General features: G+C 30.3%; 14 protein-coding genes, 1 long non-coding RNA gene and 1 pseudogene across 23 annotated transcripts; 6 read left to right on the top strand and 10 right to left on the bottom strand.

The window, feature by feature from the left end:
* The first annotated feature begins 18,679 nt into the window (after positions 1–18,679).
* Positions 18,680–24,957, top strand: LOC137837936 (phosphoethanolamine N-methyltransferase-like). Its single transcript, XM_068647118.1, has 12 exons — positions 18,680–18,804; positions 18,998–19,122; positions 21,475–21,612; positions 22,091–22,228; positions 22,569–22,712; positions 22,840–22,950; positions 23,023–23,164; positions 23,253–23,533; positions 23,652–23,813; positions 24,033–24,086; positions 24,189–24,263; positions 24,693–24,957. Exons 1-12 carry the CDS (start codon positions 18,780–18,782, stop codon positions 24,789–24,791), a joined length of 1,494 nt encoding a protein of 497 aa, XP_068503219.1. The 5' UTR covers positions 18,680–18,779; the 3' UTR covers positions 24,792–24,957.
* Positions 24,958–25,427: 470 nt separating this feature from the next.
* Positions 25,428–26,033, bottom strand: LOC137837941 (pentatricopeptide repeat-containing protein At1g63080, mitochondrial-like). The gene has a single exon (XM_068647124.1). The coding sequence runs from the start codon at positions 26,031–26,033 to the stop codon at positions 25,428–25,430; it is 606 nt and encodes a 201-aa protein (XP_068503225.1).
* A 1-nt stretch (position 26,034) lies between these two features.
* Positions 26,035–30,405, top strand: LOC137837939 (uncharacterized). The gene is made up of 11 exons (XM_068647123.1): positions 26,035–26,855; positions 26,934–27,026; positions 27,145–27,209; positions 27,705–27,759; positions 28,526–28,612; positions 28,900–28,984; positions 29,087–29,182; positions 29,368–29,552; positions 29,633–29,721; positions 29,984–30,083; positions 30,214–30,405. Exons 1-11 carry the CDS (start codon positions 26,805–26,807, stop codon positions 30,256–30,258), a joined length of 951 nt encoding a protein of 316 aa, XP_068503224.1. The 5' UTR covers positions 26,035–26,804; the 3' UTR covers positions 30,259–30,405.
* Positions 30,406–32,436: 2,031 nt separating this feature from the next.
* Positions 32,437–35,229, bottom strand: LOC137837938 (uncharacterized). The gene is made up of 5 exons (XM_068647122.1): positions 34,827–35,229; positions 34,682–34,731; positions 33,819–33,945; positions 33,257–33,361; positions 32,437–33,166 (listed from the first exon to the last, which is right to left on the bottom strand). The coding sequence occupies exons 1-5, from the start codon at positions 34,939–34,941 to the stop codon at positions 32,544–32,546; spliced, it is 1,020 nt and encodes a 339-aa protein (XP_068503223.1). The 5' UTR covers positions 34,942–35,229; the 3' UTR covers positions 32,437–32,543.
* A 2,488-nt stretch (positions 35,230–37,717) lies between these two features.
* LOC137837934 (uncharacterized) lies at positions 37,718–63,633 on the bottom strand. The gene is made up of 43 exons (XM_068647116.1): positions 63,497–63,633; positions 63,232–63,364; positions 61,643–61,718; positions 59,869–59,949; positions 59,702–59,782; positions 59,354–59,430; positions 59,175–59,229; positions 59,025–59,073; positions 58,584–58,721; positions 58,438–58,516; positions 57,730–57,808; positions 57,597–57,643; positions 57,248–57,442; positions 56,276–56,351; positions 55,364–55,444; positions 55,208–55,288; positions 50,808–50,878; positions 50,670–50,724; positions 50,514–50,562; positions 50,188–50,325; positions 49,463–49,544; positions 49,282–49,360; positions 48,167–48,213; positions 46,722–46,933; positions 46,387–46,474; positions 45,320–45,439; positions 45,107–45,225; positions 44,947–45,019; positions 44,729–44,848; positions 44,506–44,574; positions 44,241–44,411; positions 44,107–44,154; positions 43,792–43,933; positions 43,488–43,585; positions 42,402–42,546; positions 42,171–42,259; positions 41,984–42,094; positions 41,262–41,336; positions 40,928–40,993; positions 40,603–40,791; positions 40,405–40,515; positions 38,641–38,721; positions 37,718–38,043 (listed from the first exon to the last, which is right to left on the bottom strand). Exons 2-43 carry the CDS (start codon positions 63,331–63,333, stop codon positions 37,864–37,866), a joined length of 4,125 nt encoding a protein of 1,374 aa, XP_068503217.1. The 5' UTR covers positions 63,334–63,364; positions 63,497–63,633; the 3' UTR covers positions 37,718–37,863.
* A 4,764-nt stretch (positions 63,634–68,397) lies between these two features.
* Positions 68,398–73,225, top strand: LOC137837937 (uncharacterized). 3 transcript variants are annotated; one of them, XM_068647120.1, is made up of 5 exons: positions 68,398–68,431; positions 68,511–68,654; positions 70,197–70,660; positions 70,738–70,963; positions 72,528–73,225. In XM_068647120.1, the coding sequence occupies exons 3-5, from the start codon at positions 70,223–70,225 to the stop codon at positions 73,037–73,039; spliced, it is 1,176 nt and encodes a 391-aa protein (XP_068503221.1). In that variant the 5' UTR covers positions 68,398–68,431; positions 68,511–68,654; positions 70,197–70,222; the 3' UTR covers positions 73,040–73,225. The 3 variants fall into 3 exon arrangements, with proteins under 3 accessions (XP_068503221.1, XP_068503220.1, XP_068503222.1); XM_068647119.1 differs by lacking the exon at positions 68,398–68,431 and having other exon boundaries at positions 68,432–68,654; XM_068647121.1 differs by lacking the exons at positions 68,398–68,431; positions 68,511–68,654 and adding an exon at positions 68,737–68,754.
* Positions 73,226–77,470: 4,245 nt separating this feature from the next.
* Positions 77,471–78,774, top strand: LOC137837942 (uncharacterized protein At3g17950-like). Its single transcript, XM_068647125.1, has 2 exons — positions 77,471–77,819; positions 77,980–78,774. The coding sequence occupies exons 1-2, from the start codon at positions 77,736–77,738 to the stop codon at positions 78,475–78,477; spliced, it is 582 nt and encodes a 193-aa protein (XP_068503226.1). The 5' UTR covers positions 77,471–77,735; the 3' UTR covers positions 78,478–78,774.
* Positions 78,775–81,594: 2,820 nt separating this feature from the next.
* Positions 81,595–84,716, bottom strand: LOC137837935 (putative pentatricopeptide repeat-containing protein At1g12700, mitochondrial). Its single transcript, XM_068647117.1, has 2 exons — positions 84,498–84,716; positions 81,595–84,278 (listed from the first exon to the last, which is right to left on the bottom strand). The coding sequence occupies exon 2, from the start codon at positions 84,212–84,214 to the stop codon at positions 82,580–82,582; it is 1,635 nt and encodes a 544-aa protein (XP_068503218.1). The 5' UTR covers positions 84,215–84,278; positions 84,498–84,716; the 3' UTR covers positions 81,595–82,579.
* A 1,542-nt stretch (positions 84,717–86,258) lies between these two features.
* On the bottom strand, positions 86,259–90,793 carry LOC137837923 (peptide deformylase 1B, chloroplastic). 4 transcript variants are annotated; one of them, XM_068647106.1, is made up of 8 exons: positions 90,559–90,793; positions 90,345–90,483; positions 89,466–89,658; positions 88,250–88,360; positions 87,211–87,273; positions 86,774–86,890; positions 86,617–86,697; positions 86,259–86,521 (listed from the first exon to the last, which is right to left on the bottom strand). In XM_068647106.1, exons 1-6 carry the CDS (start codon positions 90,734–90,736, stop codon positions 86,792–86,794), a joined length of 783 nt encoding a protein of 260 aa, XP_068503207.1. In that variant the 5' UTR covers positions 90,737–90,793; the 3' UTR covers positions 86,259–86,521; positions 86,617–86,697; positions 86,774–86,791. The 4 variants fall into 4 exon arrangements, with proteins under 4 accessions (XP_068503207.1, XP_068503205.1, XP_068503206.1 ...); XM_068647104.1 differs by having other exon boundaries at positions 86,259–86,512; XM_068647105.1 differs by having other exon boundaries at positions 86,781–86,890.
* Positions 90,794–92,395: 1,602 nt separating this feature from the next.
* LOC137837922 (surfeit locus protein 1) lies at positions 92,396–96,380 on the bottom strand. The gene is made up of 6 exons (XM_068647102.1): positions 96,067–96,380; positions 95,837–95,922; positions 95,026–95,264; positions 93,837–94,011; positions 93,473–93,756; positions 92,396–92,971 (listed from the first exon to the last, which is right to left on the bottom strand). The coding sequence occupies exons 1-6, from the start codon at positions 96,212–96,214 to the stop codon at positions 92,902–92,904; spliced, it is 1,002 nt and encodes a 333-aa protein (XP_068503203.1). The 5' UTR covers positions 96,215–96,380; the 3' UTR covers positions 92,396–92,901.
* Positions 96,381–97,240: 860 nt separating this feature from the next.
* Positions 97,241–99,436, bottom strand: LOC137836533 (non-specific lipid transfer protein GPI-anchored 8-like). Its single transcript, XM_068645203.1, has 3 exons — positions 98,957–99,436; positions 97,933–97,962; positions 97,241–97,680 (listed from the first exon to the last, which is right to left on the bottom strand). The coding sequence occupies exons 1-3, from the start codon at positions 99,348–99,350 to the stop codon at positions 97,544–97,546; spliced, it is 561 nt and encodes a 186-aa protein (XP_068501304.1). The 5' UTR covers positions 99,351–99,436; the 3' UTR covers positions 97,241–97,543.
* Positions 99,437–102,002: 2,566 nt separating this feature from the next.
* Positions 102,003–107,743, bottom strand: LOC137837921 (protein TIFY 6B-like). Of its 3 annotated transcripts, none has more exons than XM_068647099.1 (6): positions 107,468–107,743; positions 104,627–104,820; positions 103,949–104,235; positions 103,727–103,817; positions 102,962–103,374; positions 102,003–102,474 (listed from the first exon to the last, which is right to left on the bottom strand). In XM_068647099.1, the coding sequence occupies exons 1-6, from the start codon at positions 107,553–107,555 to the stop codon at positions 102,348–102,350; spliced, it is 1,200 nt and encodes a 399-aa protein (XP_068503200.1). In that variant the 5' UTR covers positions 107,556–107,743; the 3' UTR covers positions 102,003–102,347. The 3 variants fall into 3 exon arrangements, with proteins under 3 accessions (XP_068503200.1, XP_068503201.1, XP_068503202.1); XM_068647100.1 differs by lacking the exon at positions 107,468–107,743 and adding an exon at positions 104,952–105,618; XM_068647101.1 differs by lacking the exon at positions 107,468–107,743 and adding an exon at positions 105,117–105,305.
* A 7,744-nt stretch (positions 107,744–115,487) lies between these two features.
* LOC137837930 (uncharacterized) lies at positions 115,488–119,237 on the bottom strand. 2 transcript variants are annotated; one of them, XM_068647112.1, is made up of 11 exons: positions 119,105–119,237; positions 118,920–119,012; positions 118,737–118,801; positions 118,186–118,240; positions 117,280–117,366; positions 116,903–116,987; positions 116,706–116,801; positions 116,332–116,520; positions 116,167–116,251; positions 115,805–115,904; positions 115,488–115,678 (listed from the first exon to the last, which is right to left on the bottom strand). In XM_068647112.1, exons 1-11 carry the CDS (start codon positions 119,153–119,155, stop codon positions 115,634–115,636), a joined length of 951 nt encoding a protein of 316 aa, XP_068503213.1. In that variant the 5' UTR covers positions 119,156–119,237; the 3' UTR covers positions 115,488–115,633. The 2 variants fall into 2 exon arrangements, with proteins under 2 accessions (XP_068503213.1, XP_068503214.1); XM_068647113.1 differs by having other exon boundaries at positions 116,167–116,255; positions 116,336–116,520.
* A 205-nt stretch (positions 119,238–119,442) lies between these two features.
* Positions 119,443–121,482, top strand: LOC137837928 (pentatricopeptide repeat-containing protein At1g12620-like; annotated as a pseudogene).
* A 258-nt stretch (positions 121,483–121,740) lies between these two features.
* On the bottom strand, positions 121,741–122,557 carry LOC137837933 (uncharacterized). Its single transcript, XR_011085534.1, has 2 exons — positions 122,437–122,557; positions 121,741–122,010 (listed from the first exon to the last, which is right to left on the bottom strand). It is a non-coding gene; the product is annotated as an uncharacterized lncRNA (long non-coding RNA).
* A 5,242-nt stretch (positions 122,558–127,799) lies between these two features.
* Positions 127,800–141,780, top strand: LOC137837925 (probable serine/threonine protein kinase IREH1). The gene is made up of 18 exons (XM_068647108.1): positions 127,800–128,692; positions 130,946–131,010; positions 131,150–131,332; positions 131,426–132,799; positions 135,846–136,018; positions 137,459–137,699; positions 138,517–138,609; positions 138,692–138,832; positions 138,935–139,027; positions 139,431–139,635; positions 139,961–140,046; positions 140,166–140,254; positions 140,384–140,435; positions 140,531–140,587; positions 140,681–140,854; positions 140,945–141,022; positions 141,306–141,490; positions 141,576–141,780. The coding sequence occupies exons 1-17, from the start codon at positions 127,996–127,998 to the stop codon at positions 141,384–141,386; spliced, it is 3,882 nt and encodes a 1,293-aa protein (XP_068503209.1). The 5' UTR covers positions 127,800–127,995; the 3' UTR covers positions 141,387–141,490; positions 141,576–141,780.
* Positions 141,781–143,150: the final 1,370 nt, after the last annotated feature.

Genomic DNA, 143,150 nt, shown 5'->3' with positions numbered 1-143,150 from the left:
AAATTTGTAAATATGGCTTCTAGAAATTAACTACTCACACACACTCTTCATCTACTATCATCAAAATGTCACATCTTTCTTAAATGTAACCCATGCCTCATAATTTTCAACTTGGGGCTTCTAAATTCACAAAAATGTTAGTGTAATGTGGCTTCTTAAACTTAAATAGCTTGTACATTTTTTTTTCTTTTCTTTTTATAAATGTCTTTCAAATTTTTTTTAAAGAAATCACTTATAATTTTTTTGCTCTTTTCAGCTAGGGTTGAAGGTAAATTTTTTTTCTACTTTAATGGATTGGGGTGGGGTGGAAAGGCAAATAAATAGCAAAATAATTAATTTTTTTATTTTTATGTGGTGACCCTTAAATATGAAACACTTATAAGGTTTGATTTGTTTTTAAACCAACCTAATTGTATAGAGTTTTCTCAATATTTTCATGTTTTACTAATTTTTTTTATCAATAATAAAAAAAATTAAAAAAAAAATATTTTAGGAGTGATTCAACTCTTATACAAGATTACACAATAACCATCTTATAACCAGAATCGTAGAATCGTATATGATACTAACAAAAACACTAACTATACTAAAGAAAACCTAAAATACATCAAGATTTGCATGCCTTACTAGTATTCTAGAACCTTAAATATATATGTAATGAAGAGAAATGAATATTTATTTTTTATAATGTATCTTTGAACTATTTTACAATGTGTTAATACGGGTCAACTTAAAATAATTTAAAATAGTATAAATTAATTTTATAACCTGAAATGGACTAAAAAGACTATATGATAACTTAATTTTGTATGACTATTGAAGAGAATATAATATAAAGATATTCATATACACTAGGTTGTAGAGAATGTGTGTGCATCATACCATGTTCAAATAAATTATGAGCAAGTTCATGATGTTTGGCTTTACACAATATGCGTGGAAACATTATTCAAAGTGACTTTTGGCACATGAAAAGAGCAATATTATTTCAACTTTCTTATGAGAATTCTCCAAAAAGCTTCTGGTTCTCTAGTTACTAGTCAGAACTAAAAAAAAGTATATTTAGAATTCGCCTTAAGATGGATTAGTAAACTTAAATGTAGATGGATGTTGTTTAAGAAATTTCAAGATATGTGGATTTGGTGGACTTCTATATATTACTCATTTCACAACAAGAAAATGAGTTTATGTTAAAAACTAATTCTAACAAGTAAAAATTTATACTACTTAATTAATAATGTCGGATTTTTATTGTATATGTAATGAAATCTAAAATCATGCATGTTAATTCATTATAGTTGACTCTTAAAATATCGGTTCAAAGTAGTATCACCTAAATTGACATTAATTTATTATTATTTTTTAAAATAAAATTTTAATTAAAGCAATTTAGTGTCAAGGTTTTTATTTTAAAACTTATTTAGTGGACGTTAATGAAATCTAATTTTAATATTAATTTAATTTGTATCAATGTTGCTAATGAAAAAATTGTATTGGGTAAAAGATAGGAGTATGGATGAAATATGGGCGTGAATGTGAAGAAATTATATAGAAAAGTGAGAGAAAAATCGTGGGTGGAGATATTTGTTATCTTCAAATCTAAATTTTTGGATTAAAAATAATTTACTGTTTCTAATCATTGTCATGAAGGCAAACATATTCATATGATATTTGTAGTTTAGGATATAAAGTAGTTAGTAGTTAAAACTTTGGTAGTTAATGTTGTATATCAATTTAGAAATTATTTTATAAATTTTATTAATAATAGCTTTAGATACCAATAATAGTTTAGTATATAAAATAGTATATAACTTAGGCACTATAGTGAATAATTATTTTTGTGTCTTTAAAATTAGTTGCTATTAAATGATTTTCTGATAATATACTTTTATAAATAAAATTTAATGACAAAAAAATAGTTTTAAAATAATTCAAAATATTGGTTATAATCCATATATATTAAAAACTACTACATTTTTAATCTGTTTGTTTTCATACAAATGTGTTTTTAGAAAAAAAAATAAACAAAAAAACATCATTTTTAACAAATATAAAAACTAAAAATGTACTGGTCGAACGACCTACAACACCCAGTATCAAAGACTGTGACCGACTAAAGATAAAAACCTTAAAGTAAAAAAGAATATACAACAAATCAGTTATTTCTATTTTTATGATTATACATATTCAATACAATCATCGATAGTATAAATAAACACATTAGAGAAAACAAAGGTACCCAATTATTGTAACAGTTATTACACATCAAATATCGAACACTTACTTAAGCATTGAATTACCTTTCATAAGTACACTCCCAACCAAGAGTCGAAATTTGAAACTTAGAAACGAAAGAATGAAAAAATGAAAGTCAATCAAAGAAGAGAAATTAATTATTCAACCGATTACCTTTACTATCTCAACCCTGTATACAAAAACAAAAAAAAATGTTAAATTAATATTTTAAAATAGTTTTCCCATCAAACCTACATATTTTAAATTTAAACCCACATTTAATATAAATCTAGTTTTGGTGTTTCCCCAACTGGATTGATGTGAGGGCATGGTGTCACGCAAGCACAAGGCACCCATATCTACGTGATAATTAGGGTTCCAAAACATGCACCAACGACAAGAACCCTAATACAAGATCTTACTATAATTAGGGCACATTCTTGGATTCTGGCCATTGGAATTTTGAAAGAGCTAAAAGGAAAAATTGATGAGTCTTTGAAAGGTTCACCCAATACCACACTCTTTATCTCCTTGGAAACTTCATCATTCACCAAACATTCTAGCAAGTGTCTAATCCATGAGGGAGACAACTAATCAACTTGTTCACCCAAACCAACCACTTCCACACACCAAATAATCACCATTATGACCAACTTAGTAACATTATTATTTCTAAGTTCAATCATAACCAAATTAAAGACACTATTATGGACAAACCATGCTCAAACTTTCTCTCATCTTTTCTTTCTCTAACCCTATCATAATAACAAAGCATGCACAAGAAGGTGAAGATGAAAGGAATGGTGACAAGTTCATGGGAAACCACATGGCCACCACAAATCTTAATTACCACACTGTTCAACACCTCGCATGCTTTGGAACATTTGTTTTGGGATAATCTAACTAACCTTAGTCATTGAATTCCACCACTTTTCTTTCTTTCTCTCTTTCCCTTGTCCTTTTTATTTGTCTTTTTCAACTCTTCAAACCCAATAATTATACTATAAATATCCATCATTGATGTATACACCAACAAAACAATTTTATATACTTACACAAAGAAAACTGTTAGTGTTGTTAAGTTTTATTGTCACTGCCTTGTGTAATCTTTGTCTACCATAAATTAAATTTATATAATAATCATAATACAGATATTTTCAGTCTACACCAACAATATATCAATAACATGGTATATACAAATTTATGAATACCAACAAATTTATCTTCTCATGTACATTAATTTCATATTCACTAAAAAAAACATTAAATAAATATTAATTTAAGAGACAAAAAAATATTTATCATATTAACTAAATTAGATATTATTTAAAAAATTAAAAAAATTATTAGTATATAAAATAATTTTTATTATTAATATATAATTTATAAATAATTGGTATATAATTAGCTACTACAATTTTAATTATCAACTTTAAAATCGAATTAGATATAATTTAAAAATTATTTATTAATAATAAAAAATATTTTATATACTAATAATTTTCTTAATCTCTAAAATACTATATAATTTAGTTAATATAGTGACTAATTATTTTTTATCTTTAAAATTATTATTTTTGTGATTGTTAATATATGTATCTATATTAATAATTTATTTTTAAATAAATAATATTTAAAGATAATCTTAATAACTATTTTTATTATTTTATGATATTTTCATACCATAAGTAGGCATTCTTTTTTTAAAAACAGAAAAAAAAAATTGTGTGATAACCTAAAAGAGTACAATGAACCCTTACAAAAGTAGCATTTTATATATCTTATTAATATTTGGTTACTTATTTAACATTTTTAAATGTTTTTCTTTTGTTCTTATGAAACATCATAGATTTTACATTATAGGTTTGTGTACAAAATATTTTTGTTTTTGTTGGGGAATCCATTATAAGAGTATTTTGAGCAGAAAAATGGAATCTTATTCCAGTTCAATAATACTCATATTGAATCCTATGACCATTACTCAGTGGAAATATTCAAAACCTAACATAATGTCTAAATCAGTTTGATTCATGATTCAATCACCTTTTTCTTTTCCTTTTTTTTCTAATTTAAAAATTGACACTTAACTAAAACATTCTCACTTTTAAAAAAAATAAAAATATTATTTGGAAATTAAAAGTTATACATAAGAAAAGGAACATGTAAAAGGAATATAAAGTGATTTCATTCTTTCTATTTAAACCATTTTTTTTAAAAGAGCATCCACCACTAATATATTTTCCCACTTTAAATTAGCTTCTATATTATAAATCTTGAATTCATTCTTCACAGAATATTTTTAAAAAAAAATTTGAAATTTTTTTTTTATAAGTGCTTATTTAAATAATAATAATAATAAATAATACTTTTAACGGGTTTTAGATTTCATAATTGGAAGTTGTAACTTTGAATCAGAAAAAATAAATATTTTGAAGAAATGGCTAATATGTTGAAACATCTTAATCCTAAACAGTTGTATTTTGTTTTCAATTATATTTTTTAATTTGATTTTAAACTAATAAATAAACTAAAAAGAAAATTCTTCCTATGATTTTAAATTATTTCCTTTATTCTTTATCCTCAAACTTGATTTTCTTTCTTGTTTTTCATTCTTTTATCTTTGTATTTAAATTGAATTTCAATAACATTACAAATTTTCAATAATTAAGAAAATATATCATAATAAAAATTATTTATTAAGTCTGTAATCTGTATATATTCTAAAATATTTATTTTATTGTGATTATAATAAATATTTATTCATTATATTTTTACTTATATAAAATGCACAAGTTAAATTACAAATATAACTTTCTCAATTAAACGTCAATATTTTTCACTTCTTAGTAATGTTGATCTTTTATTATTCTCGACAATTCTAAACCAATTTTTAGGAATTAAGAACAACTCTTTCTACAATTTTAAGAAATATTTTTTAATATTTAAATTTGACTATTAAGCTAGTACAAACTATTTGTTTTTTTATCTAGACAATAATAAATATAATTTAACTAGGGATTATCTGATTCTATCTTGGAATATACTGTTTTTTTTTTTGGTTTTTTGAAATTATGCAGAATCATAACTTGCATAGATTATAATAGAATTGAAGTATCCCAAAAATTTTCATATTTTTTATTTATTTTTTTATTGTTGATAAAAAATATTCTTCTTACAACACTAATAATATTTTATTTTTAGTTTCAATTTAAAAAATTGCATACTTTTAATTATAATAAAATATATTTATTATTTATTTTTAAAATGTGTATTATCTCTTTAACTAATTTTATGTGCATTTTTTCACTTAAATTTAAAAAAATATTTGTATAATATAAGAAAAACTTCGAAAAGCTTGTTAGAAATAATTTAATATGAAAAATTGTATGATAGGATCATCTTATGACCAATTGAAGTGATGAAAATTGACAGAATACCAAACGATAAAAAAGAACTATAACTTTTAAGATTATTGAATTATAATCGCTTTTAAAATCAACATGTGTAGGGACACAATCTTCTTTTTTATTAGTTTATATGCTTTTAAGCACTTTTTTTTTCATTTCTAAATTACGAAAGCTCTTTAAACAAAAAGGAAAACTGTGTGAATTTTAAATAATATTAATTGAAATTCGATCACATATTCTGTATTATAAATTATACTATGCAACTGGTGAGTATTTTTTTTCATTTTATCTTTTAAATATGTATTTCACACATTATCTTTACAAACTAAAATTAAAATTTTATCCTATTTAATATGAAAACTAAAATGCTATTTGATTTCTTATTATTGGAAACTATTTTACGTTTTTAAGAACAATAATTAAGAAAAAAGTACTTTTTGAAAAAAAAGTAATATCTCTTTTTCAATTTCTAAAATTAAAAAAAAAAATCAAAGTATTTTTAGTGTGGGTGTCAAGTTAGGTCACATAGTTCCATATATATGAAATAGAGTTACGTACAATTTCTAATTTAATTAAAAAAAAACAACACATATATAAAAGGTGTTTTGTCGTATCTTTTTTTCCTAATTATTTTAATGCATTACAAAAATATGATATTTTCATTACAGAATAAATTTTTAAAATGACAACATCTAAAATTTCTCTTACGTGGTTATTTTTGAATGTATAACATAATAAACATTATGAAAGTATGATATTTTGATTATGAAATAAATGTTTTACAAAAATAACATTTATCTATGAAATACTTTTATGATAATGCAGTGTTTGTTTTATACCGTAAGTGTCATCATAGTATAAACGTGGTTGAAATATAATAGTTTAATTAAAAAATAAATCTTTCCGAAGAAAAAACAGTTATCTATAAAAGTGACCTAAAATAATTTTTCTTCAAAATTTATTTAGAATTTAAAAACTAGTAAATGAAAAATGTTGCCAAATATAAAAAGAGTAAATGTCTTTTTATTTTTATTTTTTATGTGATGTTAGATAATTATTGTTATTTTATATATGAGCGTATGTTACTATACTTAACATAAAAAATTTATATAAAAAAATAATAAATGTTTAATTGTTCCATAAAATAGGGTGTGCTAAGTAATAGATTTATTTGGGCCCAGGCCCAAAGTGAAATGCACTGAAAGACCCAAACTGGTTGACCTAATACAAAATATAAAACGGCTCAATGCGCAACATGAGAAGGTGAAATGATGAATCTTTTTAAAAAATAAATACATTTTAAATTTTAAATTCTACATTTCGATAATATATTTTTAGAATGTATATTTTATAATTTATTTTCAAAATTTAGAAATTTAATTTGAAATGTATTAATATATTTTGGAATGTATTTTTAATCCAAAAATGTATATTTTAGAAAAACATTTTAAAAATGTACAATCTGTAATATTTTCAAATGTATTTTTGGATAAAAAAAATACATTCTCAAATATTAATTCTATAATATATTAATAGACTATAAATTTGAATTCTGGAATATATCGATCAAACATAGGGTATATCGATTGGCTTGTTTATTTTTTCTTATTTTTTTAAGATCTTGATATAGGTATATTAAAAAACATAATTAATTATATAAATATTTTTAAAGTTTTTAATTGACTAAATAATTTTTATAATTAAATAAATTAAAATAATTGTTATAATTATATGTTGAATTATTTCATTATAAATAATAAATAAAATTTAATTTGTAAGTATTAATAATTTAAGTTATAATATTAATATATATTTGTATAATTTGTAAGTCTTATTTTTGTACAATGATAGCAATAGCAATAAGGTTTAAAGTGAAAAATTTAATAAATAAAGTTTTTTTTTTAATATAAACCCTAAACAAACATGCCAAAATGTATAAAGAAAGACAGTATAATACATTAATAATGAGAATATCTTAGAATAACCTAAGATTCATAGAGTATAGATTCATGTAATTAACTTTAGGTGATTTTTCTTAGATTTTTTTAATTACAAAACAGAAAAAAAAAACTTTTTATGTTTTCACTATTTTCTGTATAAAAACATTGGAAAGTATTTAATGCATTTTGAAATTTTTTTTGAAGAAGTTTAAACTAAACACTTTTTTTTATAGGATTGAATGACTCTTTATTTCTTAATTTTTAAATTTATTTTCTATTCTGAATATTAAAATAAAAAAGTTGTATAAGGACTACTAAAATACTCTTCCAACATTTTAGTGAAAAACTAGTTTATTAACTCAGTGGCACAATGTAATTTAATCACAAATCATTATAAATGAGTAATTTATTAACTTTTTCTAACAATAATTTTTATCAGTTGATAGTGTATTTTTTTTTATAATTGAGCTTTAAAATTACAACTTTTCTTGAACAAATTTTTAAAACTAAATTTTAAGAATTAGATTTTGAAAAAAAATAAAAACAATCTCAAAATTAGGATCCATTCACTTTTTTTTTCAAATTTTCGTGTGTTTACATACATTGTGAAAAAAGAGAATAAAAAAATTATTTTCAGTATTTTTCATAGAGAATAGAAATAAAATTTCAGAAATTTATTTATAACCTTCCTCGAATTAGATAAAAAAAATTCGAAATAAAAATATATTATCAAAAGTATTTTTCAAAGGTTATGGACCAATAAGGTAGAGAAAGTTGTACCAATACTTTAACACCCATTTTCTTCACGGGCTTGGGAAGCTAATGGTGTCAGCCCATGTGTTTTTGGCCCAATCTATTTCTCTTTTCTTCTTGTGAATGAAAAGTGACTGTTTCTTCCTGCACCTCCATATATTCTTCTACCACCTCCATAAATTTTCGTATTTTCAAAAATATCTCTCTGTAATATTTTGGATTACATAATCCAAAAGTCTTTTTAAAATTTTTTAATTAGTTTCTGGATTACATAATTCAGAAGTTTTTTTTACATGTATGGTTAATTTTCAGATTATGTAATCCCGAAGTCTTTTTTAACTTCTAGATTATGTAATCCGAAAGTCTTTTTCCAAATGCGTGTTCGGATTACATAATCCAGAAACTACACTATAGGGGTGACACAAGAAGGATTAAAAGATATTTTCACGTGGAGTGAAACAGAAGAACCTATGGAGATGCAGAAAGAAACAACCATGAAAAGTAAATAGAAAATAAAGTTGTTTAGATTGACTTTGACTCACTAAAAAGTTGAGAAGAAAATTTGTAAGAAATTTAAATAATATAATAAAATAATATTTATAAAATAATTTAACATAAAAACAATTTTTTAAAAATGTAAATTAAAACTAAAATACAAAATTATTATAAAGTTTTAATAAATAAAAACTATATTATTATCTGTATCGCATAGTAGACATAGGTTTATATGCAAGGTTAAAAGAAAATTATACTCATTTGTTGTATTTTTCCATTTTAATTTTCACGCTTTTTTGTAAATTCACACTTTCCATATTTTTGTCATTTGAAACAAAGAGGGATTAAGTTCATTCTTTCATAGCTTCACTTTATAAACTATTTATAGTTTAATAAATATAAATAATATATTATTAAAAACTATCATTAATATATAATTTTAGAATATAAATATTATAAAAGAGGTTATATATATATTGGTCCACCTATTATGTAGTGAAATAAGGCATTGAAAAATAATTGTTTGATGGTGGAATGTGAATGAGAATGTCACTTTCATATCTCCCAAAAGATAAATGATAACCATTAATGCTGAACAAAGATAACCTTTCATTCATTCCAAAAGCTAATTTTGTGCATTCTTTTTTCAACACCAAGGGACACAATTAATAAACTTTACTTAATCATTTTTTTAAGATATTTAATATAAAATGTTATACTATTCCTTTCTCATACATAATGTTATGTTTATTTTGAAAATTAAAAAAAAATAAAAAATAAAAAATAAAAAAATAAAAAAAAATATATATATATATATAACTAAAAATATTCATAATTTCTCCACTGTCACTGCTGCTAATTAGTGTTGTTGTTTTTATCTAAATTAAATTCATTGTTCATGGTTCAGTTGAAATTGTTTTGTTTGCTTTAATTAGTGTGTGCTGATTTTTCATATAAATAAACTAAAAATTATCGTTTCAAATAAACTACTTTTATTACAATATATTTGTATTGGGAGAGATATAAAAAAAAACATGAAATAAACGTGTGTGAATGAACGAGGAAACAATTCAAAATTTCATATAAACCATATTGTTATGTAATAGTGAAATTACTTAATAAGATAAACTTCATATCGTAGACAATTTTTATGGGACGTAGGTCTTTCCAAATATATCGGAGGCGTACAATTGTTTCTTTGAATTAGATGGAGATTGGTTCTCGAGTGCAAAGGTAAAAGGGAGCTTGACTGCGAGACCCACTTGTCGAGCAATGACGAAAGTCAGTCTTAGTGATCCGACAGTGTTGAGTGGAAGGATCGTCGTTCAACAGATAAAAATTACTCTAGGGATAACAGACTGATTTTCCTAAGACCTTACATTGACAGGAAGGTTTAACACCTTGATGGAAATGGAAAGAAACCATGTAGAATTTAAAATTTTATGTGTATTAATAAATTAGATACTGAAGTTAAATTGATTTAGACTTATTGAACCGAAAGATGAAATTGAATATATAATGTAAGAGTGTTGCTTTAATAAATAAAACTATACTTTTTTTTTCAAAGTCAAAGATTTCACATTTCTCTTTCCATTATTTTTTTTTCACTTATATTTTCTTTAGGTTAGATAGTAAATTTTAAATAATTTAAAAGAAAAGTGTGAAGTTAGGTTGTTTAGATTAAAGTAAATAAATATTTATATTATATTTTTCATTGTACTTTTCCATTTTCATTACTCATCTTTTCAAAATTAAAATATTAAACTCATTGATTATCACAAACAAAATCATAATATCAATTTTGAATAATTATAGTTTGGATTTTTTTTCCTTCTTGAAAGTCATTTGGGATTTTTTCGTGTGTATGTTTATCTTAATCAAAGAATAAATTTTGTAGAGCACAAGAAAGATTGAGATAAAGAAGTTAATATTGTTCACTTTTACATTTTTTTATGTTAATTAAGTGTGATTTTTGTATCTAATTAAAAAAATTGGTCAATATAAAAGTTATACATAATTTATATTAGTTTTAGCTTTCAATCAAGATAAACACTAACTTGAAAGGATTAAATAATTCCAGATATTGTATTTAGACACTGCAATCCCTGCAAATTGCATGAGTATAAAGAGTGTGTGGACAAAAAGTTAACAAATTGCATTTAGTTTTAATGTGTGGAAATTATATGGGATTAAATAATATGATTTAATAAGGTTGAGAAGTTTATGAAAGTAGTTTCACAATTATTTAATATAATATAATTCAAGAAGAGCTAATATGTATAAATATGTGTATGTCTTAAGCACAAAGAAATTTTAACAATTTTTTTTTAAAGACTTTTATTAAGTTTTAGTTTGTAAACTCATTTATTATTATATATATTATTTAAATATTTATGTGTGTTATTTTTTGCGTTAAAAACTTAGAGTTGTTTGTATTTGTATCTGGCTTGATTAAATTTAAGTTTCTTACAAATTTAAATATTTTCAGTTGAGTTTTAACTAAAAAAGATTATTTTATTAAGTACACAAAGAAAATAAAAAATATTTAATTATGTTTTAAGTGTATTATAAATTTCAGTAATTTTAATTGAATTCCCGATAAAAGAATTTGTTTTATTGAAAGTCCAAAATTTTTATATTTTTTAATTAAGTAGGATAATATGACAATTTGATTTTGCAATCTTAAACAAAATACCATAAACTTGAATAAAATAAGAAAAATGAAGTTTTCAAATCTTAATTATCTTTAATAAAGAAATTAAAACAAAAATCACATTAACCATGTAAAAACATGAAACAATGATCTTTAGTAAAGATAAATATAATTAGTTATCAAAACTTCATTTTCTTATTATCTAAATTTATGGTTTTCTGCTTGAGACTATAAAATCAAACGATCAAAAACACTCTTAATGGATGGTAAGGACTTAATTGTAAAATATAAAAAAATTGGATTTTGAATAAAATATTTTTTTAATAGAGATTCAATTAAAAATACTCAAATTCATTAAAGACTGAAAACTTAATTATTTTTTTTATTTTTCATGTAAAAACACATAAGCAATCACTACACAAAATCAATTAAAAAAATATCAAAATTTTAATACTTAATATAAAAAATAATTAAAAATATATATATTATTTTTTAGATTTAAAATTTAGTTAAGTGTTTATGTCTTATGAGATGCTAAATTTTATATAAAAAAAATAAAGAATAAAAATATTATCAAAATTTAATTAAATGAAAAGAAAATATAAACATTGTTACTCTTCTTCTAGTTTATGTCTAATTTTTTTTAATATTTTTTTATTTTCCACTTGATTTAAAAAAAATATATTCTTTTTCTATCATTCACTCAATTTCTTTCTTCTTTAACCAACCTTAAGTTGAAATAATTTATCTTTGATTGAAAGAAAACAACCCTGCAATTATGTATCCCAAAAGTGGTAATGGTCCACAAGGTTTTATTTTTTTTATTTTAATTTGAAGAAATGTATATTTGATAAAGTTAAAATTATTGGAGATAAAGTCATAACATACTCATCCAATTTCCAAAAGTGGGGCACCTTTAACGGACTAACGGTGAAACTCCATGACAGTTATTTTAATATTAAAATTAGAAAAACAGTTTTAGTAAATAAAATAATATCAAATAAACCCTAATATGTCAAATAAGTTTTTAATTTTAGACTGATATATCATATAATTTTAGATATGCATTTTTAGAAACCTCCTTAACTTTTTTTTTAGTTTTGAAAACAAACAAGATAACATTTTCCAAAGAACTAAAATCCTCTTTCACTCAATTATTTTCACTCTATTATTTATTAGTAAGTCACATTTTCTTATATCTAACTTTAAACTTAACTTGTTTCGACTTCAAGTCCGAAAGATAGCATCGGATCGTTAGGGTCAATCATTGTATTTGAAGTATTGTTCGTCGAGAAATAACATTGGATTATTAGGGTTAATTACTGTATTCGAAGTATTGTCTGTTTTGGAGGTCAGTGTTTTGTCACGGTTTAGTGTTTTGGTGAGTTGGAGAAAAAAGAGTATATAAACTACCATTAACTTTGATTCTTAAGCGATGTAAGACTATATTGACTTACCGTAACATAACTTAGTCTTATAAAATTAGAATGAGATATTCAATAATTTATGCAACAATAAATAAATGATTTGAGAGAAAAAAAACAGAAAAGAAAATGAAATAAAGGAGAAGGTGAATCATTGTGAATGGTAGAGGCCAAGGAAGCATTGTACCCCACAAATAGGGTCCTTGCAGTGTCTTGTTTTTGGTTTATTCTTCCATCAACAGAAAACAACAGAACCTGCAAATAACATAAATCAAAAAGTTATCTTAGTGAACATGTATGATATTCTGTTTACATACATTTCACAAAGTTTAGTATTATTCATAAATATTCATCTTAAATGAAGCTTATTCACATGCTTTGTGTCTTCCTTCTAGGGCAGAATCTTTGTAGAGTTAAAGGAGAGTGCAATATTATGCTACCTTAGAACCATCACTAGAAGGTGCTAGGTCAAGACAATTTGGGATATAAAATGTGAGGTTTTTCTAATGGTGTAATTTTTTTTTATATTTAATTGTATATTTACCACTCTATTAGTATTATTTTAAGAATTTTATTACCTTTTTCTTTACATGTTTTTCAATTTTCCTACATTTTATTAATAAATTAAATTTGTAATATTTTTTAAAAGGACATCTTTTCAGTACCACCATGATAGTAAAAAGTGTAAAATTTGAACATGATTGTCAAATATAAAAAAAACAACATTTAAAATGATAAAATGTATGAAAATTGAAAAACTTTATGATAAAATAACAAAATAAGTTGAATGGTAAAATTCTCAATATAATGATGGTAAGTAATCATTTCATAAGGAATTTTAAATTGAATAGAAAATACATATTTTATTATTTAAACAAATTATAATACATATTTTATTATTTAAAAAAATGATAATACATATTTTATTATTTAAAAAATTATAATAAGGTTATAATAATATAAAATAATTTATTTTTTATTTGTTTAAAAAACTTTATCTTTCTAAAATATAATTATTTTATTATCAGATTTTGAATTTTGGGTAAGATTGTAAGTTAGGATTTTCCTACTTTTCCTTTGTCTTTGAGTTGTTAGAGTTGAATTTATGGAATGTGTTTGATAAGTTTTCTTTATCAAATGATTTGAATTGTTGTTGAATTTTCAAAATAATGTTATTAGTACAAAAAAACATGTTTGAAAAAAGAAGAAGTTACTCCACTAATTAGCTCAATTAGTTGAATGTAACAAAGACCATGACAACATTACCAAATCATGTTGCAAGTTTCACATGCAAGAGAAGAGAAGATTAACACATTACTTATAACAATCATATTGAATATGTCTATAAATAAAAACTTGTTATACAAAACAAACTAACAATTCTACACAAAATATTAATCCATTGTCAAATATATTTAAGTGCTAGATAATTAAAATGTCACTAGATGATATAGATAATGTTATTTTTTTTATAAAAACTTTCACTTTGTGAAGTATTCTCTCACAAGAAAAGCTTACACTAAAAGAAAATCATGAAGTAGAAACCAATTTTTAGAGACCATTTTAAAAACTAAAAAAAATTAGTTTCTATTATTGTTAAATAGTTTCTAAATTGGTATCTAATTAGCCACCAAGGTTTTAGAAACCAAATTTAGAAACTAAATAATTGGTAGTTAAAACCTTGGTTGCAAATTAGATATCAATTTAAAAACTATTTAACAATAATAGAAACTAATTTAGAAACTAATTTTTTATTTAGTTTCTAAAATGGTCTCTAACTTAGTTACTATTGCAACTAATTATTTTGGTATCTAAAAATTGGTTTCTATTTCATGATTTTCTTGTAGTATTATATGCATATTCTCTCATCAAAGAGTCATCATTATAATCTTACAAATAATTTCTTTTGTTGTATCGAAAAGGGACAATATCAAAATAGTCAAGAAAATCATAAATAACTTAGTAAAAAATAATACACGTGTTCTTTATTTCAGAGAAAAATAAAAGGATAGTTAGAGTAACTTTGTACTCATTATTAAGTGATAGTGAAAATAATAATTATTTATTAATTAGTGAAATTCTTTACAATTTGTAATAGAAAATTGAACGTAGCCCACTATCAAAATTAAGGAGTTTTAGTGTCTTATTTATTACACTTACACTAGTTTTTTTATTATCTTTGAGAAGTTATTTGAAAGAAAAAAATTCTAAAACCCTTGTTATTAATTTTCATTTACGTTTTTAATTATTTTGAAACATTTTCTTATATATAACATATATTTGAAAAAAATATGTAAATATTATGTACAACAATTTTATGTTTGTATGTTTTTGTATTTTAATTTCGGATACATTAAATGATAGTCTTATTTTTTTTATAAATTAATTATTAAAGTAAGTTACATAGCTAAACCATATTTAAAGGTATTTAAGATTTATTGTGAACAAAATGAAATTTAGTGTTATGAATGGATTAACCTTATATGACTAGGGAGTAAAATGATTTAGGGTTTAGAATGTACTTGAAAAACAACAAATGATACAATGAGCCAAAAGACAATGACTTTTTACACTTGGTTTGTTCTTTCTTGCATGATGTCCATTTCTTTTTTCCAAGCATGCATTCATTATTTAGTGCTTCCTCTCAATTATTTGTACCCTACATTCCATTATTGTTGGTCCTATATGACCTTCATTTTCTCTTTCCCCTCTCAAAACTCTTGATATTATAATAACCTTATATTAGATATTTTTTTTTAAATAAATTTTTTTATGTTAGACATCACTCTGTAGCTTGAGATCTCAGCTATACTGATACCTCATTACAAGAAAATCATGAAATAAAAACCAATTTTTAGAGACCAAAATAATTAGTTGCAATAGTAACTAAAATAGAAACAATTTTAGAAACTAAAAACAATTTTTGGTTTATAAATTAATTTCTATTATTGTTAAATAGTTTCTAATTTGGTATCTAATTAGCAACCAAGGTTTTAGAAACCAAATTTAGAAACTAAATAATTGGTAGTTAAAACCTTGGTTGCTAATTGGATACCAATTTAGAAATTATTAAACTAATTTAGAAACCAATTTTTTATTTAGTTTCTAAAATGGTCTCTAATTTAGTTACTATTGCAACTAATTATTTTGGTTTCTAAAAATTGGTTTCTATTTCATGATTTTCTTGTAGTGCCTCAAGTAACAACAATCATTTACCATCACATGAAAAAAATATTATTAAAAAAATACAAAAATACGAGAGAACTAGACCAAAACTCATATATTAACAAAAATGATACATAATTAATAAACTATACCTATACATAAAGAATTCTAATAACAGATTATTATATGAAATCTTATATTAAATACTTACTTGATTGACATTATTTAAATAAATTAAGTTGACCCATTTAAAGGAACAAATCACCACTTCTTTTTCATTCACTTGGAAGAGTCAAAAACATATATAGTGCTTTCAATTATTTATTATCTTTCTTAAATCACAACCACAATCTTGAGATACCAATTTGGATTCTCATATAATTCATTTTCTTGTCTTTGTTGTAGGTTGTTGTAGGGAATCTTTTATAATATAAATAAAGATAAGTATATATATCACTTTCTTTCTTCTTAATATAGTTTAAATAATATTATCTCACTATCTATTCATCAAAAACAAATATCAAAACTACTATAATTATGAATATTTTTTCAAAAAACTTTTATTTTCGTCAAATTCCATTTTATACTTTTCAATTATTTAATTATTTTTTTAAATGGTCAATGTTCCACGTTAGTTTTTGTGTCTTTCGTGGGCATCCCTTTCTCACGCCACAAATATTAGTGATCACAAGTTATCTTTGGCAATTATTTTTGAATGTATAATATATTGCATCTTAAAGTGTGATGTTGAAATATTTATTTTAATTATTCATTTTCACAAAAAATAGTTAGAAGTCTTGATACCAAATGTTCAATTTGTAATGGATTTTTTTTTTAATTTTACTTGTATTCAATGATGTTTTGTTTTACATTGAATAAACTTCTCATTTAGTTATTAATACAATTGTATTATGAGATAAAATTTAGGTTAAATATATTTTATATCCTTGTACTTCTATACGAAATTGATAAAATTTAAATTCCGTGTGTACTTGTAGTAAAAAATTATTGAAATTACTCATTGTCAATTTTTTCTACACGGCAAATAGATCTTTAATGTGGATTAGTTGCTAACGTGAATGTTATAATATTATAACACAGTCTACTAGAAATTCATTTGTTACTTAAAAAAAACACACGAGTGATTACTCACTCCAATAATTTTTTTACTACTAGAAAGTTTAAAGTTTGAATCGGGACAAAAAATTAATATTAGAATACGTTATAGTAAATATTTAACCGCACAATATTAGAGCATTATGTAGTTTTTAAATTAAGACGTAACTTTTGGGTTGTAATTAATTTAAAATGAGATAAATGAAATTATTTAAAAATATAAAAATCGTGAAAACTCCGACAAAACAATTAAATATTTATACTCTTATGTATAAGATATAAAGAAGGAGTCTTATTCAAAAGATTCAAAAATCTTAAACAGTTACTTGAATCAATTGACGTTAATATATAAAAGTTAGATTCTTAAATTTTCAACGAACAAAATTAATTAAGAACGAAAAGTCTCTATATGAATCATCAATGACTATTATAATCTAAAAAGTTTTTCAACTTCAAGTGGAGCACTTCCAATGGCATTGCTGCATTTGATTAATTGATTCAACATATCAAATCTTTGAGTATAACTTAATGTCATTTTCACATTATTTAAAATAACATGTTTGTAACATTTCAAGTACACAACTTTGTAAAAATGAAATTGAAAACCACAAATTAATTAATATTACATAGCATACCATAAGATTTGAGATTAATTTTGTATTTATTTTTTTATAAAAAAATTTATGTTAGACATCACTATAAAATTTGAGATCGGAACTTTAAGTAAGAATCACAATTTGTCACTACATAAAAAAAATATTATTAAAAAAAAATACAAAAAATTATGAGAAATTAGACCAAAACTCATATATTAACAAAAATATTATATAGATAATTTATATCTATTAATAAAGAATTCTAAAAAACTAGATAAAAGTATATTATAACAATGAAAATACTCTCTATAAACATAAAATAAAATCGTATATAATATTTATTTTTATAATTCTTAATATTAAAAATTCCATTGTAAAGATATGAAAAAATTATAATATATTAATAAATACAAATTTTACCTTATTGAATCTATTTTATGAAATTGAGGTTGCACTAAATTTTGCTCTCATAATATTTAATATTAAATAAATTAGTTACATTGTTGTCTTAGACACACTCTTAAAAAGTTTATTAATTTATAGTGGGACTGTTAGTAGAAAATTGATAGAAAATGTGATTGATGTAAGAATAATTTTTTATTTATTTTAAAATAGTTTTTAAATTAAAGTTAAAATAAAAAATGATTATGAAATTTCAATAAACGAAAACTTATTTAAAAAAAAATAATATATTAAAGTAAAATATTAATTTGATATTAATTTATTTCACTTATGATATAATGTATAGGGTGAAATGAAAGTAATGGAGTGATCGAGTGAAGAGTGTTGAGAGAAGAGAAATAGCAACACGTGAAGGTCGTTTAGCAAAAAGTGGGACCCACATTAATTCCGTTAATAATTAAAAATTAAAAATTAGAAAATAAAAAAGTAAAAAGAAAAACAGAAACGTTTGTTGGTGATGAAGGATTGGTGTGTATAAATAAGGAGGAAGTTGGAAGGGCAAGAAGAGAAGTGATAGCAGAGAGTTTTTGTTGATGGCTTCGTTGGCGATGGTGCAAGGTGATCAACATCGATTCTTCTTCTTCTTTCTTCTTCTTCATTTTCTTCTTCTTCTTCTTTTTCTTCATCTTCATTCTTCATTCTTCATCTTCTTCTTCTTCTTCTTCATCTTCTTTTTCTTCTTCATCTTCTTCATCTTCTTCTTCATCTTCTTCATCTTGTTCTTGTTCTTAATTATAAGGAAAATGTGCAGGTGGAGGTGTGGATGAACGGTGCGTGCAGAAAAGCTATTGGATAGAACACACGACGGAGCTATCGGTTGAGTCAATGATGCTGGATTCAAACGCTTCTCATCTCGACAAGGAAGAGAGACCAGAAGTGCGTCTCGATTCCATTTTCTCCACCATTAACCTTCTTCTTCATCTTCTTCTTCTTCATCTTATGCGTTAAACATGTTTATGTGTCTCTGAATTGCTAACAAATTCATTTACTACTAATTATTCTTTAAATATACTAATTTAAAGTTAATTTATGCTTTAATTATTATTATTAAGAGTGTGAAAGTGAGGTAACTAACTCTTCTCACATGAGTTGATTTACTATGAATTGAGCTAAAATTAAATTAAATTAAGTCATTTTTAATAATTTTTTTTAATGAAACTCGACTTATTACATGTTGTTTGATAAAATGCGTTAATTTATTTAGATATATTTTATTTTCTCTTTTATGTGTGTATAGTAGTACGATTCATGTAACACTGATTAAAACTATAAAAATAGTAACTAAAATGAAAGTGTTAACTTATATTAGTAGACAGATAAATAAATTAAACATTCAAACTATTTAAATACTATTAAATAACATTTTAATCTTAAAAAAAATTGAAATGTCAATTTATATAATTAAAAATAATGAAAAATAATATGAAAAAAATTATTATTGATGAGTTCTTTGTGAATCTATTTCAAACCTAACTTAAACTATTTAACTCGGGAATTAAGTGAGTAAAATTTATTACTTCATATAATTTTTTTTTTATAAAATTCACTTTTACACCCCTAATTATTCTATAAGCATTCCATTTATACTATAAGCTTTAACACTTTTACTGAGACAAATTTATCCTTTAACTACTGCGTTACAAAAATCACCGATTTTTCTAATACAAAACATGTTTTTTTCTCTTATATCTTATGTTCTCAAATTAAAATTTAGTAAACTACAAATTAAATATTAAAGTAAAATTATATTTTTTAACTTTCCTTTTACTTTTCTAAGATTAAAATTTTTACTTTCACTTTGTAATTGGTTTACGTTAGATTTTGAATATTTTTTTTGCAAGTACTTATTATAAGTGTGATAAAAAAATAAAAAAATTTGAGTTTTATAAGATAAAATTAGTTTTTACACAATTTAAATAAAAAAATTAGATAAATTATTCAAAAAAAACTTTTATAATTTAATTTTAACTTACGAGGAAATTTCTCATCGAAATATTTATGAAAAAATTAGCTAAAAGTGTACTAATAAGTCATTACATCAATTTACCACACTGTTATAAAGTGTGTGAGAGCTACATCAATTTAATAAAACAAATATTGTTTTTGGTTTCTTTCCATTAAAAAACATAGATATTAGTACAAAGATAAGATAAGATAAAAAAAAATCTTTTGTTCTTTATCTAATAATTAGAGATAATGGTTGAAATATGGAATATCTAGTTAAAACGTAAAGTTTCATAAGTTGAGATTTTAAGTTTCATAAACTAAGATTTCAGGTTTAATAGTTGATACACATATTGATATGATTTTTTATAAAAGTTATAATTTTTTTTTTCTTTTTATTACTCTTTATCATGGAATCAAATTTACATAAATTTTGATTAACATCCAAATAAAATTTATTTATTAATAAAAAATATACCATTTCTCTAATTTTTTTCACCACTATTTCTTTATAGAGAAGTTGGATTCTTTCTCATTACTATATATGTATACCATTGTTTTTCTATTTGTTTATTAAACATTATCCATTTTAAATATTTTCTTGACAGTTTTTTATTTTTTGTATCAGCAAATATTTTTATGAGAGTAACTCCAATGTAATTGTTGACTTTGGTTCTTAAAATTTAAAAATTACAAAATATCATTAGAGTAAATGAGTTTTTATAAAATTTCTTTATATAAACAGCTACATTATTAGTTTTTAATATTTATATTTTAGAGGTTATTTATTGTGTGACATGATGTAAAATATTAAAAAATTAATTAGTTCATAAAAAAAAATTAATTACAATGTATTCACAGTGCAAGGTTTTTCTTTACTAAGTTAACTAAATATGAGCTGTTAATTTTTGTAAAAATTATTCTAAAATTCATATTTGGAATAACTTTTAATTACTTGATAAATAAATATTTAATTAAGTTGGCAGTATATAAAATTTAAACTCAAAATTAAATGTTTGAAGTGATTTAAACAATAAATATTAAATTAGTTTATATTTTAATGTACTATTTTTTCTTAAGGATTTTGCAGGATTTAATTAACTTTCTCTTATGGTTCTTAGTCTGAAGTACTAAATTATAGGACCACTTTCCCTTTTTTTTATGTGAGTAGCAATGAGAGGCTAGAAAATTTCTTCTTGTACCTTTTATCAGTACCCTTTTGTTTTGTTTTTTTCTTTTCAGAGTGAATGGTTTTGTGACTCATCATCTATTTTTGTCACATAGGTTTTGTCCTTACTACCAGCATATGAAGGAAAATCAGTTCTAGAACTTGGAGCAGGTATTGGAAGATTCACAGGTGAATTGGCCAAGAAAGCTGGCCAGTTACTTGCTGTGGACTTCATTGAGAGTGCTATAAAGAAGGTAATTTCAAATCAAACTTTGAACACTAATTAATAATTATGTTTGTCAACATGAAAAAAATTTGGTCCTAGACATGTTATGATTTCCTTATTATTAAAAACAAAAGAGATAAAAAAAGAAAAAGAAAGATAAAGGATATGAGAAGAAATATTTCTTGTATTTGTTTTTATCTAAGTTTTCTTATATAATATGGTATCAGAGTCATTTCGAGTCTATTTAGGCTTATCAAGTTACTTGCTATCGGGTCGCTGTGAGACCACTTATAGATATATAGTCCACTTATAGATATATAGTCCCGTTGACAGTTTCAATGTGAGGAAGGTGTGTTGGAGATCCAACATTAACTAGAGATTAAAAAATTTCATACTATATAAGTGTATTATAAGTTAATTTTCCAAGGTTGAATTAGGTTTAAAGTATTTTTAATATATTAACTAATGATGATCCTAATTTTTCATTTCACATCATTTTTCTGCAGAATGAAAACATTAATGGGCACCACAAGAATGTCAAGTTCATGTGTGCTGATGTTACATCTCCAAACTTGCAGATTTCTGAAGGATCTGTTGATCTGATTTTCTCAAATTGGTTACTCATGTATCTTTCCGACAAAGAGGTGAGTTTTTGTGTGGAAAATATTAAAGTATAGAAATTTCAATGGCTTTGTGTTCAGGTTAGATATGTTGAAGATAGCATGATGTATGACATAATCGGTTCTGGTTCCAAGTGAAAATGACCATGATAAACCTTCTGTTTTGTTATTAACATGCCACCAAACCCATTCTTCCAAGATGCAGTTGCATAATTTCATGACTGTGAGAAACAGACAAATAGTTTTATTTTTTTTATTTTTTATCGGCAATAAGAAAACAGACAAATAGTGACATGGCTTCCTTGTCACTGCCTCTTTTTGCCCTCTATGGTAAGGCTTTTATCTTTCCCTTTATTCATTTCAGGTTGAGAATTTAGCTGGAAAGATGATGAAATGGTTAAAAGTAGGTGGATATGTATTCTTCAGAGAATCATGTTTCCACCAATCTGGAGATTCCAAGAGAAAATACAACCCAACTCACTACAGGGAACCAAGATTTTACACTAAGGTTTCTTCTTACTCTAATTACTATGCAATCATTATATTTTTATTAACACTAATGCATTGCATCACTACAAATAATTTTTTTTAAGTAAACTAGGTAAAATATCCTAACATTTATTATTTTCATGTAGGTGTTTAAAGAGTGTCATAAGAGTGATGACAGAGGGAATTCCTTTGAACTTTCGCTTATTGGATGTAAATGCATTGGAGCTTATGTACGAAACAAGAAGAATCAAAACCAGGTAACAATATCTTATTTTAGTTTATTCAACTGGTTGAAAATATCTGATTAAAATAGTAAACATGTCATGCAGATTTGCTGGATATGGCAAAAAGTGAGATCAGAAGATGATAGGGGGTTCCAGCGGTTCTTAGATAGTGTTGAGTATAATCACAAGGATATTTTACTCTATGAGACTGTTTTTGGCCAAGGCTTTGTGAGCACAGGAGGACTTGGTATGCTTTGTCACTTTCATATATTTTCTTATGCAATACATTATTGGTATGTTTCTGAATTGAAAGTGCTTATTATTGGTCTTTGCAGAAACAACAAAGGAATTTGTGGCAAAGTTGGGACTAAAAGCAGGCCAAAAAGTTTTGGATGTTGGTTGTGGAACTGGGGGAGGTGACATTTACATGGCTGAAAATTTTGATGTTGAGGTAGTTGGCATTGACCTCTCCATAAACATGATTTCTCTTGCCATTGAACGTGTAATTGGACTCAAATGCTCAGTAGAATTTGAATGTGCCGATTGTACTAAAAAATCATACCCTGAGAACACATTTGATGTAATCTATTCCCGTGACACATTGCTACACATCAAAGTAAGGAACCATCTCTGCCTTTTTAATTTTTCTTTGGTAAAGGCCACACCCTCTTGTGTCTTCAGTTCATTTCATATTTCTAACTTTATTTTCTGCAAATTTTTGTTGATTTGTACAGGATAAACCATCACTGTTTAGATCATTTTACAAATGGTTGAAGCCTGGAGGTACTCTTCTAATAACTGATTACTGCAAAAGTGTGGGAAGTCTATCAGTAGGATATGCTAACTACATACAAAAGGGAGGATACTATATCCATGAGATGAAAACATATTCTCAGGTATGATCACAACATCATTTGGCTTCTTTATCCCAACTGAAATTATGGACAAAATTTCTTTCTGTTTTCTTAGAGAATCTACATTAACCTTGAATATAAACTTTTATTATACAAATTATCAAGATAAAACTCATATTCTGGTGAAATTGCATATAATTTATTATTCATGTTGATATTTCTTGTACATGACATGCTTCTTCTATTCTAAATCATGCACAGATGCTCGAATTTGCTGGATTTAATGATGTCATTGCCATGGATCAATCTAATTTGGTATGTCAGAACCAATGATAATGATTTGCTTCATTGACAACTAGTATATTTTACCTATGATAATACTAGAATTTGTTTAACTTGAATACTTGTGTGTTTCAGTTCATGAAAACACTACAACAGGAGTTAAATGACCTTGAGAGCAAGAAGGATGATTTCATTGATTATTTCTCCAAGGTGTTTTTTTTTTCATGTTTTAAACATTTTATATGTTATTTATGACCCATTCCTATGTGCAAAACTCTTTTAACTAATTCATTCATTAAGCAAAATTGACTGATTTAGGAAATAGCATTTATTTTTTACTGACTAGAAGGTTGTAAAACAATCAAAGATATTTAAGTAAAAAAAAAACTAATGCAAGAAAATATCTTAAAAGAACACATTTCTAATAAGAATCTTACATACAACACAGATTTCTAAATGTACAACATGTTGCTCCCACTAAATGTGAGTCCAATTCCATGAGTTTCACATAAACTTCAATCCACAGAAGAGATGTTAATGAAAAGAGAATGTCAACATTGGTGACATTTCTTTTATTGTAATTGTAAGTTTTATTTTGAGAGCATTCATTGATTGATTGGTGGAAATACTTGGTTTCAGGAAGACTACAATAAAATTAGTGAAAGATGGAAGGCCAAGCAGATGAGGGGTGCAGATGGTGAACAAATATGGGGCTTGTTCATTGCCAAGAAAAAATGATGCTTCATTCTCATCATATCTCTTATTATGCCTATATATTCTGTTGTTATTTATATGTTTTGAGAAAAGAACGTTTGTGCACTCTAGCACAACATAAACCATAAAATGTTCTTGACTGATTATGGTTTCCATGCTGCAAATATATTTCAATACCTGCTTCTAGTAACTATCTTTCTACTTTGGAAATTGTGGATTGAAAAGTTGAAACTAGATTAGAAAAATAAACCAGTTTGGTTAGCTTCTGAAGCACTTGAAGCAACAGGTGAATTTCACTGTCTTACTGAAAAATCTAATCAACAACATGATAGTCCATCTTTTAGGGAAAAGTTTTACTGTCTATATGTTTCTAATAAGCTCTAACAAAACTTTTTCCAATAAAAAATAAATGTGATCCATGAAAACACACACTAAATAATAGCATCCATTTAAAACTCATGCAGTAAAATAAACATCTATATTAATAATTACGAAAAATATTTTCTTTTAATTAGGATCCTGTGTGGCATCCGACACATGCTCAAAAACATCATTGATTTTCTTAATTGAAACCTTCTCCCAATATGAGTATGAGTGTCAACAGCAGAACAACCAACAAAGTAACTCCTTTTTCCAATCACTTCTACCACACCTACTGGTCTATCCATACTCAGTAAAAGACTCTATCTCTACTTGTGATTTCAACAAGCCTCTAGTGCCCATTTCCCGAAGAAATTTCTCTGCCTTATCAGTCTCATCCCTTTCAAGGAGTGCACAAATCATTATTTCAAAAGTTATAGCATCGGGCATGCAACCATTGTCTTTCATCATGCACCACAAGGTCAATGCCTCATCAAGTAAACCCTTTTTACATAAACCATTGATCATAGCACTATATGCGAGTACATCGACACAGTAGCCTTTAATCAACACATTTTGAAAAATCTGTCGGGCATTCTCAATTCTATCCACTTTACACATTCCATCAATAAGTATTGTAAAAGTGTATATGTTCGGCCGAATTCCCTTCTCTGTCATTTTACTGACTAATTCAATTGCCTTGTCTACATGATGGTTTTTGCATAAAGTGTCCAATAAGGTATTGTAAGTGAATAGATCTGGTTGTTGATTTCTATCATGCATGTCCTCAATCAGATCCCAAACATCAGAGATTCTCCCAGATTTGCATAAACCATCAATAAGAGAATTGCAAGTCACTGTATTTGGAACTATATTCCTCCTATGCATTTCCTGAAAGAGATTCATGGCCTCGTCCACCCTTCTACTTTTACATAATCCATTAATCATAATATTGTAACTGTAAATACCAGGGGTTACTCCCATTTGGATCATAGAATTGAATAAATATTTTGCATTTTCTACTTCATTAAGTCACCGTGAATTCCCTTGAGCTCCATTTGCTTAAAAAGCGAAATAGCAGTGGAGTAGTTTTTCATTTTCACAAGGGATCCCAAAATCTTTCCAAATTCGAAGATGGGAGGAATAGGGTGCATACGAAGGAAGCGATTGAATTGGGAAACAGAGTCATCTTCAAGTGATGGGGTCTGAGAGTGAGAATGAGAGTGAAAGAGGGAATTAGAGTTTGGAAGAGAAAGAGGAAAATGGGGGACAGAAGAAGAAAGAGAAAACCTTAACATTCTTCTTGTAACATTATTGAAGAACAGTGTCATCTTCAAAAATGGGGTCTGAGAGTGAGAATGAGAGTGAAAGAGAAGAAGGAAAATTGGGCATTGGAAGATGTACTGTAAAAAACTTAGGTAGAGTTTTTAACTTCACACAATTGTTTTTTTTAATTTAAATGCATATATTAATAAGGTTGACTCTTTTTAGTGAATTGTAGAGTTAAACCTTAATCTCATGCCATAATGAATAATTTCATTATTTACTTCACTATAATACAACTTGAATGGTGAATTGAACATTTATATTAAAAACTTACAATAGATATATACAACAACATTACTTCAAAAGCAAAAAAGTGTTAAAGGCAGTGAGTGAGAAGGGGAGTTGGCAGCCATGTCCGTGGAACTCAAGCTCTCTCGTTCCAATCGTATCTATCGACCTTCGGTAAAACCTTAATCTCTCTTTTGTCTCTCTCTATAAACATATAAACATATAAACATGGTTCATCATTTCATTTTCCAGGAAGCTCTCGAAGGCAAAATCATTGTCAAAACTCAGTCTTCAATTTCCCACTATGGAATTCGCCTCACTCTCAAAGGATCCGTCGTATTGCAGGTACCCTCTTGTTTAATCCTTCACAAAATGGCCAAAATATGTCAACTTTATGCTCAAAATCACTCCTTTCTCATTGGGTACCTTTGATTTTGAAACATGTTTTGATGCCATGTTGAAGGTTCGTGGAGGATCAGCTGGGGTTGTTGAATCCTTCTATGGCGTTATTAAGCCTATCCCAATTGTGTAAGTTTTCAAAAATAATTGGTGTGCATTCACAGGGAAATTAATAATTATGATTTTTGTTCCATTTTTAAAGAATTTTGGCCTTTATATATATATAATTTGGATAAGTAAACCATGATAGTTATCCTTATATTATAACTACATGTTCTATGGATAACTCAAGCATTTTTGTAAGATCAATCTCAGTTTTTAATGGGATTTAATCTATTCTCCTTACCCTAGCTATAATTCACCTATAGTAGATGTCAATCTATCTGCACTGGGTAAAACCTTCATGAATGTATGCTGGATCATTTGATTTTGTTTTCATGGTAAAAGTGTAATTGTACCTTTGACCCATCACTTTCATTTAGGATGCTCTATAGCTAAATTGAGCTAATAAGGCCATTATTGGTGTTTGAGAAAAAAATCTGAAATAATTCCTTCACATGTTTCCAAATTCTTTTGCTCACATTAGTACAACTGTGCTTGATTCTTGTGATTGGCTTCTAACAGGAACAGGACCATTGAGGTTAAATCTTCTGGAAAGATTGGTTTGGGTACATCAGAGGTAGTGTATCCATAGCAAATGAATGGAAGTTCCTATTCAAAGCACTTTTATTTTGTTTAGTTACTTACTTGGCTACAATTTATTTCTTGCATTTATCATCTGTGGTCTACTGGAAACAAGATTGAGCTACTCAAATTGGATTTTTTTCATGTTTTGTTCTTGTTTGTTTTGTAGTTATATCATTAAAGCTTCTAAATAAGAAAATAATCTGAAAAACAAATATTACTGGCTTGTGATTCTCATAGAGGATTATGCTTATTTATGGTGAATTTCCCTTCAAATCATTATCTGAGTCATCTGCTTTAAAATTTGTTTCATACATTATATTTGGTAGATCAAATGTGTCTTTTCTCATCAAAATTCATCTTGGTTAAAGCAATGGAATTTAAATTTGAAGGAGAGGAGCACTAAAGTGTTATTAGTATGTGATATAGCATGTAAAATGTGATTCAGTTTTAATAATTTTGTAAACATTTCATTTTTAGAATCTGCAACAGTTCTTTCTTCGTATTTTCTCCCTGATCTCATTTATGTGTTTATATGCTATTAAGTGGTCTGGAATACTCTGGATATGATTTCATAGCTTTGCTAAGAGTATGATACTTGGCCACTTAACTAATTTGAATTTCTGAAATATTTGAATACTGTACTCTGCATGTGTGCAAAGCTTAGATACTTATTGATGAAGTTCTCAATTTAATACTTGGTTTTGTGACCTATTTTCTCATGTTAATACTCATTGTAAGTTTTGCAATCTTTATGGCAGATACCATTTTCACTGAATCTGCGACAGCAGGACAAAAATTTAGAAAGATTTTATGAGACGTTCCATGGTGCAAATATAAGCATCCAGGTAAAATTTTCTAGGAAGTGCTTTGTTTATATATTTTTTCATTTCTTGACATCTACTGAAGAGTCTAAAACTAATCTGCTGCCAGTGTAAATTCTTTTCATTATACACTTGTCACTGAACATGAAAGAGCCACATAAGGTAACAAGATTTGGTGAGACCTTATAGTTCACTGGTGGTATAAAGTTTTGCATTGTCAAAGGATCGCAATAACATCATTTTTCATTCCTATTCCTTTTTATTTTTTATTTTACATAATTTATTAGGTTGGTGATTGATAGCCTCTATAGTATTTGGTGACTGTAGATATACCTCGTGGATACTTGCATAAATCATTATCAGCAACAATGGAGTTCATTGTTGAAAGTGATAAAGGTAAGATTCTGTTTGGCCCAAATCTATATTCTTTATTTTTTATATGTGAATGAGTAGAAGTACTAAACTACCAGTCTCTTTTTTTGTGGAAAAAAACTTCAGCTGATCTTCTACAAAGACCACTTTCTCCAGAGATGGTAATCTTTTACATCACTCAAGACACTCAAAGGCATCCTCTACTTCCTGAAATAAAATCTGGTATGTCCATTTACCTTCAATTCCGGTCTCATGAAAAGACAGACAGAAATAAAACAAAAATCGCACAATTGTTATGCCTTAATATCTCACATCACAAGTTGTAACTCACTATAGAGGACTTGAATAGGTTATAAAGATCAATGAGAGTGTGGCTCATGCAATGCAACAATGATATGTTTGAATAGGTGGATTTCGGGTGACAGGAAAAATCTCAACTCAGTGTTCTTTGTCTGGTCCTATCAGTGGTGAGTTAACAGTAGAAGCTTCTGCAGTTCCAATTCAGTCAATTGACATTCAGTTGTTTCGAGTCGAATCAATTCTTCTTGGGGAGAAAATTGTGACTGAAACCTCTCTGATTCAAACAACACAGGCAAGTGATGTTGGATTTGTATCGTATTAGAGCATGTCATTTCAAAATAAGCTGTCAATTGTATTTTTATTTATTAGCAGATAGCAGATGGAGATGTATGCCGACATTTGAGTCTGCCTATTTATGTAATACTACCACGTCTTGTGACCTGTCCAACAATCTTAGCTGGGTATGTGCTTTTCATCATGATTCTCCTCCAATTTATTTCACAAGAGTTATGTCACATTACACCCAAAACTGAACACATTCACACATGCATACATAGACATCAACATGATTATTCTTCTCCAATGTGCTTCTAACTTTTTCTTGTTGAGCACTTTTCACTTCATAAATATCTTCTCATGAATTACTTTGTGCTTGTAAAAACTCATTTTTATGGCAATACTGAATCAATTGAACTTGATGTTTATGCTATCACTTTGGTGCAGTCCCTTCTCAATTGAGTTCAAAGTTGCAATTGTTATAAGCTTTCAGTCAGAGCTGAGTAAATTGCATAAGAAATCTGACCCCAAAACTCCAAGACTCTGGGTAGGTGCACAGGTCCCTCCCTTGTTAGATTTGTGATCATTTTATGAATCTTCACTTTGAAGTATCATTTTTATTTTATGCTACCAAACACATGTTTCTGACTAACAATTTCCTTTTTGTGAACTTTCAGCTGGCAATGGAAACATTACCACTTGAGTTGGTTAGGGCAAAGTAAGAAGATTTTTTTTGTATAGTTTCTGAAAATATGACTTGATTTCATTTTGTGAATAGATATGTAACATTGCTTTACTCAAGTAAACATTTTAGATATTTGGTTATTTCAAGTTTGATGTAATGTAATTCAAAATTTACGTTTCCAACATTTCAATGTGTTTTACAGAAGTATTGCATTGAAATAAATCTTCATCTCTCATATAGAAACTAAACTATTCATTTTGATAAAAAATTCCAGTAATTTTAAAAATCACAGGTGAATCTAGAAAACTAGTGAGGGAGGGACAAAGTTTTTTTATTACTAAATTTTTAAAATTTAAAAGTGAATATTTTATATTAAATTAAAGATATCTGTTTTTTATTTATTTATAAACTAAATGTTATTCTTGTTATCTTCATCAACTCTACTTTAAATTTTGATGTACTATATTAATAAAAGATAATTTTTTATTTTGATGCTTTATTTATGTAATTTTCTCCTGATTTTTAAATCACTTGTCTTTATTTTTTATTTAATATAATAGAAAATTATTATTAAAAATGAACATATTTTAATTACATTATTTAAATTGAATAACATTTATGCCGTGCATGGAAAACTGGTAGATTAATATGGTATATCAAAATTTGAATTTATATATTAAAAGTTTTGATATCAGTAACTGTACACATGAAAATTAGCTAGATTTAAAAAGGGTAGAAAGTAGATTGTTGAAAAGGAGAACATTGTTGGGAGAAACCGTACTCTCAACAGAAATGAACACTATAAATTTATTATACCATGTAATTGAATGTTTGAGTTTAATAATATTTTTTTATAATTTTTATTAGTTTTTGTGCTAAGAGGGTCTGTACAACCAACATCATGTGCGAAACTCGATAGGCTTAAACAGAATTAGCAAGGATAATAAAAAATAAGAGTTAGGTAATCCACTTCTAAAGATGACCTAACCAAGTTCTCTAATATGACCTAATGAGAAAGGTGCACTACAATAATATAAATAATATCGATTCCAAGAATCAAGTACGTCATTATACAGTACTTAGAATACCAGTGTCGAATATTAAATTTGACTTGAGTGTCGGAGTGTCTTCTGTCGATATCATCCAAGTCTGGACTATGTGAGTGGAATGAGGAGAGGAAGGAGCTTGTAAGGAAAGGAACTGAAGTCCAATCCAACCAACCAAAGAAGAAGAAGAATAGTTTCAATCGTTTTCTAGGTTCCAACTTCGTTCGAAAACCGTTTTTATATTAAAAACTAATTCAAATTTACTTACATGTATATTAGTGATTTTCATTTGTAAGAATAACTCTTTTATAATTCCAAGATAATCATTTTTCTTATATAAAATCGAGAGTTTAATATTATATACGAGGTTACTTATTATTTATAATGAATTTTTTAATAACAAATTTAACAAATCTTATAGGTTAAAAAAATTCCATTTTGGACAATCAACCTCGGCTAATTTTGATTATGCTGAATAATTCAAAATTGATTATATTTAACTTTAAAACTGTCTGGTTTTATTGATGGGATCTGCTTAACTTTGTTTGGATTAGTTTGGCATTGTGGTCACAATTGAACATACTGAAGACACATAAAACAGATCCGCCCCAAAGACTCTTTAACTGAAGAAATTGTTGGGTGTTTTACTCAACATTGCTATGTAAATCATGTACCATTTTAATAATGAATTATGATCATGATTTACTAATAATTATTATCGTTTAGCAATTAAATTGAAAAGATAGATAATTTATCACAAAAGAAATGATAGTATAGACAATGTGTTAGGATAGGTCCAATAGGATACACGTTGAGTCTAGGTTAACCTAAATCTCACATATATATATAAGTGAGATATATAAGTCAGATATTCTGAAAAACTCTAGTTTAGTAATCTTAGTATTCTGAAGGCTTAACCATAGTTAAGCATAGAATATGTAGCTGTTGTTCATACTGTTATATCACAATGTCAAATAATCTCAAATCGTTTATCAATTAATCAAAAACTAAATTCAGTTATTCAATGTTAAAAACTCGTCTTTATTAAAAGTTCAACATACACAAAATTTTCAACTTCCAATTACAAACATTTTGCTACACAATGCTACATTTAGGAGCGCAAAACAGCACAGCTTATAATGGAGAATTCAAACTTGGGACAGTGATAATTATTTGAAGCAAAAAGTGATAATTTTAGAAGGCAAAGTTCAGGTTGTAAATCATAATATGCAATACAAGATGTCTTCTACCTCACTGCTAAGCCACTCCAACAACATCACTCAAGTGAAAACTCAAACAACATGGTGTGTTCATACTTCTCACCTGGACGAACCACAACAGATGGAAAATTTGGCTGGTTTATGGCATTAGGGAATCCTTGTGTCTCCAGACATAACCCTGCATGCTTTCCATATATGGCCCCTCCTTTTCCTTGAACACCATTAACATAGTTTGCAGTGTAAAATTGCACACCAGGGGCATTTGTCCATAAGTTAAGTACTCTTGAACTTGATGGATCCCTCACTTTTGCAGCATGCCTCAAACCATCTTTCTCTTCTCCACAATCAAGCACATAATTGTGGTCATATCCCAATCCAACCTCACTAATGTTGTTGCCTATTCTATTCTCAGATGTAAAATCAAAAGGGGTATCCTTCACTGACATTATTTCACCAGTTGGCACAGTATTCTGGTCCACAGGAATGACATGATTAGCCCATATCTGAATTGAATGGTCAAGAATGTTCCCTGAGTTGTGACCAGCTAAGTTCCAGTAGGTATGCTGAGCCAAATTAACTATGGTGGGTTTGTCCTTTGGCACTCCTTCCATGTCAAGCCTCAGAGTTGTGCTTGAGGTGAGTGTGTAAGTGGCTGTAATGGTGATATCCCCAGGATAACCTTGTATTACAGAAAACAAAAGCTGAATAAAGACAAAGGAAGAGCATAATGATGCTTAAGAGTGAGGAAGAAAGAGAGAATAGACACTACCTTCCTCTCCATCGTGACTGTGATACTTGAAAGTAATTGAGGGGGTTTCGCCCTTTTTATGTTCAACTACCTCCCATACCTTCTTATCAAACCCAACATTTCCACCTGAAATTTGGACAGGAGATAAGGGATCACGAAAACAACAAACAAAAATAATAGATCATTGTAAAGTTTCTTTGTTTAGATCATTGTGCTATTTTAAATAAAAGTGCACACAATAACATCTATCCATCATCATTTGATGTCCATCATTCTTGAAAATAATGATGTTTTGCTTGACAGATCCATACATGTTTCGTCTTTATTTTCAAAGCCAGATTTCAATGGAATGGAGGAAATAAATAATTGTTAATATTTTCATAATCATTACAATAAGATCCTAATCAAATGCATATATTTCAACACAGACATTGCATGATCCACTACTTCAGATGGCCAAAAACTTTATTCTTTAACTTGAATCACAATAGATGGACAGAAAAATCTGAAAGGATTAGTTTAACTACACAATGCACAATTAACAATTTTACAAATGAAGACTATGAAAACACAGAATTGATACCATGGAGACTGTTTGGGGGTTTGTTCAGAGGCAAAGAGTACTGAACTCCATCAAGTGTAAATTTGCCATCCTTGATTCGGTTGGCAACCCGACCCACAATGCAGCCAAAATAAGGAGCAAGACCTTTCTGCTTCAAACCAACATAATTCAGTAAATCGTCAGAAAGAAACTGAATATTATACATATAATCCTTCAAAAGTCGCATTCATCAGAGGTGTCTTAAAATTTGAATTTGAGTTCAGCCATAAATCAACTCCAAAATTTAATCAATGAGAAATCTCTAACCTATAACACTGATACGGTCACGTACATATGTATAATTTCTAAAAAATATAGGATAGGGAGAAACAACTATATATTATATAATTATGAATTATATAAATTAATAATAAAAATTTATGTGTAAAAATATATTTTTCATGACAAGTGGAGGATTGGTTCCTTATTTAAGTATCATACTCAAAATTCATACAATAATTTTGAATATTTAGAAAATACATGTGCTTCTTCTTTTCAAAAATTAGTAAGAATAGTGTTAGATTGTCAGAAATATAACAAATATTTTTTGAATAAGACACTTCACCCTTCCTAGAGTCCTTTTAAGAGGAGTGTCCGAGCCTTATAGTCTCCGATACTCCCTCATGTCAAGACGAAACATTTCAATCATGAATTTCACAAAAAGATCACTTCCATGGATTCTCACAGGGCACCCACCATTGTATTGTTTAAACCAGAAAGGTAGAATTTTGAAAAGGGAGAGAAGATACCCATCAACCAAACAAGCCTCTCTAAGCTAAAACAAAACTACCCATTACGATTGACGCCAGAAATCCAATAAAAGAAATCGCAAAATCAAAAGGGACCTGATAGGATTCAACAGAATCGAGGCCAAGAACGACGTCGGATAACACCCCTTCAAAACAGAGAGCACGTCACGAATCAGTAAAACGCAAACACGATTGAAGGTAAGGAAAAGCTTCAAATGAGGAATTTGAAACGGATCATAACCATCTTTTCCGGGAACAGATAAGGAGATGATGGTGCATCCGAGATTGGTGAGAAGAACCTTCATGCTGCCATTGCTGAGCTCAAAGGTCTCTGGTTTGGGGCTCTGATCCGCCATTGGAATTGAACAGAGAAGAGAGAGAGTGAGAGAGAGAGTATGAAAGTGAGTGAAGTGATGAGATTGAAGAACATATAAAAAGAACTGATCCAAGTGAACATTAACTGCTACGATACGAGGTTATTGTAACAAACAATGTTTCAAAATTCTACTGTTATCTTTTTCTTTTCTCTATCTTTTATCATATCTAAATCAATCTTTTCAAAAGAGTAAAAATTCTGTTGGGTTATTTTTTTTTATGCAAAAAAGATTTTGTCATCATCACACAGTAGTAGCATGATATGTAACAAGATTATCATAAAAATATTCATGATATATAACTGTTAATTGTTAATAACTGATACTTAATATTTGCTTTAAAAATGGTTTTGATTTTGACTCTATATTAGTAAAATATATAATTAATTTTTTAATATTTAAATTACCATCAATTTTATTTCTTTGTCAACTGCTACAAACCACTACGTTATCAGAGAATTTCAGAAAAGAAATCAAATTAATTTTGATTTAAAAATTAAGAGACTCAATTAAAAAATTTAATACTGTATAGCCATCTTCCGAAAATTAGAAGATATGGAAAATAAAAGAAAGTTATACACCTGCACTTTTTTTTTGTTAAGTTTGGTTTTGCATTTTTTTTTTAACGTAGATTTGTATCATATTCATAGATGATAGATGCTTTTTAAATGTGTTATGTAAATCAATCATCTATAGTTAATACAATTGAATTTGAATACTTATACTTATAGAGTACAAACGCTAGTTTTTTACACGTGTCACAACCACGTTTTTTTGAAAATAGATAAAAAAATATACTAAAAAAGATGTTGTTCTCGATTTTTTTTTCACGCATTTCGTATATAGATGAAGAATGCATTTGTTTGAATTGATTTAAAACTAATATCACTTTATTATTATTATTATTATTTTTTGTCAAAACACTCTACATATTTAAGACTTCTACTAGAACCTATTATTCAAGCTTTTTTTACCATTATTGACTGAATTCTGACATAATTGATGCTATTTGTAACCTTATTGTTAAAGAAAATCAAAGAATACGTTACAGATGTTTCAGATTATCAAATTTTGTAACTTGCTTTTGGCACATTATTCTAATTTTCTTTAAAATTATTGTAAACTTAATTTCAAAACTATGATTACAAAAATATCCTAAGATTCGGTTGGGCAATTTCTTCAGTATCATATCAATTTCAACACTATCATATCAATTTTAATCTGCAATCTATCATTTTTTCAAATTTTCAAAATTACTCTTATTCCAAATTTGAAAATAAGATAGTAAATATAATTCAAAAATATAAAAAAAATCCAAAACACAATTAAAAATAAATTCCGAATAAAAATTTTCAAAATTCAAAAGTGTGTTTCTACCGAAAATTGAAATCCAGAATATTTTTGGATAAAAGATTTCGAAATTAATTTTTATTTGCAGCTCCTTTTATGTAAGGTTTGACACTTTTGTCATTTTCAATTTACATCTTAGAATTATATGGTGTAGGGAGAAATTGCCTTCGGTATGCACTTTAATGAGTGTTGGTGATTAGTATAAACATAAGCAGTGAAGGAGAAGTTAATAAGAAAATTAGAAAGCATCTATTGAACCGAAGGAAACAATATAACGAATTCATGAGGAGGTGATATTCCAGTTAGATAAACTACTCTTCTTTTTGCACTCTTCTGATCCATTAAAGATTCATATATTTCAATCCAGTTTTTATTTGATCTGGATTTTACAATTTTTTTCTGATCAGATTTCCGTTTTAGTTTTACAGATTTTAGAAATTAGAAAATCTGAATTTCTAAATTGTAAACTTCTAAACTCTCTCTCCACTATCTCTGAGCGTTATGCACTGAAACGACACGAAATGTCAATTTGAGGACATTCATTTGAGATGCCACTTGAAAAGAGAAAAATAAACTTTTGGATTTAGCTATATATTTTTTTTGGATTTCAGAATTTGAAATGGAAATTTACTTTGGGAACATATTTCAAAAGAAAAAGATTAATTTTTATTTAATTAAAAATAGAAAAATTAATTTCAAATTGTGAAACTTAATTGCACTGAAACTCGAAAAATTAATTTTGAGTTCAAAATATATTTTCATAAGATTAATTACAAATTAATTACACTACTATAAAATTACAATTGTATAATTTAAAATATAAATTACAAATATTAATTACAGATTATATAATTTAAAGTATAATTTTAGATTATACAATAATTGAATGATTGAAAATATATTTAGAGTTAATAATTAATTTTCACAGTTTGACACTGCGAGAATTATACTGTATAATTTAATTTTTTAACTTTTATACTGTATAATTTGTAATTTTTTTAATCATTTAATCCAGAATATATTTTCATGACATGAAAGGATAATTTTTATATTTCTGAGAGTGCATGGAGGTGTATGAAAAAAATTGATGTTATAATATTATTGTGAAAAAAAGTGATACTAACTTAAATTAAGAAAAACTGTTTTTTTATCATTAATTTAATTGGTTTGGATTGAAAGTAACTTAGAAATCAACCCCTACTTTTATATTTTATACACTAGATTTGTTTATATAACTAAGCAAAAAGACACATTAATGCTACCTCATTTATATCATTCCAATTCAATCAATTTAATCTTCTTTTATAAAATTATGGATATGGATTTAAATCCAATCCAAATATTTGGATTTGAATTTATAAAAATCTAAATTGTTTTTATAAAAGAATATAAATCTGGATTTAAAATCTGATCCAAAGATTTGAATCTGAATTGGATTTATTTGGATTGGATTTTTCCATGTCCACCCTTATTCCTTACTACAACACAAAACATGATAACAAAATAATATGAAGTTGAAAGTTTCCATAGTCCTAGCCAGTAAATTTGTAGAAATTATGCCTTTCCTGCTGAACCAAAGAGATGCATCTTTTCTGCAACCACAGCCTTCATGGCTTCCTTTGCAGAAGCCATGACATGAACTAGATCGTTCTTGGGGGTAATCAGAGAGTCCATGTATGCTTTCCTTACTTCAGTGTTCACATTGAACTTTCTAACACCAAGATTTATGCACTCCTGTCAAAAACAAGAACCTCTTATAACGTTTGCAATATAGAGTGCTAAAACTACTAGACTTCAATGGAGGGACCAGAAATTGGATACATAAAGGATAACTTAGAAAATCTGAGACGCATCACTACAAGAAAATCATGAAATAGAAACCAATTTTTAGAAACCAAAATAATTAGTTGCAATAGTAACTAAATTAGAGACCATTTTATAAACTTAAAAAAAAAATTGGTTTCTAAATTAGTTTCTATTATTGTTAAATAGTTTCTAAATTGGTATTTAATTAGCAACCAAGGTTTAGAGACCAAATTTAGAAACTAAATAATTGGTATTGTTAATTAGATACCAATTTAGAAACTATTTAACAATAATATAAATTAATTTACAAACCAATTTTTTTTTTTAATTTCTAAAATAGTCTCTAATTTAGTTACTATTGCAACTAATTATTTTGGTCTCTAAAAATTGGTTTTTATTTCATGATTTTCTTGTAGTGCATGTTACAATTGTACCGTGAGCTCAAAGCTAATAAAACGTAAGTGTTACTTTGACGGACCAAAACTCAAAGCCAACTTCCAAAATATGTTGTTTATGTAACTGTACCTTAACAAGTTCTTCGCTCAAACCAGAAGCACCATGAAGCACCAGATGAACTCCTTTCTCCAGGCTCAAAGCATGCAGCTCCTAAAAATGGTACAATGTCAAAATTACACAATTGAAAAGAAAACCTCAAGTGTGGCTTAAATTAAATTATTATCCATTGGGAACATGGGCAACTCCCACCCCAAAATATCCAATTCAGAGGTGGAAGCACACAAGGTTGTCCTCAAATATCTGTAAATTTTATCTTAACTGCGGAAACTACAGCTGAAGAATACTGAAAAGACCATGAAAAAGAAGTATTCTCAAAATAGTATAGGTCACCCAGTCTAGATCATAGAAGTATCAGCCTAGAAGTCTGGTTTTTGCAATTTTACTAAAATTCATCACATGGGAGATCAGCAATGGTCTGGATTTTTGATAAATCTCAAAAAAACACATTTCAATACTTGTTTTAGATACTTAATTCGTGAGAAGTTGGATATCTTTTTGTAAAAAGAACCCCAATCTTTGTTGAACTATGGAAATATTTAAACGAAGAGAAGTTATAGAAAAATGTGATAAATGTTATCGATATGAACAAGGAGCTAAGACAGGATCCGCTGAGCAGAATTTGGCCAGTGCAAGGAAGCTTCTGTTGAGCACAGACAGTTGGGAGATAACAGGTGCTGAGCGGATGTATTCCAAAGAAGAGGTGAATTTTGAAACCAGATTTGGCTAAGCGAACTATGAAACCACTCAGCAGTTTGCAGTGCTTATAGCATTTCAATACGAGCACGGTGCTAGCTGGAATAGGATGTCTAGCTTATGCAGCAAACATTATCTATCTATTGCTTTTGGGGTGTCTGTTCATCTCTTTATTCTTGGTGATTCTTAATGTGATTTGGTTTATGTAAAAGGGTTGGGATACCCCTTTTGTATCCCTCTTAATTTAATTTCATTATTTACTGATAAAAAAAAATAAAAAATGAAACCACTCAGCACACAAGAAGCCTTCAGTTTGAAGAAAAGTGATCCGCTGAGAAGATCATCCAAGCACCGAGTATAAGCCATCAGCTGAAGGCAACTTGTTTGGAGTATAAATAGAAGAGAAGAAAAATGAGGAGGGGGCTGACACATTAGAATTGAAGACACTTTAGAGTTGTGCTATTCCCTTTTCATTTCTTTATCTCACTATAGTCATTGAATCATCCTAATCACCATGAGTGGCTAAACTTCATTGTTGTTGGTATTGAATGAATTTGTAACTTATCTGTACCTATTGACTCATATATATAAGTATATTTAGCTTTCAATTCTAGGTTAAGCTTCATGCTTAATGCTTGAGCGTAGAGGAATCTATATTCTTGCTTTTAGAATTGGAATGCCTTTGGGAAATGTATCTCCTTTTCTGAACTAAACTAAATCAAATAAAAGCTACAATTGCTGGGAACAAAGTTGATGCTTTTGGTTTTAACTATTCTATTCTTAATGCAGGGATCAATTGAAGTTAATCAATGAATTGATTAATTTTTGTTAGATTCCTAGTAACTAAGTGTAAGGAATTATCTTGTTTTAACTGTGATGAACATGGAAGGTTGAATGTATGATCAAGAAGTGCAGATTAGTGTTCAAGTCCATTTCAATCCCAATTCTTAATCATATATGAAACCTCCAACCATTTTATCTTGTGTTCAATCAACTTAGCTTTTTGAAAATTGCGTTTTGATTTGTGCACAATTAGGTAGAGTGCATTTCTATGCAAGTTTCAGCTAAGGAATTAATCACCTTAAGCAGGTCAACTCTGAGATTTGGACCACTTGCTGGGTACTTTCCATGCACATTACCAATACACACTGCCAAAGCATCTATTCCAGTCTCATCTATGAATTTTGATGCCTGAAATTAATGCAACAAGCACAAAGGAATTAAGCAAAGCTCATGAGAACATTTTGAGTAAACGTAGAGGAGAGGTAGCATAGCAACCATATTCACATCTGTTAGTCTGGCTTCAAACTCTTCTACAGTTAAATCATCTTCTGTCCCTGACAATCTTCCTAGCTCAGCTTCAACCAGCATATTTTTTGAGTGCGCCAGTAATGTTATAAATTGTGTGTATGCAACATTTTCATTGAAAGAAAGATGTGAACCATCAACCATTATGGAACTGAATCCCTGGAATCATTACATTCACATTGCAGTTGAGATAACAGAAAAATAACTAACCACAACACAAATGGATACTGGATCATCTTTGAGAATGAAATCGTTCTGTAGGTATGATTGTCATGCAAGCAAAAATTGAAATTACCAGGTCAAGAGCTTCCACAAGATCCTGCTTTAAAGTTCCATGATCAAAGTGAACAGTAATGGGAACCTGTCATATATGAACATGAATAAGCAGTGACATTTAAAGACACTCAAACTAATGGTTAGTTAGTTACTAAACCTAAATAGCTACGGTTTGCTCCAAAACAACACCCTCGCATTCAATTTTTAAAGTTTTCAACATTAAAATTCGTCATTTCATTTCCGAGCTCAACTTTCTTGTCAAAATCTTGTTCCAAGCTACCACAAGACAGATATCTTTGCTTTTTTGTTTTCTGTAAATCTCCATTAAATTCAAATAATATTATGCCACTTACACTGGCTTGCTTTGCAGCAGAAATGCAACAAGCAACCAAGGGAATTCCTCCTTGCTTCAAGGCCCCTGGATGGATCTGAAAATTTTAAAGATAGTTCAGAAAAATTTTAGAGGAAGCAAAGTTTTTATACCAAATAATAGAATTGTGGGTTATTCAAAAGGTCATTTAATATGATGATGCACATATACAGGGAATTAATATGAAACAATTAATCAAGTATGAAGCATAGTTGCTCCACAAACAAAGCAAAGCTCATCATGAAATAAGAAAACATGAATAAAGGAATTTTGTTTAGGTTTCCACTATTTTCTCAAACTGGTGGGATCATGGAGATTGGAGGTGTTATACAATGAAAGGCTGACAAAATGATTTTCATAAGGATCAACATAGAAGTCCTCCAATGTTTTCAAATGAAGGGTGTGGATAAAGATTATGTCTTTTAAAGGTAATCTTAGAATAACTTGATCCCTCATTATAAAATACTAAAAATTTCCTTTTACTTGAGAGCGTTTGATACCCTAGTTAGAGGAGTATTCTAGGATTATTATTTTACACCAATCTCATCAACAGGCTTAGAAGTTGGAACCCTTGATATTTAGCTTTTCTATTCCAGTACCACTTTTTCCCCCTCGTTTGTGTGCTATCACATTATTTATGTTCGCAATAAAAAAAAGGGATTCACACAAATCAATATGTTGAATTTTGAACTAACTATTCCAGACCTGTAATATAGCAGGACTTTGTTCTTCCTCAGCAGCAGAAACAACAGCCTCAGCTCCTTCCAAATTGTAGACATTAAATGCTCCAACAGCATAACCACCCTTTTCTGCATTCTTTGTGCCAAAAAATAAACAATATTAGAAGAAAATCAGTTCCAATTTGCATAGCCATGAACCAAAGTATCCTTACATTAAGAATTTCTTTCGTTGATGTAAATCTGATTGAGTAAGTCCAGGACTTGACAACTTCTGCCAATGCTGTGCTGTTACCAACATTACCTACCAGAAGCAAATTATCTTTGATAAGATGAAATATACTAAAGAATAGAGGAAAATATGTATTTTACTGCACCAGATACCAAGATTTGGTCGTAAACTGTAATTAAGAAGAGAAAAAAAAAAAAAAATTAAAAAACATTACCAGGGAAGACAATGTAAGGAATTCCAGGATGTCTACTTTCAGGGCCTAATTGCCACAGGGGAACACCAGCAAGTGCTTGCCCAACTATCTTCGCACATCTTGCACCAAGGGCTTTTGTAGCGAGGTCTGAAGACGTAATACCACCCTAAAGCCCCGAATTTGATATCATGATTAAATACCAAAAGTTCACGAAATTGTTTTATTTAACTTGCAAAATAGTAAAGATAAATGCAATGAAGTTTTTTTAAAACGTTACTTCAAAATCTGTTACAGTAAATTAAACAGCAAAAATGTTTTTGAACATATTTCTTGCTTTCCTGAGCATGAAACCTAAGTGTCCACTTGTACTTCTGTGTTTCTAAAAGGTTTTAATGAACTATACATTTCTCGTGTCAATTAACTTCGTGATAAAGCATAGTGATCATGATACAAGAATGCCTGGATGATCAGCCCAAAAAGGTCCGATCAGCTATGTAGCACAGACACTGACACAGACACTGATACGACACGGACATAGACACAGAGATACGTATAATCTCTAAAATGTAGGACATGGGGACACGGATCTATATATTATATAATTATGAATTATATAAATTGACAATAAAGATTTATGTGCACAAGTATGTTTAAGATTATTTTTTGGAGCAGAAAGATGTTTTTCATGACTGGTTCAAAATGATTTGTTTCTTATTTTTATAATTATAATAAAAATTTATACAATAAATTTGAGTTTTTAGAAAGTTAATGTATTTTTCCTTTTTAAGATTGTGTTAGAACTGTACTAGAATTATCAGAAATCCAACAAATACTTTTTGAATTTGACACTTCACGGATACGTGTCCTACAAGTGTCATACGAGTGTCGGTGTCCGATACAAATATCCGACACCGACACACTATTTAAGAGAAGTGTCTGAACTTCATAGCTTATCAGTGTGACTATGCTAGCCATATATGCAATATTGATCGCATATAAAGTCGTGATTATTTTTCAAAAAAAAATGTAAGGACAGTAGAACAAAAGGAAATATCATATTTTCCATATCAAAATGAACGTTCACTGGGTCCTTTATATATGAAGTACCTTTGCAATAATATAGCGAGGTTTTGTAGTTACTCTTTTCACTATTTCCACCAAAGCGGAACTCACTTTAAAGTTAATGTCCAAACTCTCAGCTGCAGCTGCACATTTGAAAAAGAGATTAGATTGAGGGGAATAACTTATATTTCTCCCACTTAATGCACTACACTTTGCTTTGAATGGTAGATAAAAAGAGAACAGAAGTAAGCTATCTCTGTGTTGGATCTTATAGGTGAACAGATCCCATATTACAACACTAACCAAGAGATGGGAAGAAGAGAAAACAAGCAAAAGAAGAAAGACAAACTTCTTCCAGTTATGAGATTTCGGCTGGTCATTATTAAAGTGTCTTTATGAACTTTAAGATATAAGTCTGCTAATTCAGCTGTTCTACTGATTTCTTCCTCCCTCTCTTCCATAGGGCTCATTGCAAGTTTTTCAACTGATACCTAGTACAAAGAAACCCTTGTCATTAGACTGGCAAATGAAATTTCAAAACAGAAATTGCGTTATGCATAAAAATGAAATGCCTTTGCTAAGCAAACTTTCATCATCATTGTCTCCATGAGAGAATTAACAATTAAGAATGAAAAATGAGGTATAGACTTGGAATGTTAGTCACCTCAATGCTTTTTAAGAACTGACCACACTGTAGTTTGAGTTCTTCAACCTGTGGAATACAACTTGCAAGCATAAGCATAAATGAGAAATTGGGTATGCTTGAGATTAGATTTGGAACTTAAATTCATTTATCACCTGCTTTGTTGTTTTTGGAACATAGGATCCCACAACTATCAGACCACCATTCTTTTCTCTAGCTATTCCTAGATCACTTGGCAATATTGGTGGCTTAGAGATGATTCCCATAAGTGCAGAGACAAAACTAGCAGCAGTGCGACACAAGAAACGTTTTCCTGTCAATTCTGCCTGTTAATAAGAAAAGTCAGTCCAAGAATATTTGCATCAGTAACAAAACACACAAAAATGAGACAGAAAGGCATGGAAGAGAAGGAAGGTTTGCCTTGATCATTCCAAGAGCAAAAACAGTCATGTCTCGTTCACTAGCTGCATTAACTACGCATATTGTCCCCTGCTTAATACAATAGACATTCATAGTAAGTGGTTTGAATATACCTTCTTATTTGTAATTTCTTACCCAGACAAAGTAAGCCACAAGTTCTCTTCTTAGAACCTTAAAAATGTACAAACTACTATGCATTAACTATCTCCCTTATTTTGCATACCTTCTGCAAACTGCATAGATGCTTAGCAACTGCATTTGGACCTCCTTTCCTCAAAAGTTGGATAGAAACAGATGCAACACTACTTGCAAGTATTCGGCCATTTGTCTTCTCCTCTACCCACTACAATTGGATAAAAGGCATCTCAAAATTTAGAATTTATCCAAATCATGAAAATATAAATTGCATTGACCAAGCCAATAAAGGGTTTGAAGCTTTACATGACGCAGGTTTGAAGATTTGTAGCCAAAGGAAGCATCTTTAGCAAACTCTGTGTCCCCTGCAGGAACAAGCCTGCAGTGAAAAAAGTTAAATACACAGGACTCTAATTTGGATCCATTCATAATTCCTTATAGCTAGATCATGAATGAAAAGACATACGTATCAGAATCATCAACATAGTGTGTGTCTGCAATAGTGTAACGACCCCCTTGAAGGAAAAAGGGACAAATTATCCATGCATCCATTTCACCCAATACTGAAACAACCGCATCTGCTTCCTGTACACAACAACCTAGTGTCGTTTAGAAAACTGAAGAGTATCGATATTATTTATTGAAATATACTTATTGAGCTAAAATACATTATCCTTGCCTCTGGAAAATGACCTCGTAAAGTTGAATCTCCCCTCAAAACTACGGAATAGTCAATGCTGTCAATTGATTTTGCAGCAATGTCCAGATTTCTGCAAATCTCTTTTATCAGTGCACTGGCCTGCCACAGATCAAGCGCAAACTTATAAACTTGATATAGATTTTTTTTATCAGCAAAGAATGAAATTAAATTAAGAAGGATACAAAAGGGGTATCCCAACCCTTTTACATAAACCAAATCACATTAAGAATCTCCAAGAATAAAGAGATGAACAAACACCCCAGACGCAATAGATATATAATGTTTGCTGCATAAGCTAGACATCCTATTCTAGCTAGCACCGTGCTCGTATTGGATAAGCACTGCAAACTGCAGCTACAAAACCATCAAATACACCCTGCCTCTATTGGTCTGTTATAAGACACATCAAAACAGAATCCTCCATCATATCCTTAACATTCCTTTTGACTCCCTTGCACACAAGCACATATGTCCTTTCCATCTTGCACCAGCTGCGGGCCGTGACAAACCCACCAACACCTCCAACCAACTATAAATCCAGTATAGGCCGTAGTCTTAAAACTCTGGTTGGGACACAAGGCCCATGCTTCAGATTATTTTAATTAATGGTATGGCGCTTAAAATTAAAGTGTTGCATGTATTTCAGTTCAAAACTTTATTAAGCTCAAATATTGCATCTCAGTAATGACACTTTTTCTTCATACTTCAATAACAAGTTTTTCCATTTGTGGGTCAGCAATAGGACAAATGGAGCTTGTTGATTTAGTTGTGGTGGCCAAATACAAATAGTATCACTAAAGCAATTTAAATACAAATTGTTCTGGTGGCCAAACACAGAATATCCTTAAATAATCAATTTAAATTTTTTAAGTTTCCTTTATTATACATAAAATAAAGAAAATTTGACCGCCCCTCACCCCTTATTTATCTCTCATGCACTTGTAGCCTATTTACCTTTGAATAGAGTTCTTCAAAATTTCACCCATGGTTATTAGTAGAATTCTTACAGAAGAGAGATAATAAATAGAAGTAATTTTCATGTTTACCTTGTCAGAACTCAGTGACCTGGAGTTTGTCAAAATGAAAAAGCATTTTGGACTTTTTCTAAACTGCTCCACCAGTGACTCAATGGTCCTGCAGTGAAACATGGCCAATTGAGTAATAACTTGGGATTTATTCAGGAAGATCTTGCTTTCAATTCCAATCTCATGATGACAAATTATTATTGATTATAGAAATTATTAAAAATAGCACAAATAGCACAATATGAAAGAAAAATCAGTGCTTTGGTAGTTTGGTTTGAGGTAGCACCGTATGAGATATCTTTCGCATTCATTCTTCCAAGAAAATGGAAATAAGAAAGAAAATGAAATACACTTACCATTCTGTTAATACCTCAATATCATGAACAGTTTGTGTTCCTGTCGGATCATCATCTAATACAACTAAAATCTTTGAATTGCTTTCTTTTAGTGTTTGTATATCAAGAACATGATCTTCGGGCCACTCTGGTGGAAGAGAATGTAACATGGCATCTTTCCTTTGAGCTTGGATTTTTCCTTCAACTCTTACACCAGTTAGCATCTCGTAAACCTGTGCAAAATTTGGTACAGCCTCCCAAGTTATTCCAGCCATTGTGTTTATCATATATTAAACAAATGTAGATTTTATGTAGACAGGAATTCCAGTCTTTTTAAGATTAGAGGGAGAAGAAGAGTTTATTCTAATGTTTTTATTTTCTTGACAAAATCATCTTGAAAAATTTAATGTTTGGAGCGGGAGCACAAAATTATAACTGATGACAGGGGGTTAAAAAAGCAAAGGAGGGGGAAAAGGTGCCAACAAATTCACAAACTACAATAGTACCATGATATCTGTCTACCAGCAAGCAACTTAAACCTGGTACAGTTTAATGTTTGGTGATAACTATAGTTTCCTATTCCTAAAGATAGGCTGCTACATGGAAAATAGAGAATTTGGTAAGAAATAAAGAATTCAAGGAAAATATGGTCAAAACACTCCTAATAAGAAATAAGACTTGGGTAGCATCATCCCTTAAGGTAAATTTTGGGGTTGTTGGGCTTAATTTACTCCTAATCTATGAAGCTCGGACACTTCTCTTAAATGGGCGTATCCGTGTCGGACACACGTATCGGTGTCAACATTCATACGACACTAGTGTTCAATTCAAAAAATATTTGTTGAATTTTTGAAAATTCTAACACGGTTCTAACACAATTTTAAAAGGTATAAATACAATAATTTTCTAAAAACTCAAATTTATTGCATAAATTTTTATTATGATTATAAAAATAAGGAACAAATTCTTTTGAACCAGTCATGAAAAATATCTTCCTGCTCCCAAAAGAATCTAAAACATACTTTTACACATAAATATTTATTTTCAATTTATATAATTTAAAATGATATAATATATAGATTCGTGTTCCTACATTTTAGAGATTATACGTATCTCCGTATCCGTATCCGTGTCGTGTCAGTGTCCCTATCCATATCCGTATCTGTGCTACATAGCTCCTAACATGGTACATCAGAGCGTAAATGACAAAGTAGTCTAGGGTTCATCCTTGCCATACCAATTTTTCTAATAACTAGTTAAATTTCAACCCCAAATAGGTGGACTGGTGAATTATCCATGTGTCAAGCCCGAAGGTCTCTCGCATTACTTTCAAAAGGGTTTAAGATGGAAGACCCTAAATTGCTATTTTATCAAGCTAATTGCATTCTAAATGGATTTTGTGATATCAGAAAAAACTAAAATATGAAATTCTAGAGGTTCTACGAACTGAAATTAGTTATTCATACCTTGACAACACCAGCATCATCAATCCGCCCCCAGCCAGCAGCAGAACCTGTAAAGTAATATTATAAATTTGAGCAAGCAATTCTCCAACAGTTTCCTGAAAGCCCTTTTTTGTATTTTTATTATGTATCATTCTGTGAAAAATATATACACATAATTGAAATTTTAAGACAAACTACAATATCTATTTTTTAAATATTAAAAGGGAAAGTACATCGGAAATTTAAGTAAACGTGGGGGATATTGAACTAGTGGAATAGTTGAGAGAGAAGAAAAAATAACTTTATGCAATAAAAGAAGAGTTCTTGAAAAGAAATGAAAACTAAGAAAAAAAAAAGACAAGATAAGTTTTTTAGATGACTTCATAAAGTAAGTTTTTGCATGATTGAACACTCGAGATTGATAGTTAAACATTCTCAAATGAAAAAAAATAAATAACAAATAAAAATACTAAAAATGATCATAAATTATAAAATGTGTTCTTTAAAAACAATTTAATTCAATAAAATTAAAGTTTATATTTACTAAAATGCAGTACAGTACTTTGGGGATCTGTGGTTGATATCAAATGAGTGAAAGAATTAAGATAATGAAAAATTGTGTAGTAAAGGAATGGTTGTTCAAATGAAAAAAAAAATCAAACATAATAATAAAAAAAGTTATAGGTTAACTAATAAATTAAAAGTGTTTTATTAATTTATAATGACAAAAAGGTGTGTATATATATATCAATTCTCGTCCACATACCCGATTTAAAATTGGGTATACCCAATACCCCTTATCTAATCAATGTGGGAATTCCTCATCAAAATCAGGTTAAGTTCAAATAATACTCGTGCAATGGGATGTTCAATCATTTGTGATCCCTAAACCCTAAACTCTAAATCTTATGTTCAATTATTTGTGATACCATGATCTCAATTTAAGTAATGAGATGTTCATTTAAAAATAAGATAGAAGATCCTACAAGCACCATCCTCTATCCATTAAATGGTCAACCTCAAGTATCTTTTTCTTACTTTTGTCTATTAAAATCAGAAATAGTAATGGCCAAGTTGAATTGAAGAGAAACATTAGACTGTATACATCATTAAGATTCAAAAGTATTATACAGCACCTGCCAGATATAGTTGGTGAGCAATAGTTGATAGCTGAAGTGGAACTTTCCATGCAGATGATTCACGAGTAACAATTCCCTGTACATGAGTAGCAATAGTAGATTTTACTAAAATAACATCATGATGTTATTTAAATAAAGTGTCCCTGCTGAATAGCAGGAGGAATATACTATTTCTTACCATGTCCTTCACAAAGATATCAAGTGCTGAACATGGCGTGTAATCATTGTCTATCATGTGTTGCCCACGATTCTCAAACATCCTGAAACAACAGACATATCTTAAGGTTAGCAGTTAAATTTTCTATTAAAATCTATGAATGTGTTTTATTTAGAAAAGAATAATGTAATAGAAGAAGGAAAGAAGTGAAAAATAGGACTAGAAGAGGATAAAAAAACCTCAAGAATTAGAGACAAAATTACACATAAACTCTTTCGAAATAGCCATAAACACGTCACCATATAAGACATGAATACAACCATAATATTAAGAAGTGGACTTTAAACTTAACTCAACCCCATAAAACCGCTCATGAGGTTGAGGTTTGCATCCACTCGTACGTGAGGCTATATATTATGAGTGGTCCGATAGACCAATAGAGGCAGGGTGATGGTTTTGTAGCTAGAATAGGATGTCTAACTTAGACGTTAGGATAGGCTTGAAATGACTCTGATATCATATTAAGAAGTGGATTTTAAGCCTAACTCAACCACATAAAATCGGCTAATGAGGTTAAGGTTTGCACCCACTTATATACAATGAAAAGCTCTAATCTCTAGTTGATGTGGGATCTTCAACACATAATAACAAAAAAAATGGATTACGAATGTCACAAATTGATCAAAAAGTTAGTGACTTCAAAATTATTGAGAGGACAACGTGATTGTTTCGTAGAAGAGACATACCAGGAAGTTCCTCCACTAATTGCAATAAAATCGAACAACAGTCTTGTATTCAAACCCAACCGAGCTGCAAATGCTATTGCCTCAGCAGCTGAGGCAATGTGAACTCCAGCAAGCAATTGGTTAATCATCTTTATACCACTACAGAACAATTTTAACAGATGTTATTGTACAATTTTTTGAATTCAGGATAGTACATTATGTGGATTTCAGTGTCTCTTTCAATAAGAATTAACATCACATTACCTGTTTCATGCGAAAAAGAAACAAGTATCAGTATTAGTCAAAGCAAAACAGTGAATTAACAATATTGGAAAATTAATAAATACCTTCCAGAACCACAACCACCTTTGATAATATAAAGCTTCTCACTCAAGGCTGATTTCAAAGAATTAAAATAAATTAACCAGAAAATTATTTCTGAAATAACTGTAAGTCCAGAATTAGAACTAACATTTTTCACTTTTATGATCAGTTAGTTTTACCTGCTAAGACCTGACCAGCACTCTTAAGGGCATCATCAGTTCCTGACGCCATTATCTGAGAATTATTCATTACATCAGTGTCTTGGTCCACAAAATCTAAAACGAAGTTTCGATAAAAGACAAAGATGTATTTCACACCGTAAGAGTTCCCAATGAGGCCCTCGTAACACCACCAGAAACCGGGGCATCCACCAACTTCAAATACTTATCTGCATTATTATCATGAATGGTTACTAATAGAGTAATTGAATAAAACCTCTGTTTTTGTAAAACTGAATAACATTCGCCACATTAGAAAAGTGGTTGTTTCTGTTACATAATGTTGAGTTTAGTCCCACATCAGTACATGGCTATTTCTGTTGAGTTTCGTCCGACTTCGAGAAATTATATAATCAATATTTTTCAGATGAAGATCTCACATCGACTAGAGATTAGGATATTTTATTCTTTATAAGTGAATGCAAACCTTTTCTTATAAACTGATTTTATGAGGTTGAGTTAGACTTAAAAGCACCTTCTTAACATGGTATCAGAGCTATTTAAAGCCTACTGTCATCTGCTATCAGGTTGTTATTGGACCATCCATAACATATATAGCTTTTTAAATTAGTTCATGGCTTTCAATCCAACACGGTTTTCTTTTTCGACCTCTGTTTCAGTGAGGTTTCCGTCACCATATCCGGTGTTTTCTTCCGCATTTTCAATCATAGAGAAGCTTAACGATGAAAATTATCTTCTTTGGCTTCTACATATCAAACATGTTTTGCATGCTCATGGGCTTCATCGATATTGTGCTACGCCTCGGATTCCCACTCGGCAACTTTGGGAGAAGATTAGTTGAAAGAAAAAGAATGAATGTATTTTCGAATGTATTTACAAATGTGATTACAATCTAAATTTATACACTCTATACAACCTAGTTAAGAAAGAAATAATAGATTATTAAAGTTACACAAATCAAATCACCAAAAGATAATAAATATGTCCTAATAGATCGAAATCGAAAATGAAATCTGCACTATTTATTGAATAATTATCTCCTAATTAAGCAACACTCCCCGGTGAATATATATCCATCATTCTCAGCTTGCAAGTAAGATGTTTGAACTGTTTTGTGTGAATGTGTATGCCAAATGGAGTCTTGAAGAGATGTACTCGATGGTTGCAAGACCATTATCCAACTTCTCCTTGATGAAAGGTCAGTTTATCTCTACGTGTTTGTTTGGTCATGTTGAACTGGATAGTGTGCAATATTGATGACGGACTTATTATCACACCCTAGTCCCATAGGAGCTTTATATTATACTTTGAGGTCATCAAGTATGATCTTCATCCATAATAGTTCACAAACCCCTTGAGCCATGACTCTATATTCTGCCTCTGCACTTGATCTTGCGACTACATTTTTTTTTTGCTCCTTCATGTTACCATATTTCCACCCAAGAACATGCAATAACCTATGGTGGATCTCCTATCAACAATTCATCTGCATAGTCAGCATTATTATATACTTTCATGTATAAGTTTTCCCCTTTTTTGAATAGCAATCATTTACCATATAGGCTTTTAAGTAATAAATAATTCTATTTATTGCCTGCAAGTATCGTGCACAAATTGGCTAACTACACTAACTGCATAGGTTATATCTGCCATATTGTGTCATAGATAGATAGATAGATAAGTTTTCCCACAATTCTTTGATATTGTGTGTTCTCCATCTTTAGGCTTTCCTCACATTCCCAATCCTATTATTTTTCTCTATTGGCACTCCACTGGTCCTACATCCCAACTCAGCTTCTTGAATACTATCCCTTTAAGTTGAGAACCAGGAATGAAGGACTTCATTTCATGAAAGGTAACATCCTTGGTTTACGACTTTTCCAATGATGACATTTGTACCCCTTTTTGTTGGAGGCATAATTGATGAAGACACATTTGATGGCCCGAGGATCTAGCTTACCCCAATAAGGACTATGAACATGGACAAAGACAGGACAACCAAAGACAAGACAACCAACCAAAGACACAACTTTGAAGACTAGTCATAATGGGAATAGAATGATAGAATCTGGTCATAAGATGAATGGACTAACTCCCTCTAGAACTCGAGAGGGTAATCTATTGATCAAATAAGTGGCAGTCTTCCCCAATAAGATCTAGGAACATACATTTGGAAGAATAAAGTTCTAGTAACCTCAAGGAGATGACAATTTTTCCTTTATGCAACCCCATTTTGTTCAGGAGTGTTCACACATGTTAATTCACGAACAACCTCATTTTCCTTAAGGAACTTGGAAAAGTTTTGGTTCACATATTCTCCACCATTATCAGAACTCAATATCTTAATTGGGCTTCCAAATTGTGTTTGAACCATTCGATAAAAATTGACAAACAAGTGAAAAACTTCAAACTTATCTATCATAAGGAATATTTAGATAACCCGAGTACAATCATCAATAAATGAAACAAACCATTTTGCACTTGAGATATTAGGAATAGGTGAAGGTCCTCATACATTTGAATGAATAAGATCAAAATGTTTAGGACTTCTATTATTCTTGGAAAAAAAGGTTGTCTGGTTGTGTTTAGCAAACTGACAAACATCACAATGAAAAGACTCAACAGAACAAACACTTTTGAATATAAAACAGGAAATAAACACTTTAGGGTACTAAATGGAGGATGACCAAGACATTTGTGTTGAAACCATATCTGAGAGGATGATTCAACTGAAGATTAGAAGTGAGTGCCTGCAGTCTAGCACACTCTTTATTTTCTTCGTGATGTAAGTAGTATAACCTGCCTTACTCTTCAGCAATTCCAATCATCTTTCCCGTGACAAGATCGTGGAACCATTAGCAACCGTAATATGTTGTTTACCAGATAAAGCAATGTAGGATAAAAAAAGAAGAGGAATGAGGTGTAATATGGTCACTACCACCAGAGTCTATAATCCATATATTCTCAGTACTAGAAGTATTAAAGGATAAGAAACTAGAATTCTTAGCCCTAATGGTTAAGGAACAAGAGCTAAATGTCTTACTAAGGGAGTCCATGAGAGTTCAAAACCAATTGAGCTTTGAAGATCGGCGAAATCTGGTTCTAATGGTAGTGGTTTTGTTCACAAAACTTGTCGGAAAAAAAATTTCCAACCGTGGTCAACGACGGTAGTTAGCAATCAACGATGCAAGGTGGTGGTCAACATAAAAAAAGTACAACAATCAAGACTACCAGAAAAAATGGTTGCAGCAATGAAGACTGCCCGAAAAAAATACAGAAACAGAGTCTCCCAGGGATCGGGAGCTATGATACCAATTTGAAAGAGGATTGATAGTATTTCTGAATGTATTTACAAAATGTGATTACATCCTAAATTTATAGACTCTTTACAATTTAATTAAGGAAAAAAAAATAATTAAAACTATACAAATCAAATCTTCAGAAGATATCAAATTTGTCCTAATAAATAGAAAACGGAATCTACACTAATTATGGAATAATTATCTCTTAATTATGCAACAAAATTCAACATCATTTTCATTCGAAACTTGGGTGCAAGCTCGTTTTCTTCGATCTGAACACAGGAACACAAAGTAAGGTGATCGCTCCATTTCGTAACTTCTTAATGGAATCAAATATATCTCGGACTCTCTCATCTCTATTGGCGAAACTATTTACTTGATTCGTTGGCTCCTGATTATGAATCACTGATTTTGATGATATTGAATCTCTGTTATTAGCAAAAGAAACTATTGATATTGTTTCTACCTTGAATCTAACTCATGCTAAATCTGTTATTAATACTGAGACTCAAACTCCTCAAGCAAACTATGTTAATTCAAGTTCTCAACCATCAGCTGAAAACATTGAGACTAAATACAGATTAGATAACCATATCACTGTGTTTTTTATGTGGTGTTTTGGTTGTTGTGGAAATCCCTAAGTGTGTTTTCTGATCAATTAGTGGTCTCACATGTGGATGGTTGCAGTAGAGGTTGTGGTGATTCAGACATGTTGGGGGATGTAAGTCGAAGGTGTAAACTCCAACCATTCTAAGTGCGAGATGGACCCTGGCAAGTAGGAAGTTGGTTTCTGTTAAAAGTGAGCTTATAAGGAGCAAACAGGGGGAAGCCAAAGTCCAAAAAGGAGCGAATGGAAGATGTTGCATTGAAGTGATTAATTCTGTGACAAGTGCTACAATCGTGCCATTGCAAGCTGGGTAGAAGGAATGTCAATGAAGTGGTGGAGATAACCAATATTTTGGTGTTTTTTGATGGTTTTGTAGCTGCAATTTGCAGTGCTTATAGCATTCCAATACGAGCACGGTGCTAGCTGGAATGGGATGTCTAACTTATGCAACAAACATTATCTATCTATTGCTTTTAGGGTATTTGTTCATCTCTTTATTCTTGGAGATTCTTAATGTGGTTTGATTTATGTAAAAGGGTTGGGATACCCCTTTTGTATCCCTCTTAATTTAATTTCATTCTTTGCTGATAAAAAAAAAAGATAACCATATCACTGGAGGAGTAACATACCATGCAATCTATGCTCCAGCTGACTCACGTATGCAGGGGAAACCGTGGAAGAGAGAATGATAGATGCTCCAGCTGGAAGAGCTACATATTGCAGAAAATATATCAGTATATAGTTAAATAGACATCTTAATATGGGTAGTAAGATATTATATGCACCTGAAACTGCACCATTTTCTCCATATAAAACATTTTCTGCTTGTGATTCATTCGTGACCATAATTATGAGAACATCAACATCTGTGACCAATAATAAGTGAGTGATTTCCTGATCTAGCAAGTTATCATATATAACAAAAACATAGCACGTAAAGAGAAAATAAATAAATGGGTTGAATATATCCTTCTGCTTATATGTAGAACTCATTACACCAGAAAGGATCATTCAGTGTTGTAAGAGCTGACATCAATGCTTAGTTCTAGTATCTAAACTGCTGAAGCTTTATTTATCATACCCCCAATCGGTTTCTCCATTATGTGTTATGAAGGCAGCTTGTATCCATTGTATTGTAGAAATTAAGGGAATTGTGAACTATACGAGTACATCTAAATCATGTACAGCATTTAATACAATAGGAATCTGATGCCTATGTATAATCATGAATATTTAGATTATATATGTATTGTTGGGAATGTTTTTATTTAATCTCTTATCATATCGTCATATAACGTGACTTTTTTTTGAAGTTGTTAATTTGTCTTTTGATGAATTTAAACTAAAGTGTCATTTTCAATGATGATGATCAAGAAAAAGATGAAATACCTCAAATAAATTCTATTCTCTTTTCACTTTTTGGATTTTAAATAGATGAATTAAATTTATTTTTGTTATATTTGACTAACCTTGTTTACATAAATCTTGATTGTTAATTTATATAATTCATAATGATATAATCCAAATTCTAAGGCCAAACAATTCCCAGTTCCATAATCAATATCTCAAGCTTTTTCATTTTTAGAACAGGGAATACAAAGGCAATATTTTATTCATTTTATTATTCACTACATTACCAATGTTTCAGGATTTTATGTATCATTTTATTTATGGGTACGTAGTATATATCAATTTACCTTTGCTCACTTCAGCTGGAGAATTTCCAATCAGGCCACCAGCATTTGTAAATCGTCTTTGAGTTGGTTCATACACCTAGAAACAAAAAATTGAAACGATGCTTATAGTGATCATATAACTTTCTTCCATGACATTAAGTAAAAGTTTCATCTTTGCATGAAGGCAAATTCTTCCTACGCCCAATCTTTTTGAACCTGCACCCAATACAGTTTTAAATTTCCAAAAATTCCCTTCATTTCAGAAATAAAAATCCAAATCCAATAAGAAAATCCACAATACAAAAAACTCATTTTGTAAAAAAAATCTGGAAACATATACCAGAAAAAGGACATTTTATATGTACTCATTTTGTCTTTTTCATACTGAAACTGGATGGCACTGATATGGTGAAGGAAGTAATTGCCTTGCATGAATATACAAACACCCACATTTTAGACCATAAACAGATATATATGAAGTGGACTTTAAGCCTAACTAGGGTTGCACCAGATATATGTTATGGGTGGTGGCCTGATAAACCTAACAAACACTCGCTAGGATAGGCTCGAAATGGCTCTCTGATACCATGTTACAAAGTGGACTTTAAGCCTAACTCAACCCCATAAAACCAGCTCATAGGGTTGAGGTTTGCACCCACTTATATACAATGAAAGGCTCTAATCTCTAGTCGATGCGAGATCTCAAACAGTACTTGTCATTTTCCCTTAAATACCTAACACAATTTATACAAATAAATTCAACTTCAAACATTCAAAAAAAGCTTTGAAGTCCTTTTAGAGTATTATAGTTGGACCTGGCTCTTGATTTTGATACAGCACAATAATCTACTAGCAGGCACCAATGCTATTGATAATGCAAACCAACATTTTCATTATCTGTGGTCAACCAACTCACTATTAAGATACTAATATCAGATCTCCTTGTTACTAGTTAAATGCAATATAGCTTAAGATTTAAGAGTGAGAAATTACATCATAACCAACAACGCAAAATTCTGAACTCAGTAAGTGAGTTGCCATGCCAAATCCCATAGCTCCAAGGCCAATAAAACCAACCCTTCTCACACTCTTAGAATCAGTAGTAAATTCAGATGCCAGTTGCTCTGGGTTATACGTATCAGCCTTTTCAGCATCTGAAATGTTAACCCCGTAAACCTTTTCCCAAACCTGTTATTAAGATGAAGAAAGAATATTTAACATTAGAAATACTCATATAACCATATCAGATACATAATCATAGATGTTAAGAGAACACTACAGCTTCTAAAACAAAAAACAACTTCTGATTGAAACTGCTAAAACAGATGTTTCATCAATTAACCTTGATCGGTGCTGCAACATCATCTCCACTATCAACAAGCGAAACCCCTGAAAAAATGATTTTCCAAACTATGTAAGCTGGAAATGATAGTTTTTTATTTTTATAAGGGATGTATAGTTTACCGATTTTGTACCGTGAATAAGTTGTAGATGAGTAGCAGCCAAAATTGGAAGTGGAAAAGTAAGTGACTTGGACATATTCAAAATGATTTCCTAGAAAATTAAACAATTTTTTTTATCATTGTAGTGTTTGCAAAAGAATAACTAATGAAAACAAAGTTGCTATAAGGCAAGAAAAATGACAATTTTTGAAAACAAGTCATATAATATAAAGTGACTCTTTTCCAACAACAAAAAAAAGTGACTTCATTCATGGAAATGAAATAGAAATTCAAGGCATCATGTTCATTTCAAAAAGTCAAATAAACTTCGTAGTAACTCCTAAAAAAACAAGGGCTAAGGCTATTAAGTGGGTACATAGAATCATTTATATCTCTTGGACATCCTTTCATACAAGAGCTTGTTTGTGTTGGAGGACATAACAATGACAAAACCTTGAGCTGAAACTAAAACTTAATTATAGGTACTTAAAATTAAACTCCTTACAATTTGGTTCTTTAGGCTCTAATACTATGTCAACCGATCACTTCGCATAAGAAGGTGGAGGTTCAAGAATGGTTTGTCTCTGACATCAATTAAACCTTAAACCCTGAACCTTAAACCCTAAAAGTATTATTAATCAAACATTGGTAGACTACATTTGATTTTGATGTAATCGTATAATCATAAAATATAACAAAAACACTGAAATATATAATTGTTCAGATATCCATTGATCTTACCAACTCCTTAACAAAAGTGTTCAGAATTTGATGATTAACCTCTCCCTTTAACAAAAGGGGTAAATAATTCTTGAACGCCCTACAAAATGGATGAAATTATTTCCACCTTCCAATAGAGCTAGGAGAGGCTTCAGTTAAACACATACCATGAATTTCCTGCAGCATTGGAAATTATATCATAGATTATCCAAGGATGAATTCCAATTTTGGCACCAAGAGAGAGAGCCTCCACTGCATTAATGAAATGAATGCCTTCGAGCATTACATTAACCATTTTAACCTTGCTGCAAAGGAAAAGGGTGAAAATTTTGATAAAACTAATATATCCAACAGAACACAGCAACCTATAATAGTAACTTTTGGTTGGGATGGACAATGTTACGAAGTGGACTTTAAGCCTAACTCAACCCCATAAAACCGGCTCATGAGATTGAGGTTTGCATCCACTTATATACAACAACCTAAGTTAATTATCTGCACTTCTTAGGAGAGGGAGAAAAACAAGGAATGGCAAGATGAACTGGTGCAGTTAAAGAATTTTGCATAATGGAAAGATTAGGTTTTAAAAGAGCAAGAACGAAGTAAACCTGCCACCACCAATTTCACCCTCAAAAGTGAAGAGCTTTTCACACATTGCTGTCAACAAAAGGCAACAATAAATTAACCTTCAGATACAAATGAAACAAATTGCCCTTTTCTTAATGCATATCAAGTTCAAAAACTGTTTTAAATTTTACCAGAGAGAACAGGCTGTGCTCGTGCAATGGCATCTAGACTTCCAGATGATGCTATCTAAATATTCAAGAAAAAATAGTCAAGATATACATGCTGGGTATGTAATTAGAGAAGGAAATTAGTTTTTATTCTACAACCAAGCAATAAATTATAAATACAAGATAATGAGACAATAACTTACTATGACTTTTTCATTCAAATCATCAGATCTCCCATAAGAGACATAAGCATCAACAACATAAGCAATCTCATGAATTTCTACACGATATACAAAAATGGTTAATTTTGGGCTGCAACACCCTATCACTAAATTTGCCCAAAGTGGGAGAATGGGAATAACTAGTTTGGAACTCCTTTAACAAAGAATCAACAATTATAAAGCAAAAAATATTGTTATAAAGTGGACTTTAAGCCTAACTCAACCCCATAAAACCGGCTCATGAGGTTGAGGTTTGCACCCACTTATATACAATTAAAGGCTCTAATATCTAGTCGATGTGTGATCTCCAACAAATATCACATGTATTACCTGCTAGATCCCTCTCCAGTTTATGGAGAAGTGATGGTAATATGGTCGAACGCAGAATAAGAACAGTATCTGGTTTTAGACCTGCATAACCCAAAATGAATGCCATTTACATGAAACAAAATCCTAGGACGTAAAACTTGTTTAATGCCAAAAAGCTGCATAGAGACCTCTCAAAGCACCCTCATCTCCGAAAATGAGGTCATTAGTTTGATCTATGTGAGATATTAGGATAACTAGAGCTGTTACATCTGCAAGTGAGACAGAAATACATGTATTAGGGAGACCATGAAACAGTGTAATTTACATAAACTGTACAATCAGTGTATTAGATAACACCAACGGGACAGTTATTCCACTGATCATACTTTGAGAGAAAATCATGACAATAGCAATTAACATTAATAATAATTAATAAAGAATCATCCTTCTTTACTGAAAAGTCATGTAAAATTAATAAATGTTGAACTCGAAGTAACATGAAATATGGCAAAGCAGATTTTGTTTCTAATACAATAATGTGATACATGTAGTATCTAAGAAAAAGTTACAAAACAGGAAAACCGAATTCCCTGTCCAAACTCTCTCCTCTAACTAATTGATTCCCCCCACTAACACCAATTACTGAGTAGTCATATTTTCCCTCTTGGGCCTAAGAACATTAACTTTAAGAGGTTTCTTCCCTATGTAGCACACAGACACTGATACGACACGGAGACGGATACGGAGATACGTAAAATCTCTAAAATATAGGACACGGGGACACACGAATCTATATATTATATAATTATGAATTATATAAATTGACAATAAAGATTTATGTGCACAAGTATGTTTTAGATTATCTTTTGGAGCAGAAAGATGTTTTTCATGACTGGTTCCCAAGAATTTGTTTCTTATTTTTATAATCATAATAACAATTTATATAATAAAGTTTGAATTTTGAGAAAATTAATGTATTTTTCCTTTTTAAAATTGTGTTAGAACCGTACTAGAATTGTCAGAAATCTAACAAATACTTTTTGAATTGGACACTTTACGGATACGTGTCCTACAGGTGTCATACGAGTGTCGCTATCCAATACTCGTATCGGACACCGACTAACCATTTAAGAGGAGTGTCCGAGTTTGGGCTCGTTCCCAATATCACCCTCTCTAAAATTTGCTGTTTCCTCAAGGAAGAAAAAGGAGAATCTGATCTTAATGTAAGCTGCTGATTCCCAACTTTCTCCTCATGTGGTTGGGCTTTCCACAAAATAAAACATTCGATAAATGGGGCTCCATTGCGTCAATTTTTTCAAGGTTTGAGAGAATGGCCTTTGGGGTGCAGGGTCAGAATCACCCACCTCCATTCCTAAGGGTAAGGCAGTAACTGCAACATCACACTTCAAGGAAAGTTTGAGTTGAGACACGTTGAAAAAAGGATGAATACGAGCAGAATCAAATGACATGAGCTTGTATCTGTATTCGTATCGTGTCAGTATCCGTATTCGTATTTGTGCTACATAGACCAATTTACGACCTCGGTTAGTACATCACTATGGGGGTAAAAGATGTGTTCATGCATAGCTTGGTTTCTTGAAGACGGAAAAGTTCACTCCAGAACTTGCTAAGGAACATAGAGTCGCGATCACTCATGATGGATTTGAGGAATCTACAATAGTATGTTTAAATTTTAGAGAATATAACTGAGCAAGTGCTGCTAAACATAGGGCGGAAAAGTTTAGCTTGCGATTGATAACAGGTGCTGTCACCCAAATTATATATATTTATGAGTTACAACTTTACAACTAATCTGTTTGATTTTTTTTAGATTTCTGAAGTACATTATTATGAAATTAGAATGATATTGCATATTATATAACTATTTTATGAAGTTAGTGTAACAAACTTGAGCAAAGAAATATAATATATGAAATAGTGAACCATATGGCTGAAATTTACCTCTCCCAGCTTCCGAAGGGCTTGAACATCTAACTCCTCCAAGCTTCACGATGTCTTCAATGACGGGACTATTTATCTACGGAACAATTTATTCCAACCGTACAAATTAAATGTAACCTTACTTAGTGGTAGTATTTAACAAACTAAAAGCAAACAATAGTTGCAGTAAAATCCTAATAGAAAATGCAGTAACAAGTGAGAGGAAATAATAATAATAATAATAAAGAATGTCTGATATTTCAAATAACGATTTGATATTTATTAATAATAAAAAAATTATATAAGTTAAAAAAAAAATATTTCAAATTGTTTTTTAAGAAAAAAAGATAAACTTTTAATTTAACAATGTTATTTTGTTAAAACTAATTTTTAGCAATTTGACTGGCATTTTTTGTACTGATCTTGTATCATACCGAATCAGACTGGTCACCGGTTCCTAGTCCGATAAGGAATACGTTTCCGGCAAATTCTTACTAATTGTTAATTGCACCTGATTTAAAATTTTTAAAATTACTCTTTATTTTAAATTTGTAAATTTAAAATTTAAGCTAACTTGAGGAGAATATTTAATTATTAATTTATTTTATTAAAAAATTATAAATATTAAAGTAGCTTATTTTACGAGCTAACTTAGTTATAAACAAATTCAACTAATTTCTAACTGGTAACTTGTTTATTATTATTTATTATTATTATTATTTATTGCATTTTAGTGCATTATTTAATTATTCGTATTTTTCCGTATTATTACCTATTTCAATTCTTTACAAACAATCACACTATTTTTAGTACTTGTACGTTATTTTTTAATTTTTACTTACTTCAAATTAAAAAAATCACGTTGAAGTAATAAATTTGTTATTACATTATGAGAAACAATTAATATAATAAATTTAATGTAATAATAATATAAATTAAAAAAATTAATACTCGTTATATCAACTCATTTAAATCAAATAACTTTTCCAAATTAAAAAAAAAACATATACAACTTTTAAAAGATAAATAAAAATTTAATTATTTTAAAAAATTTAAAATTATAACTCATAATATATTTTCTTCTTAGAAACACAGATATCATTTACATAATTATATCATTTTATGTTATTTTTCAATTATCAACTTGTTTATCAATCAGTATAAATTAAAAATGCAGTTAGTTTATCAACTATTAACTCATCTAACTTTATTAAAAAACCCGATTATTGATATAACATTTTAATTAATAAAATATTTGAAATCATAATATATTTATTCCTTTCATCTATTTTTATAATCAGACCAACTTTATATCTGGATTTGTAAATATTAGATATAATTTTAAAATATTAAATAAAAGGAAAATATTTGAAATCATAATTCATTTTTTCACGCATTCTTCCGTTAAATGAAAATGACTGCCTACATTTTACTTCTAACCACGCAACTAAAAGTGAACCGTTGATTTTCGTTCGACGGTTCCAATGCTGAGTCACTGCACGACATTGCACGAAAACCGAAATGTAGGAGCACACATAATCAGATTCCTAATGACAGATCCTATATTCTTATGTCTGCAGATATGATGAGACTGTTCAAAGAAAACGAACCTGAAAAGCTTGCACATCGTATCCATGGCGAATCGCGGAAAACGCCATCTCCAAGCTGAACTCGTCAACGCCAACAAAACCGATCGCCTTCCGAGACGCCATTGTGAATAACCTTCCGATTGATTTCAGCACACTGCACAGGAGAAAGAGATGCAAATAAAATCAATAAATAGATAGATGAAGTAAGGATCGAAGTTAATGGAAACAGAAACGATGAAATTGGGAAATTGCACAAGTTGAGAGAATGAAAGAGTAAGGAAATTACGTCTGTTTCCGCAAAAAACCAGAGACTCGTGGAGGATGCGGAAGCAAGGACTATATAAAGAATACCTTTCACATGGAAACAATGATTCAAAAACCACTCCACTAGTCTATGAATTTTTTAATATGTTATATTTTTTTTTTTATAAATCATCCAAAATACACTCCACTAGTCTATGAAGGAGCATTGAATAATAAACTAATATATTAAATTTCTTAAAAATATATAACATGTTTAATTATTATTATGAAAAACTTGGAAAGCAATAAAAATATTTTAAGAAATTTAAAATTATTTCTTAGTAGAGAAAAAAGTAATATTATTTGGTCAACTAAAAATAAATTATTATTTGACGTGAGTTGTAATTCCACCATTATTTATATATTTTAATATTTAAACTTCTGATTTCTTATATCTTTTTCATTTTATCATTTTGAAAGATTTAAAATACTCACAATATAAGAAAATGATAAAAACATAAGAATAAGAGAGGTTTACTATTCTCATATGTGTATGTTACATCATTTTATAAGAATTTGCGAGTGTAAGATACTAATAATAATGAGATTTTATCATTATTAAATTAATTACATATAATTGGGTACAATATCGTACAAAATATCGTACATTACATATAATAATTACATATAATTTAATAATTATTATTTTCTTAATACAAAATAATCTTATTCATTCAAATTATATAAATTATATTTTCAACTCAAATATTAAAAAAACATATTCAACAACACAAATCTTACATAAAACTCAAATATCAAAATATCGACATTCATATTCAATTATTTATTCTAAAATTTTATTACATAAATAACACTTTTTACATGTAATTTCTTATTTTAAAAAATATTTTAACTAAGATAAATAAGTAGTCAAAATATAGAGATTTGGAACCTAATATTAAAATATAATTAAATTTAAGTAAGGATTTAACTAATTTGAGAAAATAATTTTTTTAACTAATTTCACTAAAATTAATAACAAAATAAAAAAAATGAAAAATATTTAAAACAAACCTAAACTTATATTGAAATCTGATTAGGTAAAAATATCTCTAACTTTTTTGAGTTAATACTAAGATTTTGGAAAAAAATAAATTTGGAGGATTAAAATGAAAAAGAAAGTAGAGATAGAGAAAGAAAAGTTTGAAATTAAAGAAAAACATATAAATAATAATAAATTATTCAATGAATATAAAGACTCATTAAAAACCTTACAAATTTGCAGTACCAGGTGTCTTTTTCAGTGACTCATTTCCTAGTCATTCATAATTCCAATCGAAATATATAAATGCCCATAATATTTCGAAGTTATCACGTGCACCATTAGTATTGGTGTTTACCAATTTTATAATTTTGGATTAAAAATAATTTTAAAATATATATATAATGTAAATAATTCAATAATAAATTAAAACAGTTTACCAGATATATTATTATAATTTTCTCAACTCATTTATAATTATTAGTATTTGCGAGTGTAGCATAATATTTTCCTACTCCTGTTTTATTAATAAACGAGGAAAAAAATTATGTTTACTTTATTTATATGTGTACATTAACTCAACCATCATTACTAATAATATTTATTAATTATTATCAATTAAAATAAAAGCACTTAATAGTATTAATAACAGTATATTTTATCAAATATTAATACACAACTCAAAAATATTAAATATAATTACTTTGACTAAAATGAAAGGAACCATTTTAAACCATAAAGGGATAACATATTGGAGGAATCAGAGACGTGCACGAGTTATAGCTTTAGAATTTATAATATTAGATGTTTTATGAGAATAGTTGAGTATTTTGGATTGGTTTCATACAAATCAATATTTTACAATTTTTTTAAAAAATTATTTTAAAAATAATATATTAATAGTAAATCTTATTTTAATAACTATGTTTATGCGACAATATATTGTATTTTATATTAGTATTATCTTTTTTAAAATACTTCATTATCACTTAAAATAATATATAATATTTAAAGTTTAAAATTTAAGATTTAATGTTACAAAATTACGATAACATCTTTAAGTGATATTCTCTAGTATAAAAGAGTTTGTAATTATAGTTATAAGTCTTTTACACTTCTGTTAAATGACGTGTTTGTATCGGTTACACGTATCGAACACCGACAATCGTAGGACATGTATCGGTAAATTGTTAAATTCAAAAAATATTTGTTAGATTTCTGACAGTTCTAGTATTATTATAACACAATTTTAAAATTAAAAAATACATTAGTTTTCTAAAAACTAAAATTTATTTATAAATTTTTAATATGATTATAAAAATAAATAACAAATCATTTTGAACCAGTTATGAACTTCTTTCTGCTAACAAAAATTAAAACATATTTATGCACATAAATCTTTATTGTCAATTTATATAATTCATAATTATATAATATGTAAATTTGTGTCTCCATGTTTTACATTTTAGAGATTATACATATTTTCGTGTTCGTGTTCGTATTCGTATCGTATCAATATCTGTATCAATGATAGTCTCGTTGATCAAACAAGAAACAACTTGAACACATACTTTTTATTTAAGTAATATTTAATTATTTAAATAAAGGGTTATAGAGTTTAGAGTTTGTTTTGTGTTTAAGAGTAGAGAATAAGAGTGTGTAAGGAGGAGGAAGGAGGTTATGCATGCAAATGAGAGGAGTATTTCTTTAATTCTCTATTTGTGCTTCATAGTCTTCTAAGTTCACTCTCACTCTATATGTTTTTTTATATATAAAATCATCTCTAAATTTAGACATTTAAATTAAAAATAATATATATTTCTTATCATAAAGTTAACTTTATAGCATATAAATTAGTAGTAATTAAGTTGATATTAACTTAAATAAATATAAATACTAAAAATAAATAAAATTAATGTCAATATAAATACTAAAAATTATTAAAATTAATGTCAATTAAATTAATATTAATTTTATTTACTTTTAATATTTCTTTTATTACGCATGAGCTTAGTTGATGTTAGTTTGATAAGGAAACAAATAACTTTGCTTATTAAAAAAAGTTAAAAATATTTTCAACATTAAGTGAGCTTTAACTAACACTACACTAATTCCATCCTAACATAAATATCTATTTGTTAAAAATATTTTTTCATTTTTATTTTTTTAAATAAATAACATTTTTGTTTCATATTAGAATCGTCTTAATCTATTTTATTAATATCTACATTAAGTGAACTATTACGTTATATTACGTTAGATAAATGAATGTTAATTGGATATTAACATAATTATCTATTCAATAAAAAAATCTTATTTTTTATAATTTTTATATTTTTTAAATTTAATCTTTTACCTTTGACTTTAACAATATCGCAAGTTTGATCCACACTAATTCTTACAAGTTAATTTGATGTTTTATTATAATTATATTTTTTTTATCATGACACACAAAGGTGTTAATTGATAAATTATAATTTTTTCAAAATTTATATAAAGTTCAAAATTTGCATATATTTACGAAAAAAAAATATTAAGCATTAAATTAAAACATTAAATAAAATTAAGGTTTTGATATTAAAACAGTATTCCTTTCTATACTCACACAATAAATACTCTAATTACTTTGACACATTCAAAATAGTTTTCTTAATGAAGTGCAAATATACTAATTTTTTAATTTAGTTTTATAAATTATTGATAACATAATCACTGTCTAAATAAAACTACTTAACATATTTCTATTAATAACCTTTTAAAATGAAACCAATTATAATGATTTGGTTAGGTTCCAAGGGTGTGTTTATATATAAGGAGTTTTTTTTTTATTTGTTCATCATTTATTTTAATATTCTTATTTTATCTAGTGTTTACAAATGTTGATAATGTTTACTACGTATTTTTTTTTATTATATTTTAGGCAAAGCATTAATGATATATATAAAGTGACGGTCATAGGAAAAAAATATTTTAAACTAATAAATAATAAGTTACTTAAAATAAGAAATATTCTTATTTATGTAAATATGTTTTTGTTGTATATTTTCACCTGAAATTAGTTTTGCCCAAGTTTTAGATCTTTTGTTACTTATAGTATAAAAACTAAATATTTATTAATTATTTTATTACATGACAAACAATGGACGTTAATTATAATACTGCCAATATTGCAAATCCATTTCTAATAATTTACTTGTTATAAACAGACATAAGATTTAAAGTTTGGACTACCAATTTCTTATATTTAACCTTTAGTTGTAACTAAGCATTAAAACTCAAAATTTTATGATTTTTGTTCTAATTGTAAAATAATTAGTTTGATTTTTCTTCTTCTAAATTTAACTAGAACTTTAATAATTATTAATTAAACTTTTTTAGGTAACAATTAAAAAATGTTTTTTTTTTGCAAAAAAACACACTATGTCAAAAAAAATTAGGTACGAGTAATCAACAAAATACTTATCTTAATTATTATGAAAAAATCAAGTTTAAGGTTATTCATATTTTTTGTCAAAGAAATGTATGTAGTGATAAGTTGACTAATTTAAAATTTATTAATAGAGAACCATTTTATTGTACTCTGGTCTTAGAATTTTTTATGGATATATATAGTTTATCTATGTATTGTTTTTGGACAAATGTTTCCTACACCCAATCATTTTTAACCTGCACCCAACATATTATTTTAATTTCTAAAAATGCCCTTAATTTTAGAAATTAAGGACAGTTTCATCTTTTTGTTAACATATAGGTTTTGCTAGTCATTCCATATTTTTATATATTTTTTTATTTAATAATTTTTTTCATAATAACTAACATGTAAATTTTTATAAAAAAAATAGGAATAAAATAACATATTTTTCAATTTTATCTATAAAATAATGATAACGTGCAATTCTATTACTGTGTCAGGTACCGTACCAGTCCAACTGTGAAGTAATTTTTCTCTCTCTTTTCTGTTTGGCTGTTGAGAAATTTTTTCAATTATTTTCCCTTTCGATTTTCTGTCTCTTAGATTGTGAAAAGCGTTACGATTGCGAATTACTTTCACTGCAACAAAATCACTTCTGGCGGCCGCATTTGGAATCGCGGTTTCACTGTTTCTGTGCTGACAAACTGGGAGTGAGCGAGTTCAATCTCCGTCACACATTTATCTAAGGTGCGAATTCGCGGTAATTGTTTGCAGCAAGAGCATGTGAATGTTCCTCTCTTTGCATTTTGTTGCTGCATTGCATGAACCTGTTGTGTCTGCAGAAGAGGTTTTTTAAATTGCTGCGCGTTTTTTTTTTTTATATTGTGCCAAATAACAGATAAATGGACCATAGTTGCGGTCGCGTTGACGTTGCAGCCGCAATCGCGATCGCGAACAGTTTTTCAAAGCCTCGTGTGAGGTTGAGGATGGTCTTGTTTCTAATGTGTGTACATTGATGGTGTTTACTTAGGTATTGTGTGTGGTTGTGTAAAAGTGAACAATCCTTTTTGTGCATTCTTGAATTTTTAGTTTGATTATTGCTAGTAACTTATTCTTTGCTGTTGTTTGTTGAAGTTTATTGTAGATTATATATTCACGAGGGAGATTAAATGAATATGAAGTTAGACGCAAAAAATTTGTTGTTCCTAATAAGCTTAAGTCAATACCTGAGGTATTTAAAAAGTTGTTGTGAGCATTTCACTTTTCAGTTTTGATTGTGGGAGTGATTAATTACAGGCATTTCTGCCCAGCATGAAACGAAGAATGAGAGAAGAAAAGGGCCATCAAATGGAGCATTTAAAGTAGTAGCTGTGTCGTTTCTTAGTTGTGTCAGACAAGTATCCATGTTAAGAATCCATAGCACTTTGACTGCTTTCACCTGTATTTAATTTTCCTTTTTAAACTTTACACTAATACGGATAGAATTATCACAATTCTTAGATAAAGTATAAAATTTTATTATATTTACAAGGAATTTGTTCTCTCTTCTGATTTAAGATCTGTGTTTTATGTTAATTTTTATATTAGTTATATGCATTGTCTTATAATTGTGTTATGTTTATGATTTTTAAAATTTGTCTGCTCTGTCGTATCATATCCATGTTGCACGCCATATCCCTGCTTCCTAACTATTGTCTAGGTACTTGATGTTGCATTTACATATTAATTTTTTACATAAACGCTCTCCTCTACTAGGTAGGACCGTTGCTGACTATTTTAAATTGTCAAAGGAATTTTTTTGAAGAACTGCATAAACTTCATATTTTCATTTTCTGGCTTTAAATGCAATACGGACTTGATGCAAATGCAAAAACATGGTGTATGAGGGAAGTTGAGTAGATGGTTATCATTCCGTGTGCTTTCCATGCTTGGTGCTTAGTCTTTTCTCTGCAATTTATGACTGTGTATTTGTTGCCTGCTTTAGTTTTTATTTTTTGATAAATGAAGCTTATATTGAGATCTGCCGGGAGTGGTGGGGTGGCATTGTAGGTTTTGTCTAGAGTGTATATTACGTTGAAGAATACAAAATTGGAACTAAGTTCTGTTTGTAACTATGCCTTAATGGCATAATTTGAGAAAACTTACTTGTCTGGCTTTTAGTCTCACATGCGAAAGAGATAGGGAGGAAGAGTTTGAAAATGTATGAATGACTGGCCATTGATTAACATTCTGATTGTACGACAAATTTCATTTTCATATTTCTATCTACTGACGTATAACATCTATCAGAACTCAGAAGCAGTCATAACTCCTTAATGGAGAGTTCTGAAGAGGAAAATGATGGAGTCTCCAGAAATCATGTTCCGAAGGAACTGATCCGTTTAGCATCTAATGGTGCTAAATTTGTTGATGAAGTACTCAATGGTCAAAATGAATGTTGTCTGGAGAGTTTTCGCATGGATAAGCCTGTATTTTATAAGTTATGTAATATCCTGCGAGCCAAGGGTTTATTGCACCACACAAATCGAATCAAAATTGAGGAGCAACTGGCCATATTTGTGTTCATTATTGGTCATAATCTACGGACAAGGGCAGTTCAAGAGTTATTTCGTTATTCTGGAGAAACTATTAGTCGTCACTTTAACCATGTTTTGAATGCTATAATGTCAATTTCACTGGATCTATTTCAGCCTCCCGGATCTGGTGTTCCTTCAGAAATCCTTGAAGATCCTAGATTTTATCCATATTTTAAAGTAAGATTTCAGAAATGAGTTTAATCAGTATCTTGTATGGGTTTATTTTATCTTACTTTTTATAAACTCCTTAATAGGATTGTGTGGGAGTAATTGATGGTATGCATGTACCAGTGACGGTAGGTGTAGATGAGCAAGGACCTTTCCGCAATAAGAATGGTTTGCTTTCACAGAATATTCTGGCAGCTTGCTCATTTGACCTCAAGTTCCATTATGTTTTGGCTGGATGGGAAGGATCTGCTACAGACTTGCAAGTTTTTAATTCAGCAATCACAAGACGAAACAAATTGCAGGTCCCTGAAGGTAAATATTCTGTTATCTCGGTAAATTTATGTAAAATGCAGTTATGATTTAGGTAGTAATACTGTTTGAACTCTGTCTCTTGAATGAAACCAAGTTTTAACACTAGGAAGTTAAAGTCATTTTATTTCAGTACTATGATATATGAATTGATTAGGAAGAACAGAACTCCTTGGCCTTTTAAATTCACATTATTTTCATTATTGTACGAAAAGTTTTATGCTTCAATTATGTCCTAAATAAATGAGAGTTACTAGATGTAATGTTCTTATAACCAACCCTTTCAACTAGCTACCCATTTCATTTTTGTATAAAAAACAGTTAACTAAAATTCGTTGCGCATTGTCTATGTAGCAACCTTCGAATTTAAGTGTTGTTATGGAAAAAAAAATCACTTCCAACTCAACAAGTGTTTTTGGTTCATTGTTATGAAATTATGCTTGTTATGATTCATCCTTCTTCATACTAAATAAAAAAAAAACTTCATGTTGCTCTCTATTTGGCTTCTCTAACTTCGTGTATTGTTTGAACTTGTTTCTACTTCTCCCCAAAAAAGTCGAGATGCAAGTTCCGCACGGTGGAAATACTAGGCATCAATCCTGTTAACTCACCCATTACCATATGAATATTTTTCCTTGAAGTTTCTTCGGTCCATTTCTCACACACAAAAACCATACGTCTCATTTTCTTCCTTCCATTTCTCACACCTTCATTGAATCCTGTTGACTCATTGTCCGTCCCTATATTTGTTCTACTCAAAGCTCAAAGAGATGATATTGGGGTTGAGCGGCCTAGTCGATGAAATTCACCATGGCTCATTTTTTGGATTTGAGGATTTTATGTTCTCTCCCCATATGCCCATTAATTTGGTTTGAAAAAAAAAAGTATGGTGTATTTGATTGGAGGGAAATAAAGGGAGAGGAAGTTTTTTTTTTTTAATTTGATCTCTTTTGGTTCAAAAAGTTGGTTGGGTGGAGAGGAAATGACTGGCCGCCAAAATCCCCCTTCCATCTATTTTTCTCTCCTCTGATATTGAGTGAATTTGTTGGAGAGGGAAAGTAATTTATAACCTTTGGACTATACTAACTAAATTGCTTCCTCATCCCCTTTAATATTAGTAATGATGTTACTGTATGTGATTCATGTTTTCCCTGCCCTTTTCTTGAATCAAACGCAAAAATGAGACTCTTCCTTTCCCTTTTATCATTTGAACCAAACGCATTGGAATTTTTTCCTATCGATCCTTTAGCTGCATCAAGTTGAAGTTGATCAAGATAGTACATCTTTCATTATTTAGCTGATTTCAACTTTTATTTGGTTGTAGTTGTGAAAGATTGATGATTAGGAGATGACAATGCCAAATGCCACCTTAGGTGATTGGTGATGTATTCCTATTTTCACAAAGCAACTAAGGGAAAACATTTCCAACTTCGTTTTATATTTAAGACTTAATCGAAACATATGATGAAGCCAATACAACAAAAATGAAACATGATGCAAACTTAAGGGTCAAATCAAATGATTAATTATTTCCTATGACTTCCATACACTTTGTCTTATGATACAGGTAAATACTACATCGTAGATGGTAGGTATCCAAATGTGCCAGGTTTCGTTGCTCCGTATCCCATTGCTCCCTACTACAAGGAATTTCCCAGCGATTTCCACCCACAAGATGCTAGAGAGCTATTCAATCAACGGCACTCCTTATTACGAAATGTCATAGATCGAACTTTCGGGGCTTTAAAGGCACGGTTTCCTATATTGATGTCTGCTCCTTCTTACCCATTACAAACACAAGTGAAGTTGGTGGTGGCTGCATGTGCATTACACAATTTCATTCGCAAGGAGAAGTCAGATGATTGGCTTTTCAAGATGTATGAGCAGGGTTCATTTCCAATGGAAGAATCACAACCCCCATTAGAGATGACAGTGCCACCAAAGATGAATATTGAGAGCCAGACTCAGCCATCAGATCATACTTTTGATTCTGAAGAAATTGTACTTGCTTCACAGTTAAGGGACTCTATTGCTGCTGAAATGTGGAATGATTTTATCCACGATTTCCCCCCCATGTAAATTTCTTTAATCAAGCTTATATGATCAGATTAGGTTTGCATTTTTCTCATGATCTACACTATGAGACTATGTTGCCATAGTTTACTTTAGCATTTTGTTCATAAAACAGAAGTATTCCTTTCCTGTACATCACATCTCATCTCATAAGCTTTTGCTTTTAATTATAAGCTTCAATTTTGGGGCCAATGATCTTCCAATCCCTGCTGACAGATGAACACAGTAAAAGGTCGATTTAGAAAAAAAAAAATCATTCAGATTTTCTACCATAGAGTTTTCTCCAAAAAAATAGTTTCTGTGCCAATTTTTATTATCCAAATTTCCTGCAGTTGTTTTAGGTGTTTTTTTTGCTCTCTGTACCTCTCATCTTGTTGCCAAGTGAAGTCATGTGAGTGACCTTCACATTCAATATTCATAGTCTGTTCAAGCCAAAAAGATATAGTTACATTTAGTGTACAGTATACTCAAATGTTCATGGGACCATAAGAAGTATACTGACATGGAATTAGGAATGAAGGTACATAGACAGAGAAATGACTTAGCTTGAAAGACTAATATATTGTTGTCATGTTATGGAATTTCAGCACTTGATTCAGTATTCCGTAAGATATTATGATACTCCTAACATTCTTCTGTGTTGATAGTTTTATGCCTTGCAATGAACTTCAAAATATCTCTTGTAATGTCATTATTTTTTTTACACTAGATAATAGCTCCACGTTAACCTTTTACTTTAATAGCTCCACAAAATTTCTCAATATATTCGCTACTACACACATGTATGCTATTCATCCTTTTCAAGTAAATATATTTCTATAATAATTTTATTTTAGAAATGATTAATAGTAGTGGAATAGATACTACTTCAAGTTAACATATTCCTTGATTTTTTTCAAGATGGCATTGAAAAAGGAAAAGAGTGGAAAATATTTGTTATATTTATTGTTTCATACACGATTTTTTAAAGTGAGAAACATGGTAAAATAAGTTCGTATTTTAAAATTTATCCGTATAAACAAATAATAGAAAATATGCTCTCAAATTTAAAAAGGCAAAAACCTTTGTAGAATGAATGAGCCATGTTTGTGCTTGAAACTTTTTCCATGAATCTCCAACCCCCCTATTGAACTGTAAAGTTAAAGAAAACTGAAATTCCATGTGAATTTAGTCTGAATTAGAAATGACTATATGAGTTTGATGTGCTGAACCTCGTGCGCCAAGTATGATGGCATAGCCCTTTTCCACTTTATGCAATTCCCTTCTGATCATATCATATCATATGACTCATGCACTATGCTGCCCATTCCACAATTTAAAATGAGTTATAACAACTCACAAGGTTGTATGAACACCTAAAGAAATCTTAAACTATCAAAAACACCTTGGTAACAAAGTTTTAACTTATTAATAGATTATCATAGATAATGTCATGTATACTAAGTATGAGTATTCTCATTAGAAACTTTTGAAAAACTTTTGAAAAGTAAATTTTAAACCTAACTCAACTTTATAAAATAAATGTGTAAAAAGTAAAATTTACATTTATTTATATATTATAAATTAGTTTTATCTTAAGTTAACGTAAGATCTTCAACACAAATTATACGAGTTTACTCCTAAATTTAAATTTATAGATGTAAAAGTAAAATAAAAGTAATATAAATAAATGACAATGCTAAGACATATAATTTATGTATCTATTAGTTTATTTCTCTTTGTTGAAGATAAAGTTTCTTGCAAATATATCTCTCCTCAATTCAAACAATTTTATTACATCATCCTATCTATATATATTACTCATCAATTCAAACAATTTGAAAGAGACTATTGTTAAATCGATAAAAAAAACCACAACAATAAAAAAGAACACAACATATTCAGAAAAGATTATTAAAAGGGTTGCAAAAACATACACTCACGAGTGAAATTTTTGTCTATTATAGTTCAATCTCAATGGTGTCTTGGAGCTGGAATGATGATAAGAGAAGCCAAGAACATTAACCTTTAATTCACCTTTTAGTTGGGGATATGGACAGAAATATACCACCACACTTGGCCATTACATCATGTGATAGTCCCTTTCAAGCTAGCTTTGGCTTAAATTGAAGTTTTGAAGCACCATTTTCTTGTAATTTACTTACACTTTATGTTAGATTCCATGCCAAATAGATGGTTAACAATTCTCTATTGAAAAACGAATCCAAATTTTCTCATCACCCTCTACATTTTTTTAGCTCCTCTTACAAATGAAAATTAATTACTAGGTATTTTGATTTTACTTTATTTTGAATTTTATAGACAAATTTTTTCTATATTAACTAAATTAGATATTATTTTAAAGATTAAAAAAATTATTGGTTTCTAAATTAGTTTTTATTATTGATAATAAATTGGTATCTAATTAACTAACCTAAGTTTTACCTACCAATTATTTAAATTCTGGTATCTAAAAATCTTAGTATTTAATTAGATACCAATTTAGAAATAATTTATTAATAATAGAAATTAAATTAGATACCAATAATTTTTTTTAGTCTTTAAAGTCCTATTTATTTTGTCAATATAACAATTAATTATTTTTATCTTTAATATTGATTTTTATTTAATAATTTTTTTAGTGAAATATTAAATACCAACATGTTTTTCAACAAAGATTCAAACCATTATATATTCTAATTTTGCTGTTCGGTTATAATTTATATTTCTGCCTATTATAATTTATATTTTCTCTCTTAATGCTACCTGATCAGTCTTAACATATTTTATTATATCAGTGTTTTTTTTGACTTATGATGTTTCAGTACTTAATATTTAATTGATCTCCTTACCTTTTCCTAAAGCATGTTATAATGGTTCATATTATAATTCATCTTTTACCACTCAGAATCATCATTAGGTTATCTCTCTGCACTCATTCAAAACTATGCTTCATGTTACAATAGATGTTAATAATTCAATTATTGTTTCTGTCCAATTTCCAAACTTTAATTAAACCAACATTTTTGAATGGACAGAAGCTATAACTAATGTTCCAGAGGACCATATTAAATTAATCTCATTACCCATTTTTTTAGACCATATTATAATTTATTAATGGTTCATAGTTTTGATTTTGCAATTTAAATGAAGTTATTGTACTGTTTCAACTGAACAATAGTGCCTTTTGCATCTGAAGTACCTCTTGTTGTTGAAAGCCTAAAATGTTTTCCTCTATGTATTATATCTCACCTAGGATTATATATTAAATTATTTAAAAGAGAAAGTTGCTTTTATATGGATTCACATAAAAAAATATTAGTTTCTCCTTGATTGCCACAAAGGTAGTATTCTACTTAAATCTCGCATCTTTAGCTAAAAAAATTACTTTGAGAACAGTACAATGTACAATGAAAAATACCAATTTATAATTCTATCCGGACGATTGATACGCGACCGATCAACTCATGGCAACAAGTTTATTAAAGTAATATAAATAACACAAACTCCAAGAACCAGGTATCATTATCTATCATACTCTGACACTCGAGTGTCGACACCCTGATTGACTAGAGCTTTTGAGTGTCTTCTGCAGGTACCATCCCTATGTAAGACCAGACAACCAAGAGGAGGAAGGAGAAACAGGAAGCTTGAAGTGATAGCAACCGATCGAAGAGAGTAGAAGAGTGATCGTTCTCTAAGTCTCAACACACGTGTTCGAGAACAATAATCTTTAAAAAAAAAAATTATATCTTATATTGTCCATATTTAAGTAAAATATTATTTTTGCTTCTATTTTTAGAAGTGGTAATATAAGATAATTCAACTGATGGATTATCAACAAATCCAATCTCTTAAAAAATATTTGAAGTATCTATCTGGGAACTCATTCCTTTCAAAAACAAGAGTCATATAAAAGAAATCAGACCTATGATAAACATTTCCTCAGACAGCTATCAAATACTAAATTAAGCTATTCTGTACAAAAGTAAGGAGTAAAGAAAATTTTGTTCTGAGCACAGAAAAGAGGAAAACTTAAAAAAGGTAAAAACAATAATGGAGGCATTCTTACCAATACATTTTGACTTATCCCTCCACCTTTTCTCAAATGTAACCTATAAGAATATAGAGACTAGAGATGAAGGAAATTAAGGTAAGAATCAGAAACCAAATACTAATAGGTGTTAGCTTTGGCCATTATGAGTCAGAAAACTGTGACCTCTTATTGCATTATTCTTTCCACAGACTCAAAAACAGAAGCAAATATGACAGCATATGGCATTGCTTACCTTACACATTATGGTTAACATTTGACTAAAGTTAACTATCCAAATATAATTAAGTTCATTAAATTAACTGCTTTATCAATGTTCACAAAAGTTTCAAAGAAAAGAAAACCTGCATTAAGAATGCAATTTCCAAGTTTAAATTCTATTACCTAACTCTCCTTTATTTTGGTTTCAAAGAAAATGGCCAAATTAAAATTAAACTGGATTTGAAGTTTCCACCACCACTGATGCTGATAAATTGATAATCACCCAAAGCAACAATCATTTCAAAAGCATCCTATTCCTTTGATCCCAACATGCTTTTTCATCAATTCTTTATACTGCATATAAACCAACAAATCTCAACCTCAACATATTCATAGTTCACACAAAACCTTCACAACACCTCTGAGATTTTCTCTGATCCTTCACTCACCACAACTCACAACACAGCAATGCTAGATCCTGCCACTGAATTGGTGCCACCACCATCTTCACCCACAATCTCTTCCATTTCTTCATCTGATCTTGACACTGAGGTACCATCAAGTTCACTTTCACTGATTCACCTTACCTCTTTCAGAGTTCTAAAAAATCTCCAATTTTTTCATACCCCAGAAGTTTTTTTCATCTAATTTTGTCCTTTTTCATGTCAAAGTAATCAAAAGCTTGTTTTTTTTTTTGGTTTTTGAATGATAGTCCACCGGATCATTCTTCCATGACAGAAGCACCACATTGGGGACTCTGATGGGAGTGAACTTCCCAACCATTACATTCAGAGTCCCATCACAGCACCGGAATCCAAATTCCGCCGCCGAGGTCACCGGCGGTGCAAGGAGGACCGCCTCCGCAGTCAAAAAGAAGAAAAGGGCTACCGTCGTGTCGACATCGACTGCAGCGGAGAGGCGGCGGAAGTGGTGGCAGCTTTGCCGCGACGGTGACACCAGATCGGCGTCGCTCGGCGAGTTTCTAGAGGTGGAGAGGCGGTTCGGAGACGGCGAGTTCTACGGCACGGCGGCGGAGCTCGAGGGGATGGTCGCCGGCCACCAGCAGAGAAACGGTGGCAGAGTGCTGTTTGTCGACGGGAGGGTTCTTCCGCCCACCGCTGACGTCGACGACGGAGCACGGGCGGCAGAGAGCCTTTGCAATCGGTTTCCGGTCTCGCTCGCCGGAATTTGCAGCGGCGGAGCGGCTTAAGTTGTTACAAAAGCGTTTTTTCAATTTTTATTTTTAGTATTTTATAAAAAGAAAGTAATTTTTTGTTGGTTTATTTTAATTTTTAAAAACTTTTTTTTGGGTTGTTTGATTTTTACCAAATTGGAAGATTAGGATTCTTTTTGTCCGTGGTTTATGTGCAAAACGCAAGCTTTGCCTTTTGCCTTTTGGGCTTTTTACTTTTTCTCCTTTTTGTTCTTTTTTTTTTTCTAATTGTGGTCCACCACCTTATAAATTATATATTATTAATACACAGACATTATGGGTGATTGGTCCTAATCATATGCTCCATTTTGGCAAAAAATTGAAGAAAAAAAATGATTAGTAATATGTGGATTACAGAAAGACTTTGGTTCTTGGTACAATGATTAACCAAAATCAATGTTCAAGTAAATTTACAAGCTTTCTACCTCGAGATTAACTAGTTTATCATTCCATATGGAAAAGTTAACTGTAAAGTGAAAGAAAATTTAGGCTCCACTGAGTCATACAAATGTTATTTACATTCTTTTAATATAAAAATGTCTTTCTTTTGATCCAACATTGATATTATTAGCAACCATTGTCCCTATGAAGTGCTTTAACATCACATTTATACTTGTTCTCCTAAAGTTGACTTGTTATTGTAAAATAGGTTAAGACATTATACTAATGGTTGATCAATTGTTTTTTTTTTTAATTTCTTTTGTTTTTTTTTCGTCACTCTTCTGTTCTTGATCGAGAGTATTTTCAAAGAGTTCTTTAATGATAAAATAAGTGTTGTATGCATTAAATACGATAATAATAAATGTACATTTATCTTGATTGTAGTGTTTATTTATAATATCTGGGATCATTCAACAATTAAACCTTGATTAAGACATGCGTCATCATTAACACTCACATGATCTAATTTTCGGACGATTTAATTACTGTTAATACATATTTTAATAAATACGCCTAAACTTGTATCATTCGGCTGATACGGATTGTTTGATCTTACTGAACAATGAAATCAGCACATCTAGCAGTAGTAGACAAAAAAAAGTAAATTCAATACAGAAAATTGTGTCTAAAATTTCAACCCTCAATTGAATCTCAATTTCTTTCTTTCTGTTTTAAAAAATATAACCAGAATATGCAATTGTTAAAGCAGTACAATTGGCACCAGCACAGGATTAGAAAAATAACATTGATGGAGAACAAATTTTGGGGTTCAGGTCCTTCCACACCAACTGTTTATGCTCATGAACTGCTCCTTTCTTTCTTTGGCAACTGCATTTTCCAATTCCCTTACCTGATCCTGGTAGTTCAGCATATTCAGAGATAGTATGGCAGAAAGATTGAAGAATCTTAATGATTTCATTAAGAATAAACTGATAATTAAACATCTTCAATGACAAACCAGACATCCATTGAAAATGGAACTGCAAAACAATATGCTGATATTTGATACATTTAATACATAGTTACATACCAATCCAAATTGTTCCTCCAGCAACTAGTAGAGTTCATTAACTAATTTAAATTAGTAGATGTAAAAAAGATTAAAATACATTGTGTATTTTACTGAATTATATATAAAAGTGTGTTTTACTGAATTATTCAAAGTGTGTTTCTATCTTTCAACAATGAAAGTGTGCTAAACATCAGCTAAGAAAAACCAAGTTTTCCTGTGTCTAGACACCTGGACTTGAAAAGTTTCAAACATTTGATTAGAAAATAATGAGTAATTGATCCACCAAAACAGAACACACACAAAAATGCTAAAAAATACTACAGAACCTAAAAATGTATGATGCATATCTCATGCAGTAAAAGAGTTGGGCAAATTTAACTTTTCTAAACATGTGATATCTCAAATCGATTAGAGATTAAAGTATTTTTATAGTTTATAAGTGAGTGTAAACCTCATCTTATAAATCAATTTTATGAAGTTGAGTTAAATTTAAAATTCTGAGTTTGATTTAAAGTTCACTTCTTAATAATATTTATACTTTCTTTTCAACTAAATTGTCAAAGGTAGCTAGCTTGACTAAAGATCGAGGTTTGAATGTCATAATCTCAATATTGTTTATAGATAAATGTCACCAAAAATTTCTCATACTAAAGTCGACCGTGTTTATTTTTTGACCAACATCAACAACATTACTTTATTGCTAAAGAAGTCATAGTTATTTCTTTAGTTATTTCATAACCAACGTTTGTAAGAATTTTCTTGGTCAACATTAACAATGTTATTGAATTGATGTCAAATACATTTTTTTTTTTCAATTAATGTCTATTGAGATTATTTCTAGTTGATGGTAGTGGTTGTTTTTAACCAATATCAATTAGAGTTATTTTACTGACAATTATTTTTTATCAGTGTTAATTAGGATTTTCCTTGTCAATGTTAGTTAGAAATTTTCCAAAGTTGGGAGGACTACTTTTTGATTAATGTCGACTAGGAAGTTTTTAGTGATAAAATAAAAAATTATTTTTTATTTAAATGATTAGAATTATTTTGTTCTCATTAGACATAAGTTAGAGTTTTCTTGATCAATGTCGAAGAGACTATTTTTCTTACAAATATGAACAACATTTCTTCTATTAACATTTATTGTGGTTATTGTTTTGTTGATTAGTACAATGATTTTTTTTATTAACGACACAATGTTAATCTTGTCAATCAAGAAAAAAACTTGGTTAAAGTGAGTTGAAAAATCCTGGTGAGCTTTGACAAAAAATAACATCAAACAAGATCAACTAAAAACATTATCAATGTTAACATTTTTTAATTATTAAAATTGTTTAATATTTAAATAATTTTTCTTAGTATTTGATGGTAACTAGAATACTTTATTCAAACAAAAACAAATTAAAGTTCAATAACTTTTAATTGCCTTTTTCAAATAAAACATTTGAAGAATGAAATAATTTGAAATGAGATCGACCCTTTCAAATTGAATGTGTTAGAAATTGTGAAATTCTCTATTCAAACACAAGGTACATAAAAAATGACACAAACACCACCTATGCTACTTCATAAAAAGTAGTTAAACCCTATCCTAAATTGCTTCTCTTGTGCAAGCAAGTATGTACATACAACTATTATTCATTCAAGAAATAGAAAATTCATTCCAAGAATAAATATAAATTGCCTGAAATATTCTTACAAAACATCAATTACCTCAAGAGAGTGCCACCTTTCATGAACTATTGGAGATGACCATGCAAGACTATATGCAACAATGTATTTTCCATGGAGTTCAATCAACCTACATCAAAGCTACAACACTGCATTTGCTAAGCATCTATCCAAACCTATCTTTAGAAGTATAGTTTTCAGTGTGAATTAGCTACTGTATCCAGGGTTATCAAACTCGAACTGAGTTCCCTCGTAAACCCGTTCGAGTTTAAGAGTCCGGTGGTGACTCACGTAGACTCTCGAGTCTGATAACCTCTCGAGTCTGATAACCTTGACTGTATCTCACCAGGTTTTATCATTTGTTCAGATCTCCAGCAAACATCTCTTGAAGTAGCCCCTGTGCTTTATCATTCTCATTTTTATGCACATAAAAAATCCCACTACTTGATGGAACAAACCTTCTCAGCAGAGTCCATTGATAATGGAGTTATATGTGAGAACATTCACACCAGCAAGTTCAGCCAAAATGCTGAAAAATCTCTAGTGCAATGTTAAGTCTTTGATCTCTGTAAAACCTATCAATTCGGCAATGGGCACCTATCAAAGAATTATTTTTCGACACCACTGAAAAAATTAGTCACCTTTTCAGGATGCTGGTTTTGCAGAAAAGCATCAAACAAGATATTGTAACTTGTAAGTGATAGATGGCCATGCATTATCATGTATATATCATCTATGAGTTCCCATGCAGATGATATTCTCGTAGATTCCTGAGCCATTAATAGAAGAGATATGAGTTTGTAGTATCAAAAACCAAACTGTGGCAAGGCATATCTCTGAAGCGATTCATAGCTTCTTCCATCCTTTTAACCCTTGCAATATTCATCAATCAAGATGCAATGACTAACACCATAAGAACTCAATCCCCTTTCAAACATTAGGTTCAATAATCGATTTCCTTGAAAACATGGTGTATTAGGAAAAGGCATCTAACAAGATATTATAACTGATAACATTAACTGGCATACCACCATCATGCATCGCATAGAAAAGCTCCCATGCATGAGAGACTCTCCCAGATTTACACAGGCCATCAATGAGAGAATTATAAGTTACAGAATCAGGAACCAAATTTCTGTGACGCATTTCTTTGAAAAGGTTCATGGCTTCATCAATCCTCTTACTCTTGCAATACCCATTAATCAAGATGTTATAACTCAAGACATTTGGAGTCAATCCCCTTTCAAACATTAGGTTAAATAATTTAATTGCATTGTCAATATGTTGGATTTTGCAAAGAGCATCTAACATGATATTGTAAGTGATAACATTAGGGGAGGGACCATCATCATGAATTGCACTAAAAAGTTGCCATGCATAAGAGATTCTCCCAGATTTGCACAAACCATCAATAACAGAACTGTAAGTTACAATATTAGGAACCAAATTCGTGTAATGCATTTTATTGAAAAGGATCAAAGCTTCATCAATCCTTTTACTCTTGCAATACCCAATAATCAAGATGTTATAACTCCAAACATCAGGCACAATTTCCCACTCAACAAATCTATCAAATAACTTTCTTGCCTCATCCACATCATTGTATAAGCAATATCCACTCATCAAAGTGTTGAAAGTAACTACATCTGGTTGCTGACCTCTTTCAATCATCAAATTACACATATCATGAGCTTTTCTGAGCATTCTGTTTTTACATAATGCATCAATTAGTATATTATAGGTATAAACATTTGGGTTGACCTTTTCATCAACCATATCACACAACAACTGGGTAACTTCTCGCCACTGCCCCAAACTACAAAAACCATGAATTAGACAAGTGTAAGTAAAAATATCAGGACTTATTCCCCGGCCAACAATCTCCGAATATAAACCACACGCCTCAGTCACAAATCCATCTTTGCACAAACCATCAATCATCATATTGTAGATTACTACATTAGGCCTAACCATCTGCTCTTCCATTTTTTGCATGAACACAAAGGCATCTCTTATCTGTCCTATTTTACACAGCCCATTGATCAAGGTCCCATAACTAACTTCATCCAACAGAAACCCTTGAGCCACCACATTATCATGAAAGTCCACTGCTTTCCTAACCTCACCTTTGACACAAAGCCCTCTCATGAGTGTAGTCAAGGTTACCGTATTGGGCTGGTAACCCCTCTTGAGAACCATGCTCAACACTGAAAAGGCAAAACCCAAGTGACCCAAGTGACAGTAACAGTTGATCAAGATGCTCAATGACACTATAGAAGGGGTGATTCCTCTCAACCCCATTTGTTTAAACAATGATATAGCAGTAGGGTAATGCTTCATCTTCACTATTGACCCTAAAATCATGTTAAATTCTACAACAGATGGAAGAGGGTGCATAGTGATTAAGCGACTGAATAAGGCCACAGCATCATCAATTGCATCAAACCCATAATTGCTTTTGGCGTTTTTGTTTTGGGAATAAGAAAAGAACCTCAGGAAGACACTAAATTTGGGAATGGCATACCTTAAGTTTGTTGTCTTAGCAGTGAAAGACATGACAATCTTCCTTCCAAGTATGACCAAGATTGGATTTTTTATCCAAGCTTCCATTCAACAGCTCTTTCCAAACTTTGAACGAAGAATAAGTTGGATTGAACTTCACAAAATTCATCTCCTGCGAAGATGCATCCAATAAATAAAACCCATTGAGAATTGAGAAGAACAAAACAGAGATGAGAGAAGCACCTCATTCACTATTTTAGTTGAGTCTAGGTATTTTGAACCACTAACCCACACAACCTTTTTACAAACAGGTACGTGGCAAATTTACTAACATTTTATTCTTGCATATGCATCTCAAATTCTTAATGAAAAAAATTTGAAGGCAACATACCTTGTTCTCTAAGGGCACACCTTCTTCTTCAAACGCCCAAACACACAAGTGGGACATGCCAGCAGCATCACCTCCCCTGTGAGCACACACGCCAATTTACATTAGGCTATATTTTTGTTCCAAATTTGTGTCTTTTTTGTTTGTGCTTTCTGCATTTTTTTCTTTGTTTGTGAGTTCTCTGATTAATTTTTCCTTCTTTCTCATGCAGGTGAAATGTTTGCTTTTAGCACAAAACCAACATAGTTGTGCAAACAAAAATTTACTTTGTTTCTGTAATTGATGATCTTAAACCTAAATATCTTGTTTACACTTCATATTGTCTCAGATAAATAAATAAACAAATAAATTCCAAATTTTTCATCATGAAATTTTTTTTCCTTTCTGGGATATTAACTGTGACTTGGCTAGGTTAAGACTTTCACTCCTTAAGTAGATGAATATATGTGATTTAAATTTTGTAGCATAAAAAATAATGGAGAAAGTAAAATTACAAAAAACACCAAAAATGAAAAATTGTTTTGAGAAGTTTTACTATGTTCTTGTAACATTTATGAACACAACTAAGATTGTTCCAGCTTACATAAATTTAAATGTCAATATAGATATTAAAAAACTAGAACATTTAGATCTCGAGTTGATATTCAAATGTACTATTCAACTATTTGTGATCATTTTGGTTTATTTTGATTTTTAATAATCTTTGAATTTTTAATGGTTATTTTGGATTGTTCATATTCTTCGGTTGTTTTTTCATTTTTTTTTTATAAATTCGATTTCCGTTTTCCATACATTTAATTGGATCTAGAATTTGAACCATATTTTAAATCCAGTTCTAAATTTAGACATTGATTTATATCTTTTTCATTTAAATTAATCCTTTTCAATTTTATATGCTCTTGTAAAATCCAAAAGTCTAAATTTATATTCACAATTATTGGTATATTATTATATTGTTAAAATAGTGCGAACATATTTACACTAATGTACCGCAAGTTAAGCACAAATTATTATAGCGTCAAAGTATTAGTAATTATGAACTATATATAGTAAGGTGTTTTTTTATTATAAAATAATAACAAAGTATTCAAATCGTTGGATTGAGAATGACAATTATATGATTTAAACATTAATTAAAAGAAAAATACTTTGTGTTGTAAGTTCGGACTAACTCTGAACAATACCTTTAGTACTTAAAAAAAAAATAATCATAGAAATCAATTTTAGAAAAACAATTATCAGTACCTTTAGATTCTAATGATAATTAAATACAAATTTAAAAACTATTTAATAATAATATAAATTAATTTAAAAATAAAATATTTTAGTTTATAAAAATGGTTTCTAATTTAATTACTATAATAACTAATTATTTTTTTTAAAAATTAGTTTTTATTCGATAGTGAAATCTAATGAAATCGTATAAAAAAAATTGTGTTGTTTTTCTTTATATCTTTTAGCTAACCTTGAATTCCTGATTTTGGTGTTTGTGAAAGTTTAAATTTTCAAAATCATGGCTTGCCCCAAAACTACAAACTATATCCTTCAAAGACTTGCAAGAAAGGTTTCAAAATTTATTAGAAACAAAATTCAACCTTTTTATTGTATTTTATTTGTTTTTACATGTGTTGTAATAGATAAATGCAAGTCTAAAATCACAAACCCCCTCCACACAGGCAAGGATAATCATTCAAGTTATTAAATTGCAATTGGCCCTTTTATTACAAACAATTATTGCCTTTGGGATTTTGAGAGCAAACCACATAAAGAAAGGCTTTCCTCCATTCCATTAGCTGTTTTCAGGTAATAAATCCCAAAATAATAAATAGTAAATGCCTACAGAAAAATAAAATCAACTCCACAGGTGACCTCAATAACCACAATTAAAACAAATAAATCAATAGGAAATATCTCTTCAAGACAGTTCTCTCCTTCAGGAAAACTGACGCTGGCATTGTTTATGATAGAGATGTCTTCTAATCAGTATGCATAAACAATTCTAGACAAGCAAGTCCACCCTGAGAAACCTCGTTAAGTATAATGATAATTAGAGCAATTAGTTGTGTGTGTATATATATATATATGCACATATGTGTCCAACATAACCAACCATATGCAGTACCTGTAATCTATGGTTCATCTTTTTATGGACTTCAAAGTAGAAATGTCTTTATGTGATAAATTTAGTGTTATGAATATTGACCTGCAAAATAAGCAAGCCGTTTTCAGTTCAATGTAAACATTTAAATATCTATGCGAATGGGAAAAATAAAATTTACCGTAGACCTTGAAGATAATCATCTCCCAAAACCAACTGCAGCCTTTCTCTTCTTGCTGTTCTCTATCTTTTCAGGGCTTGGGAGTCCAGTCAATCCTTCGTACTTGTTTTCCAGGGCCTGCAATAATTTAACCAAAACCGAAAAAAATTATTAACATTCTTGACAAGGCCTACATGCAGCTGAGTTTGGTCGAATTTCAGTTTTCTTGACAAGGCCTACATGCAGCCGTATCTCCACAAGTAGATATAATATTTTCAAGATTTGAACTTACGAGCGACATCTAAGTCACAAGCTACCTTACAGATTTCACAATACACCTTACAGCTTTCACAAGGCTCACTCATTTATCTAAAGAAATAAATAATGTATTACAAAATCAAAGGAAGATATACAAGTGAAAGTGACAGAGTGACAAAACAGGAAAATGATTTTCTAACCTGTAACTGCCCGCGAATACTATCAAGAACATCTTCACTCATTCTGTCAAAGAAAAGAATTCCCTATAGACACAACAACAATATGTAAACATATGCTTAAAATTACATTAGTCATGAGCATTGTCCATGATCCAAGACATGACATGACAACATTTCGAAATTGACAAACACTTCATCAAAAATAATCCAGACAAAGACCTTGTGGTTACAACTCATGTTCTTATAAGACTTCAGATAAGACATTTTCACTAAGGGTCTTCGTCAGAACAGATTCAAGGATCTTATGAAAAATTGAGAATAATTGATATTCATTTTTAATATTGTAAATAGTGGTTTATTGGGACAAAAATATCTTCAGGGTCTACATATTGATTATGATAAAATATCTTTAGAATATTTCTATTTATTTTAGCATATATTTTTTCCTTATTTTAGAGAGATTGATTGTTACAAATAGAGGAGGTGAGAATGTAATTCATGTGATTGCTATCAATAAAAAATTTCTTATTTCCTTGTGTAGTTCAAGTATTTTAGAATTTCTCATATTTTTAAAGAAGGTAACATGTGTGCTAATAGTTTAACAAACCATAGTATTGGGGAAGTGTAGAGTGATGCAATAACATTCTTATATTGATTTAAGTAAAAGAAAGATACAAATCATAAAATATAATGAAACTTGGAAACCGAGGTACAGGTTTTATTTGTACAATAATGCTATGATGAGATATTTCTTGATATTTTCTTGACCTTCTTAGTTACCCATTCCTTCAATCTATCATATTTTATCTCTATCTCTCAGTTGAATTTTCATAGTATTTTTTTCAAAATATTATCCACAATTAAAAAAGCCCTTATATAACAATTAAAATAAATTTAAATTAAATTTTATACATTCAAAGATATTTATTTACTCTGAATTTAATTATAATATAATCTATGTATTTTAAAAGTATTTATTTATTACGATTTTTAACTATATAAAAATAAGATGCACAAACTAAAACACTAGTTACTTTAGTTATCCAAGTTCAAAGCATACCTGTAGATGATCAAATTCATGTTGGAATATTCGTGCGGGAAGGTCAGACAAGTTGACTGAAAATCTAGTTCCATTAACATCACGTGCATCAATCTTAACAGATTCTGGTCGCTAAACCACAATTATGAGACATATAAGTAAATAAACATGAAACAAATGACAAGATGGCTATATTCCTGCAGTTAAGCACATGTTGAAAGCAACAAAAATGGAAAAACAACTTTAGCTACATACAAAACAATTATAACTTTAGGGTATAAAACAACTTCCATCAAACAGAAAAATAAAGTGGAGCAAATAACACTAGTAAAATCTCTGGTCAAGGAATCCTGAGCTGATCCTACTTCTGGTTGCCCTTATGTTGGCTGAAAAGATGCTTAGCAGAGGTTTATCTCAATTGGTTCTTGGGCTACAGATTCTAGTCCTAAAGGGATTGTTTATCCTCACATGTTCTTTATGCAGATGATATTTTTGTTTTTTGTAGGGCTAACAAAAAATCATTGACCAAAATTATGAAGTTTCTATAAGCATATGGTACCTCTTATGGCCAACGGATGAATGTTTCCAAAAGTCTTTTCTTCACTGCTGATAACTCTACTTCTTTCAGTGGCAGAACACGTTTTGTTTTAAGGGAAATGCCGAAATGAAGGTTGGAAGAGCCAAGAGTGCATATTTGGGTCCCATCAGTATTTTGGTCCAGCTTGGAGGATCACACGATCCCACCATTTACTTGTAAACACTACAATCCTAAATGACTTCACCACATGTTTTAGAGCATGGTCAGGATCTTTCAGGCCATTAAAAATTGTAGAATCATGCAATCTGACAAAATATCATGATTGCACGGAACACAGAACTCGGCATTCCGCAAGCACCAAATAGGTGGAAGAAAAGCAATGGATATTTAGCACATATTGAAGTATGTAAGCTGAAAAGGCTGTTTACATACTTCAATCTTTTAGTCATTACATTTACATATACATAACCAAAACACCAATAACAAAGGTTGATTTGCAATCTGGACCAAGATTTTCTGAGTTCATGGGAGCAAAGATCACAAGTATGAAGAAGAAAATTTTTAAATATATAAAAAACACGAAAAACTTTTCAAACTGACTGGAGTTCAAAGTTGCTACTCTAGTTCTCCCAAAACTGGTCTAAAAGGAAAGATACAGTCAAAAGAATGATGTAAAAGAAAAGGATTTGTGTTAAGTACCTTTACATCGGCAAGAATTCCAGGGAAAGATAAGCAACCCTCGTTGAATAGGGTCAATTTCTTTGAGTATTTGCTAACCCTTGGGTTTACAAGAACAATTTCCTCTCCTTCACCACGCTCACCCACTGGATTGAACACCATAAGTTGCACATTAATTCCCACTTGAGGTGCTGAGAGACCAATACCATCAGTTCTGTGGGAAGCCAACCAATATTGTTAACAATTCAGCAAATTGAGAATATGTTATTTGAATTAAAATATTGATTATATTAACATTAAAATATCAATTAATATAGCTTATTTATATATATTCAACATAATTTAAAATATATCGCATGCCTAGTTCCAATTCAAACTGCCTTTTATTACTGTGGGGTATTTTAGACAAAAGTCCAAAAAACATTACTATGTTTGAATCAGCAAACTGCCCTCAAATTTCAATTATGGTTGATATTGCTTACCATAAGAACACTCCTATATTGTAAGGAAACTTCCACAGAGAAAAATATTTTCAGGATTAGAGTAAATTTTTATTTGTTGTGTCCTGTATTCAGAAAACAAAACTAGCCTATATAATTTGAAAGTCAATCTTCACAACCGTGCTTTAAAGAAAATACTAACTTCCCATCCAAATTACAGCAAGCATTGAAATGCACTAAAACCCGAACATTCCACAAATGACATTATCTCACTCACTAGGAGTCAGAACCAAGAAAATGAACAGAGGAGAGCAGCCTTAAACCCAACTGATGCCACATTTTATTAATAATTCAATGAAAAACAAAAATAAAAAAGAATGTAGCAAATTAGCAACAGCCCACCATAGTTCTATTCAGCTGAAACAAATATAGAAAACGCTTCAACATTCAAAAAGCTTACTTGTACATAACATCAAACATTTCGTGGACAAGCTTCTTCAGATTATCATCGAAGGTAACTACGCGCTTATTTCTGGCCCTCAGTTTCGGGTCTGGATACTCCACAATTCTCAGAGGTGGCACAAATTCAAAATCACCAGCTTCAGAAAACACAGAAAGAGATTAAGGCTTGAGAAAAAAGAGATGGGGTTGAATCAGTGGAGTGTAGAACTTACGAGAAGCGACTTCGTCTTTAGCCGGTGAGAAAGCGGGCTTGGTCATGGCGCGTGGAGGAGAGTTTGCAGAGAAGGCCCGGTTGAGGGAAGATGAACGGTTGAAGCAGCGGTTAGAAATGGCGGGAAGAGCTGATCCGAGATGAAGAAGAAGAGGGTTGAGACAGATGAGTGAAGCCATGGATGGTTTCAAAGTGAAGTCATTCACACTCTTTCATGCTTATTTAGACATGTAGATAAACCAATTCCTTACCATATATTTTATATTTATAACAAATTTATATTATAATTTTAAAGATATAATTATGTAATTTATTTATAAGTGCAATATAAAGTTGAAATTATGAATATAATAATAATTATACTAAAAAGATTAGTATATTTTTATTTGACTTTTTTTATTATAAAATATTTAATAATTTTTGTTTTTACAAGTCTATTTCTACGTGTTTCTTCTCGGGTTTTTTTCCTTAATATGTGATTATTTTTTTAAGCTCTTATAACTGTAAAATACTTGACGTTTAAGTTAGTTCGAGTATGATAAGTAAGTGTTCAGATTAATTAAAAATTACACGTGTTTTTTAGGTTTTTATTTATTTATATATTTTGGGTTGTACTTTTAATATTATGGGTCTAACGAAAAACTTAGAAGAGACTCAATTACATCTTTATCATGTTTTGTAGATAATCTGACGTGTTAGTCCGCTTTTCACCAGTCCGGTAGTACAATTCTTTTCAAATAAAATATTTAATAATTTTATAGTAATAAAAACTGCAAAAATAAATCCAAAATGAAATATAAAATAATGATCCATTTGAATTTCATATTAAACTGTATTTTGATTTTGTTCAAGTGATTTGTAAACCAAAAAACAAACCAGTTGTCAATACCTCTAACGGGATAAATAAAATTAATTATATAATTAAATTATTTTTTATAAAAATAAAAGACTAGAAAATTATAGTTATTATAAGACTTCCTTATTTAAACAAAACTTACAAAATAATAAGTGACATGGTAAAATCTATTTAAATTAAGATTTCAGAGTAAATTCATGTAATCTTTGCATTTTAAATGTCCTCTCACCTTCATTTTTTATTTATTTGTATGCTTATAAAGTTGGAATAATATTCTCTAGTTTATGGTTTAGTTGAGGCAAATTCTTCCTACAACACTTCTAAATTGTAACCTACACCCAATCTCGTTTTAAATTTTTAAAACTACTTTTCATTATTGAATTAAAATTCTGAAATTCAAAAATATTCCGAAAAAATAATCTGAAATATACTTTTGTGTTCTATAATAGAATTGAAAAATCAAAATCTCATTTTAAAAAATAATTATAAAATACAAAAATTACACTCTGAAAAATAAATTCCAAAAAAAACATTTAGAAATGTATTTTGAAAAAAGATTACAAAATATAAAAGTGTTTCAAAAATATAGATTCTATGGTTATTTGATCTTACCATTTTTTTATTCAACAAGTAAATCAAACCAAAAAAGTAGTGAAAATGTGTTTGTTTCAATTTACAAAGAGAATACTTTCAAAGATATTTTATAAGAACATTCAAGTTACTCGTTGAATACAATTACAGAAGAATATTTATAAAATGTATCTTCTAACACTCCCTTATCTTAAGAAAATATTCTTACAGAGTGATGACAAATTAAAGAAAAAACATTTAATTGTGCATTTGCATAGAAATCCACTGATTACATTTAAATTTGTGATTTCTTTCATAATTATCTATTTTGTTATATATTTTAAAAAACAATCCATGAACTACATTTCATCAAAATAAAATAAAAATGAATCAATTAGTGAATGATGTTCAATGATATTAAATGCTGCATCAGAGCATCAGAATTATCTTTTATTTAGATTATTAGTAGAACATGTGTCTGTGTCAGTAAAATTGTAGAACACTCACAACTCCCTAACCATACAAACAACCTAAACATATTCTTATGATATCCTCTTATAGCTACTTGCTTTTCCAACAAACAAAAAAAATGACCTTCTAGATAAAAATCTCCACATCTTTGCCCCAGTGGCTCAAAATTCTTGACATGGTTTTCTTGCTCAAAGATATCACCCCACTTTCATTTCATCAGTGTTTTTGAGGTGAGGATAACTTACAGGGAAGACTTCACTTGAAAGACTAAAGTTGCATGAAAATTGAGATTTGAAGAAAAGTTTGGGAAAGCAATGCTTCAAGGAGATAAGGTGTACCAAGATGTGAAAAGTTTTGGAAGACAATGCTTCAAGGAGATAAGATGTCAAATGGGGGAGTATCTGTCTGAATATTTCTACTATAACATGCATCAGAAAAATGAGTTTGCTATCTCCGCTTAGTTTTCTGTTTAAGCCTCTTAAAAGCCATAAATGTAACTGCTGCAGAAAGAGAATACCTGACCCAAATCCAAAAGAAAAGTTGTTAGAAAGATTATTCAACAGAAACCTGCTTATTTTAATATTAGCAGAATCATTCAGAGTCAACTAATTATTATTATAAAACCTGTAATCTTGCCAACCAATTATACACAAGTGTTTCATTTCTATGAATTTTTAGTATAAAAGTTTTACACTATCAACCAATCAATAAAGCTTAAACTCAACAAGCTTACTTTAACATAACATGATGACTTATATAATTCGATAACAATGTAAGAATCCTTTGTAGGGTTAATGCATACACTATTTACTTTATACAAAAAGTTTACTTTCCAAACATTATCATTATAATTTGACACTGTCAACCAATAAAAAATAACCATTTACAAGTCTAATTTTTCTACACATTATCAATATAAAAGCTTGACACTATCAACCAATAAAAATAACCATTACTGATAGGGGCCACCACAAAAAGTACATTGATATTCAATGAGCATTGGAATTAAGTTGCATACCATGTCAATGTGTAGTTTAGGTGGTCCATAGGCATGACAGAACTTCGAATCAAGGTATTCACATCCTTGGGCACAGGGTAAGGATTACTTGGATTAACATTTTCATTAATATCTTCAACATAGATGGTATTTTCTGGAAGGCCACACGTACGAGCAATGGCAGGAACATCAACATAGAACCATTGGGAAGATTTAGGATCATTTGCAGGAACAAATATACTTGGCTTCTCACTTCCTCGAACTACGCCAACAACTTCTATAGGTGTAACAGACAGGACCTGATCCTGTAAGTGGTTCCATGTGATAAGTTTGAATCCATAATTTTTCCACATTAAATAAGAAAATGACTTAGGGGAGAGGCAACCTCAATGATAACAGGAGGCTTTTTAGACCACAATCTCCACCAGGATGTAGTTTCATCTGTGTGAGAAGGAGAAGGCAACGAATCTGCCAAAATTTCATCTTGTGAAGCCTCTAAAAATTTGTCTTTCCAACTGCGAGGAACCCACCCTCTGTTGACTAAAATTGGAAAACTGACACTGGAAGAAGCAAAACACGATATAAGAATTGAAGAAACTATGAACAACTAATGCAATTTATTCATTAAACCAGTGGCATGGAAGCACTCAAAACCAGGAATGGATTGCTTATGAACAAGAACAGAACAATAGTTGACTTGAAAATGTGATGACATGTTAAAGTTTATGAAGTGATGCAATGCAAATTAATCAAATATCTTCTAAGCTCTCAAAATCTCAACAATGTTTAGCCAGTCACAGTAAACACATTACATCCATGGATAACTATATTGATGAAACATGAAACATTCATAATGGGCAGCAATAAGTTAATAATCTTTCACCAAAAGTAAAATACTAAGGTTCATTCAGCACACGGACATTTTGAATCAAAATAATAAAATCTACTATAAGAGAAAATAGTGTATAGTACATAGTATAATAAATGTCCATTTTTGAATAAGGAATTAGTTCCTCTAAAGTAGAGGGGTGCACTTTAGAAAATAAAGCTCAAATACAGCTCTTAATCAGAAAAACTATTGTTGAAATTATAACAAACACACACACAGAGGAGAGTATAACAAACTATATTAAAATCAATCTTCTAATCAACAGATATAACTGCATTTATCTTCTAAAGTGGATCCCTTTACTTCAGAAAGCCAAATACTTTCATTAAATAGTACTGTTGAATACAATGTCCAAAACTTTCAACATCAACTAACTAACATCAGTTTTACAGAAAATTCATCCTTTGATCAAGTGGAGTTAAAAATAGTACATAATGATGAGGAAAACTTTCAATCCACTGTATCAGTAGATAGTTTTACAGAACAAGTAAACCATGTAGTGGCACCTATGTAAAAGACTGACAGAAAAATGAACACATTAGTGTTGTACTGTGTAGAGTTTCACACTAACATTTGATGAAACCTAAGCTCTAATACATGATAGTAAGCAACACGAGAGAAATAAAGTTTTGAGTGAATTAAAGCATAACATTCATTGACAAAGCCATTAATGTTTATATTTTACCTGTCAGGACAATCAGGAACTGGCATAAGAGGTGTTATAATGTAGTAGCCATTTTCAGTAACTCCTGAAATACTTCTTGAACGTGGTCCAACATAGATTGATTTTCTATCTTCAAAATATCCTTTGCACGCAACCTTTCTAAATTCTAGAGAATCTAATTCCTCATTAAATGAATAAGTACTACTGAATTTTAATGGTTCCATTTGCAACCTCTTCTCTCGATATTCCAACATTTTAATCTGTAAAATTGAAAGACAGAAGGAATTTTCAATGATCTAATATCTAAACATGAAATCTCAAGCTAATACAAAACAAACTCAATCCCCCAACTTTTTATCTTCCAAATATTTACAACATAATACATTATCATCCAATGTAAGCAGAACCGAGCCAGTTAGATGAGTTACTAGTCGAACTAGAGAATTAATAGTTGAACTGCATAGACCAATATAATATATAACACATATTCAATATCCACTAAGCTCACTGGAGTCCTTGTACTTGATCCTCACCACAGATTCACAAAACACAATTTGATACCCCCATTCACTACAAACACTTCATTGCAAGAAGAAAAAAAAAATCACAATACAAGTACAATTGGTGGCGCTACATTTCACATTGCACATAATCTCCTCTTACACCATTCACATAATATCACTCAACACCATCCCTCTCCCCATCCTACTCCACGCCCCTTCATAAAAAACAATGTTTCGAAATCTCATATGTGAGATTACGAAAACAAAACATCATGTGAAAACAAAACAGCTTCCAACTTATAAAGAATTCAATGACAAAAAAGGCACACCTTTTCTTCTCTTCTAATAATCTGCCAAGTCCCAAGGCCAAATGTGATTGCTCCAGGTAGAAACAGCAACCATCTAGATGATTTTCCTTTCATATACCCAAGAAAATAAAAACAAAAAAACTAATGACATAAAAAAAAAGTTCAATTTTTTTAAGATGGGTTTCAGCATTGCAAAAACCAAGACTGACCCACATGGAGAATCGATCAAAGGGACAGGATTCAACACATACTTTGTGATTCGGAAGAAGAGGGAAGTGATGGGTCAGAATCAGACACAGAGGAAACGGCGGCGGCGGAGCTGAAGGACCTGAAGACGAGTAGGTGGTCGGATGTAGCACCGCCGCATACAGCGGCGGCGCGACGGAGTTGAGTAAACATTCTGGCAGCGGATGGCGACGAATCCTCTAAGACGTGTGATGTGAAGAGAAGAAGCAAGGAGGACGAAGGATCGAAGGGTTTATGGAGAAAAAATCTGCTGCGTGTTGAAACACCGTTAGCATATCTGGACCTTATGGATCCTCATGCATTAGGTTATTACATGCTCGCATGTATTTGAAAATAAAAATTCATTTATCAAAGAAAAGTTAAAAAAAAAACAAATTTCTATTCAACACTTCGTTCCAAAAATTTGGTGGTTGTTCAAAGTTTTTTACATAAATTAAAAATAATTAATTTATATAAAGTTAAAGTATATTATCCTTATTTATTGTTTGAGTTAAGTAAAATATATATATATATAACCATGTTATAATTAAAATCTATAATAAATACATTTTTAAATATATAAATTGATTTTAAATTTATGATAAATAATTTATATTATAAAATTAAACTGTTTGAACTATTAATAATTTATTTTAAATAACCGTAAAATTTAATTTTAAAATAAAATGAAAACGAAAGATTGAAAACAGTAAATTAAATCAAATTCCTTAAATGTGTTTAGTAAAGGAGAGATTTGTAGTATATTTTATTTTTTTTATCAAAATGTGTTTTTGACAATTTTCCTTTCTTATTTTTTAGAGCTTGAGGTAATTTTTTGACCTTAATGTTTCCTTACATGGTTGGGAAAGGTTATTTAAAAATAATATTAATATTATTACTCTTTTCTTAAGGGATTGGTCTTAAGTAAATGGTGAAAAAACATTTATATTGTCCTTAATAATGATTAAAACAAATTGGAAGGTTTAATTAAAAAGTTATATGATTCCTAATCATACCTAATTATTTTATATTGTTTTATATCTCATTTTTTTATTTCTATTTATCCTATTACCTGTGTTTCTCTTTTTTGTCTGTCTCATTTTAATTGAAAAAATAATATATATATATATATATAAATATATATATATATAGGTTATAAATTGTGACAATGATTATAGCAGAAAACTAGAGATAAATGTAGTGAATTATTATAGGCATCTTATAATTATAAATAAGTTAAAAGAAACTTATGATTTTGATAAAAAACAATCCTCTGTTATAAGTTTTCAAAAATGTGACAGACACATGAATAACAATGAACAATCTTACAACAGTAATTTGTTTAGTACTGTAAATTGAATTTGATCAATGAAGTGATGGCACTAAAGATACATCTGCCACTGCAAAATTAAAATTAAAAATGTGTTGGTTGCACTATGGAGACTTCTGGAACATGTTCTTTATTCATTTGATATTCATGCCATGAAAATGCACAGATGGTGCCTAGTATGAAGAAAATACTAGAGCACTCAACAAAGCAGCAAAGCCAGGTACACCAAAAGAACTGATTCCATATGGAGTAAGGATTTTTGTTGAACTTGTTGATTCAGATATGTCTTCATCAGGTACAGAACCTTCACCTAGAATAAGTAAATGCAGTATTAGTTATAATCACATGGATTTGTTCATGAAAACATCACTCCAAGAATTACTAGCTGAACAAATTTTTCCATCTGCATGTTGAGAAACAGATAGTCCAAAGCTTCTTATTCATATAGATCAATTTAGTCTGAATTCAATAGAAAACTCTTATTTCCAATGTTTCATGTGTTCATATTAAAAATTTCTTCTCCTGTGTCAACATAAGTCCATATGGGTAGGTGATGATTTACCTTCTGCTGCTGGTGATGATGAGCCTTCATCTACAATGAAAAAAACAATGATGAAGTCAGAACCACCAATTAAATGCAAAATTTAAGAATAAGTAAAGATATTAAAAGTCTTAGTAAGTAAGTTTATGTCTAACTCAAACCAATTGAAATGACTTTTAAAGCAATTGTGATGAAGGTTTGTATTTATTCATATAGAAATATGTGTATGACTAACAAGACTTCACCTAGTTTCTGTTAAAATGTTAAGAATGGAGAATATTAAGAGAGTAAATGATGAATAAATTTTAGTTAAATACTAATAATAATAACAGAAAATTGAATAAAAGAAGGTATTGTATGCATATTATCAAAAGAGAAACCCTCAAATTCACTCATTAGAGAAAGAATTCTAAGAGTTGTTTATGTAAACCCACACAAGTTGCTAAAATTTACTCTAGAGGTTCTAAACTATTCATCTTCTCAAATTCTAACAGTTTATGGCAGAAGCATGTGCTGTTGTTGTAGCCCTTATAAGTTATAAGGATTCATCATTTTGATTCAGATTTTTGCATGCCCTCTTTCTTTTGCAGCAAGACACAATGCAAAATACAACATCTCAGTTCATGGGAATATCATGCAATGACTTGCATGTGAGAGTGAAATCACCTATCAAAAGATTCCTAAACCAAGCAAAAGGTATAACAATCAATGAAAAACTTGACCAAAAAAACTTCTCTCCTCTATTAGTAGAAGAAAAGAGAAACAAACATCAATCATGAAATGAAAGAAAGAGACAGATAAACCATCCCAAATGAAAAAAGTTGACAACCTGCACTCAGCTTCTATTCCAACAGGCTTTTGCAAGAAGAAAAATATGTTTGATATCCCAACTGGGTTAAAACATCGTCTTATAAATCAGTTTTATAAGATTGAGTTAGGTTTAAAGTACAATTCTTAACAAATGATATGACAAGTGGTGCATAGAAAGCACACAAAAACAAAGAAAAAGGGCAGCAAACAAATGATTAATTGTTACTATTTTTACCTTGAGATCCTCCTGTGCTGTTGCAGGCAGAAAAGTCAGCATCAATGCCACAAGCATTGGGGAGCTTCAACAGGTCATCCTTGGAAGAACCAATGGAGCGAAGCAGAGAAGGATTGTTAACAAAACTGCAGACGCACTGTGATTTGTTGTCATGCATCTCCTTCAAGGGTGCACAACAAGTATCAGGAGGAGGGCTGGTTTGAGACTTCATGTATGATTGGCATGGAAGCAGCTTTTGCATGCACTGTGCATCTTGTAGAATGTTTCCTTGTGACAGGCCAGGTAGGAGCTGCTCAAGGGAAGTTTGACAGAAACCAACATGAAGATATGGTGAGAAGAAAATGGCCATGAGCAGGAATGAAAGGGGGCCAATGCCAGAAGCCATTTTCATCATCAAAGAGAGAAAATTCAGGATGAAACAACACCAACAAACAAAATATTGTGTTTATGTTGCTGTTGTTTTCTCTCTATTCCCCCAGTGTCTCATTCTAGGTGTTATAGATATATAAATCTGAGGGAACTTCTATTTTTAAAGGGTTCTTTTTAAGACCAAACCAAATGGAGCCAACCATTTTTTTCTTCTATCTTTTTGCTAGTTTGGGATGTGTTTCTGTGTTATACTATTATTTGACATTTTATTTTCTGTACAATGTTGTTGGAATCTGCAAAATTCAACTGTATATGTTCATTTTTAGGTATTGGTTTGTTATCTAGATTTTTGTGCAACAAGCATGCTATATTATGAAGTCCACATGTTTGTTTATTATGAGAAAACTATTAAATTAAAAATATAAAAAAATTAACAACTTTTAGGAAATAAAAAAAGGAATTATCAAGCTTTTCCTTTTGTGGAAATAATGAATGATTGAAGGATGAAGTCCATTTAACTTTTCTTCATTTTCATAATGAAAACCAATGATGTGCAAATATTAGCTAGAATGAAATAGAAGCCACATTTTCTTAAGTTTACTATTGTAGATAAGGTTGTTTATCCCTTTTTTGTGTGATTAAATTACTAATAGTCCACTTAATCATTTTTAAAAAGTGAAAATATATCTCTAAAGTAAAAAATAGTCATTTGGATTCCTAAACTAAACATAAATAGGTTTATGGCAAATTGAAATTGTTAGAAAATAATAATATATGATGATTTTAAAAATCCAAGACTCAATTTTTTTTTTACATGTTTAAAGACCTAATTAAAAAAAATTTAGTGCAGTGTATTTACCCCTTTTGTCAAATTTCTCTCTATACCCCTCTCTTTCTTTTACTTTTACAATAACTTCTCTGAATTATTTAAAAAAGGTTACAAGGAGACAACTTAATTGTTAGAAAATATTATACTATGTATCCTAAAAAAATGTTATAAATATTGAAAAATATAAAACAATTTAAAGATTGTTTCTGTAACTTATTTTAAAAAAAAACAGTTTGAAGACTTAGACTCCTTGAAGATAATTGCGAACTTTTATTTGATTTTTTTTAAAATGCATTTGCAAAATAAAACTCCTTCACAAAGGTACAACTAAAATGGTTTTTTATTTTATTTTAAAATAATTTTTCATTTCCAAATGTAAAAGATGTAACTTTTTAAGTTTTAAAATTACCCTTATTATATTTAATAATAATAATAATTCTTATTATTATTACCACTACCATAATTTGAAATGTTAACGTGATTGTTGTCACTAAACTTAGGGACACTATCACTATCATTATATACAAAATGTATACAATTGTTCTCACCAGTATTGTATACAAAATACATTTAAAATGATTTTTAACATAATAGGACATTTTTAATTGAAACTGAAATTTACAAAGGAAAAGCTTTAAAACTAAAAGATGTTATAAACAAAAATTGATTATAATTTTTGAAAATTTTAACCCTACAGATAAAAATCATCTGAAATGGAGTTTTAATTATTTTTAAAAACTTCAATAATTCACCTACCCTCTTAATAATTTAAACTTTTTTTTTGTCGTTCAAAAATTTGGAAATCATGCATGAATATCAAATAACAAAGTAGTAAGTGTGCGTATTAGGGATTCTCATATCTTTTGCCTTCTTTTTTACTTTTTTGTTCATCTTTGTTCTATTTTATAATATGGTATCAGAACCATTTCGAATTTATCTTAACGAGTGTTTATTGAACTTATCAGACCACCTGCTATCAGACCGTTATCGAACCACCCATAATATGTTATCTCACACACGAGTTATCACTCTTGATGTGAAGAGGATGTGTTGAAAATTCCACATCAACTACCTATTAAGACATTTCATTAGACATTTCATTGTATATAACTGAGAGTAAACCTCACCTCATAAATATGGTTTTATGAAATTAAATTAGACTTAAAGTAATAAAGTAATAAGAATGTTAAAATATTGTTTTTACTCACCAGTGAAAATTCATATGGGTTATACTCTTCAAAGTAGGAAGAGAATGCTAAAAAATATGTTTTTACTCACTATTCAAATTCATATAGGTTATACTCTTCCATATATTTGTTTGTGGTTTTCAAAAGCACAAGTTTCGAAAAGAATAAACTATTTCACATGAAGGGCTTGCTTTTTTCTCTCTTGAAAAGCATAAGCACCATGAAAATGTGTGTATATAAAACAAGAAATAAAGGTTTTGAAGTGCACAACTACACGTCATTTGCTTGAAAATTGTCGTCATCCATGTGATTGCACACAAGAAATTTTTTGTGGAACCCTTCTTTGATGCTTTACCATCCATGCAAAAAGGTAGAACATAATCTAAACTACAAAGAACCAACAACTTCAAATGATAATATGGAATCAAATGCTCTTTATTCTTTTGTGGCACAGATGCTATTCCACAAAACATGCACGTTTATATGTTGGTTTTGAATTAGTGCAATCTTCTAGTGTGTGTGGCTCACACTTCATCAACCAAACATATTTGAAGTTAAGCATATTTTAATAAGAACAGATTCTCTATCATCACCTGAAATTAAGATTCAGAAATATCCATATACAAATACTCCAGTAAATGTCCATAGAAATTAAGCCAAATTCTTAATCAGCCATGTAAGTAAGACATGTATCAGCTGAAAATATATTAATCATTGATCAGTTCTCCAACCAATAGCCATGATGAATCTGAAGATTGTTCATTGTAATATGTATAAAAGAAATAATTATACATTATGGTGAAAGATAAAAAATCATATATGACGACTTGCAGGAACTTTGTAGAGAAGTAAACTGCTACAAAAAGTAATAATTATGAAAAACTCAGAAACCAAAAGAAGATACTAAGGACAAAAAAGCCTACCAAATTTCTCTATCAACGACCAAAAAATTGATCTTACAATTACAGAAGTATATAAATCTAAACTTCCATTCAAGTATGTAGGGCTAGTTGGTGGCTGGAAGAGAACAGGATCCAGAGATGTTAAAGGAGAAACTAACACTGTCTGATCCAGATGAGCTGCATTCAGATGATTTCTTGCTCATGTAAAAGTATGGTGATGTGCTCATCATCCTGATTCAATGCAAAAACATGCTTCAACATCACAAACTCATTGCAAGAGAATTGAATAACATAGTGCTATTTATTTTCAGTATTATGTCACTTGCTAAAGTGTATGTCTGTGTAATTTTTAGAAAGTTCAACCCGCACCACCATAGTTGGCCAAACAAAGGGAGAACATGGAAACAAGTATTCCATGAAAGAAATCAATTTACAAATGTTTTATACGGTTGGAGATCTCACATTGATTAGAAATAAAATCAATTTTTTATAATATATAAGTGCGGATAATCCTTAACTTTCAAACAAATCTTGTGAAGACGAGTTGGACTTCAACTCAGTTCTTAATATCCTCAACTTTCAAACTAATCTTGTGAAGATGAGTTCAACTCAGTTCTTAATATGGTATCAGTGTGCGGATACTTTGCACTGGGTGCAAATTAGAGTCTAAAACAATAAGGGATAGAGAAAAAATAAATTGACCAGCTGCAACAATTACCTTTCCTTTCTCTTCTCCAAAAACCGAGTTAAGGATGCTTTGCGTGCCTGAGGCAAGTATACTGGAGAGACTAGGCATAGTATACCTGGTTGAGCATTTTCCTTAGATGCAGATCCTACAGAACCAACAATAATAGGTGACTCCAAATGGTTAGTAGGGGCAGTTGAAGGTCCTACAATTGGTCTTATAATTGCAAGTTTATTGTTGCTAGAAGATCCTCCTCCTGGCTGAGAATTGACATCAGAGGTCAGTGAGAGAGGGCTTGGGAGGGGTGAAGGAGGATAGGATTGGCTCATAATGAAACCATCATCTTTCAAGGGAATAGAAACTGCTGTCTGAAGTTTAGCTGTGGAAACTGCCATTGTCTGAGTTGGAGTAGAGCCATTTCCAGCCATTGACATGATAGACTTGGCCTAATGGTCATGGAAAGTGAAAATCAGAAAACTAAAAATGCAAATATTGAACATGGTGACTTTGACACCTATTGCCTTGAGGGTACTAGTTCAGAAATCAATAAATAGAAAATTTTGATTGAAAATCACGCCATTTAATGCATTGATAACATTAAATGTTACAATTTCTAATAAAACCTTTTCACTTTTGGTTCCTTAATAGTGGACAGTGGTTAGCAAAACTGATATGAAGTTTTAACAGAATTAAGACTATAACAACAACTAAATTCTTATTGCACTAGGTCAGGTTGGCTACATAGAAACCAAATCTTCAGAGTTTAGTAGAATTAAGACAAATTTAGAAAAAATATACCTTCTCGGGAGTTATGTCATTATAAACACATACGGAACCAGCATAGAAAATGGTGAGCTGAGTAGCCATTGCAGAGGAATTGGAACTATTCCTGAAGGAAAAACAACAGTTTTCAGATGTGACATTATTCAACAGGATCACATCACACTTCAATATATCTTAAGCATGTATCTTCGGTGAAATTGAAAATTACAATTTTTAGATGTTTTAAACTTGTAATACCTTAAGTCAGTGGATCCAACAATGGAACCTATTGATGGAAGAACAGATAGAGGTGTGCCAGAAGATTTGGAACCAAGAGGTTGTGGTTTTATGCCTGAATTGACCATGTTCAATCCGGTTGTAGCAAGATTAGATTGAAGAACAGGACTCACTTGATTTGATTGATTGGAAACTGGAAATGTTCTTGCTTCCTGAAGGCATGCAGATTGTGCATCACAGCATTGCATGGGATAAACTACCATTCCCTGTTTGTTTCCAGCACTATGCTTGCCTATGGACAAAGTTCTCTACAAAATACCAAAGTAATAAATAAGGAAAAATTAGCTTTAGAAAAAAAATAAAAAAAAAAGTGGAAAATACCTTTCACAATAATAACACGGGAGTAGATAATGTATGCACTCAGTATAAAGAAATTTTAGATTATCATCCGACCACACACCACTATGTATGACAAGTTTGAGGATTTTTACAATAAGCACCTTAAAAATCATACCAATCACAACTTTTATACAAGTAGATAGAAATTAAACTCTATAAGATAGAATAAATGGTGCATGCACTGATAGTTTGAGAATGTTCTACTTTTAGGTAAAATTTCTATGAAATTTGAGATTAGGCCTTGTGTAGAAATAAGAAGTTGAAAGAGTCTCTTAATTAGAAAAAGAAGAAGAAGCAAACCTGGGGCACACCCAAAAATGGTTTCTGGTTAGACTCAAAAGCCTCTTTAGTTGGCATGTTCATATATCCAGATGAAGCTAGTGGATCAAGAATAGTCTTTCTAGGTCTGTCTTCCTGATTGGTCTTGAAGGACAGGAACTGAGGAAGAACTGAAACCTTGTTTGGGAATGAGCACCGCATTCCTGAACTCCTCACTGCAGCAAATTAAGATAAAAAAGGTGTATGTAAGTTGTAACACTAGATCAAGCTCATGAGAAATGAAACCATGCAAAAGAAAATTCTTCTGTGAATAAAGATGATAACACATTCATAGAATCATAGATACCTCAAAGTTAAAGAAGCTTAGCTCTTTGATTGAGATGTATAAAAATACAGGTAAAGTGCCTAATAAAAAGATTAGATTAACTGTTTTCCAAATCCAAACAACAGGAAACAGGAGAATGATAATGGTCTTCAAGGAGCTTTAAAATAGTAAGAAAAATACTCTCACCATGTTCACTAGAACCTGAGCAAAGACACACAATATCCACAAGAAAAACTCTCAGCCTTTGGAAAACCAATATCAAACAAATGAGAATATGTCCCCACCCCACACCACAGACTATTTTTTCAACCCTTTCCCCCCACAGAAAAGATAAACAAGCAAGCAAATAATGAAGGTACAACTAATAACTTGAATGGCTCAGAACAACTTCAGCAACAGCAATGAAAACACTTGAAACAGTTACTCTACAATAAAACTATTTCACAGAAGCTCCAAAAGCTCTTTAATCATAAGAAGCCAGAGGCCTTGTATTTTTATTCACGTATTTTAATTATTTCATATGTGGGGATGTGGCCATATTAGTTTATTATAAATGTCGGCAGCATCTGAACAGGCACAGTGTAGAAATTCAAATTTATAAACCATAGAAAAATATAAATATATATTAACTCCTTATGAAGTTTGCCATTGTTTAATGGTGAACCTTACTGAATGCAATTATTATTACAATATTTTATGCTGTGGCTGTTACAATATTTTATGCAGACCTTGTTGCACACAGCTAGTCACTACTACTCAAGACCATAAAATATTATTTTAGCACCACGCATGCACATGTGAACCTCGGATATCTAATATAAATGGTGGTTAATGTACTTTAAAAAAATGTGTACACATGTTTATCCTTTTAAAATGTTTTTCATACATCAGAATCCATAATATCAGTACTAAAATACAGTTGATGGTCTCCATCATTTGAATAATGCACATCATAAGATGAATATGAAAGCGAGAAAAAGAAGTGACACATTCTGCAATAAAATATAGAAGAAATAGCACCAGAGACCACCAATGACACGTCTCTATTATGTACCAGACATATCTAATAAATCAATAATGTTTGTGTCATGTCCCTCTTACTGTACATTACTTCTCTTCTTCTAAAGGAAAAAAAACTTTGTTGCACATTACTTATTCTTTGTAAAATGTGAAACAAGAGAACAAAGGACTATTTACCATAAATTTTTTTGTGAAATAGTATGCTATCATTGATCTCTAAATCCTGATATCTTAACTGTCTAAAATACAATGAAAAATATATATATTAGAGAGATAAAGTAATAGTGAATTAAAACATCCAACTTAGTAAACAAAATTAATGAAAATTACATTTTAAATGATGAAAATTAATCTCAGAGACTGATGATGTCTCAGAAAAAATTATGACAAACACCAAGAACTCCCAACTAGCCTTTTTATCATTAGTTTTGCTACTGGTTTTAAGATCTCAGTTATTACAGTGTCAATCATTTTAATGTTATAAGAGTGAATAGTTTATACATAAGTAAAAGAGTGTGCACTGTTCTTCCACTACAACTCTAAATTTTTTAATCCACATTAAGTAAGAAACTAAATTCATAAGATAAATACTTTCTTTTTAAGTCAAAACCTTTCACTTTTAGTTTTTGAAATCCATACTATTTAATTAGGCAAAAAAGTGTTTTTCCCTCCTCTTAAAAAAAGTGTTCACCTAGGTTTGACCATCTCACAACACACTGACACAGGAGGAAGATGAAGGCAACTGTATACAACTTGCCATTCCCCACCATTCCCATCTATCAAACATCAACTTTAAAACATAAATACCAAATGGGTCCATTACCCCACTTATCAAGATTTTTCTTTAATAGTAGCTCCATACATGATAGATACTTCACCTAATTAATGTAGTTATGCATTATAGTTAGGTTGTAACTTGGAATAAAATGCCTTCACTTTACAGCTTCATGTTTCAATAGGCTCACTTCCTCACTCACCCTTATTATTAAAAGGGCACTTAGAATTAGAAATCTTAAATTTTAAATTCTAGTTCTTATCAATTCAGATAAAAGGGTAAAAGGAAAAAGCAAACAAAGAAAGAACCCCCACAATTATATTTTCTGTGGCACATGGGTGCTAAAGCACTCTCCTTTTCTTCTGTTCCTCCATGTTGTATTCCTTTTTGGAAGGAATACAAGCTCTTTCCTTTTTTTTCTTATTTCTATGAAAATAAGCCACTAATAGTATGTTAAGTAAAACTGAGTAAAAGGGGTGTCAAAATATCCAAAAATGGAACTGAAAAATGTTGCCATACAAAAACTCAAAATTTCCACTTCTTTCCTCTTGCACAACATAACAATCCAAAAGAACAAAAACAATGATAACAAAATTCTAAATATTTGAAACAAAAAAAGGCTCTGGCTTTCTAACTTCTGAGCTAATGCAAAACCTTCAAGCTCAAACCAACGTGAGAAGTGCAAATTTTATATGGATAGAATAATGATACAAATAGTTTTAAAAATGGTGGAAAGTGCAACCTGGGTCTTTTGGTTTGTTAGCAGCATCATCTTTCATGGTAGTCCATGCACCATTTTTGGAACTCAAGCCAAAGAATTCCCTCTCCATATGGCCAAAAAATCAGAGACCCTGAAGAATTTTTCTGTGGCTAGTGGCCCAAAGAAAAGGACTTTGAGAAAAGATTAAAAAAATCTGAAGTTTGTGGAATGGTTGGATGTTGAGCAGAGACAAGAGTAGAAGAAGACACAGAGATAGGAGAGAACAAAAATATATAAAATTATAAAGAAAAAATGAATGTGAACTAAAATAAAACGCTCGTGTACATGTTCGAATCATTTAATCTGGACCGTTGGATTAAATTATATTCGGTTTATTTATGCTATGTTGGTTCATATTGATTGACCGGTCGAACCGATGAGTAAGACACTCATGTCCATGTGAGCTAATTGAAGTCAAATCAATCTCATAGATAAAAAAAAAATCACTTACATATTTTATTACGTAATTATTTTTATTTTATAAACTTTATTACTTGAGTTTTTTCCTAATATATGTTATTATCACATTTTAAATATTTTAACATAATAAAGTGTTGAGGTATTCTTAAAAATATATCATCTTTTACTAACGGAAACAAACATAGACGTTCATAGATTTTATTTTCATATATTTGTGTTTACATTTTTTTATTTTTATTATTAATATTTTTAAAGTCATGATATTATTATAACAATAAAAAAAATTATTTAATATTTTATATTCATTAATAATTTATAATTTAATGGAACAAATAAATAAAACAAAATGAAATAATGATAAATTTTATAAAAAAAAAAAAAACAAAGAGGAATAAAAGACCAAGAAGAAAGTCCGAACATCTTATGTGATGAATAATAATATAACCACAAAATGGAAAACAAAATAAATGATAAAATATGTGATGAAAATAACAAATTTAACGGTAAAATATGTGAATAAGATTGAATGATAAAATTTATAAAATAATAATAGTATTAATTAAATGGTAAGATATGATATTAAAATAGAGTCAACCTTTCAACCTTCACTATTATTTATCAATCATCCTATTGGTGATGGGTGGATTTTTCTGATAGAATTTAAATTGTTATATTTTCATAAGTTTGTTGATCATGATGGGTGAATATTTTTTTTATGTAAAATTTAAACTGTTATATTTTTCTAAGTTTGTTGATCATGTTTAATTTGACGTTTGTTTATACACACAATGATTTAAATCGATATCGAAGTGGTTAGTATGATAAATGAGTTCCATTGACAAGTGGTGATAGGGAAGAGGGCTCATAGAGTTGGTTGGTGGGGGGTTGACCGCTCCCATAAGTAGTATAAATAAGCATTGTTATATTGTTATATAAGAGTAAAGTACGTTTTATCAACATATTATTTACTCTAATTCAAAACACTTACTTGATTGTTAGAAAACTTTTGCAATTTCACTCTCGACTGAGCACGAGAGAACAATTACAAAAAAGAAGATGAAGGAGGAATAACAAAGAGAGAAGGAGGAACAACCAAGAGACGAAAGAATAATTACAAGAAGAAAGGTGGAGGGGGAGTAATCGAGAGAGAAGAAAACAATTACCAAAAAAAGGTGAAGAAGGAGGGACCAATAGACCAGAGAGCCATTACCAGAAAAAAAAAAAAAAAAAAACTTAGGGATGAGACATAATTGTTTAAAACGAGATACATTACAATTTTTATTTTCTCCTTAAAATAATACTGCTAAAATTTTAAGAATTATTATTGTTCTATTGTATTTATTTTTATGAGATATAACTATTTGTGTTAAGTAATTGAATAAATACTTCCAATAAATAAAAATATGATGTGTAATTATTCTCCAAATTTAAAATTGTCTAAAGTTTTAGTTAGTAATTGATATTTTACCAATGAAAAGTTATTAACCGATAAGGAATAAACGAAAGTCAATAGTAAAAATAAAAACAGAAGAGAGGACATATTATTTCTCATGAACAAAATTACAATCTTAATACTAAAAAGAATGTCTATAAAAATTATTCAACTCTTAAATGTGAATATTTTAATTTTACACACAAAGTTAAATAGAAAATAGTGTTAATAATGGATCAGAGGAAACAAATTAAATACTTATTAAATTACAAACCGTGAAATCTCTCACAACATTGTAAATAAAGGCTTCATTTATCGTTAAAATAAATCACATCTACTATGATTTCTTAAAAGAATCAGACTTATAAAGAAAAATAAGTATTTTTTATTCTCTTAATAAATTAAATTTATTATTTTTAATTTTGTTAGAGATTCAACATCCATTAAAGTTGGAAATATTTCATTTATGCATACCGAGTCGGTTTTATGTGGTTGAGTTATTCTTAAAGTTCACTTTGTAATAAATTTTAAAATTGATTTTTTTTTTCCTTTTTATAACTTTAAAAAACAATTTCTCTATTTTAAATAACTTTTTTTTGCCTTTTTTATAACTTTAAAAAACAATTCCTCTATTTTAAATAACTTTAACCAACTTTATTTGACACGCGTCTCTCGTCCTTCTCTATATAATATATATATATATATATATATATATATATATATATATTATTCATAGGAAAGATTAATTAAGCAGTGTCCTTTATTTTCTGACTTTGGACTCACATGTTTGGATATTAATTAATGTTTTATTCATAAAAAAAAATTCTATTATTTTCATGGCTAAACGTTTCACGAGGAAAAGTTGATGGATTCGATTTGTCTGTGGGTTGTACTAATAATACATATAATATTTAATATATAATATGAATAACATTAAAAAACTTTGTATATTTCAACTATTATTTGGTTGGTCAATGTTATTTTTTAACTATTCATGCAAAAATTAGTTTAATATAATTTTTCTTTTCTTGGCTAATCTAGTTTCCTATACTTTAATCATCACAATCATCTTAAGTCATTATCTGCTTTCTGTTGCCAATAATAAAAAGGAAAAGCAGCTTTTACAATAGGTTTTGAAATTAAAAATAATCTCTATTAATCCAAAACCAAGTTAAAAATCATAGTATTATTTTTTGTCTTATTGGGATTTTTTACCAACATGTTAATTATAAATTAATTGAACAAATTTCTACAAATGACATATTTTTCTTGAGCTTTTCTTTATTTGGAAAGTTTTATTGTATAGAGATTTAATTACGAACTTGTTAAATCCCTTTAGCTTTGAAATTTTTCAATAAGTTCTATTAATTTAACCTACAACAATAAATTTATAAGTGTACTAACACACTTAATGAGGACCAAGTAAATCTTTTGTAAACAATAGAATCTCTTTAGTTAACTACAACAATTGTAAATGTTCAAATAATCAATTATGCACTTTTAATATACTATTTGTTGATAATTAATTTTTTAATTATCATATTACAAGATACATTTTAATTATATTATACTTCCTCATATTTATTTATTTATATATATATATATGTGAAAAATAAAATAAAATATGAAGGTTTGAGCAAGTAGTAACAAATTCTTTGACATATGAAGATTGAAGTGTTGTGTAAATTTAAAAAATTTATTTAAACTTATGTTCAATCTATTTTGTCTTTGTCTTAGATAACTTAATTAAGTATTTTTAGCTTCAATCATGACTTAGATAAACTCTTATTCTTATCTTTCTTTTAAATGGTATATTCTTTAAATATTATATTTGTATACAAAATTTAATTATATTGTAACTAGATTCATTAACCACGAGTCGTAAGATAATGTGAGTTTCTCTGTTGGAGATCCTACAACAATCAGAGATTAAGACATCTCATAATATATTAGTGGACTTTAAGCCTTAACTCCATAAAATCGGCTCATAAGGTGAGGTTTGCACTCACTTATATATAATGAAATGTCCTCATCTCTAGTTGATGTGGGATCTCCAACACACCCCTCACGTCGAGGCTACCAACTCGTGCGTGAAGATATATGTTATGGGTGGTTCGATAACGGTCCGATAGCGGGTGATCTAATAAACCCAACAAATTCTCACTAGGATAGACTCGAAAATAACTCTAATACCATATAAAAAAATGATAAAAAACATCTCTTCTTCTTACCTTTTTTATCATTTTCTTATAATATTTATGATATATCTTAACAAAAATTTGTTAGAATTATCTTTTAAACAAAATATATTGAATAAATATATTATCCACAATCATGAAACAATAAAGTTTACGTTATCCAATGAAGAAACATGAAAAACAGTAAATCTAATAACAAAAATTGAAAAAGTTATTTGTCACTAAATATCCTCATACATCATTGTTTCTAAAAGAAGAAAAAAAAAGTGAAGAAAGAAGCATGTACATAAGGAAAAGTGGGGACAAATAAGAGGGAGCATGTGATTAATGAGTCTATTTGTCACGAAATGTGAACGTTCTTGGTCCCCACGTGCAAATAATATTATAATGATATTTTTATTTAATAATTATAACAAATATGTTGGTGTCTCTATTATTAATTACTATTATTATTAATAAACAACACATGCTTGTAACCAGCGTTAGATTTTTATTATAGTAAAATAATACAAATTTTAAAATATAAAAAATATATTATTTTCTAAAAATTAGAGTTGATAGTGATAAGTACCTAATTGAAATATCTAATTAAATATTTATAAATATATGTCTCTCATATAACATTTCAAAATATTTTCTCTTATTAAGGATTTTAATATTTATATAATTGAATATTACGAAGTAGACTTTAAGTTTAAGTCAACCTCATAAAACTAGTTCAAAATGACTCTGATGCCATATTACGAAGTGAACTTTAAGTCTGACTCAATCCCATAAAACCGGTTCATGGGGTGAGGTTTGCACCCACTTAGATACAATGAAATGTTTTAATCTCTAGTCGATGTGGGATCTCCAACACTGAAAACAACTATCTAACTAAATATAATTTTTTTCATCAGCACATAGTTGAGCTTTATTTTATCCGCAAAGTCACCTATTTTCGTATAAATATATACAAACATCACAGATAAATAAACACATAAACACCACAAACAAAAGGTTAAACTAACTATTTTTAAACTTCTAGTATAAATAAAACTTCAATTAACATTTGCAAATTCATCGATGTTCATATAAGTATGCAGAAAAATCAAATGTCTATAAATTTTATAATCAATATTTCTCATGTAAGACTTCTACTGACCAACATACTCAGACACTTGACTTTATTTTTGGAAGACTTGTGCATTAACTTAACCGCAGATATTTGCACCTGTAATACTATCTCATTGTGAATCCACACAACTATGTGCATAAAAATCTCAATATCTCGCATCATCTCATATGCTAGGGTTAATCCACATGAATATAAAAGACTGAGTTCTTTTTCACACCCTAGATAGAATCATATGAACCTTATTCAACTCTCACCACCTGAATAACTTCATCTATATGATTACATTATATCAGTAGAGTCAGAATACCTCATTTTAGACATATTACTAGTCAATAAACGTCCTAACAATCTCAACACAATATTTTCTTTCCTTAAAATAATTTCAACTTCAGAATTTACATCTAACATTATACAAAATCACACAATTTAATCATACCAAAACTTAGAAAGCAAATAACTCAAAAATTTATATAAACATATAAAACAAAAGATAATTCAATTAAATATATAATTAAAATTTTCATATAAATTAATAAAACAAAAACACAAAAGAAAATCTTAAAATTTAAGTTTTTTTGATTATTTTTAGCTTAAGCGAAAATAATCTCGTTTTAGCAAAAATAGACCTCGCTTGAGCAAAAATCAACTCAAGAGCACTCCCAAAATTCATCACATTTTGGCTTGTGCGATAACCCTTATCGCTTGAGCCAACAAGGAGATGATCAAGGACTCACATGACCATTCACACTATGAGAAGTCATCTCAACTTTCAAGTGAAGACCCCACCAAGGATATAGCCGACCTCACCAGAAGAAGAAATGGGTAAAAGCCAGAACATCAAATGTTCTTCCTGCTAGTCTTCTTAAGAATTAAACAAGTTGTAAATAAATCGGGTTCACTCTAGGGGTCCAAATAGCAAGATAGGCTAGAGTAGGTTCATATAGCATAATAGGGGAGGTGTGCTTATCACTTTAGCTTGTTTTTTTACCTAGTTTCTAGAAGAACAAGCCTAAGGTGTGGTTTTGACTTAGTCAAACCTTAAAGGCAACCCCATTTTTAGGTTTCCGACAGAGATTCATAACTTCATTCACCCTTTTACATAATCCATTAATCATGATATTGTAGCTGTAAATATTAGGAGTTACTCCCATTTGGGTCATAACATTAAATACATATTTCACATTTTCTACTTCATTAACTAAGTAATACCCATCCATTAATGTGTTAAGGGTAACAATACAAGGTTTCACACAAGCTCTTAACATCATAGCTAACACATTCTAGGCTTGTTTTATCCTTCCTTCTTTAGATAAGGCATCAATCAGTATACTAATGGTATAAGCATCTCCATGGAAAGTTAAAATATTTCAGGTATAGAAGACTTATTTTTTGGAGTAATGTTGGTTGAAATGGTAAAAGTGACTATTCTTAATTTTGAAGTCTATAAAAAAGCTTAAAAAATAAGGTTCGTTCTCAACACTCTATGCGTTTTCTTGCTTTCTCTCTTCGTCTGTTGGTTTTTGTTCTTTCTATTCTTCATCCTTAATATCACTTTGTTGTGCTTTACGTTTTCTGTTTTCAATGCTTTCTATGTGTTTGTTAATTCATCACTACGAATGTGCTGTGATTTGTGTTTTCTGTTTTTTATGCTTTCTATGTGTTTGTTTTAAGGTGAGGAAGAAAGTGAAATTCCATGTGAGAGAGACTGGTTAGTAGTGAGACGCATGTTTGGCCAGGTCCAAAAACCTATGCTTCCACGTCTAACCCGCCCTGCATAAGGGTCAGCCCGCGTACAATGTTTTATTTTTAGAAATTCAATACAAATATTTGTTACATTCAAAATTGAATAAAAAAGAATTCAATCAAAATATTCGTTACTTTTTCATTGTTATTTAAAAATTGGAGCATTAATACATTCCTCATCCACAATACCAAACTAATCAAAACAAAATTAAACAGATCACATCAATAAAACCAGACAGTTTTAAAGTTAAATATAATCAATTTTGAATTATTCAGCATAATCAAAATTAGCCAAGGTTTATTGTCCAAAATGGATTTTTTAAGCTGTAAGATTTGTTAAATTTGTTATTAAAAGATTGGTTATAAATAATAAGTAACCTCTTATATAAAATTAAACTCTCCATCTTATATAAGAAAAATTATTATAAATTATAAAAGAGTTATCCTTAGAAATGAAAATCACAAATATATATAAGTAAATTTGGAATAGTTTTCAATATAAAAACTAATAAAAATTATAAAAAAATATTACTAAACTCAAACATTCAATTACATGGTACAATAAAATTATAGTGTTAATTTTTATTGAGAGTATGGTTTCTCACAACATGTTCGATATACCATATTAATCTACCAGTTTTCCATGCACGGCATAAACGTTATTCAATTCAAATAATATAATTAAAAAAATGTTCATTATTGAATAATAATTTTCTATTATATTAAATAAAAAATAAAGACATGTGATTTTAAAATTCAGGAGAGAATTACATAAAGAAAGCATCAAAATAAAAAATTATCTTTATTAATATAGTACATCAAAATTTAAAGTAGAGTTGATGAAGATAACAACAATAACATTTAGTTTATAAATAAATAAAAAACAGATATCTTTAGTTTAATATAAAATATATTCACTTTCAAATTTTAAAAATTTAGTAAAAAAAAAACTTGGTCCCTCCCTCACTAGTTATCTAGATTCACCTGTGATTTTAAAAATTACTGAATTTTTTTATCAAAATGAATAGTTTAGTTTCTATATGAGAGATGAAGATTTATTTCAATGCAATACTTCTGTAAAACACATTGAAATGTTGGAAACGTAAATTTTGAATTACATTACATCAAACTTGAAATAACCAAATATCTAAAATGTTACTTGAGTAAAGCAATGTTAGATATCTATTCACAAATTGAAATCAAGTCATATTTTCAGAAACTATACAAAAAAATTCTTCTTACTTTGTCCTAACCAACTCAAGTGGTAATGTTTCCATTGCCAGCTGAAAGTTCACAAAAAGGAAATTGTTAGTCAGAAACATGTGTTTGGTAGCATAAAATAAAAATGATACTTCAAAGTGAAGATTCATAAAATGATCACAAATCTAACAAGGGACCTGTGCACCTACCCAGAGTCTTGGAGTTTTGGGGTCAGATTTCTTATGCAATTTACTCAGCTCTGACTGAAAGCTTATAACAATTGCAACTTTGAACTCAATTGAGAAGGGACTGCACCAAAGTGATAGCATAAACATCAAGTTCAATTGATTCAGTATTGCCATAAACATGAGTTTTTACAAGCACAAAGTAATTCATGAGAAGATATTTATGAAGTGAAAAGTGCTCAACAAGAAAAAGTTAGAAGCACATTGGAGAAGAATAATCATGTTGATGTCTATGTATTCATGTGTGAATGTGTTCAGTTTTGGATGTAATGTGACATAACTCTTGTGAAATAAATTGGAGGAGAATCATGATGAAAAGCACATACCCAGCTAAGATTGTTGGACAGGTCACAAGACGTGGTAGTATTACATAAATAGGCAGACTCAAATGTCGGCATACATCTCCATCTGCTATCTGCTAATAAATAAAAATACAATTGACAGCTTATTTTGAAATGACATGCTCTAATACGATACAAATCCAACATCACTTGCCTGTGTTGTTTGAATCAGAGAGGTTTCAGTCACAATTTTCTCCCCAAGAAGAATGGATTCGACTCGAAACAACTGAATGTCAATTGACTGAATTGGAACTGCAGAAGCTTCTACAGTTAACTCACCACTGATAGGACCAGACAAAGAACACTGAGTTGAGATTTTTCCTGTCACCCGAAATCCACCTATTCAAACATATCATTGTTGCATTGCATGAGCCACACTCTCATTGATCTTTATAACCTTTTCAAGTCCTCTATAGTGAGTTACAACTTGTGATGTGAGATATTAAGGCATAACAATTGTGCCATTTTTGTTTTATTTCTGTCTGTCTTTTCATGAGACCGGAATTGAAGGTAAATGGACATACCAGATTTTATTTCAGGAAGTAGAGGATGCCTTTGAGTGTCTTGAGTGATGTAAAAGATTACCATCTCTGGAGAAAGTGGTCTTTGTAGAAGATCAGCTGAAGTTTTTTTCCACAAAAAAGAGACTGGTAGTTTAGTACTTCTACTCATTCACATATAAAAAATAAAGAATATAGATTTGGGCCAAACACAATCTTACCTTTATCACTTTCAACAATGAACTCCATTGTTGCTGATAATGATTTATGCAAGTATCCACGAGGTATATCTACAGTCACCAAATACTATAGAGGCTATCAATCACCAACCTAATAAATTATGCAAAATAAAAAGTAAAAAGGAATAGGAATGAAAAATGATGTAATTGCGATCCTTTGACAATGCAAAACTTTATACCACCAGTGAACTATAAGGTCTCACCAAATCTTGTTACCTTATGTGACTCTTTCATGTTCAGTGACAGTGTAAGTGTATAATGAAAAGAATTTACACTGGCAGCAGATTAGTTTTAGACTCTTCAGTAGATGTCAAGAAATGAAAAAATATATAAACAAAGCACTTCCTAGAAAATTTTACCTGGATGCTTATATTTGCACCATGGAACGTCTCATAAAATCTTTCTAAATTTTTGTCCTGCTGTCGCAGATTCAGTGAAAATGGTATCTGCCATAAAGATTGCAAAACTTACAATGAGTATTAACATGAGAAAATAGGTCACATAAACCAAGTATTAAATTGAGAACTTCATCAATAAGTATCTAAGCTTTGCACACATGCAGAGTACATTATTCAAATATTTCAGAAATTCAAATTAGTTAAGTGGCCAAGTATCATACTCTTAGCAAAACTATGAAATCATATCCAGAGTATTCCAGACCACTTAACAGCATATAAACACATAAATGAGAACAGGGGGAAAATACGAAGAATGAACTGGTTGCAGATTCAAAAAATGAAACGTTTACAAAATTATTAAAACTGAATCACATTTTACATGCTATATCACATACTAATAACACTTTAGTGCTCCTCTCCTTCAAATTTAAATTCCATTGCTTTAACCAAGATGAATTTTGATGAGAAAAGACACATTTGATCTACCAAATATAATGTATGAAACAAATTTTAAAGCAGTAATTAAGTATGATGATGTAGAGAACTCGGATAATGATTTGAAGGGAAATTCACCATAAATAAGCATAATCATCTATGAGAATCACAAGCCAGTAATATTTGTTTTTCAGATTATTTTCTTATTTAGAAGCTTTAATGATATAACTATAAAAAAAACAAGAACAAAACATGAAAAAAATCCAATTTGAGTAGCTCAATCTTGTTTCCAGTAGACCACAGATGATAGAATATTTACAGGCATGTAAAATTTATCTCGAGAAATGCAAGAAATAAATTGTACCCAACTAACTAAACAAAATAAAATTGCTTTGAATAAGCACTTTCATTCATTTGCTATTGATACACTACCTCTGTTGTACCCAAACCAATCTTTCCAGAAGATTTAACCTCAATGCTCCTGTTCCTGTTATAAGCCAATCACAAGAATCATGTACAGTTGTTCTAATGTGAGCAAAAGAATTTGGAAACATGTGAAGGAATTATTTCAGACTTTTTTCTCAAACATCAATAATGGCCTTATTAGCTCAATTTAGCTATAGAGCATCCTAAATGAAAGTGATGGGTCAAAGGTACAATTACACTTTTACCATGAAAAAAAAATTAAATGATCCAGCATACATTCATGGAGGTTTTACCCAGTGCAGATAGATTGACATCTACTATAGGTGAATTATAGCTAGGGTAAGGAGAATAGGCTAAATCCCATTAAAAAATCAGATTGATCTTACAAAAATGCTTGAGTTATTCATAGAACATGTAGTTATAAGTTATAAGGATAACTATCATGGTTTACTTATCCAAATTATATATATATAAAGGCCAAAATTCTTTAAAAATGGAACAAAAATCATAATTATTAATTTCCCTGTGAATGCACGCCAATTATTTTGAAAACTTACACAATTGGGATAGGCTTAATAACGCCATAGAAGGATTCAACAACCCCAGCTGATCCTCCACAAACCTTCAACATGGCATCAAAACATGTTTCAAAATGAAAGGTACCCAATGAGAAAGGAGTGATTTTGAGCATAAAGTTGACATATTTTGGCCATTTTGTGAGGGATGAAACAAGAGGGTACCTGCAATGCGACGGATCCTTTGAGAGTGAGGCGAATTCCATAGTGGGAAATTGAAGACTGAGTTTTAACAACGATTTTGCCTTCGAGAGCTTCCTGGAAAATGAAATGATGAACCATGTTTATGTGTTTATATGTTTAGAGAGAGAAAAGAGAGAAATGAGAGAAAAGAGAGATTAAGGTTTTACCGAAGGTCGATAGATACGATTGGAACGAGAGAGCTTGAGTTCCACGGACATGGCTGCCCTTCTCACTCACTACCTTTAACAGTTTTGCTTTTTAAGTAATGATACTATTTATTTAATGTTGTTGTATATATCTATTGTAAGTTTTTAATATAAATGTTCAATTCACCATTCAAGTTGTATTATAGTGAAGTAAATAATGAAATTATTCATTATGGCATGAGATTAAGGTTTAACTCTACAATTCACTAAAAAGAGTCAACCTTATTAATATATGCATTTAAATTAAAAAAAACAATTGTGTGAAGTTAAAAACTCTACCTAAGTTTTTTACAGTACATCTTCCAATGCCCAATTTTCCTTCTTCTCTTTCACTCTCATTCTCACTCTCAGACCCCATTTTTGAAGATGACACTGTTCTTCAATAATGTTACAAGAAGAATGTTAAGGTTTTCTCTTTCTTCTTCTGTCCCCCATTTTCCTCTTTCTCTTCCAAATCCTAATTCCCTCTTTCACTCTCAGACCCCATTACTTGAAGATGACTCTGTTTCCCAATTCAATCGCTTCCTTCGTATGCACCCTCCTCCTCCCATCTTCGAATTTGGAAAGATTTTGGGATCCCTTGTGAAAATGAAGCACTACTCCACTGCTATTTCGCTTTTTAAGCAAATGGAGCTCAAGGGAATTCACAGTAACCTTGTCACTCTCAACATTCTCATCAATTGTTTCTGCCACTTATCTCAAATGACCTTCGCTTTCTCTGTTTTTTCCAAGATTCTCAAACTCGGTTATCAACCAGATGTCATAACATTAAACACAATCATGCGAGGTCTCTGTCTTAAGGGTGAGGTCAAAAAAGCACTGAACTTTCATGACAAGGTGGTAGCACAAGGATTTGCCCTCAACCAAGTGACTTACGGGATTTTGGTCAATGGCTTGTGCAAGATAGGAGAAACCGAAGTTGCCATTCAATTGTTGAGAACAATTGAAGGTCTATCAATCAAACCTGATGAGGTAATGTACTCCACAATTATTGACTCTCTATTCAAGGAGAACCTTGCAAAAGAAGGTTATGATTTGTATTCTGAAATGGTTGCCAAAGGAATTTCTCCTAATGTCTCAACCTATAGTATCTTAGTTCATGGATTTGCTTTGTGGATCAGTTACAAGAAGCAATTGGCTTCGTAAATGAAATGCTATCAAATAATATGATGCCAGATGTTTATATCTATAATAGACTGATTGATTGTTTATGTAAAGAAGGAAGGATAAAACAAGCCAAGAATGTATTAGCTATGATGGTGAGAGTTTGTGGGAAACCTGATATTTTTACCCTTAGCATTTTAATGGATGGGTATTACTTACTTAATGAAGTAGAAAATGCAAAATATGTATTCAATTCTATGATCCAAATGGGAGTAACCCCTGATATTTACAGTTACAGTATTATGATTAATGGATTATGTAAGAGTAGAAGGGTGGACGAGGCCATGAATCTCTTTCAGGAAATGCATAGGAGGAATATAGTTCCAAATACAGTGACTTACAATTCTCTTATTGATGGTTTATGCAAATCTGGGAGAATCTCTTATGTTTGGGATCTGATTGAGGACATGCATGATAGAAATCAACAACCAGATCTAATCACTTACAATACCTTATTGGACGCTTTATGCAAAAACCATCATGTAGACAAGGCAATTGAATTAGTCAGTAAAATGACAGAGAAGGGAATTCGGCCGAACATATACACTTTTACAATACTTATTGATGGAATGTGTAAAGTGGATAGAATTGAGAATGCCCGACAGATTTTTCAAAATGTGTTGATTAAAGGCTACTGTGTCGATGTACTCGCATATAGTGCTATGATCAATGGTTTATGTAAAAAGGGTTTACTTGATGAGGCATTGACCTTGTGGTGCATGATGGAAGACAATGGTTGCATGTCCGATGCTATAACTTTTGAAATAATGATTTGTGCACTCCTTGAAAGGGATGAGACTGATAAGGCAGAGAAATTTCTTCGGGAAATGGGCACTAGAGGCTTGTTGAAATCATAAGTAGAGATAGAGTCTTTTACTGACTATGGATAGAAGTGATTGGAATAAGGAGTTACTTTGTTGGTTGTTCTGCTGTTGACACTCATACTCATATTGGGAGAAGGTTTCAATTAAGAAAACCAATGATGTTTTTGAGCATGTTTCGGATGCCACACTGGATCCTAATATAAAACAAACTCCTTTGTTTGCTTCACATCAGATATAGTTGAAATTAAGCATGTAGTGAAAGTTTCTTTACCTTACAAAATAGTGTAATTAAAAGAAAATATTTTTCGTAATTATTAATATAGATGTTTATTTTACTGCATGAGTTTTAAATGCATGCTATTATTTGGTGTGTTTTTTCATCGATCACATTTATTTTTTATTGGAAACAGTTTTGTTAGAGCTTATTAGAAACATATAGACAGTAAAACTTTTCCCTAAAAGATGGACTATCATGTTGTTGATTAGATTTTTCAGTAAGACAGTGAAATTCACCTGTTGCTTCAAGTGCTTCAGAAGCTAACCAAACTGGTTTATTTTTTTAACCTAGTTTCAACTTTTCAATCCACAATTTCCAAAGTAGAAAGATAGTTACTAGAAGCAGGTATTGAAATATATTTGCAGCATGGAAACCATAATTAGTCAAGAACATTTTATGGTTTATGTTGTGCTAGAGTGCACAAACATTCTTTTCTCAAAACATATAAATAACAACAGAATATATAGGCATAACAAAATAAGAGATATGATGAGAATGAAGCATCATTTTTTCTTGGCAATGAACAAGCCCCATATTTGTTCACCATCTGCACCCCTCATCTGCTTGGCTTTCCATCTTTCACTAATTTCATTGTAGTCTTCCTGAAACCAAGTATTTCCACCAATCAATCAATGATTTCTCTGAAAATAAAACTTACAATTACATAAAAGAAATGTCACCAATGTTGACATTCTCTTTTCATTAACATCTCTTCTGTGGATTGAAGTTTATGTGAACCTCATGGAATTGGACTCACATTTAGTGGGAGCAACATGTTGTACATTTAGAAATCTGTGTCGTATGTAAGATTCTTATTAGAAATGTGTTCTTTTAAGATATTTTCTTGCATTAGTTTTTTTTTACTTAAATATCTTTGATTGTTTTACAACCTCTAGTCAGTAAAAAATAAATGCTATTTCCTAAATCAGTCAATTTTCTTAATGAATGAATTAGTTAAAAGAGTTTTGCACATAGGAATGGGTCATAAATAACATATAAAATGTTCAAAACATGAAAAAAAAAACCACCTTGCAGAAATCATCAATGAAATCATCCTTCTTGCTCTCAAGGTCATTTAACTCCTGTTGTAGTGTTTTCATGAACTGAAACACACAAGTATTCAAGTTAAACAGCAAGTAACTGGCCAGCTTTCTTGGCCAATTCACCTGTGAATCTTCCAATACCTGCTCCAAGTTCTAGAACTGATTTTCCTTCATATGCTGGTAGTAAGGACAAAACCTATGTGACAAAATATAGATGATGAGTCACAAAACCATTCACTCTGAAAAGAAAAAAAACAAAACAAAAGGGTACTGATAAAAGGTACAAGAAGAAATTTTCTAGCCTCTCATTGCTACTCACATAAAAAAAATGAAAGTGGTCCTATAATTTAGTACTTCAAACTAAGAACCATAAGAGAAAGTCAATTAAATCCTGCAAAATCCTTAAGAAAAAATAGTACATTAAAATATAAACTAATTTAATATTTATTGTTTAAATCACTTCAAACATTTAATTTTATATATTTAATTTTGAGTTTAATTTTTATATACTGCCAACTTAATTAAATATTTATTTGTCAAATAATTAAAATTTATTCCAAATATGAATTTTAGAATAATTTTTACAAAAATTAACAGCTCATATTTAGTTAACTTAGTAATGAAAAACCTTGCACTGTCAATACATTGTAATTAATTTTTTTTATGAACTAATTAATTTTTTTAATATTTTACATCGTGTCACACAATAAATAACCTCTAAAAATAGCAATATTAAAAACTAATAATGTAGCTGTTTATGTAAAGAAATTTTATAAAAACTCATTTACTCTAATGATATTTTGTAATTTTTAAATTTTAAGAACCAAAGTCAACAATTACATTGGAGTTACTCTCATGAAAATATTTGCTGAAACAAAAAATAAAAAACTGTCAAGAAGATATTTAAAATGGATAATGTTTAATAAACAAATAGAAAAACAATGGTATACATATATAGTAATGAGAATCCAACTTTTCTATAAAGAAATAGTGGTGAAAAAAATTAGAGAAATATTTTTTATTAATAAATAAATTTTATTTGGATGTTAAGCAAAATTTATGTAAATTTGATTCAGTGATAAAGAGTAATAAAAAAAATTATAACTTTTATAAAAGATCATGTTAATATTTTTCTCAAATATGAAAGCTCACATCTCAAAACTTGCATGAACTTGCATTTAACAAGACTGGTATTTCATATTTCAACCATCATCTCTCATCATTACATAAATAACAATGAATTTTTTTTATCTTATCTTTTACTAATATCTATGTTTTTTAATGGGAAGAAACCAAAAACAATATTTGTTTTATTAAATTGATGTAGCTCTCACACACTTTATAACAGTGTGGTAAATTGATGTAATGACTTATTAGTGCACTTTTAGCCAAGGATATAATAAATTGATGTAAATTGATATAATAAATTGAACATTGCTTCATTTCAAGGATCAATCTGTCCAAAAAATTCAAGCAAAGTACAACAAAAAGCATATCAAACTCGATATTGGATACCATGATTAAATCAAAACATTTATACAATTATTATTTTTCTTACAATGTGTTTCATTGTGATTTGAAGCCTTAAATTATTTCAGTTAATCATTGCAAACTAAAAATATGTGATTTAGCACTTGCTCAAGTTTCATTTGATGAGGCTTCATCAGCTATATTGTGGACAGTAAGTATTTTAGGAAATTGATGCACTAATTATTTTTGTTCTGTTTTTCTTTAAGGTTTTTCAGCTGGAAAGTGCAATCGAAATAATTATTTCTGTTCCAGAATCATTCTTCTAACCATTTTAATTTGAGTTTTGAAGAGTCTATATCAGTTAAGACTAACTGCTCCGAGGTATTTCCTTAAAGTTTCATGAGCACAATAATTACATATGATGTTGTAACAATTATTATAAGTGAACAATTATTGGATCATAGGTTATTGTAAGTGAACAAAAATCTAGTTAAAAACACACACAAAATGAAGATATATTGCAAAAATTGTTTACAAATTGACGTTGTCAACTTAGATTTCATAGGTTATAGAGGATTCTAATAACCATGAAGTTGGGTTTAGTGGAAAGTTATAGTAAGAAGAATCATGTGTGAAAAATATTTTATAAATGTTCATAATACTTTAGGATAGATGTGATAATAATATATTTTGTCGTATTGGTCATTTACAACTCTGCACTGCAAACTCATGTATGCATGTTTTTATTTACAGTATCCAAACCCTAAAACAATAGTAGGAGCTAAAATTTAATGGCCCAGTAAGGCTTTATTCTTTCTTCTATGCAATAGAACAATAGTGAATAGTTTCCAAATATCAACAATAGTAGTTATTAAGCCTTGCTATATTATTATAGAATATTAAAATTGAGTTAAAGGTTGTAAGAGCATGTTTGTTGTTTTGCTCTTAAATTAATGAGATGATAGAATGTTTAACGTCGAAGAGATAATACTATAAACAATCTTTGATGATCTCAAGTTGTCTACCAACGAATTTAATAATAAATTCAGTTATCCAATGTTCAAAACTAAACAATCAAAGTTAGTAATGACAATAAAGTAAAAGTGGATTGTGATTAAAATGTTGAAAAATAAAGTAAACAATTTAAAACAATAGAAAAGCAAGTTTACTCTCAAGTTTCAATAATTAATTCTTCATTAGTTTTATTAAGATTATTAAATAGTATTCAAAATATATGATTTATCCAATTTTAAAATTTTTAAAAAAATTGTCTTAAATTGTACCGATTTGAACAAAACTTACTATGTAGGACTAATAGGACATTTGAACAAGACATAACGCTCTATCTAGTCTTCTAGAATTTTATGCAACTCTTTCCTTCCATTACACCAAGTATAACAAGTACCAGTAAAGACATACAAGAAAGATCATTAGAATTAATTCAATCAAGGAATTCATTACAAGAAACCTAATTAGGAGTCACCCCCTTTACAGTCATCTGCCGAGAGCACAACATTTAAATCTCTCATAATACACCAAGGTCCTATGAAGGAACTAAGATCCCTCCACAAAAATCATCTAGCCACGTATGTGTTAGCACCATAAACACCTGCAAAGCTAAAACATTTATCATGCAAATGACAAGTTACAGAAATAAATTGTTCATTTACCAAGAAATTTCAGACCAGATTAGGAACCGAAAAACACCAAAGCTTAGCAACTTTATTAACAATACGAGACGTAGCCACCAAATGCATATTAACAGATTTGAAAAGGACTTCAAAAGCATCATCAGTGTATGACACCATAGGTTCAGCAAGAAAAACCAGAAGGGATTTATGTAGTTTAAGTAAATTAATCAACATCTCCACAATTTTGTGGTTTCTCAGTCCTTTAACATTTCAGAAAAATGAAGAGACTTTCATTGCGACGTTGTTGAGAGAACTATCTTAGCAATTTTTTTTTGGATTTACCAGTCCCCTTAGGTGGTCTCCCTGGTTTTCTTTTAATGTAAACTTTTTCCTCCCCAATATCACTGGCATCTTCTCCCATCTCATTAGGATCAACCCAAAATTTTGAAACAACATTTGTAGTTTCCAAACCATCAAAAGAGGAAAAGTCATTTTGCAAGACCAACGATAGTGCTTTAGCCTTCCGAGGGGAGGTATGAGGCGACGAAGATGGTATAATTGCAATAACAGAGACCTCCACATGATGACCATCAATTAATTATAAATATATAAATTAAAATTATTGATGTTATTAATTAAATATCTTAATTTATATATTTTTATTATAATGTTATTTTTAAAAGTAATGTTTAGGTATATAATTATGTTTAAGATGTTCTTACTTTTTTAAAATGATAATTTTTGAATAATTATGTGTATGTAATATTAAGAAATATTAAGAAATTGACTTACACCTAACTCAATCTTATAAGATCAATTTACAAAGTGAGGTTTACATCCACTTATATACTACCAAATGTCTTTATCCTTAGTCGATGTGAGATCTTCAGCACACTCGTCACGTCGAGACTTGCCAACTCGTGCATGAGGCTATATATTATGTGTTGTCCGATAATGACCCGATAGTGGGTGACCTGATAAGTCCAACAAATTTTCGCTAGACTTTAAATGACTCTGATACCATATTAAAAAGTAGATTTTAAGCCTAACTCAATCTTATAAAGCAGTGAAGTTTGTATCTACTAAATATCTTTATCTCTAGTCGATGTGGATCTCCAACATATAATATCTTAACTTTATTGTTTATTTCATTATTTATCGACTAAGTTATGAATTTTCTAGCTCTTAAACATCAAACTCGCTATTATTTTGATTGCACATTTGATGTCACTCATGCATGTGTTTGGTTTTTTTTTATCAAGATACTTAAATTTTTCATGATAATCGTGAATGTGCGTTTTGCTTTAATAACTGGTTTAATAAACTTAATTTGTTTCTTTTAAATATTGTTTTGATTTGTGAGTAAGACTCTTACTCCCTTTTAAATTTGAGTTTATGCACTCTACAAGATTGATCGTTACATAAACATGTATTCTGCCTCAATTATATATCTAAGTTTGTGTTTTGGATGATATTTAATGTAACGACTTGCAAAAAGTCTAACTACATAACACTTAATTTAGCATAATATTGGAGAACAAGAGCAATATGTAATCCAAATTTTTGCTACATATATTGTTAGAGCGTAAAATTCAACATCCTATGGTTGATAATGTGCTAAAAAACAATCAAATATAAAACATGACCATACTTGATTTGTAGACGATAACTTAGTTCATTGAGGCTTCAATTATTTAAATTACTTTGTTATATTATATTTTTCCTCATAAAAAATAAATGTATTTGTGCTCTAAATTAATTTGGATAATTTCTTTTTTCACATCCAAAGTTTACTCTTTCCAAAATTTTAAAATAAAAAACAAGCCTCTTTTTCCTAATTATTTTGTTTGAGTGGTGGTGTGGAAGGTTTCCATGACAAACCAAAATAAGTAAAGTATAATTAACATAAGTAGCTTAAAAACCACCTTTTAAAAGAAGTTAACACGAGCATTTATAAAAACTAATTTACCTATAAACTAATTTCAGTTTAAAACGAATCTCTCTTAATTTTGTTCTAAATCCTTCAAACTACTAGATAAAGGTTTAGCACAAAAGCTAGAAGGTTTGTGACAAAATGGTAATAATATGAATTTTCAATTGCACATTTTCAACAAGCACATAAAGAAAGTGTATTAGTTTGGTCAAAAGTAAAAATAAAAAAGGGTCAAATAATGAAGTATTAAATAAATAAAAAAAAGAAAAATGAGTAAGGTGTGGGTGATAGAAAATGTTAAAATGATTCTAAAATTGGGGTTGAAGAATTTCTGTAAAAGTCATACACATTTTCCTTTGAATTCAACATCATCACTATCACACCAAACCAAACCCTCTCTTTCGCTTTCTCTCTCTACATTCGTTTTCTCTCTCTCTCTAAGTAAAGCTTCAAAATCAATGTCGCAGTTCACAGCAGCATGGTGCTAGGGTTAGTTTGGTTCATCCAAACATGGTCTTCAAGGGAAGGTTCTTCTCTTCCAAGAAATCCGATTCCTCCAGCCCCGATGCGTCATCCAACAGTCCTCGATCTTTCTCATCCAATTCCCCTTCCAGATCCGACAAGAAGAAGGCTAAATCCGCCGCGCATCCAACTCTAGCAGCCGGAGGCAGCGGTGGCGGAGCTCTTGCTGCGTGTCGTCAGACGCAGGTGAAGGACGGGACCAAAAAGAAGGATGTGGTCAAGGGGAAGGAAAGTCAAACTCCGCCGCCGGAGGCTAGCAAGGAATCTCCGGTGAAGAAGTTGGCGGCGGGGGAAGGACGGGAATCGTCGGCGTCGGTGTCGCCGATTCTCGCGTCGTCGCTGGGGCTGAACAGGATCAAGACGAGATCGGGGCCGCTGCCGCAGGAGAGCTTCTTCGGGTTCAGGGGCGAGAAGGGAACGACGGCGCTCGGCGGTAGCAACCTCTCCCGCCCCGGCGTCGGCGTGCGCGGCGGCGATGGGAAGAAGAAGGAGGCGGCGAGCCTGAACAGGGTCGGGTTTCGTGAGGGTTCCCGTGGCGGTGCCCCTGCTGCCGGAGGTTGGGGCGATAACCGGAACAATTCTGACAGCGTGTCTACCTCGGGGAGCATGCCGTCTAGGGAGCAGAGTCCGGTGGTGTTGCCTCGGTCGCGGTTGCAGAACGGAGAGTCATCCTCGGAGGCCGCAGGTAACACTGTAACTGTGTCTGAGGATTTTGTAATGTAATGATTCTGATTGTTTGGTTTTGGTTGATTTTTTAATCAGTTAAGTAAAGGATTGTTGCTTCGGTAGTTTGATTAGAATTTTTGTTGAGAAGGGTTATTATGGGTCCGCAAGACATTTCTATTTATTTGCATGCTTTAGAAGAATGGCTTGTTCTCATGCATTTAATTGAGAAATGAGAAATGAGAATTGCAAGGAATGAGGACTGGGGAGTGGGGCTGGTGAGTGGAGTGGACTGGGTATCTTGCTTGCTCTTGTTCTGGTACTATGATTCTATTAGGTTTAGAACCTTTTGGAGTGGAACCCCTAATTGAAAGGACTTGGTTGTTTCTGTTCCCTTTGAGTTGGTCAAGATTAGATGCTCCATGTTCTTTCAAATTTGTTTGGAACACAACAGTGGGACAGAAGATTGTAGTTCTTATTTCACTTTTAGTACGATCTGAATTGGAGTTGACTAGACTTTTATTCTCGTGTTTGAAAGAGTAAAGAGACGAGGGATAAAATTGTAATTGAATTTTAATCTATATTAGTAATTACATTTTAAAACTGTTATGTAGTTCTTCACAGTGATTATATATATACACCTACACTCATATATGTTGATGACTGCATTTTATATGGACATCTCAAATATGATGACTCTGCATTGAAATAATCGTCCATACTTGGATGACGTCTTATTAATCTTTGTATTTGAAGATTTTATCTACAAGATATAGCTCACACGTCATATTAGAATGATTAAATAATCATGGATTATAACCAGCTTTCATTTAGGAATAGAGAATTGCATAGCTCAATTGATGAAGTTAACTAGTATTTTCAGATATTCTCCTTAATCCTTATGACAATCATTTTTCTAATCACACTTTGAAGGGGAAAGTATTTCTACTGTTTTACTTAATCATTTAATTAACTAAATTGAATTTTTAGTAATGTAGTTGGGAAATACAGAAGTATTTTTCCACTAGATGGGGTCAGCTACAATAGTTGAGACCACTTGGACTCAATTTTGGAACTACTTTCTAAAGGTTTGGGATCTTAGTTGTAACTTGTGAAAACTGGACCAGGGTTTGACTTGAGCAAATGACCTGGTTACTGATTCAGTGATTCAATCTCATTCTAGTTGAGAAAACAGGTTAGGCATAAAATTAAGAATGAAAACCACAAAAATCAGCTGCATTTTCTGATTTGATATAAACCAACTGGGCTTACCAGTTTCTACCTTGATATTACCTGGTTCCCTGAGCATTGACCATGTTTGACTGAAAAGTAGTTATTGATAGGCATATCACACCCAAGAGAAAGAAGCATGTCAAATGCAGTGAGACTAGAATTTGTTCTGAAATAATTTATTCGTGCACTTTCTATATTTTGATTGCTGTTTGCATTACTTATTCTGGAAATTCATTATTCAAGTAGATATAATTCACAATTTAACTCCCTTGTAAAATAACCAGCTTCTACTAAACATAAATAAATATCTAAATAACAATAATAACTGAAGGTAAATACGTAACTAAAGCTTGAACCTGCGCAAATGCACAACTAAAATATCATGCTCGCATTCACAGATCCTAATTAAAGCACTGACATATCCCTATGACTAAATATTGCAATTAACCTTACCATAACATTAAATCAAACTGTTGATGCCTGTGGATCACTGGATCTTTGAACTTAAGATTTCTTATAATTTTTAGTGCGGCCATGTCACATTGGTTGCAGCTTTGTACTGAAAAAGTGGATGGTTTTAGTAGCTAATTCACAACTTTTCACCTTTCTGTATCTCTGCCTTGCAAGCTCATCTATTGTTGGTCTCTGTAGTAAACATGATTTTTTTATTGTGAGGTAATACTGTGTATGTAATATGTGTCAAATGTGAACACAAGGGGTATTGGAAATAGTCCCAAGTGGGTTAAGCACAGACTGTATATATAAGAGGTAGACTAGTACAAATAGCCCAATCAATTTTGTACAACAGCACACATAAGCTCAAAGATCAACTAAGCTTACTCCCTCACACAAGCTTGGACCGAGACTTGCTCACAAATTGCAAATGGGGTTTTGATGAGGCGGTTTTGGGTTGATGCCATTATTGGTTTACTTTTATATGTACACCATTGATCAACAAATTTGTTTTAAAGTATTTAGCAAAACTGACAGTTTTTTTTTCTTCTTAAAATGTTACTTATCCTTATGATATCACTTCAAACAGGCAACCAGGCATCATCATGGGCTCAGTCTGGAGGCTTAAGAAGTGAAGATGTTTGTACTCCAGAGGTACCACTGGTTTAGAGTGTGTTGGTGCTTGGTATCTTTTGTCATCACTTTGATTAACTTTTTTTTTTTTATGAATTAGTTGTTATTTTCTGTTTGTTCATCTATTATGGTAGAAAATAACTCAATTGTTTCTTCTCAGGCAGCATATGATTTTGAAAACCCAAAGGAGTCCGAATCTCCTCGTTTTCAAGCCATATTACGTGTCACTAGTGCACCTAGAAAGAGGTTTCCTTCAGATATCAAAAGTTTTTCCCATGAGTTGAATTCGAAAGGTGTCTGGCCTTTTCCATTTTTGAAGCCTCGACGGTTAAATAACCTTGAGGTATTTTAGTTTTGATTTCACATTATATTGTGGTGTTGATGATTTGTGCCACAGGAGGGAATTGCAATAAAATTGTTTAACTTTGTTGTGCAGGAGATTTTGGTTGTTATTAGGGCAAAATTTGATAAAGCAAAGGAAGACGTAAACTCTGATCTAGCCATTTTTGCGGCAGATCTGGTTGGAATTCTTGAAAAAAATGCAGATACTCATCCTGAATGGCAAGAGACAATTGAGGACTTGCTAGTTTTGGCAAGGAGCTGCGCTATGACTTCATCTGGGGAGTTTTGGCTTCAGTGTGAAAGCATAGTTCAGGAGTTGGATGATAGGCGTCAAGATCATCCTCCAGGGATGCTAAAGCAGCTTCACACTCGAATGCTTTTCATTCTCACAAGGTGTACCCGATTATTGCAATTCCACAAGGAAAGTGGTCTGGCTGAGGATGAACCTGTTTTCAATCTCCGTCAATCAAGAGTCTTGCATTCTGCTGGAAAATGTATTCCTCCTAGTGTGGGAAGGGATTCTAAAAGTTCAAGTGCTGCAAAGACATTAAAGCCTTCATCAAAAAAAGCTTTTAGTCAAGAACAGAGTATGATGGGTTGGAAGAAAGATGTTATGCAACCTGAAAATCTTTCACTTCCTGCTGATGACGACAATACAAAACACTTTGACTCTTCAAGCAGGGATCGAATGGCTTCTTGGAAGAAATTCCCATCTCCGTCAGGAAAAAGCCCTAAAGAAGCTGCTCAGTTGAAGGACCAAAATTATGGGAGAGTTGAATCTTCAAAGGCATCAAATAATAAGAGATTCCCTTCTGATGTGGATCTCTCTACCGCTAAGCCATCTGAGTTTCTTCCTATCAAAGATTCCTTGGATCATGTTTCCAAACACCAACATAAAGTTTCTTGGGGATACTGGGGAGATCAGCAGAATAATAGTGAGGAGAACTCGATAATTTGTCGTATATGTGAAGAGGAAGTTCCTACTTCACATGTTGAAGATCATTCAAGGATTTGTGCAGTTGCTGATAGATGTGATCAGAAGGGACTGAGTGTCAATGAGCGTCTTGTTAGAATTGCTGAAACACTAGAAAAGATGATGGAATCATGTTCACAAAAGGATTCCCAACAAATGGTGGGAAGTCCTGATGTTGCAAAAGTATCAAATTCTAGTATGACTGAAGAATCTGATGTTCCTTCTCCTAAACTTAGTGATTGGTCTCGCAGAGGCTCAGAGGACATGCTAGACTGTTTCCCTGAAACCGATAATTCTACTTTTATGGATGACCTAAAAGGATTACCACTTATATCATGTAAAACTCGTTTTGGTCCAAAGTCTGACCAAGGTATGACAACATCATCTGCAGGGAGCATGACTCCAAGGTCACCATTGATGACACCACGAACAAGTCAGATTGACTTGCTCTTGGCAGGGAAGGGTGCTTATTCTGAACATGATGATCTGCTGCAGGCATGCCATTTTTTAAATCTTTTTCTATAGTTCTTTTATATCTAATTTATTGCCCATACTAGTTGTCATGGCTGGCTTTTATCCTTTCAATTTAGTATGTTGTATCAAATGGTCCTCCCCATCTGTTTACATATAATGTTGAGGTGATACATGATCCAATATTCATAACTATCCCTAGGCATTATTTCATTCTATATTCAGTAATGTTATATTGTAGGACATTGAGTTGAAATCGTGTTTTTTGAGACAAAACATGTGCTTTTTTTGTACTGAGAAAACAAAACCAATACAATAAATAGAGGAGTTATGGTATCCTCTAATAATAAAGATATGTTTACGAGAATAAATAAAACAATTCTAATAATAAATATAAAGTCTAGATATTCTTGATTCTAAAAGATATTCCTGGTTATGAAACATCTATGCCTTATTTTTATAATTATAACATTTCCCCTCAAGCTGGAGTATATAAGTCATATGTGCTTAGCACTGCGAACATGATTTTTCATTGGTCCTCTTAGAGACTTGGTGAATATGTCTACTTACTTTTCACTAGAGTTGACGAATCTACTGTTGGTGCCTTCAAACCCAACTTTTTCTCTTGTGAAATGACAATCTACCAGAGTATGTTTAGTCCTCTCATGAAAGACAAGATTAGAGGCAATGTGTAATGTTGATTGATTGTCACATGTAAGGTGCATTTGGGATTTTTTTTTTCAAATTTAAGCTCTTTGAGGAGTTGCTTTAGCCATATGAGCTCATAAGTGACTATGGCCACTGCCCTATAATATGCTTTTGCACTTGATCTTGCAACAACATTTTTTTTTCCGTATTTTTCCACAATATTAAATTATCTCCAACAAGAACACAATATCCTAAAATGGAGCGTCTATCATTTGATGACCTTACCCAATCAACGTTAGAATGCCCAACAATTTGAATATTTCCCTTGTTTTCATTAATATGGCCCTTTGCGTGGAGCATTCCTAATATACTTTAGGATTCGTATGAATGCATCCCAATGGTCTTAAGAGAGTTTTGAAATTGACTTCCTATGCTCACTTCAAATGAAATATCAGGACAAGACACAGTGAGGTAATTTAGCTTACCAACTAACTATTTGTATCTCATAGGGTCAAAATACAGTTCACCTTGGTCAAGTACAAGTATGACATTTGGATCCATTGGAGTGTCCACAAGCTTAGCATTTAAAATCCTTGATTCTTCTGAAATATCCAAAGCATATTTTCTCTGAGAATGTCCTTGGACTATGAAACTTGTATACCAAGGAAGGAAGTACCTCAAATGTGCAAGATTTTTTGTTTGGAATTGTTAACCAAGATATTTTTTTGGTTGGACAATATCGTCCTTATCACTACTCATTATAACAATGTTGTCCACGTATACAATAAGGTAGATACATCCTTGGGGAGGATGACGATAAAACAGATAATGGTGAATGTATGATTACAAATTGTTAGATGATTGGCCAAAAATGCCCAAACCATGAATAAGGTGATTGCTTGAGGCCATATAAGGACTTGCAAAGGCGGAATACCGTATTAGATGACTCACCCTAAGCAACAAATTTAGGTCATTTCTTGATGTAGACTTTGTTGTCAAGATCATCATGCAAAAATGCATTCTTGATGTCAAGCTGAAATTGAGTCTGGTGATAAATAGTTGCAATGGACAAGAAAAGTCAGATATATGCCATTTTTGTAATAGGAGAGAAAGTGTTAATATAATCTTGTCCATAGATTTGTGTCATCCTTTGGTGACCAAGTGAGCTTTATAGGGATCAAATTTACCATTAGGCACAATGTTCTAAGAGTGTAACATCACATGCTCTTGATTGTGAACCATTAGCAACAATGATGAAAGACACATTTTCAGTAGTAGTAAAGGAAGATAAAGAACAAATATTACCAAATATATGTTTAGTTGCACTAGAGTCAATGACCTAAGGATGCATGGAATTACTAGTGTGTGCTACCAAAACAATGTTACTAGTAGATTGGCGAGTCTTATACCATTTGAGAATGACCTTATGTGTTGGTTGAGTTATATGAGGCAGTCAACTATGTTGGAAATCAATCTTTTAATCCTGGGGAAAAACTAATTATAAAAAAATGTAGGACAATAAACTTAGATTGAACCACCGAACGAGGTCCAATGGCCGCGACCATCGAGGTCGTGTTGAGAAGGAAGAGGTTGTAGCACAATGATGGGTGGTTGTAATGTAGGCTTCGCCGCACACATCAACAAGGTTTGCAGAAAGAATAAAACTCTTCACACCAAAGATCGTGGGTCCATCAGGCGAATAGGGTTTTCTAGAGGCTCTAGATACCATCTTAGAAAGTAGACTTTAGGTCTAACTCAACTTCATATATTGAATTGTAAGATAAGGTTTATACCTACTTAAATAATATAATTTGGCTATATCTTTAGTCAATATGGAATTTCAACACACTCTTCCACGTCAAGGACTAGACATGTGTATGGGAATAGATATTAATGGCGGGTATGGTAGTAGTCTGATGGCGGGTGGTTTGATTGGCCTAACAAACTTTGTTAGGATAAACTCTAATACCTTGTTAAACTATAGAAAATAAAGAGACATTAAGCTGAAACCCTATGTTTATGAGACACCATGGGTGGGTGCTTTATTTATATTGAGAAAATGGAATCAATACAATAAATAGAGGAGATATGGTATCCGCTAATAATAAGGATATCATATAAGAATAATAGATATATGATCTAAATATTCTTGATTCTAAGAGATTAAAATAGCCATTCCTGACTATAAATGATATTTGCCACATTTATATAATTATTAAAATAAATAAGGATTTTGGTGTCTAATTGTTTGTGCTTTAATATCCAACTGTTTATGTCTGTATATGTACTGAACTTTAATAAATGAGTCATGTATTACATTTGCTTAAAAAAAATATCAAATACCTTCCTACTTCCATGTATTCTTGTCAGAAAAATCTCATATTTTGAATTCTTTTGTTCAAAATTCTCTATTTTATTGTAGATGAATGAACTTGCTGATATAGCTCGATGTGTGGCAAATGCATCTCTGGATGATGATCGCACAAGTTCATATTTATTATCTTGTCTTGATGACTTGCGGGTTGTTGTAGAACGAAGGAAATTTGATGCACTTACTGTGGAGAGCTTTGGAACACGTATTGAGAAGCTGATACGGTTAGTATTTTTCTGCTATACATTATGTAAGACATCCCCGTAATATGGAAAGTACTCCTAGTAAACGTTGAACTACAGGATAAGGTCTGGGGAAAGTTCTTGTTAGACCCTTTTTTGAGGGAATAGGCATAATTTTATAACTGAACACAGAATACCATATGGCATAACGGTATTGCTACAACAATGTTTGTGTCCAAATTATTTTGGGATTTGACTATAGTGAGGAAATGTATGTAGTGAGAAAGTATTGGTGTATCCATTGTTAAAGTATCTCATAAACTTAACCTACTTTAATTTAATATGCAGTCTTATTTTCTCACTTTACACATCTCACCTCAGATGAGTAACACCTGATTATGTGTACAATTGCAATTCTCTGTTATGAAGTTTTTTTCTGAAGTTTATAATGTAGACATCCATATTCATTCTTCTTTTTGCCCTGTACTTGTGACTATCCCAGTGTTTATTACTGGCAGCATGTTTAAATCCAAGATAAACTATGGTGGGCAGCATAGTGGCAAATTGTCGACAATAAAGTATATTAAAAAACTAAAATTTCTGCATATCTAAAATAAAGTATATAAAAATTGTATAAAAAATAATTAACATAATTCAAAGATGTTGTAGTATATCAACAAGACAACAACAGCAATGCTGATAAAAAAAAAAGACAACAACAGCAATAACAAAGTGTTATGCCACAAGGTGAGGCTGGCCGTCGGCTGCATGGATTACATGATGTCATTCAGCTTGGTTACAGACCAATGTTTTAGAGATGTTATTTTTCATGAGATCCCTTGAAAACTTCGTTGAATTTCTTACTTAGTCACCTCTCCTCTTTACAGGATTAAACAATTTACTTTTATACTGTTCTAGTTCATGAAATCTAATTTAACAGCAGTTCAAAGTAAATAAAACAGACAAACTTCAACATAGAAAAATCAATAGCACAATTTTAAGGAATTCTATCTTTGTATATATGGTTCTGTTGTATTGATGTCTAGGCTTTGTTATGATCGTGAATGAAAAGGAGCATGTGCTGATTCTGTTGTGTAACTGCTGCCATGGATTAAATAAATAAACAAACAATGAAACAAACTAAGGTTCTGTTTTTTATGAAGTAAAACACAGCAGAGTAGAGAGTGAGAAACAGGAGGACGAGCTGATGTGAGGGAGGTACCTGACTAATAAAGTGTGAGAAGGGAGGCTAGATTGCAAACTAAATAATTAAAAAGGAAACAAAACAGAGCACGGGATAAAAGTTGCCTCTCATGAAGTCCTTAGCTAAGATTAGAGTGCCAAGTCTTTCGCATGGCCTTGTCTCTAAAACATTTTCTTCAATCCACCATTGCAGTACATTTAATTTAATAACATGGACTTTGCTAGTTGTTTTGAAATCTATTTTGATTATTCTTGATAAGTTGTATTTTGGTTTGGTAGAGAGAAGTATCTGCAGCTCACTGAGTTGGTGGATGTTGAAAAGATAGATACAGAGAGCACGGCAGATGATGATCTTTTGGAAGATGATGTGGTTCGTAGCTTGAGAACAAGTCCAATCCATTCATCAAGGGATAGGACCTCTATTGATGACTTTGAAATTATAAAACCTATCAGTCGTGGGGCATTTGGAAGGGTTTTCTTGGCTAAAAAAAGAACAACTGGTGATCTTTTTGCAATTAAGGTATATATACTTTATGCTTCTGATTCATTTGTTGTATCATCTCATCACTAAATGTGAACATCCTTGTACTTGTGTTTGTTTCATCTTGACTGTGCTTGATACTTTTTTGGGCTTGTATATAAGTAAATTGGGTAACAAGTTTGAATAATCTGTGTGGAGTTGTATTGAAGCTTACCACTGTGTGTTTGAAATGCTTATATATGGCAAGAGCCCCCCTTTTGACGGTTCTTTTAGATAGCTTACTGAAAAAAAAGAGTTTTTCTAAAAATAATAGTTTCTGACATGCTGTTCAAGCTCTCATGTAAACTGTGTTACTAATTGTTGTTGTAGCTCTCATAACTTGCTGCAGGGAGTGCTACATATGTATTAAATCTGACCTTAATTTTCGTGGAATTATTCTCTAAACTTTTTCCTTGTGTTGTTTCTTACTTCATACTATTTGTATCTTCATACCAAAATTTTTGTGGACTTTTGGTATAGTAAGTTTGTTGCTATTCGACATTTCTTTAATCTACTCTGTTGTAAATTTGTTTATTCCTGTCTAACTTTTACATTAAAAATAAAACTTTCGGTTTACTGTATTCGGTTTGTTTAGGTTTGGCTCCCTACTATCATGTATTTTGATTTATTATTTCTCTATATGGAGTTCTTGCTGTGCTGCAAATGATTGATTTAAGCTGAGGTGCTGACCTAGTTAGAATCTCAATCTTGTATAGTGATGCATTTGCAGATCTCTTAGATTAAAATAAACTTGTTTCTATCTTGGTTTATACTTTTACTCTGCAGTTCTTTAACCCTGTTGAGCTATTTCCTATAGGTTCTCAAGAAGGCAGATATGATCCGGAAAAATGCTGTGGAAAGTATATTAGCAGAACGTGATATCTTAATTACAGTACGCAATCCTTTTGTGGTGAGCAGGTCTAACTTTTTTATTGTTCCATGTTGCTTTGAGAAATGTTATCTTATTCTAATGTTAGCTTTATTTTAATCAGGTTCGGTTCTTCTATTCTTTTACATGTCGTGATAATTTATATCTTGTCATGGAGTATCTGAATGGAGGTGACCTGTATTCATTATTAAGGAATTTAGGTTGCTTAGACGAGGAAGTTGCCCGTGTATATATCGCTGAAGTGGTAATTCTTGGTTCTATCTCCTTACTGGCTCTTTTGTATCTCGAGTTATCTGAATTTTTTTCATTACATTGTCTAGAACATGAGTTTTTTTCCCAATGTTAGGTGCTTGCGTTAGAGTATTTGCATTCACTCCGTGTGGTTCATCGAGATTTGAAGCCTGACAATTTATTGATAGCACATGATGGTCACATCAAGGTAACTACTGCGGATGTTCTAATTTCGGTTTATAAACCTCCAAACCATGGTGATGGGAAAAGGCTGTTTGTTGTAATTTTTCCCCAAACCTTGGTTTGGAATGAAAATCCAAAAGCTGGCTAACATTTTTTCGTCTCTTAGGAGTAATATCAATAATCTCATACTTTATATCTATGATGAATCATCGATAGTTTTGCATCTTTTCTATTATTAGCTTCTTTCAACAGCACCACCAATCCCATCCTTTAAGTTGTGATTCCATGTATTTGGTTCAATTATTTTGGAGAATTTCCATTTCTTACGTGTAGATTTCCTTTTGAGTTCAATTTCAACATTCGTGTAATCCTTAAATACATTTTATAAATTGCTAATCAGCTTGATTTTTTTTCTGTCTACTTTGCAGTTAACAGACTTTGGGCTTTCTAAAGTTGGTCTCATCAACAGCACAGATGATCTGTCTGGCCCAGCAGTGAATGGGACATCCCTACTTGAAGAAGACGAGACTGATGTATTGACATCTGAGGATCAATGGGAAAGGAGGAAGAAACGCTCTGCAGTGGGCACGCCTGATTACTTAGCCCCAGAGATACTTTTGGGAACTGGACATGGTTTGTATTGTCCCATATTTATGTTTAAGGTGGTTTCATTTCTGTTTTCCCCCATCTCTTAAAAATATAAATTTGACTTTTGTCATTGTTTGGACAGTTTAGAGAAAACATGATTTCCCTTGTGTGTAGAATTAAATTCTTAACAATGCTTAAAATATCTCAAAATGATTGCTATTCTTTATAGTGAAACAATGTTGTTGAATGAAAATGTTTTCATCATTGTAGCTAGCTGATTTAATAATTCTATTCTACTTTATATATGGTGAATACTCATAGCATTTACTTTTGGAACATAACAAATGAAATACTTGTGCAAATTTTACAGCGTATACTGCCGATTGGTGGTCTGTTGGGGTCATTTTATTTGAGTTGCTTGTTGGTATTCCACCCTTCAACGCAGAGCATCCTCAGGTTTATATCTTGCTTCGTTGGGTGATGAATTTTTAGATGATTTTTAAGTTTCTTTTCATGTCAGTTTTGCCTTTATATGATTGGAGTTCTCTCTGACATGATATTTTTTGTGTTTGTAGAATATATTTGATAATATTCTTAATCGTAAGATACCTTGGCCTGGAGTTCCTGAAGAGATGAGTCCTGAAGCACAGGATCTTATTGATCGGTATATGTGTTTTTTTTTAATACTTTTTGTGATAACATACTTTCGTATTGGGTATTATTCTTGGTTAAGCACTCATATCTAAGATAGCTGAATGTTTTCCATTTGGTTCCTGACATTATGAATTTTCAGATTATTGACAGAAGATCCTAATCAAAGACTAGGATCAAAAGGCGCATCGGAGGTGATGCAATTTTCTCATAAACATATAGAACTTTGTTATCCATTTTTATGATTTATTTTCTCTGCTCAAATGTTAAACTGATTTTAGTGATCCAGGTAAAGCAACATGTTTTCTTCAAGGATATAAACTGGGACACACTTGCCAGGCAGAAAGTATGTAATAGTTTGCCCAAGAGATGAATGTTAATTGTTAATTTTACTGCCACTCTCTTGATGTCCAGTGTAATGCTTCTGTTGGTTTTGTAGGCTGCATTTGTTCCTGCTTCTGAGAGCGCTCTAGATACCAGTTACTTCACTAGTCGCTACTCATGGAATACTTCTGATGGCCTTGTATATCCAGCCAGTGATGTTGAGGATTCTAGTGATGCTGATAGCTTAAGTGGCAGCAGTAGTTGCTTGAGCAATCGCCAAGATGAAGTGGTATTGCAAGTTGTAGTAGGCATTGCTAATCGTAAAATACTTGCTGAAATCAATTTAAAGTATAATGGGCTGACTTCCTCTTGATAACAGGGAGATGAATGCGGGGGTCTTGCTGAGTTTGATTCTGGGGCATCTGTCAATTACTCTTTCAGTAATTTCTCCTTTAAGGTAATTCACTCAAATCATATTCATTTCTTTGTAATCTATAAGTAAACATTTGGAATTAATTTGAATGGATTATGCATGATCTGTCCTTGTTTTCTTGTCACCTACAGTGGGTTTTAATGTGTTAAAATGGCTTCTCTGAGCTTACTATACTATTCATAAGTAGCCTAATATGTTTAACATTGCCTATGTAGCATTTGTTCTGTTAATATGTTTTTTTCCTGGTCTTCACTCTTGTCGAAATATTCCCTTAAATTTAATGCGAATGTTTCCTTGGTGTTTTCAGAATCTCTCCCAGCTTGCATCTATCAACTATGATCTCACTAAAGGATGGAAAGATGACCCGCCAACGAATTCTAGTGCATAGCTGTATGTATTATCCTCTGTCAAAGTCCAGAATTTGGTTTTCGACCTATGATCCAAGCAATTTTGGGGGCACAAGCACCTTTATCGTTTGTATACCTTGTACATGTATGATTCTGTCTCATAACTTATCCATTTGTCATGTCTTGATTGTTTTCTTGCTCATATAGTTTGTATTTGCTGGATTTTGCAGATTTAGAGGTTCAAAGGTTCAGGATGTACTCTTTGCTTGTTAGGTTACAGGGCAACAGTGGGGGGTTTCAGTTTTACCGTTTATTGTGTATGAATTGAGAACTGTAAATTTAAAAATGCATATCACAGTTGCTCACATTGTTCTGCAGTGTTCGGTTTATTATTCTATTCTGGCAATGAGAACACATCCTTTTTCTTCAGACAAATCACTGTTATATTATTTACTTGCTTAATTTGATCCCTTGCCACATTTTCAAGTTTTTCTTTACCTTAGCGAACGTCATTTACTTGTTCCCACCGTTGAGTTCTGCTGCTTTTATTAACGTACCTTTCAACCCCACTCATTTATTTCAGGTGACACTTTGCTTTCTTCTAACGTAATACTTATTAGTGCTGAAAATGTCCTTGTCATTTCATGCACTTTTCAATAACCTTGTGAGGATGTCATTTATTTTAAATATATATCTATCAGTCAAACGGCAAAAAAAAAAACGAAAGTCAAACCAAATTTTTTACATGATACAGTGAACACTATTTTCTCAATAATGGAAGTGCAGAATGTAAAAGAAATGAGGTAAGAAATAAGAAGTTTTTCCCACGTTGAAACCAAAACAAGTAGTTCATTCTTTATGATGCTGTGGGCGTGTTTGAACTACATCCACTTATTTAATGGTGCCCAAACTTAAGTAGAATGAATTATTGCTTTTTTTTTCTTTCTAAATTTGATTCCGATCTCATGTTTATGTATTTACAAAACCTCCTGGCAAAATTATACAATTAAGGTTAAGTTCAAATAATTTTTCTATAAATACTTATAAATACTTACAGAAGAAGAATACAAGGAGATAAAATAAACCGAATTTTTCTCTAAATTAAAATTAAACTATTTATTTAAATTGTTTCATTTACCTTCTCCTAAAATATATAAATTCTAATTTTAATTTATGAAAGAAAACCTTAGTTTGTGTTTTTAATTTTTTTTCCCTTATAAATACTAAGTAGGAAAAGTTCAGCAAGAACTTTTCACTTTTCCCACTATAAAATATTTTCTTTTACAAGATAACTTACTCTTCAGTCTATTACAACCATGCCTACTTGTAACCAAATAAAATCCAGCCATGTCCATTTGTCAGAATGTCTCTCTGGTTTCTATAAATGCCACATATTTTGAAAGGAATTTCAGATAATAGGACAACAATAGCCAAAGAGACAAGAGCATCCCATGTAGTGGTAAAATGGTGGCATTTCAATCTTTTCTTCTCACTCTTCACTTTATCATTCAGTTCTTAACAGTGAAAGCTAGAGTGTCTGGCCTGTCCAAAACCCTTGATATATTTTCACATATTTTGATGTGAACTAAAAAAAAAAATTGTGACAGAAGAAAAACTATTATCCATGTTTAATGATGTGCTAAAAAAATTAAATTCAAGATAAAGTGTATTAGATACAAGTGGTTAATACATTGTATGAGTTTAATCTTTGACAGAGTTTTTTTAATCAGATTTTGCTTATTTTTCAACTGAATTAGATTAACATGAAATGAATCTTTAAAACACTGATAAATCATTTCAATTAA

This window comes from Phaseolus vulgaris, chromosome 4, assembly GCF_000499845.2.
Source record: "Phaseolus vulgaris cultivar G19833 chromosome 4, P. vulgaris v2.0, whole genome shotgun sequence".
NCBI lineage: Eukaryota > Viridiplantae > Streptophyta > Magnoliopsida > Fabales > Fabaceae > Phaseolus > Phaseolus vulgaris.
This window is presented reverse-complemented; position numbering and strand designations above follow the sequence as displayed.

Excerpts from the sequence above, each read along its gene's own strand:
- LOC137837936 (XM_068647118.1), top strand. The coding sequence starts at position 18,780 with ATGGCTTCGTTGGCGATGGTGCAAG. Across the intron at positions 22,951-23,022 it reads ACAAGAAGAATCAAAACCAG|ATTTGCTGGATATGGCAAAA; the intron begins GTAACAATATCT and ends CATGTCATGCAG. Across the intron at positions 23,814-24,032 it reads AGATGAAAACATATTCTCAG|ATGCTCGAATTTGCTGGATT; the intron begins GTATGATCACAA and ends AATCATGCACAG.
- LOC137837941 (XM_068647124.1), bottom strand. The coding sequence starts at position 26,033 with ATGAATCTCTTTCAGGAAATGCATAGGAGGAATATAGTTCCAAATACA.
- LOC137837939 (XM_068647123.1), top strand. The coding sequence starts at position 26,805 with ATGTCCGTGGAACTCAAGCTCTCTCGTTCCAATCGTATCTATCGACCT. Across the intron at positions 26,856-26,933 it reads ATCGTATCTATCGACCTTCG|GAAGCTCTCGAAGGCAAAAT; the intron begins GTAAAACCTTAA and ends TTCATTTTCCAG. Across the intron at positions 27,027-27,144 it reads AAGGATCCGTCGTATTGCAG|GTTCGTGGAGGATCAGCTGG; the intron begins GTACCCTCTTGT and ends GCCATGTTGAAG.
- LOC137837938 (XM_068647122.1), bottom strand. The coding sequence starts at position 34,941 with ATGGCGGATCAGAGCCCCAAACCAGAGACCTTTGAGCTCAGCAATGGC. Across the intron at positions 33,362-33,818 it reads ACCCCCAAACAGTCTCCATG|GTGGAAATGTTGGGTTTGAT; the intron begins GTATCAATTCTG and ends TCCAAATTTCAG. Across the intron at positions 33,167-33,256 it reads CAGTCACGATGGAGAGGAAG|GTTATCCTGGGGATATCACC; the intron begins GTAGTGTCTATT and ends CTGTAATACAAG.
- LOC137837934 (XM_068647116.1), bottom strand. The coding sequence starts at position 63,333 with ATGGCGTCTCGGAAGGCGATCGGTTTTGTTGGCGTTGACGAGTTCAGC. Across the intron at positions 59,431-59,701 it reads ACTGGAGAGGGATCTAGCAG|AAATTCATGAGATTGCTTAT; the intron begins GTAATACATGTG and ends TATATCGTGTAG. Across the intron at positions 48,214-49,281 it reads TCACCAACTATATCTGGCAG|GTTCTGCTGCTGGCTGGGGG; the intron begins GTGCTGTATAAT and ends ATTACTTTACAG.
- LOC137837937 (XM_068647120.1), top strand. The coding sequence starts at position 70,223 with ATGGAGAGTTCTGAAGAGGAAAATGATGGAGTCTCCAGAAATCATGTT. Across the intron at positions 70,661-70,737 it reads GATTTTATCCATATTTTAAA|GATTGTGTGGGAGTAATTGA; the intron begins GTAAGATTTCAG and ends ACTCCTTAATAG. Across the intron at positions 70,964-72,527 it reads CAAATTGCAGGTCCCTGAAG|GTAAATACTACATCGTAGAT; the intron begins GTAAATATTCTG and ends CTTATGATACAG.
- LOC137837942 (XM_068647125.1), top strand. The coding sequence starts at position 77,736 with ATGCTAGATCCTGCCACTGAATTGGTGCCACCACCATCTTCACCCACA. Across the intron at positions 77,820-77,979 it reads CATCTGATCTTGACACTGAG|TCCACCGGATCATTCTTCCA; the intron begins GTACCATCAAGT and ends TTTGAATGATAG.
- LOC137837935 (XM_068647117.1), bottom strand. The coding sequence starts at position 84,214 with ATGGAAGCTTGGATAAAAAATCCAATCTTGGTCATACTTGGAAGGAAG.
- LOC137837923 (XM_068647106.1), bottom strand. The coding sequence starts at position 90,736 with ATGGCTTCACTCATCTGTCTCAACCCTCTTCTTCTTCATCTCGGATCA. Across the intron at positions 89,659-90,344 it reads ATGTTTGATGTTATGTACAA|AACTGATGGTATTGGTCTCT; the intron begins GTAAGCTTTTTG and ends GGCTTCCCACAG. Across the intron at positions 87,274-88,249 it reads ATGAATTTGATCATCTACAG|GGAATTCTTTTCTTTGACAG; the intron begins GTATGCTTTGAA and ends TTGTGTCTATAG.
- LOC137837922 (XM_068647102.1), bottom strand. The coding sequence starts at position 96,214 with ATGTTTACTCAACTCCGTCGCGCCGCCGCTGTATGCGGCGGTGCTACA. Across the intron at positions 95,265-95,836 it reads TTATTAGAAGAGAAGAAAAG|ATTAAAATGTTGGAATATCG; the intron begins GTGTGCCTTTTT and ends TCAATTTTACAG. Across the intron at positions 93,757-93,836 it reads AGCCTCCTGTTATCATTGAG|GATCAGGTCCTGTCTGTTAC; the intron begins GTTGCCTCTCCC and ends AACCACTTACAG.
- LOC137836533 (XM_068645203.1), bottom strand. The coding sequence starts at position 99,350 with ATGATGAAAATGGCTTCTGGCATTGGCCCCCTTTCATTCCTGCTCATG. Across the intron at positions 97,963-98,956 it reads CAGCACAGGAGGATCTCAAG|ATGAAGGCTCATCATCACCA; the intron begins GTAAAAATAGTA and ends TTTTCATTGTAG. Across the intron at positions 97,681-97,932 it reads ATCATCACCAGCAGCAGAAG|GTGAAGGTTCTGTACCTGAT; the intron begins GTAAATCATCAC and ends TACTTATTCTAG.
- LOC137837921 (XM_068647099.1), bottom strand. The coding sequence starts at position 107,555 with ATGGAGAGGGAATTCTTTGGCTTGAGTTCCAAAAATGGTGCATGGACT. Across the intron at positions 104,821-107,467 it reads TAACAAACCAAAAGACCCAG|TGAGGAGTTCAGGAATGCGG; the intron begins GTTGCACTTTCC and ends AATTTGCTGCAG. Across the intron at positions 102,475-102,961 it reads TTGGAGAAGAGAAAGGAAAG|GATGATGAGCACATCACCAT; the intron begins GTAATTGTTGCA and ends GCATTGAATCAG.
- LOC137837930 (XM_068647112.1), bottom strand. The coding sequence starts at position 119,155 with ATGTCCGTGGAACTCAAGCTCTCTCGTTCCAATCGTATCTATCGACCT. Across the intron at positions 118,802-118,919 it reads AAGGATCCGTCGCATTGCAG|GTTTGTGGAGGATCAGCTGG; the intron begins GTACCCTCTTGT and ends GCCATGTTGAAG. Across the intron at positions 118,241-118,736 it reads ATTAAGCCTATCCCAATTGT|GAACAGGAGCATTGAGGTTA; the intron begins GTAAGTTTTCAA and ends GGCTTATAACAG.
- LOC137837925 (XM_068647108.1), top strand. The coding sequence starts at position 127,996 with ATGGTCTTCAAGGGAAGGTTCTTCTCTTCCAAGAAATCCGATTCCTCC. Across the intron at positions 136,019-137,458 it reads CGTATTGAGAAGCTGATACG|AGAGAAGTATCTGCAGCTCA; the intron begins GTTAGTATTTTT and ends TTGGTTTGGTAG. Across the intron at positions 138,610-138,691 it reads CAGTACGCAATCCTTTTGTG|GTTCGGTTCTTCTATTCTTT; the intron begins GTGAGCAGGTCT and ends TATTTTAATCAG.